This window comes from Scyliorhinus canicula, chromosome 11 (genome assembly GCF_902713615.1).
Source record: "Scyliorhinus canicula chromosome 11, sScyCan1.1, whole genome shotgun sequence".
NCBI classification, from domain to species: domain Eukaryota; kingdom Metazoa; phylum Chordata; class Chondrichthyes; order Carcharhiniformes; family Scyliorhinidae; genus Scyliorhinus; species Scyliorhinus canicula.
Window position 1 is genome coordinate 162,541,105 of NC_052156.1, and position 144,179 is coordinate 162,685,283.

Below are 144,179 nucleotides of genomic sequence, written 5' to 3' on the forward strand. Positions count from 1 at the left end.
CTGGCTTAGATTCCCATGGTCCGGGGTGGGGGGAGGGGTGGAAATAGGAATAAAATGAAGTCAGGTGTAGCGGGCTCCATGGAATTGCTACAGTGCAGAAGGCGGCCATTCGGCCCATCGAGTCTGCATTCTCCCTCAGCGAGCAACCCCACTCTTTCCCCATAACCGCCCGCATTGATCATGGCCAGTCCCGCACATCTTTGGACACTAAGGGGCAATTTAGGATGGTCAATCCACCTAACCCACACATCTTTGGACTGCGGGAGGAAACTGAAGCACCCGGAGGAAACCCATGCAGGCACGGGGAGAAAGTGCAAACTCCACACAGCAGGTGAGTACTTTTTTGTAACAGGACATCTTTGGGCTAGAGGAGTACACGTGCTTTCCTCTGCTACTCCCTCAAGCTAATCTTCCCTTCTGCCAATGAAGGTCCCACCTTGCTGCCGTTATTGTTAAATTGGGCAGGGCTTCCAACCCCACTCCACTACTGCGCTCCTCCCCACCCTACCCCTTCTTGGACATATTCAGACTGATAATGATGCACATTTAGATTGTAATTTATTACTGCGTTCTACAAGTCACCTGTGAGTTTATCTTATAAAAAATATGGTGAATTATTCAGAAAGTGGAGATTCTGGGATATTATTGTGGTATTTTCAGGTTTGAAATGTTGAGATAATATGAAGCCATTTTCATTAATGATGTGGTCACATGTCAGTCAGTCATGTGAACTGCCTGTGACTTCATTGCTTGTACGAGAGACTCCACTCTGCTTCTATATATAGTGTTCTTTCACTGAGAAGCACATCACCTAATAGACCCCTGATGATACATTAGGGGAAGAATTTCATACGTACTGTGCCAATTTTTAGGCTGTGAACATAGTGCAATGCATAACAATTTAGCTGTGGGGGCATCTTGTGCAAAAATTAGGCAATTGGTATTTTTCCTCATTATTTTATGGGCTGTGGGAGTTACTGTGGGATTTGTTGCTAATTGCCCTTGAACTGAGTGGTTTGTGAGGCCATTGTTATTACTGTCACAAGTAGGCTGACAGTAACACTGCAATGAAGTTACTGTGAAAATCTCCTAGTCGCCACATTCCGGCGTCTGTTCGGGTACACAGAGGGAGAATTCAGAATGTCCAATTCACCTAACAGCACGTCTGTCGGGACTTGTGGGAGGAAACCGGAGCACCCGGAGGAAACCCTTGCTGACACGGGGGGCGGAACGTGCAGACTCCGTACAGACAGTGACCCAAGCGGCAGAGGGCAGATCAGAGTCAACCACTTTGCTCTGGTCCTGGAGACACAAATAGGCTAGGCCAGGCAAGGGTGGCAGATTTCCTTCCCTAACGGACATTAGTGAACCAAATGTTTTTTTACAACAATCGATGATAGCAGTCATAGCCTAAGATTAGTTTTTCACCCCATCTTTATAATTGGATTTAATTTAATTGGATTTGAACCAATGTCCCGTGAACATTCACTTGGGCATCTGGACCACTCGTCCAGTGAATTTACCACGACACTGTTATCACTGTTAGCACTGCTGCCTCACAGCTCCAGGGTCCCGTGTTCAATTCTGGCCTCGGGTGACTGTGTGGAGTTTGCACTTTCTCCCCGTGTCTGCGTGGGTTTCCTCTGGTTTCCTCCCACAGTCCAAAGATGTGCAGGTTAGGTGGAATGGCCAGGCTAAGTTGCCCCTTATTGTCCAGAGGATTGGGTGTGATTGCTGGTTTGCGGGGATGGGGTGGGGGATGGGCTTGAGTGGGGTGCTCTTTCTGGGGGCTGGTGCAGACTCGATGGGCTGGGTGGCCTCCTTCTGCACTTTAAATTCTATGATCTCCTCAGAGTTGGTACTACTGCAGAAAAATATTTATTACCCAATTTTAAGCCATGTCCAGTGATACATAGACACTAGGTGGTGTAATTTGTGAGGCCCACCCAAACGTAGGTTTCAAATTAGCCGGAGTCACCACTGAAAGTCACTGACCTTACATTGCTGGACTGCTTGCCTTGTGGGGATGGGTCAGAGAGGCGATCGATTGGTGAAGGTGGACGGAATGCTCCTGCTGCCGCTGAATCCACGGCGAAGCTTTTCGATTCTGAAAAACTACCTCCCGAGGGAAGTCACCACTCATGGCTCGATTAAGAAGGCCGAGCAAAGCGCACCCAGCTTCTGCTCTGCTCGACAATACCCAATTTAGCAAAGGAAGTCTGAAATTGGCAAGAGGACGAATGTTGGGGCTGCTATCTTTCAGAGGAGACGTTAACCCTGTCTGCTGTCCCAGGAGAAGGTGGAAGATCCAGTGGAAATATCTGAAAGAAGAGGAGAGTTACTCTCGGCGTCCTGAGCAATTTTTATCCATTAACTAACGTCAGAAACATTGGCTGGGATTTTCCTGCCATTCTCACCGGCAGGACCAGAAGATCTCGGCACCAGCCAATGACCAGCCTGATCCACCACCGTGAAACACACCGCGGGGGGAGGGGGGTGGGGGGGGGGGGGGGGGGGGGGGGGGGTGGGAGGGGGGGGGGGGGGGGCGGGTGCAGAAAATCCCCCTTCACATAATTTGTCGAAGTTTGCTCTGCGCGAATTATCTGCCACGTTTCCTCTGTCACAACATTGACTACACTTCACAAATACTTGATTGGCTGTAAATCGGTTTGAGTCATTCTGTTTTGGCAGCTATCAAGGAAGGCTGGAAAGAATTGTCTGGTCCAATTTCCAGTCAGTCATCCTTCTTGTTCTGAGGATGCAGGATGTTGGTCCTCAATCATTGGCCAATCATTGCATTGGCTTAATGCCACAAAATATGCATAATGAGATCCAGATTCTACCCTAAAATCTCACCCCATCAGGACAAGGCAGCCCGCATGGTTGGCAACCAACCCATCCATCAACTTAAACATTCACTCGTTCCACTAACGTTGCACAATGGCATCAGTGTGTTTGACGTAGAAGTTGCACTGCAACAACTTGCCAAGGCTCTTTTGACAGCACCTTCCAAACCTGTGACCTCTACCACCGAGAAGGGGCAGCAGACCCATGTGGACACCACCATCTGCAAGTTCTCCTCCAAGGCACGCACCAAACTATTGCTTCTTTGTCATTGGGTCAAAATCCTGGAACTCCCTCCCTCACAGCACTTTGGTTGTACCTCCACCACATGGACGGCAGGGGTTCAAGAAGGCAGCTCACCACCAGCTTCTCAAGGGTGACTAGGGAGGGACAATGAATCCTGCCCTAGCCAGTGACGTCTACATCCTGTGATTGCTGTTTAAAACGTTTGTCTCTCAAGCTCCCAGGTCGACTTTATTGAATAAGATTTGGACAACAGATCTTAGATTATTTGACTGCATATCTACAAAAGATTATGAATGAGCAGAAGTCTTTTGCCAGGCACGCAGCCTGAAATAATTTCACGGCATTGCAGAAAATGTAAATACTCACTGATATTGACCAACCAACCTGGACAAGTGGACATCACCTGTGTTACGCTAAATGTCCAAGTATGCATTAGGTTTACAGTAATTTACTGCAACAGGTATGATTCAAGCCAAATAGGTTCACAGGAAAAACAGAAGCGATATTTGAAATGAAACATTGACCACCTTTTAAGCCTTATTTTTTTGCACAATGTATAGAACCCAACTCATCATTGTATTTGGACAAGAGTATTTTAGAGCTACAATTGGCCAAAGAGCACTGAGATGCTAAATTGTCAGATTCTGGGTATTTCTTTATGTATTTTCAATTATATATTGATCTTTAACACATAATTTTGTGACTTTCATATATCAAAATAATATTCAGGTTTTCCCAGAACATGAAGGGAATCAAATGAACAGAACCTTTTGGCTCATCAAGCCTATTCCTTCCAGGTAAATCTGACGTGCCTAAACTCAGAGCAAAGGCCTGAGACATCTTTCCTCCATGCTCCTGCCTGATGTTGTACATCCTTAATATAAAGTTATCACATCCCAGCAATTCAAAACCCGCACTATTCCACATGGTGTCTGTTTCCTGTGCTACCCTCCTTCTGGGAATCTATATTCCATCCATTTAGTCAAGATTCCCCTGAATGCCAGCATTTTCCGTTGAACAAGAACAAAGAACAAAGAAAATTACAGCACAGGAACAGGCCCTTCGGCCCTCCCAGCCTGCGCCGATCCAGATCCTTTATCTAAACCTGTTGCCTATTTTCCAAGGTCTACTTCTCTCTGTTCCCCACCCGTTCATATATCTGTCCAGATGCATCTTAAATGATGCTATCGTACCCGCCTCTACCACCTGCGGTGGCAAAGCATTCCAGGCACCCACCACCCTCTGCGTAAAAAACTTTCCACGCACATCTCCCTTAAACTTTCCCCCTCTCATCTTGAAATCGTGACCCCTTGTAATTGACACCCCCAAACTTGGAAAAAGCTTGTTGCTGTCCGCCCATGAGTAGTCATCCTGATGACGCCATTGTCCTCTTGGATCAGCTGATCCACTAGGTTTGGATTCAAGCCCAGCATGGACTTCAGAAAAATACTGAAGTGGTGTCGTATTGATAGGGGGAATCATCTTTCAGACAAGATATTGACTGGACGCCCTGGATGGGATTATCCATCACGTGTCCACCTCGCTACCGCTGACAGTGGGGACAGAGAATTTGGCACTCAGCCAAATCTCCACTCACCGGACCGGGAACGGACGATCCCGCCGGTGTGAAGTAACGGACAATCCCATCGGCCTGAAAGAACGGGACACTCAAAGTTCCTTTCTGCCCTATTAGGTGGTCATAAAAGATCCTGTGACTATTTGAGAAAAGTCATGGAACGTTCCTGACCAACATTCCTCCCTCAACCAGAAAAAGATTATCTGGCCATTGACAGATCTGTTGTTTGCGAGACTCTGGTGTGCACAGGATTGGCAGTTGCATTTTCCTACACTAGTGGTTGCCCTTTAAAAGTAATTCATGAGCTGAACACCCTGCAGACATAATGAGGCATTATATAAACACAAGTCCTGTCCCTCATACTCATCACTTGACATTCTCTGTAAGAAGTCGTAAACCGGGGCATTTCTATTGCGCATCATCAGCTACAGGGTCAAAGGTTCAAGGATCAGTTTTCCACTTTTGAATGTATAATTATGATTTCAAAAGTTAAAATAACTGTTTTAATCATATAAAAGATGAAGTGATAATCATGTCCTAGCACATAGTCGTAGACCACCAGACAGTAAATACGCCAGCATTTGTTGTTTTTACACTGAGCTGCCTGGTCGTGGAGGGAAAGATTAAAGTTCCAGCATCGTGAGTGAGGTGAGTGAGGGGTACGGCATAACAACAACAGCAACTCGCATTTATTTAAGGGCTTTAAGGTAATGCAACATCTCGAGCTATTCCAAAGGAGCATAAACGTCAGGTAGATTTGTTGCCCACCAATAAAAATTGAAATTTGGCTGAAAAAAACTGTTGTCCGAGCATTAATTTAAATAACTCCATAAAAAGTATTACCTGGTTTCAATCTCTCGAATCTCAAAAAAAAATAATGCAAAAATCAGCAGGAATGCAGTGTTTGTGAGTACACAGGAATGGTATCCCTTCTATCCATAGAGATTGCTATAGTAACAAGAATTCTCTGAATAAGTCATGGGAGCTCAGAAAACAAGGGGAGATTGTTTGAAGAAATTAAATGGCAAAGCACAGATAAATTAGATCATTACGGATGAAAACCAAAGTTTTAAACCGGGCAAGCGATTTGTAACGGTAAAGCAGAATATCTCAAAGATAGGGGGGTTTTAAATGGTCGAATGGGGAACTGCGAAATCAAATGGAACACAAAAACGTGTCAGGAACACTTTCAGGAAACACCAATGGATAATTGGATGGAGAAGCAATTTGAAGGCAACCAAACTGAAAATTAGAAAAACGCAAAGGAAATTGGAAAAATAAATTGCTGAAGACATCAAAATGAAGGTAGAGCATTTTCTTCAAACATGTTTACTGTAAGTAGTTATTCAAAATGGAAACCGGCCTGATTAAAGAATTAAATCGGTGATCCTTACTGGTAAAAATGAGAGACCATGATGCAGGAATGAAATAACGTTTGCTGCATTTGCAGAAGGCAATTGTAACAACATTTAAACAGACCAGCAATAAGCTTAAAACATAATGATGTGCGTCATACCAAAGTTAAAATCTATCTTTATAATTATGAGGTTGGCAGATAAGTTTAGCACATATCCAGCAATTCTACGGGAGAAGAAGAAAGAGGTGCAGGGGATTTAAGTAGCTGGCATCTTCACGGGGCTGAAATAATTAAGTATCAGAGAATCATGAGCCTGCCACTTTATTTCACTTAATAGCAAGCTTACCTGTGTCTCAAAAGATGGTGGGTTCAAATCCTCCTCTAGGTATATAAAAGCTGGGTTGGTGCTTCTGTGAGGGAGTGCTGCACTGTTGGAGGTGCTTGCTTTAAGATGAACAGTTAAACAGATATTTGGTCTATGTCAGCTGGACATAAATCATCTCAAGGCAGTGAGTGTTTAGAAGAAGAACGTGGGAGTACACCCCCAGTGTCCTGGCCAATATTTATCCTTGAACCAACACCAATAAAATCTGGTCCTTATCACTGTGCTGTGTGTGGGAGCTTGCTGTGCACAAATTGGTTGCTGTGTTTCCGACTACAGTGACAATACTTCAGTCAGTACTTTGTTCTCTGCAGAACATTAAGGGATATCCTGTGGTCATGAAAGGCATATAAATGTAAATCTTTCTTTCTGTGAATCAAGAAGTAATGGGTTTAAGTCCCACTTTAGTTAACATATTTGAACCATTGATTTGTCATGCAAGACGTGCTATTAGGTGAATTGGACATTCTGAATTCTCCCTCAGTGTACCCGAACAGGCGCCTGAGTGTGGCGACTAGGGATTTTCATTGCAGTGTTAATGTTAGCCTACTTCTGACAATAATGATTATTTTAAGATTATTTATTATAAATACCAAAACAAAACCCTAAGTGGCCATTCATCTCACTTACTGTTTGTGCATTGCATAGCCTGGCGATGACGTTTGCCTCTATTGATCAGTGAGCACATTTGTAAAATCATTGGTCATGAAGAGCTTTATATACACATGCAAATTTGTTTGTTTTCTTTACCTGTGGTCCCTCCCACCTGCAGTGCCTCATTCAGTCCTGTACAGGGGCAATGACACGGCTGAGGAGTCTGGAACATTAGCCCATATTTCAAATGCCAACTGACCTGCTCATTTCCAGCATTTTCTGATTTTTATTTAAGGTTTCCATCTTTGATAGTTTTACTCATTTGTGGCAATTTGCTCAGCAACCCTGCTGTAGTGTGACCCTTATTTGTGCTAATGCAGAAACCTCCCTACTGACCATGTGAATTGTGAAGTCACAGGCAGGGTAGCAGCGACCTCTCAGTAGTGCTGACCAGCAAGTCCATGGCTAAGAGATTTGGCGCATTTGAAACATTGAACAGAAGAAATAATCCAAATGTTTGGCAAGCAACGGTTAACGAAAGACATTTCTTCTTGAAGAATCAGATAGCCTATCGCCGAGTGCTGCTAATATGCGGCTAAATAATGCAACTGTGCTGGACAGATGTTCAGCAGAGATGTGACTGAATTACAAGCAGAGAGAGCAAGTGTGATAAACAACACCCTGGGTGTGCATACACCACAAGGACTGCAGCAGTTCAAGAAGGCAGCACAGCACCACTTTTCTCTGTCTGTTAGCTTCGACAAAGAGCCATCGGACTGAAACGTTAGCTCTTTTCTCTCCCTACAGATGCTGCCAGACTTGCTGAGATTTTCCAGCATTGTCTCTTTCTTCAGCACAGCACCACTTTCTCAAGGGTAATTAGGATGGGCAATTAATTCTGGCCTAGCCAGTGACACCCACATCCCAAGAACATGTATATGTTTTTAAATTGTACTTCGATAATGATTCACCTAAGCTAGCATTATTGTGGAATCAAGAAGGAGAAGGGAGTGGAAATTGCTGAGTTCAGAATGGAACCCATTAAGGGCCTAAAACATTCTTAACTTATTACTGCAATAGCACTACAGTTACTACTCAAGTACGAAGCAAAGAAAGATCAAAGTGCAACAAAGAAAACCCACATCATAGCTGTTGTGATAGCACAGCATGACAGGAAAATAAGGTTTGCATCGAACTGCTTCCTGTTCAAAGACTTCTGGAGTAACCACATTAATGCAGAAACAGTTTGATTAATTTGAACAAAAGCTGCTCTTCTATTTTGCAGCACATGCGACAAAGAAATATTCAAAAACGGCAAGAATGCCTTATCTTCACTTTGTAAAATATTCATTTTGCAAACTATGAATGTCCTAGTTATAAACGTGCCTGATTATACAATCCATTATATTAAGTCGGAGATGAGAGTGGAGCTCCACTGTACTTAATGTTCATTGTCAATTCCTAACGAATGCTGTTGCATACATAAATACAGAACCATATCTTTCCTTTCTGCTCATGCCTCAGTTGCAAAAGAAAAAATATACCTGAATAAACAATCACTATGGTTCTTTTGTGTAACTATTGTTAAAATAAATAAGATTAAATTCCGGCATGGTTCGAACCCCAATTTCACACTGTAGAAGTGACATTTGGGGGGAGGTTTTGAGGCCTGCCAGCCAACAGATATAATAATAATAATCTTTATTGTCACAGGTAGGCTTACATTAAACACTGCAATGAAGTGAGTGTGAAAATCCCCTAGTCGCCAAACTCCGGCGCCTGTTCAGGTACACGGAGGGAGAATTCAGGATGGTCAATTCACCTAACAGCACGTCTTTCTGGACTTGTGGGAGGAAAGCAGGGCACCCGGAGGTAACCCACGCAGACACGGGAAGAAGGTGCAGACTCCACACAGACAGTGACCCAAGCCAGGAATCAATCCTGGTATCCTGGCGCTGTGAAGCAACAGTGCTAACCATTGTGCTACCGTGCCATTGTGGGGCGTTATTGGACATTGTTTCCTAAAAGCAGTGGGGTATAATTTTCATTCCCATTCCCAATGACGTTGCATTCAACCTTCCATTCCCACAGGCCTACCTACCTGACTGAGTCAGTTGAATGCCTTTTTAATATGCAAATAAGACCCTGGCATCTACACTGGACCTTGACAACTGATTCAGGTCTTAACCTATCTGGGGCTTGTGGCTTTAACTCAGTGTTTTTCAAACTATTTTGTCTGGGACCCACTTTTACCAACTGGTCGACATTCGGGACCCACATCAGCCGACCTTTGAGGCCCACGCCGGCCGACTTTGTGGCCCACCATTGTTCCTTACCTTTAATGCGAGAGGTGAACCTGGGTTTATATTCTACAGTCTAGAGCAGCGAAGAATGAGAAATTCCCTCATTGAAACAGGCATTATTCTCTCAGGACCTTACAGAGCAGATGCAGAATGTAAGTTTTCCTCAGATGGGTGGTTTACAGCCTGGGGGTACAGTCTGCAAATTACAACGCAATGATTTTAGACATAGATGAGGAGGAATTACTTAACTCAAAGCATTGTGAATCATTTTAAACCCTAAAATTCACTATTAAAGATAGTTCTGCAGGCTCAGTCAGTCAGCATAGTCAAGACAGATGCAGGAAGATTGAATTGAATTTTAAAAAAATCTTCTCCTGGGTCAGCGCACGGACGTCAGGAGGAGGCGGTGTTTATCTCTGGGGTCCGGGCATGTGCATTGGTGAGCGGGCAAGCCAGCGCAGCGCGGCCGTCATTTTCAAAGCCGCTCGCAGCCGTTATTTTTGAAGGCCGGCTACTGCGGCCATAGCGCCTGAATTTATGCGATCGGGAACGACACGATGGATGGCTCCACGACCCTCCCAACACCCGCCCGTGACCCACCCGCGGGTCGCGACCCCCACTTCAAAAATGCCTCCTTTAACTCTTCACATGGCTTCGCTGGACAGTCCATTTGAAGAGCGAGTCCATTCATGCCACTGCCTCTCCTGCCATTCCTGACTCTGCTGTCTGATCTGGCTGACACATGACTCGAGTTCCACGATACTCGGTTGACTCTTTTTTAAAAAATTTTTTTAAAAATAAATTTAGAGTACCCAATTATTTTTTTCCAATTAAGGGGCAATTTAGTGTGGCCAATCCACCTATCTTGCACATCTTTGGGTTGTGGGGGTGAAACCCACGCAGACACGGGGAGAATGTGCAAACTCCTCACGGACAGTGACCCAGAGCCGGGATTCGAACCCGGGTCCTCAGCGCCGTAGGCAGCAATGCTAACCACTGTGCCACCGTGCTGCCCCTCTCGGTTGACTCTTAACGCCTTCTGGGCAATGAAGGATGAGCGATGAATATTACAGTCCAAGAAAGAGCAAATTCGAAAAAAAAAGATGTTGCAGAGATCAGATGGGCAGTGTCACAGAGGGGTTTGACATAGAGGATTTATCTCTCTGGACAGTGAGGGTGAAGGTGGCAATTTTCATCCCAATTTCCTCCCTGACTCTTAAACTGAAAATGACTGGAGAGGAGCAGGGGGAATGAGCAATGTACCTGGTGCAGGGCCATCGTGTATTGCGACGCTGCATTCAAAAATGTATTGGCTCGATTTCTCCTCCCTCCATGCCCTATTAAACAATATTGATGACACTTATATTATTCAATCATAATTAAAGGCCAGCACCAATAGTCATCATATTCCCAGAGAGCTTTCATTATCTCTCGTTGACTGAATATGTGACTAAGTTATTAAGTCAAACTCCTGCTTCTGCCTCTTCTGATCCTGCTGTCCATACCCTGCATGACTCCGACTCTTGCTGCTTTGCTGCTGTCTGTCAGCAATAGCTTTGCTTCTTCGCCTTAGCTTCATAATTTGAAAGATAATCTGGTTCTTAGTGAATAAAAGACTGCCCTTAGTAATTGACCAATTTTATTTGCAGAAACCTTGAGGATGGCCCTGTCCCAACTTCCCTTGGTAGCTGCCAGCTCCAGCTACACTCTCCTATAAACTGCTTGAAGATGTGTTTCCACGTGAGGTACAAGATGCTCTTTGTTGGTGGGGAGAAATTAGAAACGTTGGGGTGAATTTTTCAGTCGTATCCCACTGCGGTATTTGTTACAGGCGGGACGGACATTTTGATTGACCATTGAAAGGTCAGTTGACCTCGGGCGGGAATTTCTGGTTTCGGTGCGGGAGGGGAAATCGGAAAAACCCGCCCATTATTATGGTGCAGTGTGCAGCCTTTGAGCTTTTGAGGAGCTCTATTCAGCATTAGACCATGCTATTACCTGACCAGTGGAGCGTTTAATGCAGCCTATGGGTGCCACAAATGATTCCTTGCTCTGAATAAGGAGTCGGTTATTTAGGACTGAGATTAGGAGAAATTTCTTCACTCAAATGTTTGGAATTCTGAGCATCCGGAACTGTGGTTGGTGAATGGTTCAGTAATTTCAAGATGGAGGTTGCTCGAATTTTTGACACATAAGAAATGAAAGGATATGTAGGTAGTGCAGGAGAATGGAGTTGAGGTCAAATGTTATCTTTGTTGAATGGAAGAGCCAGCTCAAAAGGTCGAATGGCCGACTAGCCGCGCTCCTAATTCTTATGTCCTTATGTTCTTAAATTTTCTCCTCTTGGATGCAGGATTTCAGCCAAATTTTGAAAGAATAAGTCACTAATATTGTGTGATATTCGAACTGGCAGTGCTCATACATGTGTGTGATTTTAATCTTCAAGCATCTGTACCAATCCTGCTATGACTGCTGGCAGGAACATTGGGCAAGATTCTCTGGCCTTCCTGCGGCGTGTTCCTCAGTGGCCCGCTGTTGGCCGGTGGCGCGATCTTCTGGTCCCACTGCTGTCAATGAGATTTCCCATGGAATCCACCACACGCCACTGGGAAAGCCACGGTAGGGGAGCATCGTCCGTGGGACCAGAAGTCCCTCCAGCGTGAACAGCCAGGAGATTTTGCCCACTGTCTTTGTTTTCTTTGAGTTTACAAATGGGAAAATGAGACTCCAGCTGCTTAGAATATGGCGAATCAGTGAAACAGTCCTCTAAGGGCGACAATGGGAGCAGTGAGCGTTGAGGCATTCAATTGCAAATCAGGTAGATTTCTTTCAGAAACGGATATGCTTTGATCCAGCTGAGTGTAGCATGCTCAGGAGGAACAGGTGACATTGGACCTTTGATTTCCAAAGCTCTCCATTACTTTCCAGGCAGCATCTGGCCCAGTGCTCATCCCTCGATCTCTCTCTTGCCAGGATGTGGACTCTTGTATGTGGCTGGGTCACTGAGTCTCAAAGCCTGGCCCCGACAATGAACCCGGCGGCAGTGCCTCTACTGTTGAGCTGTGTGGCCTCTGAGCCCAACCCCATCACCCTGGGGCTGTGGATCGACCGTGTCTCCAACACCACCCATCTCAAGACCCTCAAACTGTGCTTCTACTGCTCTGTGGCTAGAGGCCACGATACGTTGGGAAAGAACTGCCTGTGAAAGAATTTGTGCTCCATTTAATGAAAATGTTGCATTTCAGTAATTTGTATTTAAATCCGCATTTGGCTGAATCTGTTGGATAACACAGTGAGCTGTAACCTGGTTTGTGGGCTTCAGTCTATGTATTCAGGTCAGATAAATGTGCATTGCTCCGCTATAACTGTTAGTGATGAGTTGACCTCAATGAAACTATATTTGCGGCAGATTTAAAATAGTTGTTTTAACCACATGTGGTTGACTCTCGTGTTCATTTCTGAGACAGAGATGTGTTGGCAACAGCATATAAACTTTGGAGTAATGTTTGAAAGACTACTTAAGAATCTCAGCAATAATGTTAGTCACAATTGCTTTTGCAATCCCAGTTGAGTTGTGTATTTAATTAAATGCAAGGGGAAGTTGCTTTGCATTCACACCGAGTTTCAATAAAGAAAACTTCAAGGATCTGACTGGTGGATTATTTTATCTGGTCCTATCCTTGCTGGTTTAGATTAATTGAAGTCATTTGTGGAACTGCTTTCCATTTTCTATTCTATCTGTAGCCCTTCTCCTATCTTCAAGGTACTATCCCTGTAACAATCTGTGTATTGTAAGGAGTACAAAGGGTTAACAATAAGATAATAATATTTCTCACCACCAGGTGGACATAAAGAGCAGTGATATAAATATCATGTGACTTCTGGGACTCTGGGAGAAGGTTGTACAGTGTGAGAGAGATTAGGAGCACAGCATAGAGTTCTGTTGTAAGAGATATCAGACGGGATTCTCTGACCCCCCCGCTGGGTTGGAGAATCGGCGGTGATCGGCGAGAATCCCGCCCCCGCCGGCTGCCGAATACTCCGCCGCTGGGGATTTGGCGGGGGCGGGAATCGCACCGCGCCGGTCAGCGGCCGCTGGCGGCGGCCCCCCCCGGCAATTCTCCGGCCCGTGATGGGCCGAGTGGCCGCCCGTTGTTTGCCAATCCCACCAGCATAAATTGAAGGAGGTCCTTACTGGCCGGACCTGGCGGGGTGGGCAGCCTCCGGGGTTCTTGGGGGGGATGCGGGGGGATCTGGCCCCCGGAGGTGCCACCACAGTGGCCTGGCCCGTGATCGAGGCCCACTGATCCGCGGGCGGGCCTGTGCCATGGGGGGCACTCTATTCTTCTGCACCGGCAGCTGTAGCAGTCCGCCATTGCCAGTGCGGAAACAAAGCCCTCGGCACATGCGTGGGGATGATGCCAGCACACCATTTGGCACCGGTTGGCGTGGCGCCAAGCCCCTTCCCAACCGGCTGGCAGGGCGTAAACCGCTCCGGGGCGTGCCTATCCCCTGAAGGTGCGGAGGATTCCGCACCTTTGGGGAGGCCCGACGCCGGAGTGGTTCACGCCACTCCTCGGCGCCGGGACCCCCCGCCCCACCGGGTAGGGGAGAATCCCGCCCATCATATTGTTTTATTTACTAACTCGTTCCTTGTTGGCTGGTTAGAATCTTTAATTTAGTAGTGTAAATAAATCAGCCTTGTTCAATAACTCAGCTTGATGTTCTTTGTCAACACTGTTCTCAAAGCATCCTGATAGACCCAACAGAGAACATCACAATCCCTTCTCAACATCATTAAAAGTTTAACATCCTCTGTTAGCACACCGGCCACCATGTTTGTGTAAAGTTTATTTGCGCAGCAGATTCATGTTTATTCCTTCAAAATAAAATAAAGATTAATAACTGCATTTAAATGCACGCCCACTTTACATAGTGGTGTTAACCATTGTGTTACCACAACTAACTAAACTCCATGCTTTGTTGCATTGGACATGGAATCAGAGGGGTCACAGACCTTTCCGTGAGGGAATCTCTGATTGGTCAATGCTTGCGCTGTTTTTCCGGGCTTCTGCAGATCTTCCCTCAAAGTTCTGGGTGCTGTGGAAATTTAGTCCATAGAATTTTGCAGCAAGAAGGAAACCATTCTGCCCATCACCGCTGTGCTAGCTCGAACATCTTCTTGATCCCGAGCCCATGCCATTTCTCTGTATCTTTAACATATTTAATTTTCAGCAATTTATCAACCTGCATTTTTGAAAGCTATTGTAAATTCTGCTCCCATTGCTGTTCTAATGGGATATTACATATCCTTCAAACTGTCCTCATAGAACCCAAAATACTCTTACCCCTAACTTTGTTGGAAATGGGAATGTCATTTTACATAATTGGCAGCTGGGAGTCCAGTGGAAGTGGGCAAAGAGGCGCCCCTTTTCCTTTTGTACCGTTTCCAGCCTCCAGTGATTGTTTCTTACTTCAATATAGAGGAAGAAGCTTATGGATGAGTAACTGGTAAGTTGGACACCTTCTTTGACTTGTAAGGTGGTGAATCTGTGGCATTCCCTGCCCAGTGAAGCAGCTGAGGCTACCTCGTTAAATGTTTTTAAGGCAAAGGGAGATAAATTTTGGAACAGTAAAGGAATAAAAGGTTACGGTGAGCGGGCGGGTAAGTGGAGCTGAGTCCACAAAAGATCAGCCTGTATGAGTGCAATAGGTGCTCAGATCTGTATGAGATTGATGGGTGCTCAGATCTGTATGTAGTCAGTGGGTGCTCAAGTTAAGGGAAATGTGTAGAGAGGAAGAGGGAGAGCCTTTTTTTCTTCTTAACACATAATCCCAGGTGAAAGTGGGATAATAGTAGGTGATTGGAAAAGTCGGCGGCCGATTCAGGAGGGAGAGAAGACCAAACATGCATCGAGCCTCCGGCCTAGATAAAGCCTGCGGGACCCACAACTGACCCTGTGGCCTTTGACAGTTATTTGCCATAACAGATTATGTACCCTAACAGTGACATGTATCAGTAAAATACTGAAGGAATTGTGTCGCCATCATCTCCAATGCTGCAACCTGGATATTTGTAGTTATTCTGAAGGTCAAAATCAGAAATCATAACGCAGGGTGCATCCTCTGCTGCAGCGCTCATTTCTGGCGCCTAACACCACGGTGTCGTAACAGCATTGATGGCACCATTCAGGGTGGACTCTGATTGACTGCTTTCCCATTCTTGTCGCTCTCCCAGTGACATTGCCCCTTTAAGATGCGTCAGAAGGGATTTTTCTTATCCTCCCCTCCTCACTCGAAAGAAAACAGGCCGCGTTCAAATAATCTAAAGACTGACAGAGCAGAACCTTAAATAACATTGTTCCTGGGCTCAAGTGCTGCATCTTTTCAACTGTTAACCATAAAAGCCATAATGTTCCAGTGAAAGCTTAAAAAGAAATAGGTACAAGTACACGAGGCACATGGGCTGTGCATGTGAGTGCAAATGTGCTGTGAATTCAATATGTCACATGTAATATTCATGTCTGTATAAACAGATAAGACGCTTAATATAGAGGCTGCTTGCAAGGTAATCTGCTAATTGTTAAACCCCATTTATTATAGCAAAGGTCAATAAATCTTGTAAATTCTGCAAACTTGTGAGAATGGAGATATGGGCAAGAAAGCGCTGTGCTCTTTTTTCACTCAAGTCAAAGGAGAAGGAAGAAATATTCTGGCTCCATGGCAACAGCTATATTAAGGCAAAGTTTCTGCCTTATTGTGCCACTTATTAAAGTGGACTTTAAACAACGGCTGCATTGTTTACTTTTTACTTATCCCCTAAAAATAAACATTTCCATCGGATGACTGTTCTGCTATTTTTAAATAGGACAATTTGCTTGAAAGGCTGAAAGAATTAATTTTGAGGGGTTTTCGGGATGCGCCCAATAGTTAGTGTGCAAATGTGTTTTTTATCACACAGTCACTTCTGAGTTCTGCAACTGGCTATTTCTGTCGCTTTATCAAATGCGGTTTAATTCAGGCTTCCTCTGTTGTTCCTGGTAAAGCCCATGGTATACTTTGAAAAAACACAAGGGCTGCATTCGGAGTGTGTGAGCTGCTCCTCTATGGCTTCCACGTCTGAACAAAACGTGTACTGCATTGTGTGGTGTGGTGTTTACAATCGAGGCCTTTCACTCCTGAGATATTTAAAGTGTTTTGTTTGTCATCGAGTGACTGAAAAGCTGTCCCCATCTGCTGAGATTAAAATCCGCCACTTTCAAAGTTGGCTCCTGTCCAACTGTTCCTGATGTTATATTTATAAATGTGAAACAATTAGCTCCAAACTTGACGGGGCAATACCAGTAGCGGTTGAAAACGTCACGAAAAATGTCTGTCTCCATTTCCAGCAAGCGACACCATTTGATTATTTGGCTGTGCTATTTGCTGCTTTACTAAAAGGCTGTGAAATATTTCTCTGTCCTTTTTACAATGAATAGATGTTAATTCTTCAACATGTACATCCATGAGCTATTTACTGGCTGCCCATCCATTGAGATCAAAGAATTGCCAGTAAAATGGACCAAAATCATGCAAACTATTTTAATGTTACAACTAATAGTTAGCCTGGAGTGACTTAAATGATTTTGAGTCTGACGCCTTGGCAGTACAATTGCTTGTTTTTCACAAAAGCTTGCAGTCACTGCTTCACAAGCCCCCTGACCACTGAGATTGTATTTTTATTAACACCTTTGAAATATTTCTGAAGGTAATTTTTGTTTCTATTTCTATTTTTTCAATTTGGCAATTTGAAAAGAAAAAAAAATGCCACCTCACAATTAATGTGTTTTCATTTTGTCCTAATTGGTTGCTGTGTACTTGGGTAATTGGATAACATAATAGTGGGCTAATTAATCACGGCTGTTGAAAATAATACAAACGTGTTTCCGGGGGAAGCTGAAGAGGAATATCTCGCTCACTGACTTCGTGAGTGGTCATTTATTTTGGCACTTGTCTAAACATCAGTACGCTGCAAAATTTAACGTGTGCGACAGAAAATATTTCCTGAAGCGATTAACATGTTATCTGCTAACAGGAATAGGGAGATGGAACAGGAAAATGAAGCAAAATAACAATCAGCAAATAACAGAAATAAATATGGACACAAATAAATTAAATAAACGCGCGTTTTATTTTTCACTTCTTTACCCAGTAAGGTTACTAAATGGTAGCAAGAAGAAGAGGTGCTGCAGAGACTTGGGCTGCTGTAACACTTGAACCTTCTCAATGCAACAAAACACATTCACCAGGCATCCGTCTTCTTTTTCTGAATCACATTTGCACAGGAAAAGCAACCTCTACCTCCAGGGCATACACATTTAAATAAAATCTATTCCTGAAATGTAAAATGACAGCTGAATGATTGTTCATTTAATTCCAGCTGCATTTCCACTATGCCCAATTCATTAAATAATCTGAGAAGGGCAATTCTGATAAATCAAAGTCCAGCGTACTGATTGGTAAAATGTAATTGAATGGAGCTGAACGGCAGTGATCAAATCACAAGAGGTTGTGTAAAATGGTGCATTATGAAAGGGAATGATTTTTTTCTCCATTCTGTTTAACAATGGGAAAATGGGTTGGTGAATAAATAGCTAATAATTTAAGTGTGACAAGAGCGGGTACTTATTTTAGTAACATACCCTCAGGTTAACATGGTTCTATTTTCAGACACGATTCAACAAAATAATTTGAGCAAAAACATTGACTGGAAAAGATCTTCTTAATCCTGCAGCTAAGTGATAAACGACTCTGCTTTACTTTGATTTCTTTTTTAGAGGGGACGGGGTGTGCCGGGGGCAATTTATTATTCTGTATCTTTGTTGGTAGCTGTCCTTTGTAAACTCCATGGTGGCGCTCTTAAAGGGGCAGGAGTTGGCTGCCCCTCAGGTGGGCAGGAGTTGGGCAGCACGGTAGCATCGTGGCTAGCACAATTGCTTCACAGCTCCAGGGTCCCAGGTTTGATTCCCACAGTTTCCTCCCACAGTCCAAAGATGTGCAGGTTAGGTGGATTGACCATGCTCAATTGCCCTCGGTGTCCAAAATTGCCCTTGGTGTTGGGTACAATTACTGAGTTATGGGGATAGGGTGGAGATATGGGCCTGGGTAGGGTGCTCTTTCCAAGAGCCGGTGCAGACTCGATGGGCCGAATGGCCTCCTTCTATACTACAAATTCTATGATTCTATGAGTTTCCAGCCCTATCCGCCACGGATAGGGAGAGAAGGGAGGGAAAATTCAATGGGCCAGCCACAGGTCCATTGATGTCAGCCAGGAATTTCTGATACCGCCCAATCCTTGTCTCTGAAATGGAGCTTGTGGCTTCAAGTCCTGCCCCAGAGATTTGAGCACAAAGTGTAGACTGTCTTGTCCATACAAAACAACAGATGAATTATAGTATGAACATGCAAAAACCACCACCTCTCTCTCAGCTCCGTAGTCACTCTGAGGTCACCTGCCTCCAACATTCACTAGGTTAACCCAGAGTTGATGGGGTTGGATTACGAGGAGAGGTTGAATAAACTGGGACTGTACTCGTTGGAATTTAGAAGGATGTGGGGGGGGGGGGGGGGGGGGGACTTATAGAAACATATAGAATTATGAAAGGAATAGATACGATAGATGCGGGGAGGTTGTTTCCACTGGCAGGTGAAAGCAGAACTAGGGGGCAGAGCCTCAAAATAAGGGGAAGTAGATTTAGTACTGAGCTCAGGAGGAACTTCTTCACCCAAAGGGTTCTGAATCTATGGAATTCCTTGCCCTGTGAAGCAGTTGAGGCTCCTTCATTAAATGTTTTCAAGATAACGATAGCTAATTTTTTGAAGAACAAAGGGATTAAGGGTTATGGTGTTCGGGCAGGAAAGTGGAGCTGAATCCACAAAAGATCAGCCATGATCTCATTGAATGGCGGAGCAGGCTCGAAGGGCCAGATGACCTCCTCCTGCTTCTAGTTCTTATGTTCTAACATTCACTTGTATACTAATGAGACCCCGAGTGGTCAGTTGGTGAATTACAACACAACCATGATATCACTACATTCCCCTCAATGTCCTGGCCAGTGTTTAACTGTCACCTCAAGCAGCATCACCTGAACAGGTTATGGCCAAATAGCTGTTTGCATGCAAATTGCTGATGTGGTTACTTCTTCAAATTACTTTAAAAAGTGAAGGCTGTTATGTGCTCAGGAATGCAAAAGTTTCGATAGAGATGCAAGTCCATTTTTCTATCCTTGCCCAGATGTATAAGGTCTCCTTTCGGCTGCACTTCTTCAATGTAAAAAAAAACATTTAATTTAAAGGTAAAGCATGTGAACAAATATTTTGTTAGTGGAGGGTTTGTGTTTCAGGTATGAGGTGTGAGGTTGTTCAGGCCGTTGTGTGATGGGAAAGTTTGATGAGCAGGGGATCTAAGTAAATGTGTTGGTCATAGAATTTCTATATCTGCTATGATATTGTTTTCCTGCGTATTAATCATTTTAGTCCCCAAATGTCGGCAAAACTATGTTTTTTTTTAAATGAAAAGTATTAATGCCGGTGGGCATTTCATTTTGGACCATCTGATATTTTGAAACTTTGGTCTTCAACATCGCTTCAATTTCATCGTGCAACAGTTTGGTGAGTTAATTCAATCCTGTGAAAAACAGGAATTACAGAAGACTTTGGCTGGGATCTTCTGGCCCTGCTGTGGCGGGACCCTTCATGGATCCATTGGCTTTCTGTGGGGGGGGGGGGCAGAAAATCCTGCCCTTTACCTACATCTGACTGGGGGTGGTGTACAGTGATCGCACTTGCAAAATTTGAAGATGATGCAAGACTTGAAAGTATAATGAACTGTGAGGAGGGTAGAGATAGACCTCAGGAGGACATATAATAATAATCTTTATTGTCACAAGTAGGCTTACATTAACAATGCAATGAAGTTACTGTGAAAAGCCCCTAGTCGCCACACTCTGGCCCCTGTTCAGGTACACTGAGGGAGAATTCAGAATGTCCAATTCACCAAACAGCACGTCTTATGGGACTTGTGAGAGGAAACCGGAGCACCCGGAGGAAACCCACGCAGACATGGGGAGAACGTGCAGACTCCGCACAGACAGTGACCCAAGCCGGGAATTGAACCTGGGACCCTGGAGCTGTGAAGGAGCAATGCTAACCACTATGCTACCATACCGCCATTCAGCTCCTTGAGCATGCTCCGCCATTCAATATCACCATGGCTGATCCTCTATCTGAACACCAGACTCCCACATTCTCCCCTACCCCGTTACACAGTCTAGAGTATGGAAATCACAGTCTGGCACATGCATGAACCATGATGGATTCATGAACGAATTATACTCTCCCCCTGAATCTCTGAAAGCATATTTTAAAAATTGATTTCAAACAATATGTCATTGGAGATTCTTTCTCATTATGAACTCATTCTCACGCCAGCTACGGTGGCCTTGAATCCATGCGAGCAACATAAACCTTTCAAAAGTGTAAACATAAAATGCTGAATGTGGGCGGGATTCTCCGTTCTCCCAGCTGTGTTAATCGAGGTGGTGTGCCGTTTTCTGGCGGATTCTCTATTCCCGCCGCTTGTCAATGGAAATTCCCATTGAAGCCAACCCCAATGGCCGGAGAATTCCGGCCAGCATTGAGCCGTCCATGCAGTTCCTGTGGAGAGAGAAACAGAGTTAATGGGTTAGCTCTTCCGACTGTTCACAGCGGTGGGATCGTCCAGAAGGAACTGCGCACCCCTGCCATGGGTTTCACGGGGTCATGGGGTGGATTCATTGGGAAATCCCCTTCACAGGACCAGAAGATCCCGCCACTGGCCAATGGTGGGTTGCCTGCCGCCACCACGAAACACACCGCGGGAAGGCCAGAGGATGGCGCCGCAAAATTGTGTCAGGTCTATGGCCTTTGAAACATCACAAACCTGAAATGTAACTTTATTCCCTTCCCCACAGATGCTGGATGTTTCTAGCAGTTTCTGTGTGTATTTCAACCTTTCAGCATCCACAGTATTTTGATATTTACAGTGCTCTCCTCTGAAGTATGGAACTCGGGTATAGTGCAAGATATCCAACATGGACTAAGCGGTTTTTCTAAGTTCATTCTCGAAGGTAGAAGACTTTGGAATTGCGGAGCCAATGATGGATGCCATAAACAAAAATGTTTTGGGGCGGCACGGTGGCGCAGTGGTTAGCACTGCTGCCTCACGGCACCGAGGACTCAGGTTCGATCCCGGCCCCGGGTCACCGTCCGTGTGGAGTTTATACATTCTCCCCGTGTCTGCGTGGGTCTCACCCTCAAAACCCAAAGGTGTGCAGGGTAGGTGGATTGGTCACGCTAGATTGTCCCTTAATTGGAAAAAATATATAGGTACTCTAAATTTATTTTTAAAAAACACTTTAGATTATTTGGGGTCAGTGTGGATTGTAGCTGATTTGTTGAAACGTCGGTGGACTAAATGGACTTCACTTATTCTATACTTGACTCGGTCTTCAGTTTTTCTTCACATGTTCTCTCTCTTGGTTAAAATGGTCTCATTTTCTGTCAGGTTCAACAAAAACATTAACTCCTGTACAAATTCCATGAATTCTACCCATCAGTGGCCATAGTTTTAAGTGGCAGTGGAGTAAATCACAGCTCCGGTTATCACCTATCAGTAACAGAAATAGGAATCTCTGCCGCTGAAGCCACTTAAACTCACTGGCTCCCTGATCAAGGGCAGAGTATCGAACTTGGGATCACATTGATCGTAACCCAGTGCTCTACCGTGGAAACAATATTTCCTAAATGATTATGCCTAATCCTAGCCAGCAGCCCCTAAATCAGTGTAACTGCACATTTTAATAATTCCGCTCATAAGAAAATATTCACAGCTATGACATCTATTTACTGTATGAATTTGCTTGAAATTGATTTTGGCTAATTAACTTTTTTTTTGTTTTCATTCCTTGAAGGAACGCTATTGGTCTCTTGAGGGGCCAAGCAAAATTATACACAGTAAAATGTCATGTTCCCCTCAGCCTTAATGAATGCATTTATAGTTGGTTGTAAGTGAGCACAGGCTGCATGTTTTCTCATCCTTCAATCATGTTGCCCATTACTGTCACTGCTGCCCATTGCTGCTGTTAGCATTCAGAGCAGTGACTGCACCATTCTGACTGTTAGATAACAGCCGCAGCATGGAAGAGAGTGTTTTTCACCTTGGAAGCCGAGAGCTGATTGTCTAAACAAGCTTCTGGTGCAGCTTCAGCACCAACGACATCTGAGGCAAGGGATTGGAGGATGTGGAGTAAAGTTCACATTGCTGTGTTCCCACTCTGACCCTCCACCGCAACTTTCTTCACAAGTTTGATTTCCTTATACTGGCCGACTTGATCATTTTGTTGAGTGAAACTAACCCACACCAAATCTCAGACCACTGATGCTACATGTATCCTCAATATTCGATTGAAATTGTCCTGATACATTTGAGGGAAGATATATTACCTGTTGGACTCGATTTTAATTCCTCTCGAGAACCACTTATACATATAAGAGAGGGATACATATATGAAGACATATGCAAATCATAGATATTTACAGGGCGTAGGAGATCATTTTCCCCATTGTGTCTGTGCTGGTAGAACAAAAACTACCCAAATTAGTCCTATTTTCCAGCTTTTGCCCCTTAATCTTCAAGTACATATTCAAGTGATTTTTAAATGCAATCACTGTTTTTGACTCTGCCGCCGTTTCAGACAGTGAGTTCCAGACTCCCGGGAACCATCTGGGCAAAACGATTTCAACCCTAATCCCCTCTAATCCTCCCACCAATTACTTTAAATCTCTGCCCTTCATTGTTGACCTCTCTGCTCATGGAAGTAGGTCTCCACTCTATCCAGGCTACTCAGAATTTCACGCATCTCAATTAAACCTCCCCTCAGACACCTGCGGTGCAAAGAAACTATCCTCGGCCGATACAGTCTTTCCTCATTGTTTAAATTCTCCATTCCTGGCAAGGTCCTCGTAAAGCTGCTCTGTGCTCTGTCCAGCGTGATCACATCCTTCTTGTAATTTCATAGAATTTACAGTGCAGAAGGAGGCCACTCGGCCCATCGGGTCTGCACCGGCTCTTGGAAAGAGCACCCTACCCGAGGTCAACGCCTCCACCCTATCCCCATAACCCAGTAACCCCACCCAACGCTAAGGGCAATTTTGGACACTAAGGGCAATTTATCATGGCCAATGCACCTAACCTGCACATCTTGAAATGAAAAATTGAAAATGAAAATCGCTTATTGTCACAAGTAGGCTTGAATAAAGTTACTGTGAAAAGCCCCTAGTCACCACATTCCGGCGCCTGTCTGGGGAGGCTGGTACGGGAACTGTGGGACTGTGGGAGGAAACTGGAGCACCCGGAGGAAACCCACGCACACACGGGGAGGATGTGCAGACTCCACACAGACAGTGACCCAAGCCGGGAATCGAACCTGGGACCCTGGAGCTGTGAAGCAATTGCGCTATCCACAATGCTACAGTAATGTGGTGACCAGAACTGGACACTGCACTTTAGCTCCTCAATTTTAACACAATCTTCCTGCTCTTATACTTTACATCTTAGAGAATAAAAGAAAGTAGCCCTTATGCCTTTTCAACCACCTGATCCATCTATTTGTTATCTTCAGGGATCTGTGAGCGTCCACTTCAACCCCCCCCCCATTCCTTTACTTTCGTTAGTATCCTACCATTCTGAATTACCCTTTCCAATGAATTACTTCACAATTCTCCAGACAGAGATCCACAATATATATCTGTGAAGCACATAAATGTAATCTGTGTGTATGCATGTATGTGATAAATAATTGTGCGTATGTCTGCATCAGGGCTAAGTGTCACTCAGGATTTTGTTCTCTTTCAACGTGAAAGATGCTCGGCCTCTCAATGCCTTCCAATTACATCTACAGCCAGTAACTCATTGTGTGAGGAATTGGTGTAAACCTCTTTCAAACCACAGCCTCTGAAATGACAGATAAATACTGGTAGTGATCTCAGAGTGGAACTAAAATAATACAGTTGCACATCCAGAGTGAAACAGTGGAGCATTTAAATTCACAGATGCTGAGTTGTTCCTGAGGTTCAACCTAAGCAGCTGAAACTTAGCTTGAAGTAGATGAGTCAAATATTTGTGAACATGACAGATATATAGGAAACTTTTGAACCCTTCATTCTCTCTCAGGTTTGACAGAATTGGGACATTTACACAAAGGACTCTCCAACAGCTAGTTTATGATTCCAAATCCTAGTTTGTAAAATGTTTCCTTTCAGTTGCTATTGGTTAAGTTATTAATGAAGTAGGAAGCTTGCGCCAGCATCAATTTTAGTGGAATGTGGCGACTAGGGGCTTTTCACAATAACTTCATTTGAAGCCTACTTGTGACAATAAGCGATTTTCATTTTCATTTCATTTCTTTTGGTCGGACACTTGGGGCGAGATTCTCCACCCCCACGCCGGGTGGGAGAATAGCGGGAGGGCCTCCCGACATTTTTCATGCCCTCCCGCTATTCTCCCCCTCCCCCCCCCCCCCACGCCCAACCCACGCCACTAATCGGCGCTCGCCGCTTTTTACGGCGAACGGCGATTCTCCGAGGCCGATGGGCCGAGCGGCCGGGCCTTCACGCCCGTTTCAACACGGCAGCAAACACAGCTGCTCGCTGCCGTTTGTGAAACGGGCGCCAGATGCCCGTTTGGGGCATCTGGGGGCCCGATTGGCATGGCAGTACCACGGCCGTACCAAGGGGGGCATAGGCCCGCGATCAGTGCCCACTGTTCGCGGGCCGTGTGTCCGTAATGGACGCACTCTTTTCCCTCCGCCACCCCGCAAGATCAAGCCGCCACGTCTTGCGAGGCGGCTGAGGGAAAAGATGCCAACTGCGCATGCGCGGGTTGGCGTTGTCCAACGTGCGCATGCGCGGCCGATGATGTCGGCCGCGTCAGCCGGTGTGACGCTTGACGTGCAGCCTTGACGACCGTCGTCAAGGCTGCGCCGCCGTGACGCACAGGGCCACACTCCTAGCCCCGCCCGGGGGGAGAATTGGCTCCGGAAGTGGGTGTGAAGGCTGCCGTGGGTCACGGCCTGTCCCACGGCAGTCTTTACGATTCTCCGCATTTGCGGAGAATCTCGCCCTTGGACTTTTGCCCAGAAGGAACAAACAGTTCGGATCAGTATTCCTATTTCCCACTTCTAACTGGTCTTTCATTGCTTTTTGTTTCAATTTTTTTTCCAATTCAGGGGCAATTTAGCGTGGCCAATCCACCTACCCTGCACATCTTTGGGTTGTGGGGGTGAGACCCACGCAGACACGGGGAGAATGTGCAAACTCCACACAGACAGTGACCCGGGGCTGGGATTGAACCCATGTCCTCGGCACCTTGAGGCAGCAGTGCTAACCACCGTCTTTCATTTTAAGGTATGCAAGACCAGTTCAGTGCCAGCATCCCTATTTTCCATTTTTTTCTGATTTTTGTTTCCTTCCGGCAGCTCTTAATGACGGTATTCACTCAGCTGGGCCGGATAATATTGACAGAGAATTTCTTTCAAAGTCTTTCCATGCTACTGCGGGCAAAAGGAATGTCCATAAATTGCCCTTTCCCGCCCAAGCTGGGCAAAAGCAGATGGGGGCTTCCAGCTGGGATGAACAGATATTGGTGACCATTCGTTCTGGCAACAAGAGTCAGGACTCTGAAAGTCTCAGTGTTTAGATGGCTCTCAGAACTGTCCTACTGAGCTAATACAAGGGAGGCGGCTCAAACAGCTAAAGAACAAAGGACAAATGTGACTTATTTTTCAGCCATTAGTAAAGAAAAGCACTATGGCCCACTTGTTAGCACTGCTGCCTCACAGCGCCAGGGACCGACCTCGGGCGACTGTCTGTGTGAAGCTTGTACGTTCTGCCTGTGTCTCTGTGGGTTTCCTCCGGGTCCTTTGGTTTCCTCCCACAATCCAAAGATGTGCAGGTTATGTGGATTGCTGTGTTAAATTGCCCCTTAGGATGGTGTTGCAGGAATAGGGTGGGGAATTGGGCCTAGGTAGAATGCTCTTTCAAAGGGTTGGTGCACACCTGATGGGCCGAATGGCCTCCTTCTGCACTGTAGGGATTCTATGATTCTATAAGCCGAAAGGGGGAATGCCACAATCAATGGGCTTGTTTTAAACAAGGAAATCCAAACATTAATAATAAACATTAATAATCTACCCATTTCTGTTCGTTGTTTTTTTTTACATGGTTTGTTCTGTAATGTTAGGAATCAGATTGGAGCAGGTAGGGGGGTTGATAATGAGAAATCACCAATTTACCATCAACAGACACATTCATTGCCTTCGGCTGCTTCAGCAATCATGACATTGAACCTTGGAGGTTGCACAGCTCCCGTACTCTACAGGCACAATAACATCCCTGTCAGATTCCTATCAGCTCATTGTGAGGACAAAAATACCCAACAAATATAACTTTATAAAATATATTCGGAGTGATCATTTCTATTTCATTGTCTTGCACATCCAACAACTCATTCCAGCAAACATCCTTCAGTATTTGTTGCTGAGTCACTGTAGATTTTCGCTCTTTCACAACATTAGGGACTGGTTTAGCTCACTGGGCTAAATCGCTGGCTTTTAAAGCAGACCAAGCAGTCCAGCAACACGATTCAAATCCCATACCAGCCTCCCCAGACAGGCGCCGGAATGCGGCGACTAGGGGCTTTTCACAGTAACTTCATTTAAGCCTACGCGTGACAATAAGCGATTTTCATTTCATTTCATTAACATGGGCTTGAGATGAACAGCCTGAGATTTCCAGATTGGTAATAAACACTTTATAAATATTGGTTTAAAGTTGGTGCCCTCCTTTCGGTTTCTTGGATGAACATCGAAATATTCCCAGGTACATCCATATATTAAAATGTGATATTGTCCCCAATATTCAGCATTGCTATTGGCAGCAAATGAGGCAGTTTAACCTGTAAAATCTCAAAACCTGTGCAATCCATTGCCCAGTGTGGGAGAGAGTACCCAGGTTCCAGTGCCAAAGTGCAAAGATTTGTGAATGGCAGCTCAGGGGACGCCAGCAACGCCTCTCTACCCAGGCCTCGGAGGCTTGTCAGGGTGAATCTCTGTCATCACCCCCTGTCAGGCTCCTCAGCACATGCCTGGGGGCGTCTGCCAGAAATATTTCATTCATCCCAAGTCCCGGATGTCAGAGGGTACATCCCAATTTCACGAACGTGCGATTTCCATTCTCTGAACTTTGCTAGTTGCAATTTGTGATGCATTTGAAGACAAGTCTTGGAACTGAAAATGTGCAGGGCTGCGGAGGTAAAGGTGGGGGAATGGGACCAGGTAAGCTGCTCTTTCAGAGAGCTGACATGGATATGACAGGTTAAATACCCTCCTCTGTGCTGTCACCATTCGATGATTCTATAACAATGCAGAAACGCAAATGCAATAAATTGTAGAAGAAGATAATGGTCATTGTTAAATAATAAAATTGGAATTCAAATTCAACTCGAACAATTGCAGTTTTATTTGAAGATTAGATAAAAGAAGGCAGGGCCTGTTGAGATATTGCGTCTCCATTTTATTCGGGGCTCTTATGTGTTGGGAGTGGGATCTAAAAGACAACAGGTTCGTCAGCAAAGAGAATGGATCGATGGGTGGAATGTCGGTGTGTTCCAGGGACAACACTGACGCCGAGGAAGCTCAAAACAATAGAGAACCCGCCTCATATGGCAGAGCTGGATCTCAAACCCACAGTGGAGGATCTTAGCAAAGATATTGGGCGCGATCTACTGGCCACATTACGCCCGAAAGGTAATGCTGTGCGACGCGACCAGTAGATGCCAGGAGATCCCTCTTTTGTGATCTACCCAGCTTGCCACGCCTCGCGAGATCTAACGTGGTCGCGCGAAACGTCGTGATGCAAACCCTTTTCATCAAATCTGCATATTAAAGTCAGGAGCTAGTCTCACTCCAAAATGTACTCCCACAATCTACCCAAGGCATGGGATCTCGCTCCTTCACCTTGGAGATCTTGGGCGAACGCCATTCAGTGTTGGTCTCCGTAAATGGGACAGAACGGACATTGTGGGGGTTTGCCAGAAGATCAGAGGATCATCCCGTGAAATACTTTAAAGACTCATTATTTGTGTAAATGTTTACACACACAGTCAAGGAGCCGAAGAAAGTTGACAAATCTAACAGAGAGAGAAGTAAAACATGGACCATTTTATCTCAGTGTCTCTCAAAATTGAACCAACTGGGATCAGGAGCTACTTGTTCAATCTAATTCAAATCTCACTTGGGATAAAGTTTATTGGTCTTGAATCATATCAGTTCTGAAACTCACATAATTTTGTTGAATTGTTTCAAAAAAAGAAACAATGACCTCTTGTTCCCCTTTTATTCTTTTCCTGTTTGACGGGATAGTTTGGTTTCTGGGTGTTGCCACTTTCTATTCCTTTTTTTTAATTAGCAACAGCGACACTATTTTTGATATGAAAAATATGGTTCTAATTTCCTGAAATGTCGAGATTTTATTCAGAGTGTGAGTTTTTTTTAACGCTTGTTTAATTTATGGAAAAAAGGATGTGGAAGCTTGAATTGTCAATTTGTTGTCAGGCTCCCCCCCTAAGGCAGAAGGATGTGGGTTCACATCTCCATTCCTGGAGTTCAAGTGTCCAGCCTATCTGATAGCACACTGCAATACTGAGGGAGTGCTACAGAGTTGAAGGCACCAGCGTTTAATGAGAAGTTAACCTTCTTGTTTAGGATTTGGATTTGCTTATTGTCACGTGCACCGAGGTACAGTGAAAAGTATTTTTCTGCGTGCAGCTCAAACCAATCATTTTGCACATGAAAGGAAAATACGTAATAGGGCAACACGAGGTACACAATATAAATACATAGACACCGGAATTGGGTGGAGCATACAGGAGTGTAGTATTAATCAGATCAGTCTACAAGAGGGTAATTTAGGAGTCTGGTAACAGCGGGGAAGAAGCTGTTTCTGGGTCTATTTGTGGGTGTTCTCAGACTTTTGTATCTCCTGCCCGATAGAAGAGTGATTAAGTGAAGGGCCTGTTAGTGATTCTGTGACAATGTTAGAAGGGCAGGGAACAGTCCCAGCTGATGCTACTTCTAATGTGTTCAGGATTTTGCAGTTGTGTCACCTCAATCCCACCAAATGAGGATGATATTTGCCGGGCTTCATGATTCGAGGGCCCGGAGGTGATTCAGCGAGCCAATCCTGGAGCCATAGGCTTTTGAGCAGGGATGATACGAGTGATCCGGAAGGAAGGGGAGTGGAGATGGTTTCTCAAGTTATGTTATCAAGTTAGGATACAATAAAGATACCATCGTGGGGCAGAAGGAAATTGCTGGGGAATTATGGGCTGGGATTCACCGGTCCCCCACCATTGTGTTTCTCGGCGGCGTGCCATTTAAACCACCCCACGCCACTGGAATACCCGCTGCCGGGGGTGCCCTGCCAATGGGGATAGAGAATACCAACCGCCGGTGAATTCCGGCATCTCTGTTCTGTACTTGTGCTGGATATAGGATGGAAAGGGGTCCAGTAGTCTGGAGGTGCAGTTCAAAATTCAAACGTGAACTCATCCATTACCATCTATTAGAATACGGAATGATAGAGTGGTGAGGTTGGTCAATGAGGAAGAGGAATGGAAAGATGAACACGTGACCAAGTACTGACACAGAGAACAAAAGCAAAACAAACCTGACCACAGAGCAGGATGACAATCAGGAGAGTTTGATTTACACAAAGGAAGAAGTCTGAGGAAGTGATGGATAACTATGATGTAGCTGTACTGAGTGTGAATATGGAAAGCTCCCCAGGCACTGTGGGATCCCTATTCCAAGGAACCTATGAGATTCCCAGCACTGTAATGTTTCCCCGATGTTTATAAGTGACCCAGTGACATTGGCATTCAGTAACTGGTCCAGATTTCCAATTACTGCGAACGGACCAAATGATCACATTCTCAGTATCAATCCCTGCTTAGAGCAATGTTTTTCAAATTTTTTTTCCGGGGATCCATTTTTACCAACCAGCCAAACTTCGGGACCCAACCCGACCTTCGCGACCCACGCCGACCGACCTGCGCGACCCACGCCGACCGACCTGCGCGACCCACGCCGACCGACCTTCGCGACCCACGCCGACCGACCTGCGCGACCCACGCCGACCGACCTGCGCGACCCACGCCGACCGACCTGCGCGACCCACGCCGACCGACCTGCGCGACCCACGCCGACCGACCTGCGCGACCCACGCCGACCGACCTGCGCGACCCACGCCGACCGACCTGCGCGACCCACGCCGACCGACCTGCGCGACCCACGCCGACCGACCTGCGCGACCCACGCCGACCGACCTGCGCGACCCACCACTTTCTCTTACCTCGTTTGTTGCTGACAAAAATGGAGGAAATGGTTTTGGGTCCCTTTGGCCCCAATGGTCCCCGAACTTGAAAAAAAAAGGCTGCACCATATTAAAAAAATGCAGCCGCACTGCGCAAGCGTGTCCGATGATTGGTGTGCATCTGCAAAACTATGCGCATGTGCACCGATGATCGGGCACGCACGCGCAGTGCGGCCGCATTTGTTTTATCTGTTCCTGGCCATTTTGAAGGCCACTTGCAGCCGGCATTGCAAAAAGCCGGCTGCTGCGGCTGTTGCGCGTGGATTTTTGCAATCGGGAACGCTGCGACGGATGGCTCAGCGACCCTCCCGACACCCGCCCGCGACCCAACTGCGGGTGGTGCCCCCGAGTTTGACAATGACTGGCTTAGAGTATCAGTGCTAATGGTTCTAAGCCGATGGGAAAATATGCCATATCTTCCGGCCCTGGGGCAGTAGGGTGGCGCAGCGATTAGCACTGCTGCCTCACGGCGCCCAGGTCCCAGGTTCGATCCTGGCTCTGGACCACTGTCCGTGTGGAGTTTGCACATTCTCCCCGTGTTTGCGTGGGTTTAGCCCCCACAGCCCAAAGGTGTGCAGGATTGGCCACGCTAAATTGCCCCTTAATTGGAAAAAATAATTGGGTACTCTAAATTTATTTTTGGAAAAAAATCATCTGGCCATATCCTGATAAATTATGCAACTCAGTGTTTTGTACCATATTCTGTCGTGCGATAGGCCTGATGGCCCGGTCTGTTATCGTATCCAGGTGCCATATTGGAAAGGTGCCTAATATCACAGATTCACTAATGAAGAAAGAAGATGGACCTCTCGGAAATGAAGGTACATCTCCAGAAACACTCTGAGGTCAGACGATGGTTCTCCTGAGAAAGAAGATCCATCTCCAGGAACACTCTGTGGTTTGGAGCCGGACCTCCTCCAGGTCACCAAAATCTGGAAGATCCACCTGGAGATGATCCACCCGCTGTGGTGTACCATGGTCTAGGGTTGCTGGCGACCTCCATCCCGAACTCTAGACGCAATCCTGAGAATGGTTCAGGTGAGTCCCGACATCTGCCTGTCACCTTGTTCCACAGTGTACTGCAATGGCGTGCCTTGCTGCTGGTGTTAGTAGAATCACGCATGGATGAAAGATTCTGGTCAGAGATCCTTCTGCATCCCATCAGAGGGATGCAAATCAGTTTCACGCCAGCCTCCAGTGGGTACCCTGATGGTGGGCACCAACAGAAGATTGCACGGTCAATTCACCCTGGCCTTAAACTGATTTTTGTGCCACCTGGCGGGTGCATGGAGAATTCCACCCATAGTCTCCAGAGATACTCTAATCTGAATCCTCAAAGCAAACATATTCCCCACAGGAATTTCTAAGGTAACAATTTTTTCTTAGGATGGAACATACATTGAGAAAGTCTCAGCAGAGCAAATTTCTTTGGACGTTTACCAGCCCTGAGATTCCTAGAGTTGCGTGAATATGCGGGTTCTTGAGAAAATCCAGTTTTGAGACTACAACCCTTTGTATGTTTCTAAATGCATGCCTTTTATTGAAGCAATTTATAGATTACAGTTTATAAAGATTATATATGGTAACTGTAACTAATCATAATCATCAATAAGGTTGCAAATTCAGTACAATTTTATGATCCACCGTAGTCAGCAATTCTTGGACCACCAAACAAATATTGAATGAATAAAAGCAAATTACTGCGGATGCTGGAATCTGAACCGAAAGGGAAAATGCTGGAAAATCTCAGCAAGTCCGGCAGCATCTGTAGGGAGAGAAAAGAGCTAACGTTTCGAGTCCGATGACTCTTTGTCAAATATTGAATGAAACAGGGTCGCACGGTGGCGCAGCGGTTAGCATTGCTGCCTCACGGCGCCGAGGTCCCAGCTTCGATCCCGGCCCTGGGTCGCTGACCGTGTGGAGTTTTCAAACTCTCCCCGTGTTGGCGTGGGTTTCACCCCCACAACCCAAAGATGTGCAGGGTAGGTTAATTGAATCATAGAATTTACAGTGCAGAAGGAGGCCATTCGGCCCATCGAGTCTTCACCGGCTCTTGGAAAGAGCACTCTACCCAAGGTCCACACCTCCACCCTATCCCCATAACCCAGTAACCCCACCCAACACTAAGGGCAATTTTGGACACTAAGGGCAATTTAGCCTGGCCAATCCATCTTTGGGCTGTGGGAGGAAACCAGAGCACCCGGAGGAAACCCACGCACACACGGGGAGAACGTGCAGACTCCGCACAGACAGTGACCCAAGCCGGGAATCAAACCTGGGACCCTGGAGCTCTGATAAAATTGTGCTTACCTCAATGCTACCGTGCTGCCACGGTATTGGTCACTCTAAATTGCCCCTTAGTTAGCTAAAATGAATTGGGTACTCTAAATTTATATTTAAAAAATATATTGAATGAAACAAAATTATACTTAAAATCCTGTAAAATTGCATCCGACTTTGAGGTTTTTCTGGCTGGGATTTGCGAACCATGTCATGATGCGAGAGATTCAGCCGTCCAGACAAAAGTCCATTGACTCTTGGCAGGACCATATGATCCCAGTTGTTGGCTAGACCAGAAAAATCTATCGTCTCTCTCAGTTCTAGGGAATCTGACAGTAAGTCAGACTCAACCTGTAGTTGTAAAGACATCTGCCTGCGCACAAAAAAATGTCTACAACCATGCGTCTTTTTTATTAGAAATTGCAACTGAATTGAAAACAGAGCTGCAATTGCGCATTGTTTATTGACTATTATTCCCTCTGCCCCCCCCCCCCCCCCCCCCCCCCCCACATTGCCCAACTCCATCATCAATCAAAGATCCATCTAACTCCCCTTGGAACAGATTCAATGATCCAGCATGCACTGCTTTCTGGGAAGAGAATTCCACAGACCAATTCCCGTACCAGCCTCCCTCAACAGGCGCCAGAATGTGGCGACTAGGGGCTTTTCACAGTAGCTTCATTTGAAGCCTACTTGTGACAATAAGCGATTTTCATTTTTTCAACGGCTCTTTGAGAGGAATAAAATTCTTCTGATCTCGGTATTAAACTTATTCTTAAACTGTGTCATCTTGTTCAAGTCTCTCCCATAAGTGGAACCATCCTCCTTGTATCCATCCTATCAAATCCCCTCAGGAAATTGTGTCTTTCAATAGGATCACCTCTCATTATTCTAAACTCCGATGAATATAGGCCCCAACACTGTTCAATCTTCTTTCATAGGATAGCCCTTCACCCCTTTGGTAGGAGAAAATTGAATGCAGATGACAGGGTCAACGGCAGGGTTCTGAGGAATGTGGAGGAACAGAGAGATCTTGGGGTTCATGTCCACAGATCTCTGAAGGTTGCCATTCAAGTGGATAGAGCCGTGAAGAAGGCCTTTAGTGTGTTAGCATTTATTAACAGGGGGCTTGAGTTTAAGAGCCGTGGGGTTATGCTGCAACTGTACATGACCCTTATGAGACCACATGTGGAGTATTGTGTGCAGTTCTGGTCACGTCACTATCGGAAGGATGTGGAAGCATTGGAAAGGGTGCAAAGGAGATTTACCAGGATGCTGCCTGGTTTGGAGGATAGATCTTCTGAGGAAAAGTTGAGGGAACTAGGGCTTTTCTCAATGGAGTGGAGGAGGATGAGAGGCGACTTAACAGAGGTTTATAAGATAATGAGGGGATAGATAGAGTGGACGTTCAGAGACTATTTCCTCGGATGGATGTAGCTGTTACAAGGGGCATAACTATAAGGTTCAGGGTGGGAGATATGCATAGAACAGTACAGCACAGAACAGGCCCTTAGGCCCTCGATGTTGTGCCGAGCAATGATCACCCTACTCAAACCCATGTATCCACCCTATACCCGTAACCCAACAACCCCACCCCCCCCTTAACCTTTTTAGGACACTACGGGCAATTTATCATGGCCAATCCACCTAACCCGCACATCTTTGGACTGTGGGAGGAAACCTGAGCACCCGGAGGAAACCCACGCACACAGGGGGAGGACGTGCAGACTCCACACAGACAGTGACCCAGCCGGGAACCGAACCTGGGACCCTGGAGCTGTGAAGCATTTATGCTAACCACCATGCTACCGTGCTGCCCCATATAGGAGGGATGTCCGAGGTAGGTTCTTTACTCAGAGAGTGGTTAGGGTGTGGAATGGACTGCCTGCTGTGATAATGGAGTCGGACACTTTAGGAACTTTCAAGCGGTTATTGGATAGGCACATGGAGCACAACAGAATGACAAGGAGTGGGATAGCTTGGTCTTGGTTTCGGACAAGGCTCGGCACAACATCAAGGGCCGAAAGGCCTGCTCTGTGCTGTACTGTCCTTTGTATATGTCTATGCTAGGAATGAGTCAAGTGAATTCTCTCTAATGCGCCGATGTCCTTTTTCAAATAAGGAAACCAAAACTGTACAGAGTGTTTCAGATGTGGTCTCACAAAGTGCCCGTGGAGCTGCAGTAAAACATGTACCAGGACACCCTGATCCCTCTGTACCACTGAGTTCTGAAATCTCTCTCCATCTAAATAATGTATTGCTTTTCTCTCCTTCCTGCCAAAGCGAACAAGTTCATATTTTCCCACATTTCCAGTTGCTAAATTTCTGCCTACTCACTTAACCAGCCTTATTCCCTTGGCCGACTCTCTACCTTTTCCTGACATCCTACTTTCCTACCTATCTTGGTGTCATCAGGAAATGTAGCTACCATACATTCAGCACCTTCAGCCAAATCAGTGTAAGTAGTTTAGGTCACAGCATTGATCGGTGTGGCACTCCACTAGCTACAGCTTGCCAACCTGAGAAGAACCCATTTATCACTACTCTCTGCTTCCTGTTAGCTAACCAATTCTTTATCCATTATAATATGTTATCCTCTCCACCATGTGCCCCTATCTTGAGTAGGAACATGGCACATTACCAAATGGTTTTTGGAAATCCAAGTACTCCACATCGATATGTTCCCCTTTATCCACCTTGCTTGTTACTTCTTCAAAAAACTCTAATAAATTAGTTAAACACAATGTTGACTCTGCCTGATCCAATTATAATTTAAGCATCCTTCCATAACCTCCTTAATAATGGATTACAGCAATTTCCCTATCACAAATGTTAGGCTATCTGGCCAATAGTTTCCTGCTTTCTGGCAGAACACCTCAGTTTTAATTAGGTGAATAGTGATTTTATCGAAGTATTTAGACTTTTTTTCTATAGGCTCTTTTATAATTATCGTGAGATGGAAAGTTTTAATTTTGTGAAAAATATGGAATAATCCGTTTTTTATGTTTTTTAATATTAAAAATGGTCCAACTTGCTCAGCTGGCTATGATGGTAATTGTATGTAAATAGACACATCATGTATCAGTAGTTTAACGAAAGTTTCCACAGTGATTCAGATTGTAACTGCATTACCCAGTAAGGTTAGTTCTGTAGACCAGGATCTAGGTTTGGAGCTTTGCCTGTGGCGAGTTTGGTTAGGCGCGTTGCACTTAATTTCTTTCCTCTGGGCTAGGGACAGGGATAAACAGCTCCGGTGTCTACTTTGGTCTCCTAACCATTTGGAAAGTTTATATTTGCCCAATGATAGGATCGGATTAGACCATGATAGCTGAATAGTTTGCCATACCTCCTCTTCTGAAATAATGCATGCTTTTTGTGTGGAATATCACTGAGTGGCTGGCATTCATGGGACTGTACCAAAACATGGGGATGAGAAACATATCAGCCATGATTGAATGGTGGACCAGACTTGATGGGCCGAATGGCCTAATTCTGCTCCTATATCATATTGCCTTGTATGGAAAAAGGGGACAACACTCCAGTCTCAACTTGGAAAAATGAAGTAAGTTCTCAAAATAAATCACTAATTGAAATTTATACATGCTTCTTTTTTTCTGAATGGACTGTACCAGCTCTGATGTGATGAAGTTTTGACTTGGTCTAGTAATGGTGGAGCAGTGTTATTTTGGTTTAGGGTTTACAGCCTTGAAAAAAATCCTGTTAAACGAGTTGAGTATTGCAGAATTTTTACATTAAAACCGCATTTGTACTGGTTAGTAATAAACATAGCTCAGGCCACAATTACTTTATTTGAAAGTACTTTTGGCTTAGCCAGATTCTCAAAATGAGGAGAAAAACAGAATGCGTGTATGCAAAGCTTCAGTTATTGATGTTTAAATGTCATTGATTTTCTAATGTTACTACCCCGTCAGCTGTTTATAATGTAGCAAGATGTTTTAGTATGTTTCATTTGTCTCAGTGACTTAGCAAATCGTCCTCCTGCATTTAATACTGTTCACTGTGCAATAATGACAATAAAAACAGAAGCATATCCTCAGGAGACCTCTTCCAACCAAAGTGTTCTCCTTATACAATTGCACCACAAAACTGCTGAGCTGCTCTAATTTAATGCACCCAGAAATCCCATGAAGTCCTTTTTTAAAGGTGGCCCAACAGAATTCAGAACTGTTTATTTATAAGCCTTTCTTGAATTTTCTGCTCCAATGATGTGATAGGGATAGGGTAGTACAACGGTTAATATTACTGGACTCGTAATCCAAAGAATGGGTGTTAAGTCTGGCAATTTGAGAATTTGGACCCAGTTTTTAAAAAAAGGTTATCTGGAAAATCAAAACTGGAAAAATGACTATGAAGCTGTTAGTTTGTTATGCTTTTAAAGAAAAACTGGTTCACTGTTGTTTGAGACTCTAGTTGGGTAGGGTTACTGGATGGGGTGCCAGTGTGGGCTTAAGTGGGGTGCTCTTTCCAAGGGCTGGTGAAGACTCGATGGGCCGAATGGCCTCCTTCTGCACTAAATTCTATGATTCCCTCCTTTCTTGAATAAAGGTGTTACACTAGCTATTTTCCAATCCATTGGGACCCTTCCAGGGTCTAAGGAATTTTGGAAGATTATAACCAATGCGCCTACTATCTTTGAAGCCTCTTCCTTTAAGATCCTAGGATGCAGCCCATCTGGTCCTGGGGACTTGCCAGCCTTTAGGTCTAATGGTTTTCCCCAGCACCTTTCCCCCGGTGATGGTGATAGTTTTAAGATCCCCCCTCTCATTCACCTTTTGATTTAAAATATCTTTTGAAAGTTTTCTAAGCCAGTGAAGACAGACAAATCTATTCAACACCTCCGCCATTTTCTTGTTTTCCATTATCAATACCTCAGACTCACTCTCCAGAAGATCAATGCGAGCATTAGTTACACTTTTCCTATTTAAATACTTGGAGAAACTCTTGCCATCTGTTTTTATGTTACCAGTTAGCTTTCTCTCATACTCAGCTTTCTTGCATTTTATTTATTTTTTGCCATTCTTTGCTGATTCTTAAAATCTGACCAGTCTTCTGATGTCCCCCTAATTTCTGCAGATTTGTACAATGCTTGTTTCGATTTGATACAATCCTTAACTTCATTTTCAGCCGCAGATGATGCTTCCTGCTCAGAGTCTTTCTTACTGGCATAAATCTTTGCTGAGCCTTATTAAATATCCCCTTAAATGTCTGCCACAAATTGTTTGATCAATGCATGCACCAAAGGAAAATTGCAATTCTGTATTTTGGAACTTGTTTTCCACACCTTGTTTGGGTTCCCCGCTATCTTCATGATCAGAAGTGAAGGTAGATGTCATTTGTTTTCTACTTCATTCATGGGATGTGGACATCATTGGTAAGACCAGAATTTAATGCCCATCCCTAGTTGCCCTTGAGTTTATAGCGGTGAGCCACTTTCTTGAATACAAGTGAGGTGGCTTGCTTGGCCATTTCAGAGGGCAGTTTGGAGTCAACCACAACGCTCTGGGTCTGGAGTCAAATATGGGCCAGATAAAGGGTAATGGTGGATCAGGTGGGGTTCTTGAAATAACGTGGCGATTACTTTGCAACTAATTTTGTACTGAGGTCCTTCTTGTTAGCTACCTTTGGGGTGAGACACCTGTCCAATGGGTGAGTCTTTCAAACCACACTGACACACAACACCTTCATTACCTTCATTGTAGATCTGGGCCAGAATTCTCTGGTCGTCGGGGTACTCTTTTCCCGCTGCCAGCACACCTCCGTCAGCGAGCTTCCCGGTGGGGTAGGGTGGCTTCAATGGGATATCCCACTGACAAACAGCAGGAAGAGAGAATCCAGGAACCAGTGAACGGAGAGTCTCTGAGAAACACACGGCTGGGAGTCTGGAGAATCCCACCCTGATCTGCCTTCTCTTTTTGGAGTCACACAAAGTGCCTTGGGGAACATTTGTTCACCTCCCCAGAGAGGGTAACCTCTAGTTGTGTCATAAACAAGGAACATCATATCAATTGTTACGGTGCATTGATTTATCGGAGAGTGCGATATTGAAGGGTTGGTGATAAATACGGCAATTGTCTGATCAACATTCTGTCTGACAATTCAGTGGGGCGAATCTCAATCATGCTGCAGTCAAACGGTTTAAAAAGGGAATCTCCCCATCATAACCCATTTTTAAAAATCAAAAGGTTACTAAGAACAGTGACTAATGTGAACATTTTCTTCTCCATTACTGCCAACGAAACTCAGATAGATTCAGAGATGTTCCTTGACATGTTGAATTTGCCAGTTTGAAATGATACAGTCGCTGTAATACTGGGCTAAATGATTATGGTCTGTGGGAGGGGTGGTAAAGGCGTTACCACGAATTGCAAACAGTTACATTCATTACCACGGGCTGTTTGCGGTACTGATGGTAAATCCCCTGTTTTAGTTCGTTAAATTTTTCACAAGTGGGATTTGGAATGCAATTGCCTGAAAGAGTGGTGGAAGCACGTTCAATATAAACTTTCAGAAGGGAATTGGATAAACACTTGCAGGGGAATGGTTTGCAGGGTTATGGGGAAAGAGTGGGGAAGTGGGATAAATAGCACAGTTCTTCCAGAGATGCAGCACAGGGATGATGCCCCAAATGGTGTCCTTCTCTTCTGTGTGATTCTGTAGTTTCGTATTGTGGGATGAAGGATTATTCTGAACACTGCCAGTCGGAATGTACCCTGGTAAGTGCTGTGGACACAATGGGCTGGATTCTCCGCTGTCGGAATTCTCCGTTGCGCCGGCAGTGCAGCCACGCCCGGGGATTTCCCGACGGCGTGGGGCTGCCCACACTGAGAATCCCGCCCAATTAATTTCATCAGAAGCAGTTGAGTGATGGGGCAGCAACGTTGGGAGGGTAATGAGACCTGACCACTATTTCTGGAGTTTGAAAATAATGTGCATGCATTAATATGCTCGAGCCGTGCATGGTGCCTGCACAGATCAGGTACTGGGGAAAAGTCTGCAGGAGATATGTTATTTCATTTGCAAGTAATTAGATTCAAAAAAAACGTTTCAAAGGTTTTGTGCTGCACAGTTTGGTGAGAGAATCCATCGATATAATTGGCATAGGTGAAACTGTAAACGTGTTGATAGAGAATGAATGGAGTTAATCATGTTGCAGCTTCAACTATTGAGAAAAAGAAATCGCTCCTCATCCCCTGGAGAATTCTTGCCAGATTAGTCCAGAGATTATTGTGTGGGATACTATTGTACAAACACTTGGTGCATTTGTATCAAATTCCTCCCCACAGAATGTTAACATTTAATCATTAAAAATAAACAGATGCTTCCATTAAAATGGAGGACAGAGGAATTTGATATGAAAGCACCATCTGTTTAATTAGAAAATGCCGCAATTCTTAGGCTAATGTTTTAAGCAAGTAATGAGTAAATAATTCTTGGACAACTCAGGAGTCTAATCAACATTATCAATTTACCAATAAAGGAAGAAAGCTAAGAAGCTCTTATTCATTCTAATTGGAACAGTGGTGGAACACAAATGTAATCATTTTAGAAACACAAGGAGTTAGATTATCCCACTGTACGAGGTTATTCAACTAGATTCTGGCACAGGGGTAATGCATGCACAATGAATTCTGATCAGAATGCTGTGACCATATCAATTTTGGGGTCTCGTGTACCAATGTGTTCTTAGTTTAGTGGCAGGGGTCATGCATCCAAATGTACAAGGGCAGAATCATTTGCGAATCACACGATTACAGTTTTGTGCCAACATTTCTCTCAGAGAGAATTCAGGAAAAGGTGCCAACTTGATTTACCACAGACAAGAAAAAAACACTTTTTCTTTTACCCATTATTAATGCACCAAAGACCCTCAGGAAGAACAGCACAGAATTTTTAAAAAGATTGAATCCAATGTGGTTTTCTGTGCTTTATAAATTCTATTCAAACCTTTGGTGCAAGAACTGATGCTTCCAGGACCACTTTAATGGTCTGCTACCAAAAACCAACCGGATATTTTGGAAGCTCATTCTCCGAATGCTGTGAATTAATGAATATCCTGGGATTATGTTACTTTTTGTTAAGGGCCGATAAATCAACTATGCTCAAAAGCATCTCTTTACATTGGTGGAGACGGTACCATTGATGCGGAGCTACAATACCCCTTAAATTCAGCGCCTAACTTTAAATAATGGAGCATTTATATAGTGATTCTTGGGTGCAGAGGGACAACTCAGAACAACAAGGACGGGGAGAGCTTTGAATATGGAGGAAGGGGAAGGGATTGAAAATCTGGGAAGGTGATCCAAAGAGTTTGATTTTGAGAAGCACGTTGAAGGCACAGTAGCACAGTGGTTAGCACTGTTGCTTCACAGCACCAGGGTCCTGGGTTCCTTTCCTGGCTTGGGTCACTCTCTGTGCGGAGTCTGCACGTTCTCCCCGTGTCTGCGTGAGTTTCCTCCCGGTGCTACGGTTTCCTCTCACCAATGAAAATCGCTTATTGTCACAAGTAGGCTTCAAATGAAGTTACTAGTGATTGGGCAACCCCAATTGTTCCTGTTATCAAATCAGATGGCTCTGTAAGAATCTGCGGTGACTTTAAAATGATGATCAACCCAGGTGTTGAATGCTGACTCGGATCCCTTATCATTAATAGAATGTGAAAAGTCCCTAGTCGCCACATTTCGGCACCTGTTCGGGGAAGCTGGTACGGGAAGAACCAAAAGATGTGCTATTAGGTAAATTGGGCATTCTGAATTCACCCTCTGTGTACCCAGGACAGTAGCCGGAGTGTGGGGACTAGGGGCTTTTCACAGTAACTTCATTGCAGTGTTAATGTAAGCCTACTGGTGACACGAATAAAGATTATTATTATGAATCCTAAAATAGATTTCAGTTGCGATATATTTCGTGGTCGTGGTGCATCTAAAACCATAGCGATCCTCTTAGGTTCCTTATGGAGCCCATCATTATCGACAGCATGGTCAAGACAGCTTATTGATGATTGGAAAAATTTGCACTTCTGTCTTGACGTGAAGATTGTGCCTTTCAAGACACTCCAATATGTGTTTTAAGTTCCTTAGATGCTCCTCTTCAGTCCTGCCTGTAATTAAGATGTCATCAGAATAACATTGAACACTATCGAGGCCGCTAAGTATTTGACTTCTGGGTATTTGGGGTAAGACCAGTGCTGACATTATTCTGAATGATAGGCGCTTGTGCCTGTGTGTTGCAATTGTGGGTTGCGACTCTGCTGCGACGTTCACCTGGAGGTACGCTTGGGACAAATCTATTTCACTGAACTATTATCCACCCAAATATCGAGCAAATAGGCCCTCTATTAATGATAAGGGGTCCGAGTCAGCATTCAGCACCTGGGTTGATCATCATTTTAAAGTCACTGCAGATTCTTACAGAGCCATCTGACTTGATAACTGGAACAATTGGTGTTGCCCAATCACTTGTCGTCACAGGCTCGATCACTCCATCTTTGATCAATTTTCCAAGTTCCACTTCAACTTTTGGTTTGATAGGAGATGGCACATTACTTGCCTTTAAGCATTCCTGGGTGTTATCAGCTTTTATCTTAAGTCGTGCTTCTACTCCAGTCATTTCCCCTAAAGTATTTTCAAACATCTTCAGTATCAATAGGCCGGTTTAGCACAGTTGGCTAGATAGCTGGTTTGTGATGTGGAGCGAAGCCAGCAGCATGGGTTCAATCAGCTGCGATTATTCATGAAGGTTCCGCCTTCTCAACCCTGCCCCTCACCTGAGGTTTGGTGATCCTCAGTTTAAATCACCACCAGTCAGATCCCCCCTTAAAGGGGAAAGTAATCTATAGCCATCTGGAACTATGGTGACATTGCTATATTTTCTGAGAGTTTTTGTAATGTGTTCTTGCCAATTGCTTCACAGCTTGCCAATTTAGGTTGGTTTTGTTCAACCATACTCTTCTGAGAAGTACAGGAAAATGTCCTTTCAATGCATGTAATGACAATTTTAAAGATTGGCCATTTGCCTCAGCTTGCACCCTGATATACCCTTTCACAGAAAAAAAAACTTTCACTGGAATCACCTCTTCCGTCTCAGACGTATGTTCTTGAGCTTTTGTTTATATCAATTTTTGGAGATGAGCGATACAGCGGCTCCCATGTTTATTTTCATTTTAATGTGGTTCCCATTCAGTTTCAGGTAGACCCAAAATCACTGTGAACAAAGAACATAGAAAAGTACAGCACAGGAACAGTCCCTTCGGCCCTCCAAGACTGTGCGGACCATGCTAACCGTTTAAACTAAAATCTTCTACACTTCCTGGGTCCATATCCCTCAATTCCCATTCTATTTATGTATTTGTCAAGATGCCCCTTAAATCTCACTATCGTCCCTGCTTCCACCACCTCCTCCGGCAGCGAGTTCCAGGCACCCACTACCCTCTGTGTAAAAGACTTGCCTCGTACATCTCCTCTAAACCTTGCCCTTCACACATTAAACCTATGCCCCCTAGTAATTGACCCCTCTAACCTGGGTAAAATTCTCTGACTATCCACTCTGTCTATGCCCCTCATAATTTTGTAGACCTCTATCAGGTCGCCCATCAACCTCTGTCGTTCCAGTGAGAACAAACCGAGTTTATTCAACTTCTCCTCACAGCTAATGCCCTCCATACCAGGCAACATCCTGGCAAATCTCTTCTGCACCCTCTCTAAAGCCTCCACATCCTTCTGGTAGTGTGGCGACCAGAATTTAACACTATACTCCAAGTGTGGCCTAACTAAGGTTCTATACAGCTGCAACATGACTTGCCAATTCTGATACTCAATGCCCCGGCCAATGAAGGCAAGCATGCCATATGCCTTCTTGACTACCTTCTCCACCTGTGTTGCCCCTTTCAGTGACCTGTGGACCTGTACACCTAGATCTCTCTGACTTTCAATACTCTTGAGGGTTCTACCATTCACTGTATATTCCCTACCTGCATTAGACCTTCCAAAATGCATTACATCACATTTGGCTGGATTAAACTCCATCAGCCATCTCTCCGCCCAAGTCTCCAAACGATCTAAATCCTGCTGTATCCTCTGACATTCCTAATCGCTATCCGCAATTCCACCAACCTTTGTGTCATCTGCAAACTTACTAATCAGACCAGTTACATTTTCCTCCAAATCATTTATATATACGACAAACAGCAAAGGTCTCAGCACTGATCCCTGCGGAACATCACTAGTCACAGCCCTCCAATTAGAAAAGCACCCTTCCATTCCTACTCTCTGCCTTCTATGACCTAGCCTGTTCTGTATCCACCTTGCCAGCTCACCCCTGATCCCAGGTGATCCCTGATCACCTTTTGTACCAGTCTACCATGAAGGACCTTGTCAAAGGCCTTACTGAAGTCCATATAGACAACATCCACTGCCCTACCTGTATCAATCATCTTTGTGACCTCTTCGAAAAACTCTTATCAAGTTAGTGAGAGACGACATCCCCTTCTCAAAACCATGCTGCGTCTCACTAATATGTCCATTTGCTTCCAAATGGGAGTAGATCCTGCATCGAAGAATTCTCTCCAGTAATTTCCCTACCACTGACGTAAAGCTCACCGGCCTGTAGTTCCCTGGATTATCCTTGCTACCTTTTTTAAACAAAGGAACAACATTGGCTATTCTCAAGTCCTCTGGGACATCACCTGAAGACAGTGAGGGTCCAAAGATTTCTGTCAAGGCCTCAGCAATTTCCTCTCTTGCCTCCTTCAATATTCTGGGTAGATCCCATCAGGCCCTGGGGACTTATCTACCATAATATATTTCAAGATGCCCAACACCTCGTCTTTTTGGATCTCAATGTGACCCAGGCTATCTAAACACCTTTCTCCATACTCAACATCCACCAATTCCTTCTCTTTGGTGAATACTGATGCAAAGTATTCATTTAGTACCTCACCCATTTCCTCTGGCTCCACACATAGATTCCTTTGCCTATCCTTCAGTGGGCCAACACTTTCCCTGGCTACCCTCTTGCTTTTTATGTACGTGTAAAAAGCCTTGGGATTTTCCGAAACCCTATTTGCCAATGACTTTTCGTGACCCCTTTTAGCCCTCCTGACTCCTTGCTTAAGTTCCTTCCTAATTTCCTTATATTCCTGTTGGTCGTTCTGGGTGAGTGTGCTTAACACTCAATTTGGCTCTGTTTCTTTACTTAGCTCTGGAGTCGCCAGGTATCGTTAAGATACCGCCACAAGTTCAAGGTGAAGTTCAAAGCAATAAAACCATACACCAATTAGTAAGTTCAAACAACTGAGTTTATTATAAGACAATTATAATAACTACCCATGCACACGCTAAAAGGATTAAGCTATTCCTACCGCTAAATAGAACATAGAACATAGAACAGTACAGCACAGAACAGGCCCTTCGGCCCTCGATGTTGTGCCGAGCAATGATCACCCTACTCAAACCCACGTATCCACCCTATACCCGTAACCCAACAAGCCCCCTTAACCTTACTTATTTAGGACACTACGGGCAATTTAGCATGCCCAATCCACCTAACCTGCACATCTTTGGACTGTGGGAGGAAACCGGAGCACCCGGAGGAAACCCACGCACACACGGGGAGGACGTGCAGACTCCACACAGACAGTGACCCAGCCGAGAATCGAACCTGGGACCCTGGAGCTGTGAAGCATTTATGCTAACCACCATGCTACCGTGCTGCCCCACAACAATAAACTAATACTTATCTTGAAGGAACTGCCGGGTCAGGGAACAAGGCCTCTTGCTCTGCTCTGGTCTGCAGACTTCAGGTTGGTATAAGTTAAAAGGGGTCAGGAGTGTCTATCTCTGGTAGCGATCGTTGTGAGACACTTACTTGCTGGCGGCTGCTGTCCGAACCTCTCTCTCTCTCCTTCAGGGTCTTCTTGGCAAAAGCTGGTCGAGGTGCTGGTCCACGGAGGAGTGCTGGTCAAAGAGAGAGGAGGGCTGGACAAGAAGACTGAACCATGTGTGGGACCTGTCTTTTATAGGTCCCAGGGATCCGCGCCCCTTTGGGCGGACTCTCTTACCTGCTTGGAATCGATTGGGTCTCTTCCCAATCGATATGTTTGAATCCCCCCAATACTGAGGCTGTTCCTTAGCTACTGGGCAGGCTCTCAGGCTCTTTGTTTTCGAACCCTGTTGGTGCCTGGGTGTCTGGTATCCTTTACAATGTCGCAGTTGCTTCCCCATTTGTGTCCATTGTATCTGGAATCGTTCCATTAACATGCTAATTATCCCGGTGATTGCCTCATTAGTATGCGGAATGTTCGTTTCGGTGCTGTCTGCTTTCTTAGCAGACAGAATCCACACCTGCTAGGTGCAGCCTGCTGGTGCTGCAAACATTGTCCATTTTATCCTATATGCTTTGCGTTCCTCGATTTTGTATTCAGGGAAATGGCCAACTTCGGTGGCTACATTCCACACAGGCTTCGTCTGTTCCCAGCCTTCTAGCCCTGACAAATGCCTCATTTTTCTTTTTGACGAGGCCTACAATATCTCTCGTTATCCAAGGTTCCCGAAATTTGCCGTATTTATCCTTCTTCCGGACAGGAACATGCCGGTCCTGAATTCCTTTCAACTGACATTTAAAACCCTCCCACATGTCAGATGTTGATTTACCCTCAAACATCCACTCCCAGTCTAGGTTCTTCAGTTCCCGCCTAATATTGTTGTAATTAGCCTTCCCCCAATTTAGCACATTCACCCGAGGACCACTTTTATCCTTGTCCACCAGCACTTTAAAACTTACTGAATTGTGGTCACTGTTCCCGAAATACTCCCCTACTGAAACTTCTACCACCTGGCTGGACTCATTCCTCAATACCAGATCCAGTACAGCCCCTTCTCTAGTTGGACTGTCTACATATTGTTTTAAGAAGCTCTCCTGGATGCTCCTTACAAACTCTGCGTCGTCTAAGCCCCGAGCACGAAGTGAGTTCCAGTCAATATTGAGGAAGTTGAAGTCTCCCATCACAACAACCCTGTTGTTTTTACTCGTTTCCAAAATCTGTCTACCTATCTGCTCCTCTATCTCCCGCTGGCTGTTGGGAGGCCTGTAGTAAACCCCCAACTTTGTGACTGCACCCATCTTATTCCTGATCTCTACCCATATAGCCTCGCTGCCCTCTGAGGTGTCCTCCCGTAGTAGAGCTGCGATATTCTCTCGAACCAGGAGCGCAACTCCGCCACCCCTTTTACATCCTCCCTCTATCCCGCCTGAAACATCTAAATCCTGGAACGTTTAGCTGCCAATCCTGTCCTTCCCTCAACCAGTTCTCTGTCAAGGCAACCTTGCATCAATTCCTTGCATTGCCTTGCATCAATAATTTAAAAAAATAAATTTAGAGTACCCAATTGTGTTTTTTTTCCAATTAAGGGGCAAGTTAGCATGGCCAGTCTACCTACCATGCACATCTTTAGGTTGTGGGTGAGACCCACACAGACACAGGGAGAATGTGCAAACTCCCCACGGATAGTGACCTGGGGCCGGGATCGAATCTGGGTCCTTGGCGCCGTGAGACAGCGATACTAACTGCTGCACCACTGTGCTGTCCACCTTGCATCAATAATACACTGAGTTTGGGTTCTTTGATATTCCTAGACATCGCACCTTCCTGGGAATTTTCATTGTCTTCGGTCATTCTATTTTTTTTTGGTTGATTTGGGTGCGTTTCTGTATTTACACATTTTTGAGGTTTGAGGATTTCATGTGGCTCAGCACGCCTTTGTTATGTGACCTTTCTGCCAGTTACATTTGTTTTCTCAACACAAACAATCCTGTGGAGAATGCCCCACCTGGGCACACCCACGGCCAACTTGCATGCTGAGAGATCTTTTTTCTCAATAATAATCTCATTTAATTTGGGACCCTTCCTCAGCTACAATTCCATCGACACTGCTTTTTCGACAGCAAGTAAGTCTGAGCGTGAGAAAACTTTCTGTTCGCAATCGTTGCTGAATTGCCTCATTTCTCAATCCGCACACAAGTCTATCTCACAGTGTGTCCTCAAGCATCAGTCTAAACTCATAATTCTCTGCTAGTTTCCATGGTAGTGCTAAAGATTGTTCCATATTTTCACACCTTCATGGTTGCTCGATGAAATCGGAATCTCTCTGCAATGATTAATGGTTTGGGTGAGAAGTGTTCTTCAAGGGTCTGGGTCAATTCCTCATAAATTATTGTACCAGGCTTGGCAGGATGGACAAGACTTTGTAATAGGGTGAAAGTTTTCCATCAAGAAAGTTGCTACCTTAATTTCATCCAGAATCCTTTTTGCAACAAGGCAATATTGAATCTCTCTTCATATGAGCTCCAAGCTTCCGCATTCTCATTAAACGCTTGCATAGGGCTACTTTTTCCCACCATCACAGTTCCCTGATTCATAGAATTTACAGTGCAGAAGGAGGCCATTCGGCCCATCGAGTCTGCACTGGCTCTCCGAAAGAGCACCCTACCCAAGCCCACATCTCCACCCTATCCCTATAACCCAGTAACCCCATCCAACACTAAGGGTAATTTGAACACTAAAAACAATTTATCATGGCCAATCCACCTAACCTGCACATCTTTGGACTGTGGGAGGAAACCAGAGGAAACCCATGCACACACAGGGAGAACGTGCAGACTCCGCACAGGCAGTGAACCAAGCCAGGAATCGAACCTGGGACCCTGGAGCTGTGAAGCAATTGTGCTAACCATGATGCCACCGTGCTGCCCTTAAGTTGCTGCTGATCTTAAGTTGTAGTACTTTCTTTGACCCTTACTCCCCTCTTGGGTCTTTTCTTGGTTGGACTGTGGCTTTAAGAAAAAAAAAGTTTGCAAAGACCAATCTGTCTCAGAACCAGATGATTTCAGCATTAACTCTGTTTCATTTTGGTCATTGTTATTTTTTTCCTTTTGAACAGTTGTTTTTCCAGAAGCTCCCTCTCTCACTGAGATTGAGGGTCTGACGCTACAGTCCGCTGTGTACGAAGGCACGCAGCTGGAGAAGATGCCCCAGCTTCAGCAAGTAAACTAATTTTTACGCAGCGTACCTCTTTATCTTCTTTCTTTGCTAATTCCCTGGGAGGTTTTGGGCGCACTGATTGTTTGGAGCAACTAATATTGCTTTCAATGCGCTGGCTGAAAAATAAATGTTCTTTTCCCGTCTCCGCCTCTCCGAACGCTCCCGGGGTCACGGTCGAGTAAACAAAATACGTAACGGTCTGTACTGCTTTCTACCAATTTGGAAATTAATGTACACCCTTAGCAAAGGCTAAAACTCCATTTCCAACAGCCCAATTTACCGAATTGCCTCCTGAAAATCGACCCCTGATTCAAGGTCCGGGTCTGAATTGTTTCTTCTATTTTACTGGAAAATCATCCTTATTGCCCGCTTTGCTTTACTGTTGCATGTTCAGTTGATCTGTTCTTTCTCCAAATGTACCAACAAAGGATGAAAAAGTTGTCACATCGTTGGTTACTTAACCAGATCATCTGACTTTATTGGAGAGGTGTTGATTGCTCACAGTCAAAGATGGACGGTGATGTGTTGGGTATGCTGGGTCTGCGAGGACTGTGTTTACCATAGCAGTGAGAGAGACAGGCCTCCAACACTTGGAGATATGCAACTCTATTTTATTGAACTCTTAACTATTAAACATACTTTAACTGTGGGTTGACACTATGCTGAGTTGACTGGAGACCTGAGGCTAACCTGACCAGACTATCTTACTACCACATGGTGGATGTTCTAGTTGTTGCTCACAGGCTCTGACTGTCTCAGAGGCTGCATCCCAAGAGTGCGGGAAAACTAGTGCCCTCTGGCTTTATAGTGGCCGTGTCCTGTCTGGTGATTGGCTGCTGTGTTCTGTGTGTTCATTGGTCATCCTGTGTGTCAATCACTGCCTGTCTGTGCACCAGCATATACTTGTGTGTATCTTATGACAGATGGAAGGGAAATCTCCCAAATCCCTCTGGTGATGACTTCTCATATTCATGTGACAATACACAGAGATATCTTGGTTTGCAATGCATAATATAGAAAAGTATAAAGTACAAATAGAAGGCAGAGAAAATGAAGCTTCACAGCAGAGAGAGCCACAGGACAAAAAAAGTTGCGTATACAGAGGCTGGTTTAGCACAGTGGGCTAAACAACTAGCTTGTAATGCAGAACAATGCCAGCAGCGCAGGTTCAATTCCTGTACCGGCCTCCCTGAACAGGCACCAGAATGTGGTGACTAGGAGCTTTTCACAGTAACTTCATTGAAGCCTACTTGTGACAATAAGTTATTATTATTAAATGTTAATTAGACGTTGCGGCCACTTTGATGTTTTATCAGTGAACGTGGTCTATTTAACCCATCAGTGATTTAATGGAGCATTCACAGTAAGATAGATGAATTCACAATGCAAATAAATGTAAAAGGGTACAATTACAGAGACATGGGCCGGGATTCTCCCCTACCTGGCGGGGCGGGGGGTCCCGGCGTGTCGGAGTGGCGTGAACCACTCAGGCATCGGGCCACGCCAAAGGTGCGGAATTCTCCACACCTTTAGGGGCCAAGCCCTCACATTAAGGGGTGAGGCCCGCGCCAGAGTGGTTCCCACTCCGCCGGCTGGTGTGAACGGCCTTTGGCGCCACGCCAGCTGGGGCCGAAAGGACTTCGCTGGCCGGCGTAAGTCCACGCATGCACTGGAGCTTCAGCGGCTGCTGACATCATCCCGGTGTATGCGCAGGGGAGGGGGTCTCTTCCGCCTCGGCGGACGAAAAAGAGTGCCCCCACGGCACAGGCGCGCCCTCGAATCGGTGGGCCCCGATCGCGGGCCAGGCCACTGTGGGGGCACCCCCCCCGGGGTCAGATCGCCCCGCGCCCCCCCCCACCCCAGGACCCTGGAGCCCGCCCGCGCAACCCATCCCGCTGGTCAGGTACGTGGTTTAAACCATGCCAGGGGGTCGGAGAATTCCGCCCCTGGTTGCAGGGTGACCAAGGCTGGAAACTGAACATCAAAGAGCATTCATATTTAGGAAGGACAGGCAAAAAGGAAAAGGAGGTGGTGTGGCCTTGTTTGTTAAGGATAAAATCAGTGCAATATGAGAGGATATTGGGTCAGAAAATCTCGATGTAGAATCAGTCTGAGTGAGACCAAGAAGCAATAGGGGTGGAAAGCATTAGCAGGAGCTATCTATAGGCCTCGAAACATCCGTAGTAAGATGGATAGCATTAAACAGGAAATTAGAGATACATGGACATTTATCGGCTTTCAGGCATGGGTAAGTTTGGGTAATGAGTAATTATGGGTGACTTTAATCTATGTACAGATTGGGTGAACCAAATCAGCAATAACACCGTGACAGATTAACTCCTGAAGTTTGTACGAGATGTATTTTTAGGCCAGCTCATTGAGGAGCTATCTAGGGGATAGATGTTCCTAGATTTGGTATTTGGAGGGAGGGAGGTGTTGTGTTGGGTGGGGGAGGGGGGGGGGGGGGGGGGGGGGGGGGGGGGGGGGGGGGGGGGAGAGATGTTATGGCCACTTTGATGTTTTATGTGGTCTATTTAACCCATCAGTCATCTTTTCCGAACAAATACCTCCCACTGGGTACAATGAGCTGCTTAAATTTAGGTTCAGCTGCAGCATGAAAGATTAAAAGAGCTGAAGTATAATTATGAATCAAATATTTAATTTATTAGTCTCCTGTAACAATCCTTATTCAGAGATAACACTGCTTGATTAATGATGGCTGAAAATTCCTGAGCCCTTGGTTTTCTGGTGGTACCAAACCCATTCCACTCCTACACAAGTCCAGGTCAGTCTTCCCGGTGGCATCTTTCCACGCAAGTTCGGGGGATGCAACACCTGGTCCTTTTACCTTCTAACCATCCATGGTCCTGAATAATCATTCCCAGTGCAACAGAAATTTACTTGTACTTCTTTCAATTTAATATACAGATTGGCCGCTCGCGATGTTGTCTCCTCTCGACTGGGGAGGCCAAACACAGACGAGGGGCAGCGTTTTCCATCTCCGCCGATGTCAATGGTCATCTGAATGGATCACAGGGTCAGCCGTGGGAAAACGTGCTGTGAAGGGGTTGGAAGGTCACGGCATAGGTGGCTGCCTTGTGGAATAATACCATTCAACCCACAGACAAGAACTCAATCTTCCCGTCCCTTGTCATTTGAATTCTCCACCTTGCTCCCACTCTGACCCTTCTGTCCTTGGCCTGCTGCAGCCTTCATGTTGCATTCAGCCAACTGCTATGTATCCATTCGCACCTGGTCTGGGCACATTTTGGTTACTTCACTTTACCCATGACCACTCTCTAAGGCTTTTGTCCCATTCAATCTCCCATCACCCTCCACCTTATTACGGATCACGCCATTTGTTGAACCTGCCCCTTCCCGCATCCCGCCACCCCCCCCCCCCCCCCCCCCCCCCCCCCCCCAAAACCTGTCCTTCCCTTTTACTGGCTTGGAACGTGTAACATTTCTCTCTGTTTTCAGTTCTGATGAAAGGTCATCGACCTGAAACTTTGGGTAGCGATGGGATCTTCCTGACCTGCCGCTGTCAATGGGGTTTCACGTTGTTCGCACCCTCCACAGTCGGGGGTCCCAGGGCGAGAGTGTCACCATCGGCGGGACTGGAACATCCTGCCAGTGGGAATGACCAGAAAATCCTGGCTATGAACATTCTTCCCCTCCACAGATGCTGCCTGGCCTGCTGAAGATTTCCAGCGTTTTCTGTTTCATTCCGGGATCACCTTAACTTGGCACCAGATTTAGACCAACGTTAGCAAAGGGGAAATCTGTGCCACAGAGATGGCTCGATCTCGATGAGCAGCTTGGGCCACTGTCTCGACGCAGGCACAAGGGACATGAAGAAGTTACCGAACAGTGACTGATGTCTGCAGCATTGTACATCAGCAAGAATCAGTGCAGGAGAGAAAGAGAAAAACAAAGGCAGTTAAGTTAGGAAGCACAGACATTCCAAACAATATTGCATAAATTGTTCTGATAAATCAAGGGATTTTGAATTCTCTTAACAATTTTTATAGGTGCACCATAGAAAGCATCCTATCTGGCTGCATCACAGCCTGGCATGGCAACTGCTCGGCCCAAGACCGTACAAAACTACAGAGAGTCGTGAACACAGCCCAGTCCATCACGCAAACCCGCCTCCCATCCATTGATACTGTCTACACCTCCCGCTGCCTTGGGAAAGCAGGCAGCATAATCAAAGACCCCCTCCTACCCGGGTTGTTTTCTCTTCCAACCTCTTCAATTGGGCAGGAGATACAAAAGTCTGAGAACACACACTAACAGATTCAAAAATAGCTTCTTCCCCGCTGTTAGCAGGCTCCTAAACAACCCTCTTATGGACTAAACTGATCTCTTCACACATCTTTTCCACTGAGTAGTACTAACTCCATATGCTACACCCAATGTCTGTGTCTACGTATTTACATTGTGTATCTATCGTATGTCCTATGTTTTCCATGTATAGAACTATCTGCCTGGACAGTACACAGAACAATACTTTTCACTGTACCTCGGGACACATGACAATAAATCAAATCAATCAATCAATGTATTTGTGGCAAGTGTGTACTTGTATGGAATAAGGCAACTTAAAAAGAAACATAAAAGAGATTAAATATATTCATGACATTAAGACTCAATCTATTATGGCTCGATCATGATTAATCTCTGTCTGTAATTAACTCCACTGAATAGAAACAGAAAACTAAAATCATTTTTCATTGCTGCTGGTTGCATATACCCCTGTTAAGTTCCTCTTTACGAAGTAAATCACTCACTAGCTCATAATAATAATAATCTTTATTATTGTCACAAGTAGACTTACATTAACACTGCAATGAAGTTACTGTGAAAAGCCCCTAGTCGCCACACTCCAACGCCTGTTCGGGTACACGGAGGGAGAATTCAGAATGTCCAATTCACCCAACAGCACGCCTTCCGGGACTTGTGGGAGGAGACTGGAGCACCCGGAGGAAACCCACGCAGACACGGAGAGAACGTGCAGACTCCGCGCAGACAATGAGCTGCACGGTAGCACAGTGTTTAGCACAGTTGCTTCACAGCTCCAGGGTTTATAGGGCTGTAGTGAAAAGGATTTTTTTATGAAAATCAAAATTTATCAATGAATGACAATTTTTTTTTTAGAAAGAATGGTTTTGTTGAATCATTTATAATTTTAACATTTTAATACTCTAAACATCCGTGCGGTACGACACACGCAACAACCTCACAGTAACATACGCAACTACCCAACTTCCCCCCGAATGACAACTTTTAAAAACTTTTTCTGAACACATCCTTGGGTTCATTGGTTCATAGAGTGTATATAGTGGGTAATAGGGCATGGAATTGCCATAGCTTGACATGGTTCATGAGGAGCTATAGAGGTTGTTTCAAGGGGAATACCTTGGCATGGGAGACATAAGGGGCAGGATTCTCCCGTACCTGGCTAGGCCCGCCCCGGAGTGGTTTGCGCCCCGCCGGCTGGCGTGAAAGGCCTTTGGCGTTACGCCAGCCGAGGCCGAAGGGACTCCGCTGGCGGGAGAGAGTCCGCGTATGCGCGGGAGCGTCAGCGGCTGCTGACGTCATCCACGCGCAGGCGCGGGGGGGGGGGGGGGGTCACCTACACGTCGGCCATCATGGAGGCTGACATGGCCGACGCATAGGAAAAGAGTGCCCCCCTGCAGGCCCGCCCGCGGATCGATGGGCCCCAATCGCGGGACAGGCCACTGTGGGGGCCCCGCGTCCCCCCCAGGACCCTGGAGCCCGCCCACGCTGCCAGGTCCCACCGGTAAGGGACCTAGTCTGATCCACACCGGCGGGACTGGCAAAGAACCAGCGGGACTTCGGCCCATCGCGGGTCGGAGAATCACTGGGGGGGGCTGCTATGAGCAGCCTCCGACCGGCGCGATTCCCGCCCCCGCCGAATCTCCAGTGCCGGAGAATTCGGCAGACGGCGGGGGCGGGATTCATGCCGCCCCCCCGGCGATTCTCCGGCCCGGCGTTTGAGGCATGTAGGCTGGAGGACCTTTGTCTTTTCGTTTTAACTGGGACAAAGCCCCACAGCATTGAGGTGGGTCTTTGAAACTGCCTGCCTCCACACCAGCCAACCCGATGACTGCCTGCAAATCCTTTCCAGGCTGGGCTGGCGCCTGAGTGCCTCCCACACTCAAACCCCGCTGCAAAGAAAATCCAGTCCTTGCAGTCACTTTTTCCCGAGGTGGTCGGGCCAAGCCGGGATTTTTCCTGACTCCCACTCCTGCCTCAATCCAGTCGCTTGTCTCTGAACCAAGTCATAGTTTGGTGAATTGGCGGGGGGGGGGGGGGGGGGGGGGGGGGGGGGGCGGGGAGGGGTGACATGCATCTCTCCCCCATAGGGTGTTATAATGGGCTCAATGTGAGAGCATTTCTTTCCCAGAGGCCTCTCTGTTTTGGCTCCAAGTTTTAATTGGCTCAGGGTGGGTATTCCAGCTAGTGCATGAAGTCAGACTAAATTAAACTACGAGCATATAGTCAATTAAACTTTGCATTTTCACTTTTGAATATTGTAGAGGCATCATTTATATTTAACTAAGAGGTCAGATATGCAGGGCAGGTGCCACAGAATATTTCCAAGTTAATAAAATAGGAGAAGACTCCAGAACTGTCTGCTGCCCAATACACAAAATGTGAAGAGCAAACAACATCTCCACCCTGTCTCCGTATCCCAGTAACCCCACCCAACCCGGGTTCAATTCCGGCCTTGGGTCACTGTCTATGTGGTGTTTGCATGTTCTCCCCGGGTCTGCGTGGGTTTCCTCCGGGTGCTCTGGTTTCCTCCCACAGTCCAAAATGTGCAGGTTAGGTGGATTGGTCATGCTAAATTGCCCCTTATTGTGCCGGGAAGTGCATGGTAGGGAGAGTTACAGGGATACGGGGATAGGGTGGGGGAGTGGGCTGAGATAGGGTTCTCCTTCAGAGGGGCAGTGGAGACTTGATGGGCCGAGTGGCCCCCTTCTGCACTGTCGGGATTCTATGATTCTATGCACTGTACCTGAGATCTTTCTGAGTGATTCATACCAATCCTAAGTTTCATGGCATGTTCCCCTGCACAGTGGTTAGCACTGCTGCTTCCCAGCTCCAGGGTCCTGAGTTCAATTCCAGCCTCGGGTGACTGCCTGCGCGGAGTTTACACTTTCTCCCCGTGTCTGCGCGGGTTTCCTCTGGCTGCTCCGGTTTCCTCTCACAGTCCAAAGATGTGCAGGTTCGGGGGATTGGTCATCTTAAAATTGCCCCTTCCTGTCCCAAAGGTTAGGTGGGGTTACGGAGATAAGGGGGGGGGAGGGAGTGGGCCTTGGTTACGGTGCTCTTTCGGAGGGTTGGTGCAGACCCGATGGGCCAAATGGCTTCGTTCTGCACTGTAGGGGTTCTATGGTTCTATGATTTCTGTGCGATATGAACACCTGAGATAAACAGGTCGGGAGGCCCAATAATCTGATGATCCCCAGGGTGACAGTCCCTCCATTGTGGTGGATAATGGAAATTCCACTGTATAATTATTGATATAATTGAATAACTGAACTGTATAATAAGGAAGGTTTATTTTTGCCCCAGGGTACATATTATTTAAGTTAGCTGTGTTTCGGATGAATCCTGCCTAGATTTATGGGGTGAAAGTTCCTAATAGTGCAGCATCTCATCTTGTTGCACTGCATGTAATAATGATTGATTGTTACTGATACCCAGCAACCTCATTTTAATAGTTAATGAGCATTCAGACTTTGGATTCCATGATTTTAATATCCTGCCACTGTCAGGCTTCAATTAATATTTATTGAATATGAACTTCGCATTTTCTTAATCGGTTTGCCAAAGTCAAAGAAATACGTTTTCAAAATCTAACAAGTTGCGTATTAGATATGTGTTTTTGTTTAACGGCTCTGAATTTATGCTCCAGATATTACCGGATGAACAGTAAATGCATTCATTTGAAATTATTTACCCTGCTGTCTAAGCAGTGTTCTTAACCAATCTATTTACTCAAATTGGGCCAAATATTCCTCTGGGCTCGGGAAAACTCGTCCTGTGCGCTTTTACATCTTTCAAACGACACACTTAACCTCGTTTCTCGTCTTTTCATGATCGGGTTTCATTTCCAGCGCAATTCAGGAGCCGAGGCAGACTGGTTAGAAGGCTTGCGTTGATTCACCAACACAGTATCCCAGCCCACTGCAGAGTTTAAAGGGCCCCCTACACCTCACCCTTCACCTCCCTCATCCTCCCACCCACCTGCATGACAGCCATGCACTTTCAGATTTCCCATCTAGCCTCTGTGCCCTCCTGTACCCTCCATGCTCCCAATATCACCCACACCACTTGGCGCAACCTCTATGCTCTCATATACCCTGCATGACCACTCACCCATTATGCACTATGTACAGCCCCAAGGTTGTATGTAGTATCAACCGGAAATATTTTACATTCCTTGGGAAAACAATGGACCTCTCGGCATCTAATACAAACTTCCCTGTTATTAATGCTGAGAGAAAGAAAATACATTCTGGCATGTGACTTAAAATAACTTTGTAAGACTTGTAATCCGATGAACTTGTTTCAAATCCCAGAAACCACATCAAAGGCATAATCTGTTATTACAACTCCTCAAAACTGTCATTAATTCATAGCTGAATGGAACACCTACTACGCTGACTCCTCACAGCACTTGAAACTCAGCCAAGCATTGATCATGGTCACAGCTGTTCAAACCAATTGATTTCTCTCTGGGAAAGAAAAAAACAGCAGATTTTTATTTCAATTTCAAAGTAAAATGCCTGCCAATTGATGTGGTTAGATTATTTCCCAGAGTTGTTTTTTTCTAAGTGTCAAAACCAGGCCTTTTAAAATAAATCCGGCCAGATCATTTTACTGGGGCTGTTTAGCACAGGGCTAATTCGCTGGTTTTGAAAGCAGACCAAGCAGGCCAGCAGCACGATTCGATTCCCGTAACAGCCTCCCCGAACAGGCGCCGGAATGTGACGACTAGGGGCTTTTCACAGTAACTTCATTTGAAGCCTACTCGTGACAATAAACAAATTTTAATTTCATCACAGTAGATAAGATGACAGCACAGGCTGACAAACAATTTGACAGACTTTTCACTGCATTTTGGTGATTTCTCCATTGTAAAAGTACTGTAATGCATGAAGGGTCAACTTACCTTTTCAGGACAGATTCCTATTATGATTCACTGCATTGAAAATATATCTACATTACAATCAAACATTGAATAATGACGTTTTAAGGTTTGAAAACACTTTACACAAAGCTTTAAGGATGTTCCAGCAAGGCCCCTCAGAAGGCTTTCCACTTTCTTCATAAACTCTCGAATTTGGTGTATTTTTAATATGCCTCTAAAAACCCCACACCAACAGATGAAAATGGTGTGTAAGATGAAACACAATTTAAATTCCCATTTAAAATGGTGAGGGAGGGTGCATTTTTCACACTGAGCATCCCTGATCTACAAAGAAAGCCCAGAGGAAAATGTCTGGAATGTGGAGGAAAACCGGATTTTCTCCAAACGCATGGGTTTTCCCACTCTCCTCCCCCGGCAGTATGATTTCTGGCAGTGGTGGGGACTTGCCGTCGGCCACAGGAGGGGTGGCGACACGGTAACACAGTAGTTCGAACTCCTGCTTCACTGCGCCAGGGACCCTGGTTCGATTCCCGCTTGGGTCACTGTCGGTGCGGAGTCTGCAAGTTCTCCCCTGCGTGTCTGCGTGGGTTTCCTCCGGGTGCCCCGGTTTCCTCCCACAAGTCCCGAAAGACGTGCTTGTTAAGATAATTGGACATTCTGAATTCTCCCTCTGTGTACCCGAACAGGCGCCGGAATGTGGCGACGAGGGGTTTTTCACAGTAACTTCATTGCAGTGTTAATGTCAGCCTACTTGTGACAATAAAGATTATTATTATAATTATTATCCTCCGATCCCGTCTATGTTTACGGCATTTCACATGGTCACCCATCCCACCACCGGGGAAACCACCGGAATGCATCACCTTCAGCGGGACGAAAATATCCCGCCAGTGGGAAATTTCGGAAAATCCAACCCTAAATGTGGCCGTGCACAAAGGAAAATCCTGCCCAACATCCCTGTTAAAATAATAGACAATTATGGATGAATGTATCAGCATTGCTAATCTAATATCTTATGGCATGATTACAGTACTATTATTTCTGACTACAAATGATTGGTTCGCGATTTTAGAATGAAATGACTGTAATTTTAACAGGCCAGCTAATCTGCTCAAATTCAATTTCTATCCTTTGATAGCCATTGGCTCTGATAATTTTACTTAGAAAACACTCCAGGCTTATAAAACCTCTGACGCACGAAGAACACAAGAAATCAGTTTGGTGTAGATTATAAGTAAAATATTAGCATTCAGGCACTGATATCACCCAACATTAATTTTTACCCTTCACTGTTGGTTCTTCATTATGTTCAATTGCTGAATGTATAATAAAATAGATCCAGTGTAACGATTTGTTAATTGATGGCTTTGATTGCTGTTCATAAAACCTTGACCCCCAACATAATCAGCTCATGATAAGTCACTCAGGGTTCATCCTATTGTTTGAACAGAATTTCCTGTCCTGACGTGTGAGCGATGCTCATAATATTAGAATTCATGAAATTTCAACAATTCTCTGCTAAATTGTCTATTTGCTCTTCACTTGTCAAAGATACCAAGCACCAGACAGCCTGAGGTCACATGGGTTACTCGCACAAGTAAAATAAATGGTAGAATAGCACAGTACAGAAGGAGGTCACTCCGTCTATTTAGTCTGTGCCACCTCTTTCAAAGAGCAATGGCTGCAGAAAACAGTCCAGACGCCGCTCCCACTCCCTTATGTGTTGGAGTGTCTCCAACTCAGACTCCAGTTCATTGACTCTGAACGAGGAGTCTCATGATGGAGCCACTATTGTATTTGTGTTCACTTTGGGCTATCTTGCCAAACTCCTGCAGACTGCAGTCCAGACACACAATCTGTTCCGACATACCTTAATCTCGATTCGTTACACCTACTTTTTTTAGTTTCTTGTGAGGTTTTATTTTCTTTTTCGGCATACCAGTTTGCACTACCACAATAAAGCCCTGTGCAGCAACTTAAACTTATTGCCTTAACCACGAGCCTCTCAAGTGTTGAAGATGAAAAAAAGGAGTAAACCTCCTCCCTTCTCTACATTGAATTCTCAATCTGACCAAGTTCTCAATTTTGACGATCCATTTGCACTGCACTCCTGTTCTGAACACTCCCTGGACAGAACCTTGTGCCCTCTGCCTTGGTGGGTTTGGTGGGTGGGGGGCATTTAATCAATTGGGAAGGTGGCTGGTGGGTACCCGGTCACCCAGCCAACTCCACTCTGGTATGTCTGTGGCAGGAAGGCCTCCAGATGACTTTACCACCCCACTGTCAATTGAGGCCCTTAAGTTGGCAGCTAATAACCACTTAAGGGCCTCATCCTGCCACTGCTGGTAGTAACCCAATGACGGGCAGGGGAATTGCCATGTGGAGACCTCAGAAAGCAAACCCTGGCGCTTTTGTATTCAAGCCCCCGGTTGGGGGGGGGGGGGGGGGTTCCATCCTTCAAAGGCACTCAGTGCCTGAACAAGCGAACCGGCATTGGAAAGGGGGTCACTCACAGAGAGTCCCCCCACTCCTCACTGCCTTTGTTGTCAACTCGCTTCCCCCAATCCCCTTGTTGCTGACCTCACACCTGACCCCTCACCCCACTGTGATCACCACCCTGTGAATTCCCTCACTTGGCTGTGGCTTCGAACCCAGTGACGATGCTAGGCATTGGATGGGTGTCGGGACTGTCTCCCCCAGCCGGGACTGTCTCCCCCAGTGGCATTGCCATTCAATAAAGCTATCAGTCTTTGATTGGCCTGCAGTTCTCAACGGGTGGGCCTGCCAACCCTGGGATCATTCAACATAAAGAAAACCTGAACGGAGAGATGGAAAAACTGGTGCTGGATTTCTCGTTAAAAGTGGAGTGGAAGATTTGTTTGACAGAATAATTGGAAAACCTGGAGTGGATTCTTAACGAACACAGCTGATGGAAAGTGTTGTTTGAAAGAAGATTTTAAAGAGTGCCATTTTGGGAGTGGAGGTTTGAAGCCTTCATGTGACAATCATCTGAGAGGATTGCGAGAGAACCCTAAAGAAGATCAGCTGAGTGACATCGGCCATTTGGTCCAGAAAACTGGATACTTTGGGAAGATAAAAGGGGAGTAAAGGAGTTTTGTATTATAATCAAACTTCTCATGTGTAACAAATGTTTTTTTTCTTGTTCTTCAAATGAATTGGTGGTCCTGTGACTCTGTTCCGTCATGTTATCCAATAAAGTAAATGTAACAGGACTAGATTCTCCGCTAGCGGGATCCTCCGTTGCACCGACACTGCACCCTCACCCGTTGGTTTCCCGGCGGCATGGGATGGCCACAATCGGAAATCACATTGGCAGTCAGCAGGAATGCAGAATCCCGTCCAGATAAACGTGTCTGGAGGACTGGAGAATCCCGCCCACAGTCTATAGAGCCAGGGTTCCATTCTGGAACCTTCCTGTTCAGCAATAACACCAATTAGGATTGTAACAGTCTCTTGCTTCATCGTGAGAATGGAACTATTTCTCCTCTCCCACACATTAACTCTTTCAACCGTGAACACCCTAAAACCACAGGCCTGAAGCTGATTTCTGGGTTTCATATGGGTTGAATGGTCGCTTTAAATAAACTATTCAGTCCAAGAAAAAAAAACTCTTTATACTTGTTACTTGCCAAATTCCATGCATTCTGTAGAATACACTTACGTCTTTACATTTCACCACTATCATCTGCTTCTACCCTTTATTGAGCTTACCGTCTTTGACCATGCCTAACGACACCCTACATAGAAGAATCCAGAAAATATTTCAGCTCTTTATGTTCTAGTCATGATGATAAAAGATGTTTTTGTTTTATTTCTCACGCTGTATTTTAGGAAAATTATAAACTCATAATAATAGTCATGCATGCTGGATGGAGTGTGTGCTGTAATTAATAGTCGAGGCGGCTTAAATATCTTTGAGAAACAGCAGAATACCACGAAAACAGTGAGTAAAAGGAAAAGGTTTCCTTCCTGGAGAATTATCGAAGGTGTTTACTTTTATTTTGGCAGAAGTATGAGGTGTCGTGGGGAACACTTCCTTTTCTAAAGCTGCTGAGCATGTTTCTTCCACCTGTTTCTGTTTGAGCATTCCACACCCTCACCATTCTCTGTGCTTCTTATTATATCTCCCTTCCTTCTACTGGTGGTAATCTTAAACGTGTGCTCCCTGCTTACCAACCCATCATTCACTCACCCACTTAGTTCTGGGAAAGTGCAACGTGACAAGGAACCCGTTGGAGAACCATTTCACTTGCAGGGGACAGAGGCAAATACAAAGGGCTAATCCAGTAATCCAGATTTTCTTTTCTACCCACTTAATGTTTGCAGGAGGATTATCTTGTGCGGTTAAGGGAGGCAACTTTCCGTAGAGCAGTGCATCAACAAAGTGAACTCATCAGAATACTCAGACCTCTCATATAAAGCACCTATAGACCATCCGTCAGCCTTTCAATTCGGTACACAGCTTTATTTACAGCAGGTGGAAGTCAATACTAGACATAGCAATTGCTTCATTCCAGTAAATGACTCGGATTTTGCTGTGGGTGTGCAGTCACCCAGGTGCCAGTCAGCAATGATTTCTGGTAATTCTGTATCAGTTCCAGAGCCATGCCTTTTATGGACATCCGTGAACTGATCAAGCAACGGCTCTTCAACCGATGAATCCTCACTGAGAGATGCAAACAGCAAAGCAACAAGTACAAAGTCAAGAAATATTGAAAGCATTGAATTCATGAGCCAAAGAAAATGAGCCAGAGGTTATTTTCTGAAATTTTTGAACTTTCCAGACTTCCAGACTTAACAATGAATTCCTTAAAATGATCTACATCAAGGAGAAATATCCCAATGTGAAATAGCCATCAATTACCCGACTGGTTTTGTCCTTGGAAGTAGCTATGTGCCTTTGGAGAAAATAGGGATGAAAGGTTATAGGAATAAGAACAGACAGTTGACAAGTGCCACATGGAACACATTGGTCATAGTCCTTCGGGGATCAATCTGATGTAAGCCTGCTTGTGACACTAATAAAGATTCTTATTATCAAAATAGCATTGCAAAGTTCAATGGGCTAGAGTCGAACAATGCTGATTATAAGACCATAAGACATAGGAGCAGAATTAGGCCACTCGCCCCATCGAGTCTGCTCCGCCATTCAATCATGGCTGATATTTTCTGATCCCCATTCTCCTGCCTTCTTCCCATAACCCCTGATCCCCTTATTAATCAAGAACCTATCTAACTCTGTCTGAAAGACACTCAATGATTTGGCCTCCACAGCCTATTGCGGTAAAGAGTTCCACAGATTCATCACCCTCTGGCTGAAGAAATTCCTCCTTACCTCAGTTTTAAAGGATCGTCCCTTTAGTCTGAGATGGTGTCCTCTAGTTCAAGATTTTCCTACAAGTGGAAACATCCTCTCCACGTCCACTCTATTCCGGCCTCGCAGTACCCTGTACGTCTCAATAAGATCCCCTCTCATCCTTCTAAACTCCAACGAGTTAAGACCCAGAGTCCTCAACTGTTCCTCATACGACAAGTTCCTCATTGGTGCAACACTAATGTTTGGAAATTTCTCAGTGCCTTGAGGACGTCAGGAGAAGCTTGAGGGAGCTTCCTCTTCTTGGAGGTTTTACTTATTCACCTGCAATAGAAGACTAATAAATTGGGGTGAGGCCACATGAGCAGATTGTGGGCAGGATTCTCTATTTCTCCGCGCCTGGCGGGACTCTGCGTTCCCGCTGCAGTGAGTGGAGTTTTGACTGAACGCCAGGTTGTCCGTCCTCACTGGCAGCGGTAGTGGGAAGAATTCAGATCGGAGAATCCCGGCCTGTATCCGGAATGTCGGATAGTGCAGCCTAGTGCACTGAAGCACAATGACTAATCCATTTCCAGCTCAGCAGTGAGGGCAGGGATTCAGTGAACTCTTGGTTGAAACCGTTCTTGCGACAGTAGTGAGCCAAAAATATTTACCTTGCTTGCCAGCCCATTCTCGACTCATACCAGTGTTTTGTTTTGGCTTTTTTCTCCCAGAGTTTCACTTTACGCAAAGCCATCTCTGATTGAGCTAGTTCAGTGTAACCCATCCACCTTCAGCATATTGATCGGAGAAGCAATCTAAATGGCAACTCAAATATGCATAGGCCGGAATGCTCCAGACGTCAGGATTCACTTTTCCTCTGTCGGCACATCCATACCAATGGATAGTTCCATTGACAAGCGGCGGGAAAATAGAATCCCGTCGCCAGCGAACGGCGCGCTGCCGAGAAACACGCGGCTGGGGGAACCAGGGAATGCCACCCATAAGAATCCTTGTTAAAATCAGAAGAGGGACTCGCGCCGAGATCTCTCGCGACACCTGACCCTGCTGATGTGCTGGAAAATAATTAGTCATTGCATTCCTAGCCGTTCCAACTAGTCTCTTAAGTTATGAGACTAATATTCGTGTTTGCAGTTTGCAAGAGGGGTTTCAGGGGAAATTGAACGGCATTTTTACCAAATACTTTGAAATATTTGGGAACTTCAAGGACTTTGTCAGTACCTTCTGCAATTTGCATTACGATTGTATTTCGCGTATCCATTTCAAAATCCTCCTTCACAATTCCCTCAATGATTTTCCTCACCCCACTCCATGAGTTACTTTAACCTTAATTCCTGTTGAGAACAACTTAATCCACCAATTCTGCCCTCCTGTGAACCCCCTTCCCTGCCTCCCTCAATGTTGAGGGCATTCATAAATTTACAAAATGGACAAATAATTGTCAAATGAGGTGCAGCATGGATAAATGTGAGGTAGTGCATCATAGTCTGGGGAATAGGGAGGTGACTTATTACTTGAAAGGTGCGAATCTAGGTGGGGTGGAGGAACAAAGGGATCTCAGAGCACAACTAGATAAATCATTAAAAATTGGATCAGGGGTTAGCAAGGCCATTAAAAAAAATAAGCATGCTATGGCCTGAAAGTTTAGAATGGTGGGGATTAGGCATTGATTGACAATAGGCGCAACATCCACTCCTCACTCGGGACAAAGGTCTACCTGAGACGGCTGCAGTTCCTCCTGCAACAGCACTGCAGTGGCAGGAAGAGGAATTGCACAGAACTGCCTGAGACTAAGCCGCAGGAACTGGAATCACAAGGAAAGTGTCAGGGATCCAAGGGCAGGGATTGGAGGAAAGGCCTGGGTAGGTTACAAGGAGTAATTGTGTCTTGGGGGTAGACCGGAAGGCGAGGGAGGTCAGGAGGTCACCCGGCCTCAAGAAGAGGGTACACCTCGCTCCGTCAGTAGGGGGCATCTTACGGAGATGGCCCAGCCCTCTTTCCCCCCCCCCCCCCTCTCTCATGTATGCTCAAAATTCTTTCTAAGCTTCTCCCTTACAACACACTGAAAAAGTACTAGAAAGGACATCCTGCTTTAGCTCAGTGGGCTAGACAGCTGGTAAGTGATGCAGAACAAGGCCAGCAGCGCAGGTTCAATTCCTGTACCAGCTTACCCGAACAGGTGCTGGAATGTGGCGACTAGGGGCATTTCATGTAACTTCATACTTGTGACAATAAAAGATTATTATAATCCTGAGGTTTTAAAAGGCGCTCTTTAAAGGAGAGTCTGTTTTTCTGTTACTTTCTCTCCCACCTTCCCAAATCCATAGGGACCATTTTACCCATCCTGCCACCTTTGCTCAAGGTGTAATTTCCCTCGGGCCGGTCAGCAAACATTGTCTTTGGTAGCAATGCCCATGATTCCATAAATATGTTGAATCTTTTGAGGTGCCCACAGAGCTACCTTTGTTAAAATTTGAAATATTCAATCTGAGGAAAGAAGCAATGGGATAACTCCCATTATAAGCTCTTGAAGTTAAAGGGATGGAGGGATATGAAGGGAAGGCGGAATCAGGGTATTGAACGCGATGATCAGCCATGATCACACTGAATGGCAGAGCGGGCTTGAGGGGCCGAATGGCCTCCTCCTGCTTCTATTTTCTAGGTATGTTTCTGTGTATAATTACATCTTTTCTAGGTTTAAAAACATAACCGGCAATTGGAAGCCAGTGAGGTCGGTGATGTACTTGAGGTGAAGGATGGTGTTTGCTCGGAGCTCCCTGATTGGACATTAAATGGGAATGAAGTGTTACTCTGATCTCTTTTCCTCAACATGGAGGTCAGATTCATTGCAATTAATCCACAACTGAAGGGGCAATGACAGAAAGCACCTTGAATCAGGCAGCTGAGCCACTTGTTTAGCTGCGAACCATATACTTAATGCACTTAAACCTGTGGAAGGTCAGTTAATTTGCCTTTTGGTTTGCATGGCCTCTGGCAATTGTACTCTGATTGATTCAGGCTGAAGGGAGGAAATTTGATGATTCCTCAAAGCCTTACTGTTTATAAAAAAGACACCTTTCGAAACAATTCTCACCATGAGCACTCATGGCTGTTCTTTGTGTACAGCTTCTGAAAAAGATGCAAATATCAGCATGTACGACAGGCTACTAAAGATGCAAGGGATCACTTTGTGGGCCTTGATACAAGTTATGAGGATACGCTTTGACCTCGCATTCGTATGGAATGCCATGGGGGTCCAATTTAGCCACCCCATTGCACCCGGCATGGATCCGGACACAATGGGTGAATCACACAAGAGCCCCAATACGGGCTCTATGTCAGGCTGATCGCGAGTCGCCCGACACTCTGTTCGTGGTGCGATCTGGATCTCACCCTCTTTGAACTGACCCGGCACAAACATGGAGCAGGCGTAACGGCACGTCGGCGGGGGGGGGGGGGGGGTAGTGGGGGGTGGGCTCGCAGGCCATTGGAGGCTCACAGGTGGACAGGGACAGGACAGGGTGGTGCTCTGGCACTCCTCTGGCCCAGGGACCTTGGCACTGCCAGCCTGGCACCTTGGCAGTGCACAGGTGGCACTGCCAGGATTCCAGGGGCAGTGTCAAGATGCTGGTATGGAAATGCCAAGGTGCACGGTTTCCAGGTTGGCAGTGCCAGCGGTTAAGCCCAAGGAGACTTTGCCAATTAGAGAGGGATGTGAGCGTGAGGGGTCACAGGGGGTAGGGGTGGGGGGAGTTCCCAGGGATCCCAACACGTTTGAGGGGCGGTGGGGGGGGGGGGGATCAAAATGCCACCCTGATCAGAGAGCAGCCCTTCCTGCTGATGAAAGGGCTGGTGAACCTGAGGAAGGAGCAGTGCTCCGAAAGCTAGTGTTTGAAACAAACCTGTTGGACTTTAACCTGGTGTTGTAAGACTTCTTACTAAAAAGAAATAGGGATCAGCTCTTAAGCTTTTACCGTTCCTGAAGAAAGAGCCAGACTAAATCTGAATAAATAAAGAAAATACCTTTCTTATCTTCTGACTTTTTAACACACGTTTTGTCGTCTTTTTTTCTATTTACTTGTGTAACCAGCTGCGTTAACTTGTTTCTCTTAAACAATTATCCTTGCTGAGAAACCCTGAACAATTAATTTGTGCATCTTGCCTCTCTCGGAGTACACCATTGACGTCCCATCCTTTGCTTGAAACATCATTTCAAGAGGTTTATTGTTACAAGGAAACAAATTGAAAATCCAAACTGGGAAAACCATTAAAGTATTTAACGGTCAGCTTGGCAACATCTTTTCTTAAATTTTGCAGTCAAAGTACATTTTCCTAACCTTCTCTTACAGAATTGTATCATTGTTTTTGTAAATTTGTACAGTAGTTTTATACGCTTCATGATCGGGATCACCACAGGAATAGCTGGAAAACATGCCGTGATTAGCTAGCTATTGTAAGAGTCCTTCCTGTTTATTTTGTTTGTTCCCATTTCTTTTCTTTTCTTTTTATCATTTTTGGTCTGTGGAACCATAATTGAGATGTGCCTTTAAGCAGAAGTGTTTAGACCTTGGAGGTGAAAGGAGCTCTCTCTCTCTGTCTCCTCTCTCTCGCGCTCTCTCTGTCTCCTCTCTCTCGCTCTCTCTCTCTCTGTCTCCTCTCTCTCGCGCTCTCTCTCTCTGTCTCCTCTCTCTCTCTCTCTCTGTCTCCTCTCTCTCGCTCTCTCTCTCTGTCTTCTCTCTCTTGCTCTCTCTCTCTGCCTCCTCTCTCTCTCTCTCTCTGTCTCCTCTCTCTCGCTCTCTCTCTCTGTCTCCTCTCTCTCGCTCTCTCTCTGTCTCCTCTCTCTCGCTCTCTCTCTCTGTCTCCTCTCTCTCGCTCTCTCTCTGTCTCCTCTCTCTCGCGCTCCCTCTCTGTCTCCTCTCTCTCGCTCTCGCTCTCTGTCTCCTCTCTCTCGCTCTCTCTCTGTCTCCTCTCTCTCGTTCTCTCTCTCTGTCTCCTCTCCCTCGCTCTCTCTCTGTCTCCTCTCTCTCGCTCTCTCTCTCTGTCTCCTCTCTCTCTCTCTCTCTCTGTCTGTCTCCTCTCTCTCTCTGCTCTCTCTCGTCTCCTCTCTCTCTCTCTCTCTCTCTCTCTCTGTCTCCTCTCTCTCGCTCTCTCCTGTCTCCTCTCCTCCCTCCTCTCTCTCGCGCTCACTCTCTCGTCTCCTCCTCTCGCTCTCTCCTCTCTGTCTCCGTCTCTCTCTCTCTCTCTCTCTCTGTCCTCCTCCTCTCTCTCTCTCTCTCTCTCTCTCTGTCTCCCCTCTCTCCCTCTCTCTCTCTCTGTCTTCTCTCTCTTGCTCTCTCTCTGCCCCTCCTCTCTCTCTCTCTCTCTCTGTCTCCTCTCTTTCCGCTCTCTCTCTCGTCCCTCTCTCTCGCTCTCTCTCTGTCTCCGTCTCCTCTCTCGCGCTCCCTCTCTGTCTCCTCTCTCCGTGTGTGTTACTCTCGGTCTCTCTGTCTCCTCTCTCCGCTCTCTCTCTGTCCCTCTCTCCGTTCCACCCTCTCTCTCTGTCTCTCTCCCTCTCTCCGTTCCTCTCTTTCTCCTCTCTCTTGCTCTCTCTCTCTGTCTCCTCTCACTCGCTCTCTCTCGCTGTCTCCTCTCACTCGCTCTCTCTCTCCTCTCTCTCGCTCTTCTCCGCTCTCTCTCGCTCTCTCTCCTGATCTCCTCTCTGTCCTCCTCTCTCGCTCTCTCTCTCTGTCTCCTCTCTCTCACTCACTCTCTGTCTCCTCTCTCTCGCTCTCTCTCTCTGTCCCCTCTCTCTTGCTCTCTCTCTGTGTCTCCTCTCTCTCGCTCTCTCTCTGTCTCCTCTCTCTCGCTCTCGCTCTCTGTCTCCTCTCTCTCGCTCTCTCTCTGTCTCCTCTCTCTCGTTCTCTCTCTCTGTCTCCTCTCCCTCGCTTTCTCTCTGTCTCCTCTCTCTTGCTCTCTCTCTCTGTCTCCTCTCACTCGCTCTCTCTCGCTGTCTCCTCTCACTCGCGCTCTCTCTGTCTCCTCTCCCTCGCTTTCTCTCTGTCTCCTCTCTCTTGCTCTCACTCTCTGTCTCCTCTCTCTCGCTCTCTCTCTGTCTCCTCTCTCTCGTTCTCTCTCTCTGTCTCCTCTCCCTCGCTCTCTCTCTGTCTCCTCTCTCTTGCTCTCTCTCTCTGTCTCCTCTCACTCGCTCTCTCTCGCTGTCTCCTCTCACTCGCGCTCTCTCTGTCTCCTCTCTCTCGCTCTCTCTCTGTCTCCTCTCTCTCTCTCTCTCTCTCTCTGTCTCCTCTCTCTCGCTCTCTCTCTCTGTCTCCTCTCTCTCACTCTCTCTCTCTCTGTCTCCTCTCTCTCGCTCTTTCTCTCTGTCCCCTCTCTCTTGCTCTCTCTCTGTCTCCTCTCTCTCGCTCTCTCTCTGTCTCCTCTCTCTCACGCTCTCTCTCTGTCTCCTCTCTCTCGCTCTCTCTGTGTCTCTCTCCTCGCTCTCTCTCTCCTCTCTCTCACTCTCTCTCTCTGTCTCCTCTCTCGCTCTCTCTCTCTGTCTCCTCTCTCTCGCTCACTCTCTCTGTCTCTCCCTCCTCTCGCTCTCTCTCTCTGTCTCCTCTCTCTCGCTCTCTCTCTGTGTCTCCTCTCTCTCGCTCTCTCTCTGTCTCCTCTCTCTCGCTCTCTCTCTGTCTCCTCTCTCTCGCTCACTCTCTCTGTCTCTTCTCTCTCGCTCTCTCCTGCTTGCTGTAGTGAATGAACTGGGGAATGATTCTTCGGCCTCCCAGATGCGTGTTTTCTGGCAGTGGGAACTGACGCGTTGTTCGCAGGCAGCAGGATTCTCTACTTCTGCCGCTGTCAATGAGAATTCCCATTGAAACCACCCCACTGGCGGGGTGGGCTGCCGACGAGACCAGAGAATCCCACTGCCAGTGAATGGCCAGAGAATTCTGGCCCTGCTCTATTGTTCTGAAAGTAGTGAGTGCCTGGCACACCCTTTGCTGTGAACCAGAAATGATGCTGAGTCTGCAGAGAAAGTATACAACCACGCCAGAGAAAACTATCTCAAGATTCGGAGGAAGAAGTACCAAAACAAAAGCCTGAACTTCAGAAAGACAATGACTGGAAGTCATCCCAGCGCATCAAATATCCATATCCTTTTATTTTTATTAACATTTCCTTTCCCTTTCCACCACCCATTCCCATCTGTGTTGTTTAGCTGTGTGTGTGTGTTATTTGTCTGTGTGTGTGTTGAGAGTGGGAGTAGTTAGGAAGGGGGGGTTGGGAAAGGGGTAATACATAATCAGCTGCATTTTCTGTCTGTTTAATTATAATACTGTACATAATAAATGGTTACTTGTTTTTTAAAGTTGCAAACCTGGTGACTGTAATTTTTTGGGCTGAACTAAGGACCTTGGGTATTTTAAATAAAATCTAATTTCTCCTGCATTGTGATTCCGGGTCAAGTGGGGCTGGAACTGACCGCACACCAGGCCAGGACGTCGTGACAATGTCCAAAAGAGTATTTGGTGACACACCTCTTTCCAGCCACAATCATCATTCCCCCCCCCCCCCCCCCCCCCCCCCCCCCCCACACACACTTGTTCTTTTCCAAGTCTTTAATCTGTGTTCTTTGGTCCTTCTATCACTGGGAACAGTTTATCTTTATAGAACAAAGAACAATACAGCACAGGAACAGGCCCTTCAGCCCTCCAAGCCTGTACCAACCATGATACCACCCTTGGCCTGAACCCTTAGCACTTCCTGTTGCCGTATCCCTCTATATTCATCCTATCCATGTATCTGGCGAGATGCCTTATGCTCGCTATCAAAACCCTTCATCATTTATACACTCCTGTTCAATCTAAGGACAATAATCTCAGCCTCTCCAGCCTCCCCATATAACTGAAGTCCCTCATCTTCAAAATCTAATCATAATAATCGCTTACTGTCACCAGTAGGCTTCAATGAAGTGACTGTGAAAAGCCCCTAGTCGCCACATTCCGGCGCCTGTTCGGGGAGGCCGGTACGGGAATTGAACCCATGCTGCTGGCCTTGTCATGCAGTACAAGCGGCTGTTTAGCCCACTGTGCTAAACCAGCCCCTATCTTGTATAACTTGCCTACGCTGGCTTCAAGGCCTTAACATTCTGCCTGAAATGCAGAATTGGATGCTGTACTCTAGCTGAGGCCTAACCAGTGATTTGGACAGCTTTAATATGACGCCCTTGCTGAAATGCCTCACTCTCTCTTTACAAATGAAGGTTGGCCAAGTCAGAGCTTGCCCCTTCTAGACTCATGTTGGCCGAAATGAACGAGCCAATTATCGTGCAGGGAATTTGTAGGTTTGTTCATCATAATCAACGCGGCTAATTTGAGGAAAGTCTCACTGTTCCATTTGGCAACCTAATTAAAAATAAGAACCACGGTATTATTGCGTTAGGTTCCCAAGACTCGCTCATCATGACTGTGGACATCTGACAGATCTGGTTCATTTTGTCTAGTCTCAGTCTATTTGTGAATTCCATTTCTTTTGTGTTGAAGTCTCGTTTTACCGCATCCTTCCAGAAAAATATATTGTATCTTGGCATCCATCACTCTTGGAAACCTGTCCCAACTGCTGATAAACCTCTGTCCAGATATCGATGTCCTGGAAAATATTTGTCATATTGCCTTTTTGAGAGAGAAAATTGTTTATTTTTTGATATGATTATTGGACAAGATACAGTTACTAAATGAGTCCATGCTTGTTATTGGCTTTTATGGAATGGAAAAAGAATAACGTATTGCTCATTGTGTCTATTCAGTATATTTATAGAAGGTCACTAATCTTTTTCAGAAGGCCACATTAAAGTGATATATTATATGTTTCTGTACATCTTCTATTTGGTGGTGCCCGACACAGCGCTTTTTTCAGGTGATATGGTTTCAAGGTCCAGGGCCAACAGGGGGAAGAATGCATCACCGCCGATACTGGCTTCCCTCCAGCTATTTAATGCACCTTAATTGGCTGGAGAAGGGACGTCCACCTCTTGCACAGGAGGAAGTCCCACCTCGGGCAGTGGCCGGTGAATCTGATTGACCATCAGCTTTCTCATCCCAGTAGGACTGGACTCCCAGAGGATGTCCCCGAACCCAGGGTCGGGTAAGTGTAGGGAACTCAGGAAGGAGAGGTGGGGGGGTGCAGGGGGGAGAAAGGCTTGAGGTGGATGGGGAGAAACGGTGTGTTGTACGTTTAGAGGCAGGGTTCGGGAGTGAAGATCCACGGGGGGGTCAGACATTTCACTGGGGGCAAGGTTATGGCGGGCGTAGAAAGGAGGCCTTTGATGGAGGTTACAACCCCCAGCCCTATCCCTTCCCGCTCGAAGCCTGAGAAGGGTGACATTCCGGGCTTCCGCTCTGCCCCTGAAGGCCTCCCACCAGTCGGAAAGTTAGGCTGGGTTGGAAATGGCCCATTAGTGGTCATTAATTGGTCAGTTAACGGCCTCAATTGGGCAAAGGGGTGAGTGTTCCAACCCTAGGCTTCACCCATCCCACCATGTGAAGAGGTTGGAGAGATTGGAAGGTTGGTGGAAAGGCCATCCAAGGGATTTTACGGTCACCGCCTACCCCCACACCCCCTACCCCAGCTGCAATCAAGCCAGTGGGGGAATGTAAAATTCAGCCTCACTGGGAATTCAAATTTCAAATTTCAGAGAGAAATTAATCGTTGTTAGCACCCCAAGTTGTTGCCTTTGCAGTAACAATAATAACCCGTAACTTCCTTGAAATGGCAATTGCTGGCAGATTGCTATTCCATAGCGACATACCGTCATTGTGATTCCAAAGCCGCTGTCTTGCCCGACCTTCCTGACGCAGGCCAGGTGAGACCGAAACAGCGAAGCGCTCCCCCAGCTCCAGCAACACAATGTGAAAAGAGCAGAGCGAAGGAGGACATCCCCCTTTCTTTTACAGCATTAGCTGCCATAAAGAGGTTGAGTTTTAAGGTCCCTTTAGGACTGGAGAATAGCTAATGTGGTACAACTGTTTCAGAAAGGTAGCAGGGATAATCCCGGAGCCTATAGGTCGGTGAGCCTCACGTCGGCAGTAGGTAAATTGCTGGAGAGAATTCTCAGAGACAGGATTTATACCCAGTTGGAAACGAATGGACTTATTAGCGATAGACAGCATGGTTTTGTGAAGGGGAGGTTGCGCCTCGCTAACTTGATCGAGTTTTTTGAGGAGGTGACAAACATGATTGATGAGGGGAGGGTGGTGGATGTTGTTTACATGGACTTCAGTAAAGCCTTTAAGAAGGTACTTCATGGCAGACTGGTACAAAAGGTGAAGTCACATGGGATCAGAGGTGAGGTGATAAGATGGATACAGAACAGGCTCGGCCAGAGAAGGAAGAGGGTAGCAGTTGAAGGGTGTTTTTCTAAATGCAAGGTAGTGACTAGTGATGTTCCACAGGGATCAGTGCTGATGCCTCTGTTGTTTGTAGTAGACATAAACAATTTGGAGGAAAATCTAGCTGGTTTGATTACTAAGTTTGCAGATGACACCAATGTTGGTGGAGTGGCAGATAGTGTTGAGGATTGTCAGAAGATAGAGCAGGACATAAATAGGTTGGAGACTTGGGCATAGAAATGGCAAATGGAGTTTAATCCAGATAAATGTGAGGTAATGCATTTTGGTCGTCTAACATAGAGGGGAAACATACCGTAAATGGCAAAACTCTTAGGAATGTAGAAAGTCAGAGCGACCTGGGCGTGCAGGTCTTTGAAAGTGGCAATGCAAGTGGACAAGGTATCTAAGAAAGCAGACAAAATGCTTGCCTTCATTGGACGGGGCTCGAGTATAAAAGCTGGCAAGTCATGCTGCTGGTATAGAACCTTGGTAAGGCAGCACTTGGAATATTGCGCACAATTCTGGTTGCCACACTACCAGAAAGATGTGGAGGCTTTGGAGAGGGTGCAGCGGAGGTTTACCAGGATGTTGCCTGGTCTGGAAGATGCAAAAAAGCAGACAAGATCCCGAAAGGGCTACAGGTCACAAACCCACTCAATTCGACAATTCACACCTCTTTAACCTGGGGTTACCCCTATCTTTGGATCTGTAAAGATTTAATTACCTGCAAATGCTCGCATTCTAAGCATTGTCTGGCATCTTTGAATTTGTCTGTATCTATGTTTCTGGAACATATCTCTTCATTCACCTGAGGAAGGAGCAGTGCTCCGAAAGCTCGTGTTTGAAACAAACCTGTTGGAGTTTAACCTGGTGTTGTAAGACTTCTTACTGCGCCCACCCCAGTCCAACGCCGGCATCTCCCCATCAGGTCTGGAAGGTGTTAGCTATGCGGAGAGGCTGAATAGACTCGCACTGTTTTCATTAGAATGGTGGAGGTTGAGGGGTGACCTGATAGAGGTCTACAAGGTTATGAGGGGCATGGATAGAATGGATGGACAGGCACTCATTCCCAGGGTGGAGGGGTCAGTCACTAAGGGGCATAGGTTTAAGGTCCATGGGGCAAAGTTTAGAGGAGATGTGAGAGGCAGGATTTTTACACAGAGGGTGGTGAGTGCCTGGAAAGCTTTGCCAGGGGAAGTTGTGGAAGCAGATACATTAACGGTGTTCAAAAGGCATCTTGACAAATACATGGATAGGATGGGTATAGAGGGACATGGCACTAGGAAGTGATGAGGGTTTTGGCCAAGGTTGGTATCTAGACCGGTGCAGGCTTGGAGGGCTAAAGGTCCTGTTCCTGTGCTGTATTGTTCTTTGTTCTTTGTCCCATTGAAAGGGAGAAGGTAGGTTTCTAACCTACATGAACATGATGTGAGGGTTCTAACATTGGAGGAGGGTGGGGAGGTGTTGGGGCAGGTCGGGCAGTGGGGGGCGGTTTCCGGTGTCAGGCTGGGGCAGGGTGGGGTGCGGGAGGGGTGTCCGACATTGGGCCAGTGTGGGGGGGGGGGGGGGGGGGGGGGGGGAAGGGGGGCATTGTCGTGTTGGGTTGGGTCGGGCCAGCTGGCCGCGGTTGGAGTGGGGGCATCGTGTTGGGTCGAAGGGTGGAGTAGGGGGTCGGGTGTCGGGTTGCGTCAGGTCAAGGTTGGGGCGGGTCAGTGCTTGATTGGGGACAGGGTGCGCGGGGGCCCTCTGGGGTGTCAGGGGTGGGGAGCTGGTGTAGGGGTCCCCTGAAAGGTTGGAAGTATACAGGATATCCCGAGCGGGGTTTGGTCTCGATATTTCAAACAGTAACTCTGATGTTAGAAATGCTTTTTTCTTCTAACTCTTTCAGAGTAACTATGAGGCAGAAGCATCCAAAGTCAGTGATTTAAATCCCTTTCTCTGATGGCTCCCAGCCCAGCACAATTGTCCAGAGGAGGTTCGCCCTTCTGGACAATTGCCGGGTAAACCCTTACAAAGACTGATTCCCCAACACATCATTGGGAAACCCCACAAAATCCTACGTTGGTGTGATGAATGTTATCAGTAGCTGATATAATGGTACCTTACCTTTAATGCATTGGCCCTTTAAGACCGGGCTTGGAACCCTGGGGGACTCCGCCTCTGGCTCCGCACCCAGGAAATGGTACATATGATAAGGCTCACTCAGTGATGAGCACATTTCTTGGCTGCTGTACAGTTCTCAGATGATTAAAGCCTTTGAATCATCTATCTTCTCTCCTGTGTCGTGATTGAGGGTATCTCAGTTGGGGAACCAGGAAGTTATAGTTTCCCCCAAGCTGTTGTAAAAAGTTGTCTGTATTATGCAAATATTCTAGACTGCAGCATTGGGTGGCTCTGACAAGTTTTAACCCTTTTCTATCACCTAGGAATTTGTTGGCTCTGCCCCAGGCAATTTCACTCCACTCATTTTGGGGATATAAGCCCTGATAGAATTTACTCATTTCCCACACCTCACCTTCAATGGACTTTGCATTTATTCTGCTCGGTTTGTTAAGGTTTAAAACTTGAGTTTGCTTATTTGATCTACTAGCGGATAAATGCACATGCACAGGGATCTCCCCGGCACATCCCGTTAACTTGCTCTGACCTCTTCAACTTCTTTGCACTGTCCTTGACAGGTTATTTCCTAGCAAAATATTTTCCCCTCCTCGGGGCGAGTTTGGGACCATACCCAATGTAACAAACTCACTCTACAAGTAAATTCTGATCCATGGCACCTCTGTATTCTCCTCTGTGAATCCTTTGTTTAATACACTGGAATTTATCCTGCTCTCCTGTAGGAATTTCTTAATCTCCCCCACTAAGAAAGCTTGCAAGCAGCCGGTGTCTTGGGATTACTAATCTCCTTTTCCACCTTTCTTTTTTTCCTTTATTCTTTGACGGGATATGGGTGGTACTGGCAAGACCAGCCTGCATTGCCCTTCCTTAATTGTCCTCAAACTCTGCACTGTAAATTCTATGATTCTATGATTCTCAGAGTCTTTGTAAGGCCGTTCCAGGGGCAGTTAAGAATCAAGCACATTGGCTGTGGGTCTGGAGTCCCATGTGGGGCAGACAGGATAAGGATGCTCGAATGGGTATTACTGAACCAGGTGGGTTTTTACAACAATCGATTATAGCTTTAGATTCCAGAAATATTGATTGAATTTAAATTCCACCAGCTGCCATGGTGGGGATTTGAACCCATGTCCCCACAACATTAGCCTGGGTCGCTGGATTACTTGTCCAATTACACTAACTCTATGCCACCATCTCCCCCATTTCTCAACCGGGGACCTTAGGGCTCATTTTCCCATTAAGCTCAAACTCCTGGTAGTTACCCTGGTGGTCGGTCATGTCGGAACGCGTTCCTGGTCATAGATACTGGTTTGACCACAGGATTCCCTCTGGGTTTCCAGACATGCTAGGAAACCAGGGGCTGGTTGAGCACAGTGGGCTAAATAGCTGGCATGTAATGCAGAACAAGGCCAGCAGCACGGGTTCAATTCCCGTACCAGCCTCCCCAAACAAGTGCCGGAATGTGGCGACTAGGGGCTTTTCACAGTAACTTCATTGAAGCCTACTTGTGACAATAAGCTATTATTATTGAAATTCCTTTAAATGTCCTGGTTTCCAATATTGAAAAAACACAGGACAGTTTCCTATCGGTCTCCCATCAGGGTTTCTTCCTTGAAAAGTCAGGGAAGGTTCTGCACTTCTTTTGTTCTTTCCCTTTTCTTTCCAGCATGTTCCGGCTTCCTGGAGCACCCTTTTATCTCTCCCTTGTCGGTGAGAGTTATCAGATCCCAGTTCACTTTGAGTCAGCTTTCTAAGAGCTAACGTGGGCAGCATGATAGCATAGTGGTTAGCACAATTGCTTCACAGATCCAGGATCCCAGGTTCTCGGCTTGGGTCACTGTCTGTGCGGAGTCAGCACGTTCTCCCTGTGTGTGCGTCGGGTTTCCTCCAGGTGCTCCGGTTTCCTCCCACAGTCCAAAGATTTGCGGATTAGGTGAATTGGCCATGATAAATTGCCCTTAGTGTCCAAAATTGCCCTTAGTGTTGGGTGGGGTTATTGGGGATAGGGTGGAGGTGTGGGCTTGGGTCAGGTGCTCTTTCCAAGAGCCAGTGCAAATTCGATGGGCCAAATGAAATGAAAATCGCTTATTGTCACGAGTAGGCTTCAAATGAAGTTACTGTGAAAAGGCCCTAGTCGCCACATTCCGGCGCCTGTTCGGGGAGGCTGTTACGGGAATCGAACTGTACTGCTGGCCTGCCTTGGTCTGCTTTAAAAGCCAGCGATTTAGCCCAGTGTGCCAAACAGCTCCTGTATCCAGAAGTTGGAAATAAGTTGCTTCACCCTTTCAAACGCAATGTAAGTTTCTGCCAATATGTTTCAAGGACTAGCTCATAAACGCTGAAGATAGCTTGCTTAGTCATCTCACAGTTTGCTGAACTTTTATCAGACAAGAAGGCAGAAACCTCATGTGCTTAGCCCTGTTAACCTGCTTTGCATAAGCAGAGTCCAACTCTCTGCTGACCACTTAATTTGCTTTGCAAACTATTCAAACTTCTCACGTTTCCCTCCTCAAAGTTCAACGCTGTCATCCTCTCACTCTCCCTTCCCTCTCTCTCTCTCTCTTCAGTCTGTCCCAAGAAAGCACAATAACGCCTATACTTCCTCAGGAAACTAAGGAAATTCGGCATGTACTCATTGACTCTTACCAATTTTTACAGAGGCACCATAGAAAGACTCCAATCTGGCTGCATCACAACCTGGTATGGCAACTGCTCGGCCCAAGACCGCAAAAAAACTACATAGAGTCGTGAACATTGCCTAGTCCATCACGTGAACCTGCCTCCCGTCCATTGACTCTGTCTACGCCTCCCGCTAGCTTGCGAAAGTGAGCAGCATACTCAAAGACCCTCCCACCCAGGTTATTCTCTCTTCCAACTTCTTCCATCGGACAAGAGATACAAAAGTCTGAGAACACGCACTAACAGATTCGAAAACAGCTTCTCTCCCGCTGTTACCAGACTCCTGAATGACCCTCTTATGGACTGAACTGATCTTTCTTCACATATCTTCTCTACTGAGTAGCACAACACTCCACATGCTTCACCCAATGCCTGTGTCTATGTATTTATATTGTCTATTTATGTATGTCCTTTGTTTTTTTATGTATGGAATGATCTGCCTGGACTGTACACAGAATAATACCTTTAACTGTACCTCGGTACACGTGACACTAAATCAAATCAGAAAAATCTTTCCACAGCTTGGAATTCTCGCTCTCGTTTTTGCTACTACAGCTTTATTTCCACTAATTCTAGTTTGTCTGTTTTCAGCTCTACACTTATCTCTGATTCTGCCTATTCAACTTCAAGAGCATTGTCCACAAGCTTCAGAATTTCCGGTTGCCTACCGCTTGGTTGTAGTTCTATCTCTAAATGCCTCGTGCTCTTTGATTCTTCAAGGGATAGGGGCCTTAAATTGGCCCCGATTACCTTACCCTGTTCTTGAAAAGCACAACTTTTTGAAAGTGGACATGTTCACACTGTGTAACACGAGTAAAATTGGTACTGGAATTTTTAAAACTACCCTGGAGGGTGCCCCAATGGTGGCCTGGCCCGTGATCGGGGTCCACCGATCGGCGGGCATGCCATGTATCTTTTTCTTATGCAGCAACCTTTTGTGTGGCACCTTGTCAAAAGCTTTCTGGAAATCCAGATATACCACATCCATTGGCTCCCCATTATCTACCGCACTCATAATGTTCTCAAAAACTTCCACGAAATTAGTTAGGCACGCCCTGCCCTTTGTGAACCCATGCTGCGCCTGCCCAATGGGACAGTTTTCATCCAGATGCCTCGCTATTTCTTCCTTGATAATAGATTCCAGCATCTTCCCTACTATCGAAGTTAAGCTAACTGGTCTATAATTATCCACTTTCTGCCTACCTCCTTTTTTAAACAGCGGTGTCACGTTTGCTAATTTCCAATCCTCCAGGACCACCCCAGAGTCTAGTAAATTTTGGTGAATTAACACTAGTGCAGTTGAAATTTCCCTAGCCATCTCTTTTAGCACTCTGGGATGCATTCCATCAGGGCCAGGAGACTTGTCTACCTTTAGCCCCATTAGCTTGCCCATCACTACCTCCTTAGTGATAACAATCATCTCAAGGTTCTTACCTGTCATAGCCTCATTTCTATCAGTCACTGGCATGTTATTTGTGTCTTCCACTGTGAAGACTGACCCAAAAAACCTGTTCAGTTCCTCAGCCATTTCCTCATCTCCCATTATTAAATCTCCCTTCTCATCCTCTAAAGGGCCAATATTTACCTTAGCCACTCTTTTTTGTTTTATATATCTGTAGAAACTTTTACTATCTGTTTTTATATTATGAGCAAGTTTCCTCTCATAATCTATCTTACTCTTCTTTATAGCTTTTTTAGTAGCTTTTTGTTGCCCCCTAAAGATTTCCCAGTCCTCTAGTCTCCCACTAATCTTTGCCACTTCGTATACTTTTTCCTTCAATTTGATACTCTCCCTTATTTCCTTAGATATCTACGGTCAATTTTCCCTCTTTCTACCGTCCTTCTTTTTGTTGGTATAAACCTTTGCTGAGCACTGTGAAAAATCATTGGAAGGTTCTCCACTGTTCCTCAACTGTTTCACCATAAAGTCTTTGCTCCCAGCTAGCTCTTCTCTTATCCCATTGTAATCTCCTTTGTTTGAACACAAAACACTAGTGTTTGACTACAACGGTCACATCACAGAACACAACATGGGCAACCACTATGACCGTGAGGGTGAGCAAGCAGCTGTTCATGAATTTCCGCTGCTGGACCATGATGGGCTGAATGGTCACTTTCTGTGCTGTAATCATTTTTCTTTGCGTGCCCCCAGCAAACGCCCAGTGAAGGCCTGCTCCCTGTCCAAAGACCAACAAGCTTAACACCCCCTGCAGCCTTTAAATCATTCTGGAGGGAAAGAGTTGGAGTGTCCCACAAATGTGCAGAAGGCCTGTATTCTCCTTGACCCTGTTCTTGAAAAGCACAACTTTTTGAAAGTGAACATGTTCGCACTGTGTAACACGAGAAAAATTGGTACTTTAGCGATTAATTAAATTCCCATTGCAATTCCTCTCGTTAGTCAGTGGGTTCAAATCTCGGGCAATAGCCCCAAGATTTCTGTTACCACCAAGTGAGGGGCGGGGGGGGTGCAATGTCTCCTCTCATTTACCACTGCTCATTTGTTGGTAGCAAAGGTTTTGAATTTTAAAAAGTTTGCTCTGTTGCCAATTTGGGGTGTATCGGACTGTGCGCGGTTGTAACAATTAAACCAGAAATGAATTCTTGACTTAAACATGTTAGGGGTTAGGTTTATTGTATTAAAACCGATCCAGATAAAAGTATTATATTGTTAGGACACACAGATAGGGCGCCGCATGACACAGTGGTTAGCACTGGGACTACGGCGCTGAGGACCCGGGTTCAAATCCCCGGACAGGCGCCGGAATGTGGCGACTGGGGGTATTTCACAGTAACTTAATTGAAGCCTACTTGTGACAATAAGCGATTTTCATTTTCATTTTCATTTCCCATCGGGGAGAAGAGCAATGCCTTTTCAGGGTAGACATTCCTGGCAGTGAGTTCAACACCAAAGTAAAAGCAAAATATCGTGGATTCAGGAATTCTGAAATAAAAACAGTCAATGCCCGAAAAACTCAGCAGGTCCGGCCACATCTCTGACCATCAAAACTGAGCAACATTAAAGGGCTCCGAAGAAGAGTCATACGGACTTGAAACTTTAATTGGATTGTCTCCATCAATGCTGCCAGACTTGCTGAGTTCTTGAAGCTTTTTCTATTTTGGAACGTGTCTTGTTTCATTCTTTACCCTCTGGTTTGTCACCAAGTTACAGAGGACATGCTCGCACAGACACTGATGAAGGTTGTAGGGGGAGTGACAAGACCGTGGGAAAATCTGCAAACAAGGTTCAGTATTCAAATTCAATGCTTTGGGGTGGGCAATGAGCAGAGCATAGAAGTGAAAGAGCGGAGACGGGTTTCAAATAAATTGGATTTTAAATGGAATGGAATTTGAGAGACTGATAGTGACACATTCGAGAGGTTCGGGACAGAGGACATGAATTTTTTGAGTGAGACGTAAATAGGCTCCCAAAGTCGGTTTCATTTCAACAGCCGACTCTTCCCACTGACTCACCTGTCTCATGAAATGGAAGAAGTCGAGTCTCGAAGGTTTTCAATTAATTTCCGTCATCTGCAAATATCAACAGAACTCAAATCGCAATCCCGCTTCATCCTCTAATCTGATCCTGCTCTCAAAGCAGTTTTGGACTTGATGAAAAGGTGACAAGCATAACCTATGTGACTTCCTATGAAAGCAAGACTTAGAAAGAGGTACATGTAACATTTATTCAGAAACCTCCATCGCCTCACTCTCTCAACATTTCCCTCAAATCCATCTGCCTCCAGAATTCTCTCTTGAACTCATTTGTAGAGTGAAACATCGCTGGCCTCTTATTTCCCAAATATGGGGCGGTATTCTCCCCACCCGGCGGGGCGGGGGGTCCCGGCGTACCGGAGTGGCGCCAACCACTCTGGCGTCGGGCCTCCCCAAACGTGCAGAATTCTCTGCACCTTTAGGGGCTAGGACCGCGCCGGAGGGGTTGGCGCCCTGCTGGCCGGCATGAGCGGCCTTTGGCTGGCCGAAAGGCCTTTGCCGGCCGGCCTGACGTCATCCCGGAGCATGTGTGGTAGGGGGGGGTCTCTTCCACCTCCGCCACGGTGGAGGCCGTGGCGGTGGCGGAAGAAAAAGAGTGCTCCCACGGCACTGGCCCGCCGCCGATCGGTGGGCCCTGATCACGGGCTAGGACACCATTGGGGCACCCCCTGGGGTCCGATCGCCCCGCGCCCCCCCCCCCCCCCAGGACCTCAGGGCCCGCTCCCGCCGTCTGCTCCCGCCGCCACCAGAGGTGGTTGAAACCACGTCGGCGGGAGAGGACTGACAGCGGCGGAACTTCGGCCCATCGCGGGCCGGAGAATCGCCGCGGGGGGCCCGCCGACTGGCGAGGCATGATTCCCGCCCCCGCCGATTCCCGTGTGGCGGAGAATTCCGGCCACAGAGCGGGCGGGATTTACGAAGGCCCCAGGCGATTCCCGACCTTGCGGGGGGTCGGAGAATACCGCCCCACGGGCTGGGATTTTCCAAGCCCGCACCGGGTCGGAGAATCGCCGGAGTCCCGCCACGCCGCCCCGACGCTGGGCTGACGATTCTCCGGTGACCAGAGAATCGGTGCCAATCACTCCTGTGCAGTCAATGCGCCGTCGGTCGGGGGCTACTGAAAGCGGCTCCCGCAGCGATTCTCTGCGCTCGACAGGCTGAGTTCCGCCGGCGGGGTTTATATATGGTCCCACCCAGCGGGACCTCAGCTTTCTGGCTGCGGGGGCCGTCCTGGTGGGGGGGGATCCGACTCCAGGCTGGACTCCATTCTGGCCAGGCCCACGATCGGGGGCAGCCGATCGGTGGGCGCGCTCATTCCGGGGGGGAGGCCCTATGTTCCTCCGTGCCGGGCCCGTGTAGGGCTCCGCCATGTTGCATGGGGGCCGGCAACCATGCACAACCGTCGTCGTGGAGACAGCCGTCACGCGGACCTCCGCCAGCCATCGCGCGCATGCGCGGACCCATGCCAGCCGTGTAGGGCTGGCTTTCGGTGCCGGAGCAGCACACAGCATTTCACCACCGTTCCAGCCCCCAAAGAACAGGAGAATTACTGGGATGGAGTCCCGTTGACGCTGGCGTCAACACTTGGCCGGGATATCGGAGAATCCCGGCCACATTGTCCAAAGCAGTGCTGGGGAGAGGAACATTTTCCCAGTTTTGTCACCTACTGTAAGCAGGCTTGAAGTTCTCTGTGTTGTGTCTGAACAAAGGTTCTTAGTAGTGTCGGGAGAACTGCCTCTATTAAACCAGTGTGATATATCTGCTTTTACAGTGTAATCCTCATGATGGCTTTGAGTACAGTTGCCAAATTGTGCTAAATTGTATGAGCAGTTTGTTTATGGACACATGCCCAGATTGAAACAAGTCCAAATTGATTTTATACAAAGCCCTTACAATCATCAGAGTGGAAAGAATTCCAACCTAGCTGGCTGAGCTGAGCTGGATTCAACCCTTAGTTCCTGAGTTTAACAGACAGCGTGTTAATCTGTTGCTTCAAGCATTCCTACATGCCATATCTGAGCCAATAGGCTATTTTTCCTGGCTCTAACTTGCTGCGGGATCCCTGAGGTCTGATGGGGCGGGAGCTGGAGGGAGGGGACGTGGACTGTGCAAGCCCATGACCAACTTCTTGGGGGATTCCGACATCTGACAGCCTCAGCACCACCTTGCCAGAGAATTGAAGAGGTGTTTCAGGAACGTCCATGCATCTTTACCTCAATTGCATAATGGGCCTACATCTCAAGGGTGAACTTTGGAAAAAGCAAGGCAAGCTTCTTATTGTCCCTGGGATAGCTTTGTCTCCTTGTCTATCTCCCTCCTCCACGCATGAATCCTGCACTCAGGGCCAAAATAGTTGTCTCCCTTGCCCATAACTAGGTCATCCCTTGACACCCAACAGAACTGTTGTCCTTGCGCTCACACCATCTACCATTCATTCATCACTGAATCTTATTATCTCTTTGGTACAGCCCCTGCACTTTGTCAATAGATTTAGCATTCCATAATTGGATTGTCCCTCAGTGTTAGGGCAATTCATTCCAGTGAAGTGACGCAATGGTGACATTTTTATAGGCGTTTTTGCATTGTTCACTCAATTGTGCAAGAGCTTTGGCCCAACCTGTGCCTACAGATTAAGGAAGCACGCACACTGCCATTTGCCCCACATATCTCCTTATCTGGCCCAGCGTCTAATTCTGTTTCTGATGCTCCTGTCAAGCACCTTGGGATGACATTACTCTGAATACATTGAAGTTGTTGTTAAACTTAACCCAACTCCCTGGACTTACTGCTGGTATGGTGCTGGAGTAACTACGGGAGATCAAGGCGCTGAACCAGATCAGCCTACTTGATTCCGGAGCATCCTCACAGACACACCTGATCCCATCGCTGCTCAACTCTCACGCTCAGGCATTTCCAACTGGATTCACCAGATAATGACCGGACGAAAGATAATTTTTTACAGCCCCTGCTTTATTTGGTGATGTCATACCACCTAACGCTGCCCCATTGAACTCTGCAAAAATCAACCACTTTGCCATCTGGTTGATCGTTTTCATGGCAAACATTGTCGGCCAGAAGAATGTTTTGCTTGATGGCTTCCATCACCATGATGTGGCGATATTCCTCCAAAAGGAAATATTTTAATTTACGAAACATCTTTCATGACCTCGCAACATCTCAAAATACCTTACAGCCAACTAAATACTTTTGAAGTGTAGTCATTGCTGCAATATTTGAAACACTGCCAACTATTTGTGCTCAGAAAGCTCCCAGTATCAACAATGTGATAATGGTCAGATAATCTGTTTATGTAATGATGGTTGAGGGATAAATATTGCCCGGGGCTCCTGGGGAGAACACCCCTGCTCTTCTTCAAAATATTGGCATAGGATGTTTTCTGTTCACCTGAGGGAGCAGCGGGGGCCTCATTTTAACACCTTATCTGAAAGACGGCCTCTCCAACAGTGCAACATTCCCTCAGTATTGCATTGGACTGTCAGTCTGGATTTTGTGCTCAAATCTCTGGAGTGGGGATTGAACCCACAACTTCTGATTCAGAGGCAACAGTGCTGCCAAGTGAACCATGGCTGCAACAGAATGGGCTGTGATGATATGCCTGTGATATGCCTGTTACAGTTCTGCATATAGTTAGTTAATGCAACCTCCAACCAGATGGTGGCGATAGAGATCTGCCACGTGACTCAAGACACCCACCAGTTAGTAGGAAGATGTAAAAGAAGATAGTGACACAAAGAGTGACTCCGGGATAATTCACTGAATTCATTTAGTAGCCATCATCTGAAGTAGTTCCTTAGTTTTTAGTAAGTTATCTTTATAGTTAATCAACTATATGTTTTGGGTACATCATTAGAACATAGGAACTAGGAGCAGGAGTAGGCCATCTGGCCCCTCGAGCCTGCTCCGCCATTCAATGAGATCATGGCTGATCTTTTGAGGACTCAGCTCCACTTTCTGGCTCGAACACTATAATCCTTAATCCCTTTATTCTTCAAAAAACTATCTATCTTTATCTTAAAAACATTTAATGAAAGAGCCTCAACTGCTTCACTGGGCAAGAAATTCCATAGATTCACAACCCTTTGGGTGAAGAAGTTCCTCCTATACTCAGTCCTAAATCTACTTCCCCTTATTTTGAGGCTATGTCCCCTAGTTCTGCTTTCACCCACCAGTGGAAACAACCTGCCCGCATCTATCCTATCTATTCCCTTCATAATTTATCTAAGTTTCTATAAGATCCCCCCATATCCTTCTAAATTCCAACGAGTACAGTCCCAGTCAACTCAACCTCTCCTCGTAATCCAACCCCTTCAACTCTGGGATTAACCTCGTGAATCTCCTTTGCACACCCTCCAGCGCCAGTACGTCCTTTCTCAGGTAAGGAGACCAAAACTGAACACAATACTCCAGGTGTGGACTCACTAACACCTTATACAATTGCAGCATAACCTCCCTAGTCTTAAACTCCATCCCTCTAGCAATGAAGGACAAAACTCTATTTGCCTTCTTAATCACCTGTTGCACCTGTAAACCAACTTTTTGCGACTCATGCACTAGCACACCCAGGTCTCTCTGCACAGCAGCATGTTTTAATATTTTATCATTTAAATAATAATCCCTTTTGCTGTTATTCCTACCAAAATGGATAACCTCACATTTGTCAACATTGTATTCCATCTGCTAGACCCTAGCACATTCACTTAACCTATTCAAATCCCTCTGCAGACTTCTGGTATCCTCTGCACTTTTTGCCTTATCACTTACCTTAGTGTCGTCTGCAAACTTGGACACATTGCACTTGGTCCCCAACTCCAAATCATCTATGTAAATTGTGAACAATTGTGGGCCCAACACTGATCCCTGGGGGACACCACTAGCTATTGATTTCCAACCAGAGAAACATCCATTAATCCCCACTCTTTGCTTTCTATTAATTAACCAATCCTCTATCCATGCTACTACTTTACCCTTAATGCCGTGTATCTTTTTCTTATACAGCAACCTTTTGTGTGGCACCTTGTCAAAAGCTTTCTGGAAATCCAGATATACCACATCCATTGGCTCCCCGTTATCTACCGCACTCGTAATATCCTCAAAAACCTCCAAAAATTAGTTAGGCATGACCTGCCCTTTATGAACCCATGCTGCGTCTGCCCAATGGGACAATTTCCATCTAGATGCCTCGCTATTTCTTCCTTGATAATAGATTCCAGCATGTTCCCTATTACCGAAGTTAAGCTAACTGGCCTATAATTATCCACTTTTTGCCTACCTCCTTTTTTAAACAGTGGTGTCACGTTTGCTAATTTCCAATCCGCCGGGACCACCCCAGAGTCTAGTAAATTTTGGTAAATTAACACTAGTGCATTTGCAATTTCCCTAGCCATCTCTTTTAGCACTTCGGGATGCATTCCATCAGGGCCAGGAGACTTGTCTACCTTTAGCCCCATTAGCTTGCCCATCACTACCTCCTTAGTGATAACAATCATCTCAAGGACCTCACCTGTCATAGCCTCATTTCTATCAGTCACTGGCATGTTATTTGTGTCTTCCACTGTGAAGACCGACCCAAAAAACCTGTTCAGTTCCTCAGCCATTTCCTCATCTCCCATTATTAAATCTCCCTTCTCATCCTCTAAAGGACCACTATTTACCGTAGCCACTCTTTTTTGTTTTATATATCTGTAGAAACTTTTACTATCTGTTTTTATATTATGAGCAAGTTTCCTCTCATAATCTATCTTACTCTTCTTTATAGCTTTTTTAGTAGCTTTTTGTTGCCCTCTAAAGATTTCCCAGTCCTCTCGTCTCCCACTAATCTTTGCCACTTTGTATGCATTTTCCTTCAATTTGATATTCTCCCTTATTTCCTTAGATATCCACGGTCGATTTTCCCTCTTTCTACCGTCCTTCTTTTTGTTGGTATAAACCTTTGCTGAGCACTGTGAAAAATCGTTGGAAGGTTCCCTACTGTTCCTCAACTGTTTCACCATAAAGTCTTTGCTCCCAGTCTACCTTAGTTAGCTCTTCTCTCATCCCATTGTAATCTCCTTTGTTTGAGCACAAAACACTAGTGTTTGACTACAACGGTCACATCACAGAACACAACATGGGCAACCACTATGACCGTGAGGGTGAGCAAGCAGCTGTTCATGAATTTCCACTGCTGGACCATGATGGGCTGAATGGTCACTTTCTGTGCTGTAATCATTTTTCTTTGCGTGCCCCCAGCAAACGCCCAGTGAAGGCCTGCTCCCTGTCCAAAGACCAACAAGCTTAACATCCCCTGCTGCCTTTAAATCATTCTGGAGGGAAAGAGTCGGAGTGTCCCACAAATGTGCAAAAGGCCTGTATTCTCCTTGACCTAGGTGCCTAGCAATGGCCTGCAGGCAGGCTGTGGTGTCCAGTATGTTCAACCCACACTGGGACACCCAACAGCCACAGGCCTCAGGAAATGAAGTTCAGGTCACAAATGCTTCCTCCTGCCTCATTAGATATCGGGAGCACTAACCCTGATCCTGCACCAGGTGCAGTAAACTACAAACACGGAGGAAGTTCCAGTCTTGGATGGAGGCAATGTCCTGCTGGGGGACACGCCCCTTCCTCGCCTACTCTTGCATGGAATGGAGCAGCTGAGGAATATAATGAAAACATCACTGTTTTTATTTTAGGGCAGTGAATGAAGAGGTATGTTCCAGAAACATATATAAATAGACAAAGTCAAAGATGCAAGACAATGCTTAGAATGCGAGCATTTGCAGGTAATTAAGTCTTTACAGATCCAGAGATAAGGGTAAGGGAAGAGTATTTGAGGGAAGAGTATGCTTTAATCTCTGCTCGTAGGAACTCGGGAACTCCCTATTCTTTCGAAGAGGAATTTTTGTTCAACATTCAATACCATACGAACTTGCACACATGAAAAATGTGGCCAGTTTCCGCCCCCGATCACTGGGGATTCACTGTCTCCGCAAAAGGCGAGGCAGCAATTATAATGCTCCGAATGTATAAGTTGGTGGTTTCCTGTTCTATTTCCAACAATTACAATGCAATGGCTTGCAGCAATACTAGACCAAGCTACTCAATATCCGCCAGATGGAATCTATAGAGGCCACAGGTCTTAAATGAATGAGGTCATTAATTCCAACTGAACCACTTTCAGGGTGTAAGTCAGTCTGCCTTTCTCTCCTTGACATTTTGTTAGTGAGGACAGTTATTAAACTTTCCGCACTGTATTCTGTCTATCTAACAGCATCTCCAGTGCCCTTGTTGCTGTTCTAATCTGCTGGGCCAGTTTTTGATGGCATCCACCCATGGCACTAACCATTGACTCTCGCTGTCAAACTGCCCCATCAGTGTCACCTCTGATCATTCATTGCCCTACACCTCTCCAAAATATTTCAGAACACATTCTGCGTTCAGTCTGGTGCGAGCACTGCTGGGAGTTGTGGATGTTCTTTGTTGTTTTCCTCATCTGTCCATCCACGTGATAGATCAGCGGTGTTGGATCTCAAATGTCAATTATTTATTTTCCCTTTCCATTTTGAAACTTCAGATGCCTGCACCACACAGTAATACTGAAAACACACCTGGGTTCCTGAAGTCTTACTGTTGCAGGATTAGCCAGCTTTCTGCTTATCCCCAAATAAACTAAATGCTCTTATGCTTAACCTTCACATTTAGCAAATTTCCACCATAGCCATTAATAGAATTGGGGTGATTATCTGGTTAAGCAAGCTGCCAGTGTTTAAGACTAACTAACGCAGAATTTTTCTAGCAAAACATCATAGTACATTTTCCACTCCAAAAAAGTGGATGAAATGATCTACTTTAAAAGATAATAATTTTTATTGTCACAAGTAGGCATACATTAACACTGCAACAAAGTTACTGTGAAAATCCCCTAGTTGCCACATTCCGGTGCCTGTTTGGGTACACAGAGGGAGAATTCAGAATGTCCAAATTACCCAACAAGCACATCTTTCAGGACTTGTGGGAGGAAACTGGAGCACCCGGAGGAAACCCACGCAGACTCGGGGAGAACGTGCAGACTCCGCACAAACAGTGATCCAAGCCGGGAATCAAACCAGGGACCCTGGAGCTGTGAAGCAACAGTGCTAACCACTGTACTACCGTGCTGCCTGTAAAGGAAAATTTTCTTGTGGGAATCAAGAACGAGGGGACATAATCTTAAAAACAGCACCAGTTTGCATTTAGTTAGCACCTAAAAGATACTAAAAACTATAGAATCCAACGGAAGAGACGCAGGAATGCACGGTTGGATAGATATGAAAAAAGGTTTGTTTTAGAAAAACAATAATTACAGTTGGGCTGTCTACATTTTGCATCAAGAAAGCTTCCTGGATATACCTTAAAAACTCTGCCCCATCCAAGCCCCCAGCACTAAGTGAGTCCCAGTCAATATCGGGGAAACACAACAACCTTTGCACCTATCCAAAATCTCTCTTCCTATCTGCTCCTCTATCTCTCGCTGGCAGTTGGGGGGCCTGTAATAAACACTCAACATTGCGATTGCCTCTTTCCTGTTCCTGAGCTCTACCCAGATTGCCTCATTGTATGAGCCCTCCGAGGTGTCCTCCCCTAGTACGGCTATAATATTCTCCTTAACCAGTAATGCTACTCCCCACCCCTTTTACATCCCCCTCTATCTCTCCTGGAACATCTATGTACTCCAACATTCAGCTGCCAATCCTGCCCTTCCTTTAACCACGTTTCTATGATAGCCACAGCATCATAATTCCAAGTACGAATCAGTGCTCCAAGTTCATCTGCCTTACCTGCTACATTTCTGGCATTGAAACAAATACATTTCAAACCATTGCGTTTGAGCAGACAGGGTGATGTTGTCAAGGTGCTTCACTTGAGCGTTATCGAGGAAAATGAATCACACAAGGCAATAAGTGACCCAAAGCTTAAAATGAGACCTTGGTCATTCAGGAGGGAAATTAGGAAGAAAATTTTCCACTCAAAGGCTCGTAAAAATCAGGAATGTCCTCCCCAAAATATCCATGGGTACTTGGGAGCTTTGAATGATTAAAGAGTATGGAGCTAAAGCAGGTCAGCAAAGTTACCGTACGGGCCAGCCATTCTCTAATTAAAAGATGGAATGACCCAAGGGGCTGGATGGCCTGCCCCTCTTTCTGTGTTGTGAATGTACCTCTTTCTGACAAGATTGGAGGAATATACAGTTTTGAATCAAATGACTGATATCAATGAGGTTTTTAATTAATGGTAGTATCAAATTATAAACCAAACACAGTACTCGTGTTTCAATTTATACATTAAAGCCTTCGCTCTCAAGCAGCTAACATGCCCTTTGATAAGAAGTGACCAATGTTCCCGCCAATATCCAACAGTGTCCAAATCTTCATTAAATCACTCATCATTTAAGCCAAAGAGGTTATCGCAGGATGAAATGTAGAAATTGGAATACTCCCTCCAGAGGAATGCTATATCATGTTTGCACATGATATAGGGAAGGTGGTGGCATAGTGGTATTGTCACTGGACCAGTAATCCGGAGACCCAGGGTAATGATCTGGTTCGAATCCCACCACAGCAAGTGACGAAATTCAAATGCAATAAAAATCATGGGACCATTATTGATTGCCATCTGGTTCTGACATCCTTACCTGGTCTGGCCTACATGTGACTCCAGATACACAGCAATGTGTTTGCCTCTGAAATGGAGTAGATAGCCACTTAGTTCAACAGCAAGTAGGCCCAGACAGTGACAATCCCCATCCAAGAAATAAAAATAACATACAGCCACATTGCCTGTTCATTTCCTTGTTTTGATTTTAGAGTGACTGCAAGTTACAATACCTTATCGAGTTAACAATTTTTTGCGAAACATTTGAATTGCCTCGTCGTCAATATGAAAACAGAGGCAAATATAAAATAGCTGTGCAGAAAATAACAAATGATATGAGACCAGGCCAGGTGATACCAGCAGCTACCTGACAGCATGGAGAGAGTTTCAATACTCTCGGCCTGGAATCCAAGATTACAAATACATTTCACAATCAGCCCACGACCCCCATCAGGCATCTGGGTGCTAATACTAATCCGATATTCATGCAACCTGTATCTGCCATTGTGAGATGTTTTCAGTGATATCTGGGGATCCTGGACATTGTGAGCTGAAATCTAAAAGCAACGCCTTACGTAAAAGGGTTAAGAATCCATAAAGCTCGCCCTGTGTCGTTTACAGGAAATTAACATCGAGTAGAACTTAAGACAAAGGGAAATGTAAGAAAGGTTTATTAAACAGACTAAACTGAATAAACACAGCTCAAAATTTGTCGACAACAACTTTGCTAGATCAGTGGACAAAAATATTCGCAGAATTAGCAAATCGAGCATCAGTTAATGAAGCAGAACAAAAAGTAGACAGTAGACGTTGCCGAGGACATTAATCTGAGACTTTGCCTTTCACCAACTGGCTATGAAAAATCACACGGCACTATTTTGGAGATGAGCAGGGGTTTCCTGGCCAATATTTACCACAACCGACATCACATAAACAGATTATGTAGTCATCACATTGCTGTTTGTGGGAGCTTGCTGTGAACAAATTGTCTGCCACATTTCCGACATTGCAAAAGTGACTACATTTCAAAAGTACTTTATTGGCCATAAAGGTCTTTGAAACATCCTGAGGTCACTATTTATTTGTAAATTTAATGCGTTGCCTATTTATTTTCCCCTCTGTGGACCACCTTACTTTCATTTGTATGAAATGCTGTCTGCCATTTTTCAGCCCACTTGTTTTCTTACTCAACATTTTCTGTAATTTGTCACCTCCCGCAGCTCTTCGGGTGGGATTCTCTGCCCCTTCCCTCTGGTGGGGTCTTGTGGTCCCATCAAAGGTGACCCCCCCCCCCCCCCCCCACCTCCCCGGCTTCCGGGGGCAGGGTGGGCGAGCCACGCAAACCCCATTAGCCATCAGCTGGACTGGAAGATCCGGCGGGTGACCAATGACTGATCGCCTCCGTTGCAGGAAAACACACCGTGGGGATAGTGACAGGAGAAATCAAGGCCCCTAGTTTCACTACTTTGCCAGCCGAAGACGATGTAGCAATGGTAATGTCACTGGATTAACGTTGTATCTTTAGGCTAACAGTATGAAAGAAATAGATTGCAAATGCACGTGGGTTCAACGCTACATTAACAGAGGTTTGTTAAATAGGTCATCACCGTACAAAGACTGGTACCGTAGAACATAGAACATACAGTGCAGAAAGAGGCCACTCGGTCCATCGAGTCTGCACCGACCCACTTAAGCCCTCCCCGGACAGGCGCTGGAATGTGGCGACTAGGGGCTTTTCACAGTAACTTAATTGAAGCCTACTCGTGACAATAAGCGATTTTCATTTTCATTTTCATTTCCACCCTATCCCCGTAACCCAATAACCCCTCCTAACCATTTTTGGACATTAGGGCAATTTTAGCATGTCCAATCCACCTGACCTGTGTGTCTTTGGACTGAGGGAGGAAACCGGAGCACCCGGAGGGAACCCACGCAGACACTGGGACAACCTGCAGACTCCGCACAGATAGTGACCCAGTGGGGAATCGAACCTGGGACCCTGGCGCTGTGAAGCCACAGTGCTAGCCACTTATGCTACCATGCTGCCCAGTCTAAGGGCATAAGCCCGCGAAGTAGCCAATGATGTCACACATGCCACGTGACTCAGTTCTTAAAGAGACACTGCACACAACTACAATAACCCACATATATAACAGTTAGTGATCCAGTATCCCAGGCTGATCCTCAGGCAATAGGGGTTCAAAGCCCACCATACGGCTGGTGGAATTTAAGTCCAATTAATGAATTGAAATGAAATTGAAAGATAGGCATCGATTGTTGTAAAAGTCTATCTGGTTCACTCAAGTCCTTCAGGGAAGGAAAATGCCTTCCTTACCTGGTCTGGCTGACATGTGACTCCAGACCCACACTGCCCCCTTGGAATGTCTGAGCAAGCCACTCAGTTCAAGGGCAATTAGGGCCACCCACATCCCAGGGGCAGAATAAAGAAATGAAGGAAAAAGGAATCCAGGGCTTTTATCTAAATTGGAAACAGAACATGGCGAGAGCAAGTGCCTTGGCGCATCCCAACATTACTCCACTAACAACTGATGTTGCTGCAGAAGATTGGCTGCTCAATATAGAAACGGTCTGATCTTCATTCTGGTTGCAATCAATGGTGATGGATAACTGGCCTATTTCTGTGACAACTGACAGATTTGCAGACAGCCAGGCAATGTTAAAAAATCAATGCAGTTGTTTTCTACTCTTCAGCCAATCTCTTATCCATGGCCAGGCTTTGTCATAAATCGATGGAGGTTTGAGGTTAACAAATAAATGTTCATGTGGAACGTCATCAAATTTAATCTGGAGGTTGACAACATATTTCCTATTTATGCTATTGCCAGAATAATGCTCATTTCTTTCAGTTTGTGCATCTGGTGTTGATTGTGGGCTTTATCCCGAGATTTATTGGATCTGGGTGCTTTTCAGTTTCAAAATTCCCATCCTTGCTTCCAGCTCAGTCAGGGCAGATGCGCCACAAGAGGTCAGAAGAAGAGCTTCAAGGGTGTGCTGCAAATCAATATGGAGAAATGCAACATTGACATTAGCTCCTGTGGGACCATCGCCTTGGATCAAACCAGATGTCGGCACAGCTTGTGAGAAAGATCCCAGCACTTTGACACCCAATGATGTGAAAGTGAAGAGGAACTCATCAAGGTTCCTTCGGCAGCACCTTCCAAACCCTCAACCACTACCATCTAGAAGGACAAGGGCAGCTGATATCTAGAAACACCACCTGCTGGAGGTTCCTCTCCAGGTTACTTACCATCCTGACTTGAAAATATGTCGCTGTTCCTTCACTGTAGCTGAGTCAAAATCCTGGAATTCCCTCCCTGACAGCACTATGGGTGTACATACAGTGTTGGTAAAATTGTGTCCAGGACAAGGATTGGCAGGTAGGTGCCAAGAAGACACTCATTGTATGGCACCCAATTTTACAGCATCGTCGGCTCTCAACCTGCCTGGCAGGGGTAGGGGGTGTCAGGGGGGTGGGTGTTAAATCCAGCCACATGTTGCTGTTCTGTCACTGTCACTGAGTCAGAATCTTGCAGTGGTTCACAAAGACAGCTCTGAAGGGCAGCAAGGGATGGACCACAAATGCGGGCCTAGCCAATGACACCCATACCACGTAAAGATTTTTTTTTAATAACAAGAACGGCGAAAAGAACCACACCATGACCTGAATTGATAACACACGGCCAGACATCCCACATTAGAACAAATGTCCTACGCACCATAAAGTCTGAATCAGCCTCATCAGCCACCTTCAAACTCATGGAAGGCAATCACCCTCATTAGCGACTGATAACCAATAATATGAATCAATGTCAAGTTTTTTTTGATAACACACCTGTGAAGTGACTCGGGGCATTTTACTAGGTTAAAGGTAGCATGTAAATACAAGTTGTTATTATCATATAGATTTGTCCCTTCATTTACTGAAACTGTTTGGCTAGTTACAGTTCTATCATATTCATTTACTGTGCTTAGTCGTGTATATCAGACCCATTTTAGTTGGTTATCTGTTTACAGCTTTATATCTTTCATTCACTGCAAATAGACATATCCCTTTTATGATATTTGGCTGTTTATTTACAGGATACTACAAAGTTTCTGATTATTTTTATTTGTTTGTGAGATACAAACAAATCTTCGGAGCCCTTGGGCACGTGCTGTTCTGTACTAGATTCCACAAATGGGAACCAGACAGAATGGCCCTCGTGGAAGACACCCAGGGGATCGGATGCTCCTTGAGGCATGCCCTTTGGGCAGGGTGGCACCCTGGCACTGCTGGTGCCACCTAGGCACCCTGGCATTTCCAGCTTGCACCCTGCCAGGGGCACTTCCAGGGTGCTGGGTTGGCACTGCCAAGGTGCTAAATGAGCATTTTCCATGCTGTGGCGATTGGGCAGAGGGGTGCTCTGTGCAGACGTACCTGAGGACCCCTCATTAAAAAAATGGTCCAGCACGGTAGCACAAGTGATTAGCGCTGTGACTTCACAGAGCCAGGGTCCCAGGTTCGATTCCCGGCTTGGGTCACTGTCTGTGCGGAGTCTGCACGTTCTCCCCGTGTCTGCGTGGGTTTTCTCCGGTTTCCTCCCACAGTCCAAAGACGTGTAGGTTAGGTGGATTGGCCATGCTAAATTGCCCTTAGTTACCAAAAAGGTGAGGAGGGGCTATTGGGTTACGGGGATAGGGTGGAAGTGAGGGCTTAAGTGGGTCGGTGCAGACTCGATGGGCCGAAAGGCCACCTTCTGCACTGTATGTTCTATGTTCTATGATATGGGCTTCAGTGGCAAGGTCAGCATTCATTGCCCATACCTAATTGCCCCGGAGAAGGTGGTGTGGTGTCACCCTGGTGAACCACAGCAGGAGGTTGACCCAGCGACAGTGAATGAACAACAACACTTGGCTGGATTTAACTCCCCTGCCCCCTGCTCTACCAACCCGGCCACAGCAGGTTGGCAGCCAGGTGGGCTGTAAGATCTAGTGCCGTGCAATGGGTACGCTCTTGGCACCTACCTGCCTGCCAACTCCCGTCCTGGCCACCGTCTTACTAATCATGGGGAGGTGTCGAGAGGTGGTCCACCCGTGGGACATATGAGACCCTTAAGTGAGACCCAATTAATGGCCACTTAAGGACCTCCTCTCCCTGCCACTGGGAGTTTAGCTGGGACCCCCATCATCCCTGTAAAACCCAGCCCATTCTTCCATGCCTGGCTGTTCCATGACTTGGAGGGGAATTTGCAAATGGGAGTATTCCTATGCGTCTGCTGCCCTTGGCCTTCTCAGTGGTCGAGGTCATGGTTTGGAAGAAGCTGTCGAAGGAGTCTTGGCAAATTCTAAAGTACATCCTGTAAGTGGAGTAGTTATTTTGTTCTTTTTATTTCCTTCGTTCTATAAATGGGCTCAGGCCTTTTTAAGTGTGTTTGCTTTTTTGAAGGTTTAACCATTTCAATTACGACAATTAATACAATTCACGTGGATTGGGTTTGGTGACAAGGTACTGAAACAGTTCATGTGTGCTTACATTATTAATATCAGGCCCGGTCAGATTTTTAAATTATTTTATGGGATGTGGCTGTCATTGGCAAGGCCAACGCTTGTTTCCATCCCTTCAACTGAGTGGCTTGCTAAGCCATTTCAGAGAGTAAAGAGCCAATCACGTCGCTGTGGATCTGGAGTCACATGTAGGCCAGACCAGGTAAGGGCATCAGATTTTATTACCGAAAGGACATTAGTGAACAAGTTGGGTTTTACAACATTTGATGATGGTCGTCGTGGTAACCATGGCAGAGACTGGCTTTCAATTCCAGATGTTGTTAATTGAATCTAAATTCCACCAGCTGCCGTGGTGGGATTTGAACCCATGTCCCCCAGAACATTAGTTTGGGCCTCTGGAGTACAATGCTTAAGGTGATATTGGTGAGGGCTCCGGGAGAAACCCAGCATGGGCTCCAAATCCGGCGTGATTGGATTTTGGAATTTTCACTCTTCCCCCAACACCCCCACCCACCACGGCAACCGGCCAGTGGAGTAGTGCGAATCGCACCTTGGGAGCCCGGGGACTCATTATTTAACACATTAGCAAGGTCATTAGCGAGCACGCTCTCCAGACCTTCCCCACCTCATGGAATATTCCCCGACGTCAGTGTGACGTCGCGCTGGCTTCATTTGCAACAGGATTGGCCGGTGATGCGCTATCAATTACGACGAGACGAGAGTAGAGAGTAATTGAGGCTTTATTAAGCAGAGATGTGTTGCCTCCTGCAGCTGCTACCGGAAATGGCAGCAGCTCGGTGAGCACACACTCCGCCTACTGGGCGGAGCCAGCAGGCAGGGATCTACCCCCATACCTGTAGTACAGAAGCCTTACTGTATTACCTCTAATACATGTATTATACAAACTGTGGTGACTACCACATTCACCCCCTGTTAAAAAAGATTCCAGCGGGGGTGGTGGGAAACTATTTACGAGTATGTGAGAATTTTTAAAGTGTACAGTTTGGTGAAAGTTTACAAATTTAGCCGGTCGGGTGCCTTGATCCTCCGCTGTGAGCGCCACAGTCCCGGTGGTGATGCAGGCGCCGGCTTAGTCGCCTGTGACACCGGGAGCCTGTAGTCCTCACCTTCATCCCCGGGTTGAACCAATGGAGTGGGGGCTGTAGTGAGGTGCGCTGGGGGGAGGATGGGTGGTGCCAGGACAATTGGAGGGGGGGTGGGGAACCAGCTGGTGCCAGGTCCCTGAGGGAGACTGTCTTGTCGGCCGTTGGGGTACGCCACGTAGGCGTACTGCGGGTTCGTATGCAGCAGCTGTACCCTTTCAACCAATGGGTCCGCCTTTGGAGCCGCACGTGCTTGCGGAGGAGGCCGGATCCTGGAGTTGCCAGCCATGTTGGGAGTGAAACCCCAGAGGTGGACTTCCATAGAGGGATGGATAAAACTCTCCGTGCTCCCGGAGTCGAGAAGGCGAGGTGTCTTGTGGCCATCAACTTTCACAGTCATCGTCGCGTTTGCGAGGTTGAACATAGAACATAGAACATACGGTGCAGAAGGAGGCCATTCAGCCCATCGAGTCTGCACCGACCCACTTGAGCCCTCACTTCCCCCGTATCCCCGCATGGACTATTCCATAAGGTTGTGCAGCCGCGACTGGTCGAGCGTGATGGAGGCGAGCTGCGGCTGGTCTTGGTGGCCCCCGGGCTGGTCGGCGGCTGTGGCGGACAATGAGCGGCCAGATTAGGTGCCCGACGAGCTGGGGTCCTGAGGCGCCATCCAAAATGACGCCAAAGATGGCGCCTATGGGGCGCACATGGCAGGCGGTGTTAAAGCTGGCGGCACCCATGGGCCGCACATGGTCTGATGGGGGGAAGATGGCAGCGCCCACAGGCCGTACGTGTTCTGGTGGTCGGAGGATGGCAGTGCCCACGGGCTGCGGGGATGAAAATGGCAGCACCCACGGGTGGCACGTGGGGTGTGCAGGAACAATGGGCCTGGATACAGCGGTGATTGACTGAGCCTGGCACACTGCAGCGAAATGTCCCTTCTTCCTGCAGATCTTGCAGATTGCACTCCGCGCCGGGCAGCGCTGCCGGGGGTGCTTTGTCTGCCCGGAGAAATAACACTTGGGCCCCCCTGGGGCTGGCTGGCTGCCGCGTGGCGCAGGCTTGGGGTTGGCTGGGGGCAGCCGCTGGTGGGGCCCACGATGTCCATGAGGGGGGCGCTGTGCGGTCGTATATTGTATATTATGGGGGGCTACTGTTAGTGAGGTCGCGAGTTGCTTGGACGCCGCGAGGTCGGGTGTACCCCTTCGAAAAGGCTCTGGCGGATGTACACCGACCCCATGCCCGTAACTAAAGCGTCCCTGATTAAGAGTATGTTCAACGGCCGAAACTGCCTGGCAATCGCAGTTCCTCGCCAGGATGTGCAGGGCACGCCAAAAATCGTCTAATGACTCACCGGGGAGTTGTTGCCACGTGGAAAGGAGGTGCCTGGCATAGAGTTTGTTGATCGGCCGGATGTAGTTCCCTTTAAGAAGCACCATGGCCTCAGTGTAGTTAGGCGCATCCCGGATAAGGGGTGAAATATCGGAGCTCACCCGTGAGTACAGGATCTGGAGTTTCTGTGCTTCTGAGGGGTGTTCTGTCGCTGCTCCGATGTCGGCTTCAAAGCAAGCTAGCCAATGGTCAAAGGCCGACGTGGCATTGGCTACTTGAGGGTGCAGCTGTAGGCGATCTGGCTTGATGCGTCATTCCATCATTGTAATATCTCTGCTTAATAAATTGATGCGCTATCAATTACGACGAGACGAGAGTAGAGAGTAATCGAGGCTTTATTAAGCAGAGATGTGTGCCTCCTGCAGCTGCTACCGAAAATGGCAGTAGCTCGATGAGCACACACATTTATACTCCGCCTACTGGGCGGAACCAGCAGGCAGGGATCTCCCCCCGTACCTGTAGTACAGGAGCCTTATCGTATTACCTCTAATACACGTATTATACAAACAGTGGTGACTACCGGGGGCACAGAGGTTGGTATAGCATCAAGGAGAGTAGGGTGACATGCTTGGCTGGTGGCCTGGCATTGCCCCAAAGAACAAAGAACAAAGAAAAGTACAGCACAGGAACAGGCCCTTCGGCCCTCCAAGCCTGTGCCGACCATGCTGCCCGACTAAACTACAATCTTCTATACTTCCTGGGTCCGTATCCCTCTATTCCCATCCTCTTCATGTATTTGTCAAGATGCCTCTTAAACATCACTATTGTCCCTGCTTCCACCACCTCCTCCAGCAGTGAGTTTCAGGCACCCACTACCCTCTGCGTAAAAAAACTTGCCTCGTACATCTCCTCTAAACCTTGCCCCTCGCACCTTAAACCTATGCCCCCTAGTAACTGACCCCTCTACCATGTGAAAAAGCCTCTGACTATCCACTCTGTCTGTAACCGTCATAATTTTGTAGATCTCTATCAGGTTGCCCCTCAACCTCCGTCGTTCCAGTGAGAACAAACCGAGTTTATTCAACCACTCCTCATAGCTAATGCCCTCCATACCAGGCAACATCCTGGTAAATCTCTTCTGCACCCTCTCTAAAGCCTCCACATCCTTCTGGTAGTGTGGCGACCAGAATTGAACACTATACCCCAAGTATGGCCTAACTAAGGTTCTATACAGGCACAGTTGGCAGTGGCACTCTGTGCCAGGCAGTGCCAGGGGCAGACTCTAGTGGGAGTCCTAAGTGGGTGTGCATATATTTGAGGCACGGGGTGGGGGGGGGGTTTATGCTGGCGAGGAATGCCGGAGGGGTGAGAGGGGGAGACCGCTGTGATGTGGGCCGGGGGCCGTTAGGCTGCAGCACTTGTCACTGTGCCTTTTAAAGATGGCACCCCGATCTGTTTGGAGCTGGTTCCCGGCAAAGAGGCTGAAACTTCCATTGTTTTTCCCGCCCGGATCTGACACTTTGCCATTTTTTGGTGAGGTTACCATTTTTTGGTAAGATCATAGAACCATAGAATGGTGACAACACTGAAGGTGGCCATTTGGCCCATCGACTCCATCCTGGCCCTCTGGAAGAGCAATTTAGTGTTACATTTATGAGGTTTATAAGATTGTTATGTTTTGGGACTGTTTTTTAAATTTAGGTTAAAAAAAGGATCATGTTCTGATACGTGTCTCACAACGAGGCTGGATGATTTGATTGTTACACACTATTTATGTCCCAGAGGCCTCTGGCTTAAGGGGGTGGCTCTGCCCACTCATCGAGGGTGATGGTACTCAGGTAAGGCAACGGGAACTGTGAGGTTACAGACCCCATGGCTATAACATTCATTAGGCAGGAATGCAGGTGGGAGCTCATGCACAGGATGGAAAGAACAAATTCACGAGAAGTTAAAAGAGGCTGGAAGATTTTCACAGCTTTAGCTGAAGTGGAAAATCTCCAGAAACATTTGCACAATGAAAAACAGTTGTGGACTTCTAGGTTGAGTCACAAAAGGTCGGATGTAAACCATCGAAACTAAGAATCATTTGCACTGGTTGTGGGGGAATTGAATCTCTACGTAATGGACACTGTAACATACGCTCGTTGGGGCTTATTTTTCACTTGTGTTAAAAGTTCTGTTCTATAGTTTAAAAGATAAGCAACCTACAAAAATAGTGTTTAGTCAATGCTTTTAGTCTGTTTGCTACAGTAAATATCTTAAAACGTGGAATCTTACTGTATCATCCATTCAGCTATTAACTGGAAGTTTGAATTTCTTTTTTTTTTTAACAATTATCAGTCTCTACCAAGATTGTAACATTAGCTAGTCGCACTCCCCTGCCCTTCCACTGTAGCCCTGCAAATTCTTTCCCTTCAAGTGCCTATCTAATTTCCTTTTGAAAGCCACAACTAAAACAGCCTCCACACTCTCTCAGGTGATCTATTCCAGAGCCTAGCCACTTGCTGCAGGAAAAGGCTTTTCCACGTGCTGACTAAAGTCCTTTTGCCATTCGCCATTGGTTTCAGTTTCTCTAATCTATCTTCTCAATTGAAGAACTGGAAGAATCCTTGTGAATCTTTTCTCCGCTGCCTCCAAACCCTTCGTATCCCGTCTAAAATGCAGAGGTCGGAACTGAACACCAAAGTCCAGTTGAGCCTGAATCGCTGTTTTGTAAAGGTTCACCAAAACCTTCTTGTACTCAGTGCCAAAATCTAACCTTGACCTGTATGTACTTACTTGTGAGGCAAGGTGATATTGAAAAGCAAATACATTCTGACTGCAAAGCAAATGAAAACCACTTAACAGGGACTACTTTAGTTTTTGTCGGAACAAATCTGAATTGAAGTTAGAGAGTTGGGTAGCCTGTGTGAATGGGTACAGGCCATAATACATCTGGGGAGAGTTCAGTGAACTGTCACTAAATGTGATCAAATTTGTTCAGCTGCGAAACTGCTTTCCTGTCAGTTTTGAACTTTAAAGTGTGTGCGAGGTGCTTCTCCCGCTGGTTATTCCCAGGTGCATAAAACAAAAGAATTACAGAGCGTCAAGGCGGAGAGGATAGACACGTCAACTCTACTCTGGTGTCTTCCTTCTGTGAATCAACTGCTCCAATCACACTCCCCTGCTTTCTCCTCGTGCATGCTTGTCAACTTTTTTCCCCAAGCAGTTGTAAAGAAAATGGTACCTCCTGCTTCAATAACGGTTTCAGGGAGAAAATTCCACAACTTAGCTGTCTTTGGTGTGTCAAGCAAAATTGGAATCCCAGAAAGATCTAGTTGGTAGTGTACAGTTTCTCTCCTCCCCGCTCCCGCAAATGTTTCATGTTATGGATTTGGTTGGTTGCATACCAATCAATTCATTTCATTTTCTGTAATTGGTTGAATATTTATATAATGATGCTTTCATTACGATACTTGGCTTGTTGCTGTATGTTTATCCCTTTCATTTATTACATTCATCACTTTCATTTATTGTTCCTGGTCCACTATCTTTCCCTTCCATCTAATGCACTTGATTAGCTGTATATAGATCTATTACTTTCATTTACTGTAATTGGTTGATTTAATATGTGGCTATCCCTTTCATTGACTCTATTTGAATGGCTATATATAGATCCATTTCTTTCATCTAATTCACCTTGCTGGATGTTATACCGATTTATCTCCAGCTTTGCTGATTACGTCCATTCTGTCTGCAAACGTAAGATTCCTCTTCCCTCTTCAATTATTTGCCCCATCTCCATTCTGACTTTCTGACTTTGGCTTTCCACATTGTTCCAGCTAAGCCCAATGAAAGTCAAGGGATTGTCTTATCTTTTGTTGTCTGTAAAACAACCAGTTTTGTCAACCGGTTTATTATTCAAATATTTTACCCAGGTGCCCTAATGTGCGAGATGAACAAAGGACAATTACAAGTTTATGACTCTACCACATTTATTAAACAGTTACCCCCCCCCCCTTAAATTATCCCAACTACAATAATCCCAAGATTCTTAATACCACACATGCCTCATAGAACATAGAACATTACAGCGCAGTACAGGCCCTTCGGCCCACGATGTTGCACCGTCCTGTGAAACCCCTCTAAAGTCCCTCTACACTATTCCCTTATCGTCCATATGCCTATCCAATGACCATTTGAATGCGTTTAGTGTTGGCGAGTCCACTACTGTTGCAGGCAGGGCATTCCACGCCCTTACTACTCTCTGAGTAAAGAACCTACCTCTGACATCTGTCCTATATCTATCTCCCCTCAATTTAAAGCTATGTCCCCTCGTGCTGGACATCACCATCTGAGGAAAAAGGCTCTCACTGTCCACCCTATCTAATCCTCTGATCATCTTGTATGCCTCAATTAAGTCCCCTCTTAACCTTCTTCTCTCTAACGAAAACAGCCTCAAGTCCTTCAGCCTTTCCTCATATGATCTTCCCTCCATACCAGGCAACATCCTTGTAAATCTCCTCTGTACCCTTTCCAATGCTTCCACATCCTTCCTATAATATGGCGACCAGAACTGCACACAATACTCCAAATGCGGCCGCACCAGAGTTTTGTACAACTGCAACATGACCTCATGGCTCCGAAACTCAATTCCTCTACCAATAAAAGCTAACACACCGTACGCCTTCTTAACAACCCTCTCAACCTGGGTGGCAACTTTCAGGGATCTATGGACATGGACACCGAGATTTCTCTGCTCGTCCACACTACCAAGAATCTTACCATTAGCCCAGTACTCTGCCTTTCTGTTATTCCTTCCAAAATGAATCACCTCACACTTTTCTGCATTAAACTCCATTTGCCACCTGTCAGCCCAGCTCTGCAGCTCATCTATGTCCCTCTGTAACTTGTAACATCCTTCTGCACTGTCCACACTCCAGCGACTTTAGTGTCATCCGCAAATTTACTCACCCATCCTTCTACGCCCTCCTCCAGGTCATTTATAAAAATGACAAACAGCAACGGCCCCAAAACAGATCCTTGTGGCACACCACTAGTAACTGGACACCAGTCAGAGCATTTCCCATCAACCACCACTCTTTGTCTTCTATCAGCTAGCCAATTTCTGATCCAAACTGCTAAATCACCCTGAATCCCATGCCGCCATATTTTCTGCAATAGCCTACCGTGGGGAACCTTATCAAACGCTTTACTGAAATCCATATACACCACATCAACTGCTTTACCCTCATCCACCTGTTTGGTCACCTTCTCGAAGAACTCAATGAGGTTTGTGAGGCACGACCTACCCATCACAAAACCATGCCTCCTTTATTACATGCACGTACAGAGATCACTACAGTGCCGATGAACACAGTCAAGCTGCGGGTCCAATTCTCTGAGTCTTAGTTGTCTCGTGGCCTCCGTTCGCGAAGGTGGGTCTCGCACGTCGCTTCCTTCCGTCCTCTGGTCTGTTGTGGAAATGTCTCTGCTGCCTCGTCACTGAGCCTTCGCAAGAGAGGGTCCTGGGTTGTAGATCTTTTACCCCTCTTTGTGCCTTTCCACAAAGTTCTCTGGCGCTCAGCCAATCAGGTCTCGGGGCGGGGGTCGCAACTGCCGATGGAATTGCCGATTGCAAGGCTTCAAATTCTGCTCATTTTCCAAGTCTGAGAACGTCCAAACTCAAAGGCTCATTCTGTTTCCTTGACAGCTGCTGCCTGGCCTGCGGAATGAATAGAGTAGATGTGCAGATGATCCATAATCTCAATGGATTTGCTTTCTAGAAAATAATCAATCATCGACAACCTTGAACATTCTTTCAAACAATGTTTTTGCAATCAGTTCCTCATGCTGTGTTTTCTCAATTCTGCTATTGGATCCACACTTCTACCCACACAGGCAATTTGATCGTTAATGTCACAGATCATTGCCTACACCTGGCTTTGCATTACAAGACGTTTTAGTTTCGTTAATCAGATCATGGGTTCGTTCATAGTGACAACTGACTGGAGGAGATTGAGTTACTGAAAGAAAATGAAAGCCCAGAATACTCGATTTTTATACTCTGTTGCATGTTACTATTTATTGGTGTGGATGAAATCGTCATGGGACAAAAGGAAGCCATTCAGCCCATTTTGCATAGGCGAATTTTAGATATACAATGTACAGTAGTCTGTGGACTACTGGTGGTCCGTAAGGGTTCTCCAGATGGTCCGCAAACTGGTCCAAAATAGAAGATGTACAGTGCCACAGCTGAAGCCATCTGAGAGACAGGTCAGAACCCTCATCCCCACCACTCATGTGTAGTCATACAACCAGACCATGTTGGTGGCAGCAGTCATCATAAGTACAGACAACAACAATGTAGTTTTATAGGCAAGATTTATGTTAGCGTTGATTTGGTTTAGCTGGAAGATCAGCATTATTTTCCCGGAAGAAGATTATTGTGGTAATTTTATCACGCATATTAGAATGTTTCAAATAAGTGTGCTGTCTTGCAATATTAATGTCTATAATATGAAAATTTCTGCACTTTTTATTGCTGGCATGAATTAATAATTTACTTAAGCTATTTAATTAAAAAAAATTAATGCACATGAATTTATTATGTTTAGTAATGAAAAAGCAGGAATTTATTTTTTTGCCTGAGATACAAGCACTGTGCAATCCAATTTGAAGGGCAGTGTGCCAGCCAAATGATAATTTCCCATCATAATCAATCCAATTACTTTTCACTTTTCGTCTGCTACCTCCAGCATTCTCGATTGTCACTCCACTCATTTCCTTATTCTAATCCAGCAAAATAACAATAGGTTTCTGACGTCACGAGCTGACGCCAAAACAACCGCCATAAGCCTTTTTGACCGCAGTCTGTTTTTACAATAATATTCAACACCAGGAGCGGAGTGGCAGGAATACATGGAGTGAACTTCCTGGTTAGGGCAGTCTGCTAAAATACAGGTGGTGTATAAAAATAACTGGGTGCTGCAATGGAGGACTTTAGGATTCCCTCAAGGTTGAAGAGGAAAGACAAGGATTAAATAACCTTTCTTTTCTGCATTTCTCTTTTGAAGTAACTTTTTAAGAACCTAAATATTTAAAAATTAACATTTTTACTATTACCAAGATGCCTATTTACCTTGCTTGTAAAGGGATCAATAGCTCTTAGAGGACTTTAGGACTCTGACAAAGTTATAGGTTTTTCTCATTCAAAGAATGAATAATTTCGCTATATTTAGTCCACTGATCTTTACTTTGAAGCTTTTAACTAAAGGACTGTGCTTCATTCATTATTCTTTTGGTGTTTCTAAGTCTCCTTCCTTACATACCTTTAACTTGACCAGTCTGGCAGCTTCATCCCTCCTGTCTCTACTTTTAGTCTGCAGATTGATATCTGCGTTACTTGCAAGAATGCTTCTCATCAGTGTTTTGCCAGTGTCATCAGATCCCATCATGCTTCCCCTTTCACTTTGCCTCGTTAAATGTGTCCTGCCCAATTTGTTTAATAATTTAATTCAAATTTTGGGCAAGTCGATCTACATTAAAATCTATTCTTGTGACAAGCTTATCAGGGTCATTGTCTTTTGATAGCAGTTTAAAATATCTATACGTTATGCTGTATTTTACCTAATCATAGAATCCCTACAGTGCAGAAGGAGGCCCCTTGGCCCATCGAGTATACACCGATCCACCCCGCCCTATATCCGTGACGCTGTAACCTAACCTGCACATCCCTGGGCACTAAGGAGCAATTTATCATGGCCAATGCACCTAACCTGCACGTCTCTGGACTGTGGGAGGAAACCGGAGCAGCCGGAGGAAACCCACGCAGACACGGGGAGAAAGTGCAAACTCCACACACACAGTCACCCGGGGCCGGGATTGAACCCGGGTCCCTGGCGGAGTGAGGCAGCAGTGCTAAACATCGTGCTGCCCTAATGCTGTTTCTTTTCTCCTACTTTTTTATATTACATTGCAACCAATATATCAACTGTAAGATTGTTCTAAATGCATAAGTTGGTTTATTTGGTGATCATTTTTTGCTTCTCCGAAATATATTGATAACACATTTGTTGCAATTAAATGGCTTTTTGCACAAACATTCCATCCCTAAACAATGCTCAAGCTTGGTGTTTCAAATATCTTCACTGTTATTAGTCTGTTGACAGAACTCTTCAACATCCCTACTCTCATTCGCTGTGAGGGTGTACCCTCGCAATGCTCTACAATTTAACTGATTGACTACCAAACGGTGCCAACGTAATTCTTTATTTGGTAGTATCCCCATTGTTTGCAGCTGTCAATGAGACTGAGAATTCAACATTCTCTACATTGAGCTTTCTCTGAAGGCCAAAGTGAGCTATCAAACTGTCAGGAAGTTCACTTTGTCTGGTTCACACATTTGGACATGCTTTTTCTAATTCACACATCAACAAATGTTTCTTGCCAATGTTGAATGAGGTCCAAATATTTTAATTATCAAATGTCAATCTTCCCACTGAGCAATAGGTTGTGTTGTCGTTATAAATTAGAAAGATCCTGCTTAAGAATGCAAGAACAGATAAAAACAGGAGCAGGTACAAACTATTTACCCTTCAATCCTGCTCCATCAGTGTTGGGTCTTCTACCACAGTTCCACCTTCTTACACTTTCTTAATTCCTTAATTCCCTTTGCAGCCAAAGATCTATTGACCCCTATCCTGATAGGAAGCCCTGCCCAACTAAGGATTGGCCTCTTTTGGACCGGCCTGTGTGCGACCAATTGCAGCATATCAACCAGCCAAGTTCAGGGACCCGCGATCGCTACCTGAAGGACGAGCCCAGCTGAGACGAACCTGGCGACTTCCAACCGACCCACATGGACACAGATAAAGGCCTTATCTCCCGCACAGAGCCGGTCACCCCGAAGTTAAGTAAAAGTCATCTTAGTTATTAGGTCTAGTTTAGCGCATAGCCGAGTATATCGTTGCAGATAGAAATAAGTCTTGTGTTTATTAATAAACTGTCTTTTGAACTAATATACTGGTTGTGTGGTCATTCAGTCAATATAAGAAACAGCTTGTGGTTCACATAGAAATAAAGAAGTCAACTCCCCACAGTAAATTTGACGCTGACGTTAGTGAACGCCCCACCTGAAACCACACGAAAATGTGAACCAGCCGAGAGAGAAATGGCGAGTCAGAGCAGCTGGGCTGGTGCAGGTCGTGCGCCACCTTGTGGCGACTGCTCTCGCAACGTGCTCGCTCAATTCGTTTGGTTGGCAGAAACTGTAAATCAGCAATCTCCGGTTCATGCCTTTAAATTAAAATGGTCAGTAGCACAGAGAGCAGACATAGTTATGGACAGAAGGTGCAGCAGACTTTGAAAACAGAAAGGAGAAATATCTATATCTAGTTTCCAAGTCTTCTTATATTCTTGATGTGGAGATGCTGGTGTTGGACTGGGGTGAGCACAGTAAGAAGTCTTACATCACCAGGTTAAAGTCCAACATGCTTGTTTCAAACACTAGCTTTCGGAGCACTGCTCCTTCCTCAGGTGAATGAAGAGGTACCTCTTGGTGCTGCAGACAAAAAGAGTTTGAAGCAAGGCCTGCCGTTATAACGTGAGATGGAGAAATCAGGGGCCCCAGTGTTTCCACTTTCCCCCTCCCACCACTTTCAGAACAGTGAACTCACCATCAAAGTCTTTCCTTCCTCCTGCCTGACTTAATGGAGAAAAAAAACCCCAAGCAACCGTTCTTTTCTTTTCAGTTCTAACCTTTGTTTTAATCTTTCTACCCAGCCACGTCTGTGGTGTACTTCAGAAGGACGAGGCAAAATGCCGATATATGAAACTCAGAGTTGACAGAAAACCCAAACATACTCGAGACAGGAAAAAAGTCCTGATAATTTGTCAAAACCCGTTTTATCCAGTCCACCACTCACAAGGTCAGGATGAATGGTAGTGGGAAGAATTATGTGCCAAAGGTTTTCAATTTCCCTGATTTCATTGAATAGAAGTTTCAGTCACACTTTTTTGTCAAATTAACTTCAGTTCAGCAGCATCCTCTTTGACGTTGGAGCCTAGATTGTGTGAAATATAAGAAAGCACTAAAATGGTCCATGAGTAGCACAAAGTATAGTTTGTACTATAGGATATATTCTCCTGTCATTATTTTGTTAACAGTAATCTTGCAACACCCTGGTATGGAACAAGATTAATGCTATTCTTTCTGCCAATATTATGTTTAATGCAAAACGCCAAATGGAATATTAATAGAAAATTACTCTCAAGCTGGAGGATTTCAATGGTTTATAGTTAATAATTTTTGAGAAGCATTAGGGTCTTTTGAATAATTAAACAATTTCATGGGTTGAATAGAGAGGAAATGAACACATGTACATGTTTCAGTCCAAAGGTTTGGGTGATGATCTGTGAAGACTATCGGTACGCCAACATGCACCGTGTTTTCACCTTACCCACCCCCACAATTTAAGTCCTATAATTTTTTTATTTTAAATTTAAAATACCCAATTCATTTTTTCCAATTAAGTGTGGTTAACCCACCTAGCCTGCACATCTTTAAGTTGTGGGTGTGAAACCCACGCAGACACGGGGAGAATGTACAAACTCTACACAAACAGTGACCCAGAGCCGGGATTGAACCTGGGACCTCAGCGCCGTGAGGCAGCAAGTCTAACAGACTGTGCCACCCTGCTGCCAGATTTAAATCCTATAATAATCTGTATTGTGGGAATCCATGTCTGCTAGGAGCTGTATCGCTTCATTAATCTTTCATGAAGATTTCCATACAGACTCTATGGTTGTTTCTCAGTTTCACAGGATTAATTTGTCCTGCTGTTCATCGAGGTAACGGTGAGAATTCGGTGTTGAGGGCGGCAGGGTGGGGTGGTGGTTAGCACTGCTGCCTCACGGCACCGAGGATCCGGGTTCGTTCACGGCGCTGGGTCGCTGTCCGTGTGGAGTTTGCACATTCTCCCCGTGTCTGCGTGGGTCTCACCCCCACCACCCAAAAAATGTGCAGGATAGGTAGATTGGCCGGGCTAAACTGCCCCTTAATTGGGAAAAAAATAATTGGGTTCTCTAAATTTACTTTTTAAAAAACTGGAAGAGACACAGTGCAACTCTGCAAAGAGTGGTCAGAAGATTGGACAAATTTTAAGGGCCAGCAAAGAATGACCAAGAACATAATAAAGAAGAAATAAAAGTATGAGCAAAAAGACTAAGTAGACATATATAAACAGTAAGAGTTTCTACAAATATTTAGAAAGGAAAAGAGTAACCAAAATGAGCATTGGTCCGCCAGAGAGTTAATAATGGGGAACAAGGAAATAGCAGAAGTGTTGAATAGGTTTTTTTGTGTCCGTTTCCACTGCAGAAGACTTTGAAAACTTCCCAAACGTCGTTCAAAATCAAGAGGTGACAGGGAGAGAGGAATCCATCACCAGGGAAAAGGTGCTGGCAAAACTATTGGAACTACAGGCTGATACTTAGAAAGTCATCATGCAATCTGGCAAAATCAACATGGTTTTGTGAAAGGGGCAGTTGTGTTTAACTAATTTACTCAAATTCTTTGAGGAACTAACAAGTAAGGAGAAGCTGATGTGTACCTGGATTTCCAAAAGGCATTTGATAAGGCCAACATCAAAGATTGCTACGCAAGAACTCAAGGTGTAAGGAGTAACATATCACACAGCTAATGGATTGATCAGCAAAAAGGAAGCAGGAAATAGGGTTAACCGTGTTATTTTCACAGGTTGGCAAGCTGTAACACAGTGGAGTGCCACAGGAATCAGTGCTGGGGCCTCAACTATTTACAATCTATATTGGTTAATAATAATAATCTTTATTACCGTTCACAAAATTATTATTTCCCACAATTATGGTAAATATCGGGCAGCTGGACAGTGACTGTGATGGACTCTGAAGTAGGTGTGTAGTTAGTCTGGAGGCAGAACTGGCCCTAGTTGTCTTCAGCCACTGTAGTTCTAAATTATTTGCAGGTGCACAATGGAAATTTTTCACAAGGTGTGTAAACTAATGTGTTGATCCTGCCTTTTTGGAATAATCAGGTGATGTTCTAATCTCAGTGCCGCTCTTGTGATCATCATTGCAGTTACCTTGCGAAAACATTTGGGATTGTGACCTGCAACTGTGCAAATCTAACGATGAGCAAAGTCCGGAAACTAGCAACAATGCTGCCTGTCTTATCCCTGATTGTAATTGTACAGCTCATTGTTATGATTGACTATAAACCTGGAATTGGTTTGCATTTCAACAATAACGTATAATTGTATAATGCCTTGAGTGTAGGGAAACATTCCAAGGTGCTTAAAGAGGTACATTTTGAGGAGGGTCTTGGGGGTGGAGGGAGAAAGTAGATAGTTAGAAAGGGTTTAGGGAGGGTATTTCTGAGCTACGGATCGCGGCAAAGTGATTGGTGTTGAGGTGCACAAAAGTCCAGAGCTGGGAGAATGTGAAATCCTTGGAGGGCTGTAATATCAGAGCACGATACTGAGATGGGAAGGGGTTCGACCAGGAGGATTTGAACATGCAGTTGAAAATTTTTAAATGAAGGTATTGGTAGACTGGATGCTAATTAATATAGGTCAGTGAACAGGGGCAATGGGTGAATAGGACAGAATGCAGGTTAGATTAGTGGCAGCATTTGGCTGTTAATAAGTTTCATTTGTTCAGTTTTTGTAGGCTGACAAAACAATTAAGGAGAGTTCGAGGGAAGGGGTCTTTAAATTGGTGATCGGAACCGACGAGGTTGATGCCTAACCCCTCCTCCGCTGAGCATCATGCCCTGGTCACCTGATAGGGTGCAGAGACCCTCTTCACAATGCCAATTGGTCAGAACTCCTGCCAGCCAGCTGCTAACTGGTCAGCTGCAGCTCGATTGACATGTGAAACAGTTGTGAGGGTGGTGGGGTGGTGGGGGGAAGGAGGGGGGGGGGGGGCATGGGGGAGGTGGTGAGGGCAGTCAGGAACGAGCCAAATGCGCATTTCCCATCCCGCCTCCCTCACTCCACCGGGAACCATAAAATCCAGCCTGTTGGGAGACTGGCCAGGAATGCATTGGGGAGTCGTCAAGTCAAGGAAAGTAAAGGTGTGTAGGAAGCCATTTTTTTGTCTCTGATATTGCTTGTCCTTAATGTAGACACAATGCACTGTAACCTTGGCTGGGTAGTTGTTGGGATTATAATCAACATAACAACACCCAATCTGACTATCTACAGCTGGAACTTAAGCTGCAGCTAATTTTGTACTTTGCTTCTATTCATAAACATAGTTTCCTTTCCTTGCCTAATAGTGTTGTTTTTAAATGCCTGTTGCTTAGCAACCAGGGGTACTGTTTAAAAACTTGGCACATGGCGTCCATTGATAGGACCACTATTTACACAGGCCAACTACTGCAAAATATGAATCTTCGAGTAATTAAAAAGATGTTGGAGTAGATTTTCCAGTCAAGCATTAACTGTGCCATGTATTATCCATTCATACGACATTATTCGTGTGCTGACCTTGTCTGATCTTTCAAAATGAGTTGTGTTAACATGGCCTTTGCAATCTCCCAGCCCAAATTGTGCCTGATTGGGACCAGCAGGATACTGAAAGTGACGTGTCGTCAGCCCTTTAAAGGGGCAATTGGGCAAATTAAAAGGGTGAGGGCTATTTTTGGGTAACCAACCTTTAAAGCATTCTGATCTACCTCCATTGCTCCAACACATTTCTGAAGTAAACAAATGGCATAATCACATTCAGATCTGCAAATATAGAAAGGACCCTGCCAGCTTTGAGCAATCTAGCTGCCTATCCAAAAGCCTGTATGAAATTACTGTCACAGGTTCCAGGTTGACTTGAGGGCAGGCAAATAACTTGGGCAATTTATAACTAGGTGGCTTCCACCTGGCAGGTAGGAATAATATTGTTTCCATGGCTTGAGGTATTACTGCAAGAAATTCCAACAGAATTTCACATTGGGATGGAGTGTAGTAGATTAGGAATTGGAATTGCATTATTATTTCCACCTTTAGTGCATGAATCATTGGCACAAAGAAAGGGATACATTTTTCAGAATTGCAACAGAATGCAAAAATTAACACTGAACTGATTAATTAATACCTCATTTCTATGGGACCGATTTCTGAGATTGCAGAGCATTTTGACAGGGTGATAGACAACGAGTTGATACCAAGCAGATGGAAGAAAATGAAGGGATGAAAGGATGCTGGGAGGAATCCAACATTAGGCATTTTTCGAGAGCAGGGAAAGAGACGTTGATTGTGAAGTTCTCAGGAAGAAGCGGCAAGAATCCCCGAGAAGCATTCGGAATCGGAACTGCATGTACTATGAGAACATGGATTCCTTTATTTTTCTTCCAGACTCCCTCTACTGGTATATGTATGTATGGTAGCCTCAAATCAGTAAAATGCAAAATGCAATTTCAATACATTCACTGATGAAGTGATTTCAAGAAGGTGAATATTTTGTTTTCTAATTCTAAGAAACCTGTGTGGTATTGAGTTTGAGAAGTTACAACCTAGGTTTAGTCGACACAAACCCGATGTACAAAACTGAACTGGAAATATAACAGAGAAGTGCCGTAGGTATTTTTTCTTCCAAAGAATAATTGAAGCAAGGTGGTATAAATAATATTGGGTACATTTTAATAACTGTGTAATTTTTCTTTTGTGCATTAAGTATTAATAATTGTGATGAATAAGCAGCAATGGCAGGCTGGTGTCCAATCTGTATTTATTTGAAATCTGTGAGATACAGTCACTATCCTTTAGCCTATGTCTAGTTTTTAGAGACCCACAGTCTGCTGCTTGACACTCACAGCCAGCAGCTTAAACACTGGAACTGTGCCATGAAGACATTGGGCGGGATTCTCCGACCCCCCCCCCCCCCCCCCCCCCCCCCCGCTGGATCGGAGAATCGCTGGGGGTCGGCTTGAATCCCGCCCCCACCGTCCTCCAAATTCTCCGGCCCCCCCAAAAATCAGCCCGGCGTGAATCGCGCGCCCGCCTCGGAGAATGGCGGGGACCGGTGCAACCCAATGGGCCCCAGGGCTGCCCGAATTCTCCGGCCCGCGATGGGCCGAAGTCCCGCCCGCTTTTTGCCAGTCCTGCTTGCGTAAATTGGAGTAGGTCCCTTACCAGCGGGACCTGGCGGCACGGGCGGCCTCCGGGGTTCTTGGGAGGGCGCGGGGGGATCTGGCCCCAGGAGGTGCCCCCATGGTGGCCTGGCCCGCGATCGGGGCCGACTGATCCGCCGGCGGGCCTGTGCCGTGGGGGCACTCTATTGTTCCGCACTGGCGGCTGTAACAGTCCGCCATTGCCGGTGCGGAAACGAAGCCCTCTGCGCATGCGCGGGGATGACGCCAGCACACGCTTGTGCTCCCGCGCATGCACCAACTCGCGCCGGCTGACAGAGGCCCTTTCCTGCCAGACAGCGGGGCGCAAACCACTCCGGGTCGGGCCTAGCCCCTGAAGGTGTGGAGGATTCCGCACCTTTGGGGCGGCCTGACACCGGAGTGGTTCACGCCACTCCGTCCCGACAGAGTTGCCCGCCCTGCCGATTATGGCAGAATCCCGCCCAGAGTGTGTATCCACGCATGGTGCATCGCGAGGCCTGCATTGTCGCGAGAAAGGATAATACATGTGCCGGCTCCCCAGAGCCCAGGCGTGTTCCACTGCAGGGGGCTCGGATGAAAATTTCCAAGGGGTGGCAGACAGGAAAAGGCAGATGGACACCCACAGCATAACATTTGATACATTGGCAGGCCAGTTAGTTGCCACCTAAGTTTAGGTGAAGTCGCCATAGTCCCAGATTACCATCGGCTGCTTTCCCCTTTGAGGGGGAGAGCTGACTGGTGGTGAGTTAACCTCAGGATCACCACACCTCAGGCGAGGTTGAATAACCTCAGCCGGTACAGGAATTGAACCCACGCTGCAGGCCTTGCTCTGTATCACAAACTAGTTGTCTACCCAAGTAGCACAGTGGTTAGCACCGTTGCATCACAGCGCCAGGGTCTCGGGTTCGATTCCCGGCTTGGGTCACTGTCTGTGCGGAATCTGCACATTCTCCCTGTGTCTGCGTGGGTTTCCTCCGGGTGCTCCGGTTTCCTCCCACACGTCCCGAAAGACTTGTTAGGTGAATTGGACATTTTGAATTTTCCCTCAGTGAACCCGAACAGATGCCAGAGTGTCGCGACTATTGCAGTGTTAATGTAAGCCTACTTGTGACACTAATAAAGATTATATTAAACCGGCCACCTACAAACATAAAGGAGGCCGGCTCCAATTTTCAAAAAGCTTGGATGTCTTCCCTTCATTGATGTGGTGGGAAACATCACAGCAGCTTGTGTATATTTAACACAAGGCAGTAGCAGGAATAGCAAGATCCAAAATGGCAGTACAGGCAGCAAATGCTAACTGATGTCACGGACTGCCTCCTCTTCATGCTTCACGATCATCCATCAAATATCGAAGCTATTGCCTTTTAAAACATGATGTGGAGATGCCGGCGTTGGACTGGGGTGAGCACAGTAAGAAGTCCTACAACACCAGGTTAAAGTCCAACAGGTTTGTTTGGAATCACTAGCTTTCGGAGCTACACTACCTGATAAAGGAGCTACTCTCCGAAAGCTAGTGATTCCAAACAAACCTGTTGGACTTTAACCTGGTGTTGTAAGACTTCTTACTTTATAACACGGCAATCGGTGCAGGTCACACTTGAAGTCAAGGGGAGCAGACACCCCTCCCACTTGCCGATATTTTCTTCTCCTGCTTCCCTCAATGCCAAAACTGTCTCTGGAATTGGATTCAGTCAGGTTGTGGCTCAAAGGAGATCACCTCGAGTTCTGAATTGGGTTTCGCTGGTTTAGCTCACTGGGCTAAATCGCTGGCTTTTAAAGCAGACCAAGGCAGGCCAGCAGCACGGTTCGATTCCCGTACCAGCCTCCCCGAACAGGCGCCGGAATGTGGCGACCAGGGGCTTTTCACAGTAACTTCATTGAAGCCTACTCGTGACAATAAGCGATTTTCATTTCATTTCACAACCGTAATAACTGACCGCACAATCCAACTAAGGAATGTCCCTGGAAATAAACAAATACGGATTTGTCACGTGACTGGGTCAAGCTTTCCAGCTCTGTTTTGTTCAGTTTAAGATCATTCCACACAGACGATAATCGGGACCAAACAAGGCATAAAATAATTGGTGATGCATAAGCGATTTTGCTTCTGAAAACTGTCACATTGCAACGCAGTCTTTAAGCTTGAATTAGCAGCGCGCCATGTGATCTGCAACATCTGCCTGAAACTGGTTAATGGAATATTGAAAAATTGCTAATTAAAACCCATCAACTGAAAAGTAGCTTGGAAATTTCCAGTGCAATTTTGCTGATCAATTAAAACAATATGCATTTTTGAGTTCAGCTAAAATGGTAATGTTAGGCTCCATTGTGACTTGCAAATGTAATAATTTGAATAGCTGTGGACGTGTGCTGCATATTGCAGCTGCTGACATCATCTCAGTTGCACTGGGACGCGTAGAATTTAATTGGAAAAGTGATTGTTTTCCATCTCTGGTCTCGGGACAGCTGCATTTTCCCAAAATGAGTTATATCCCTTCAAACTAAAATTGATTAACTGTACGAAAACTATTTTCTGTTCTGAAGTTTAAAATAAGTCTATTCATTCACGCAGAACACATCTTTTCACTAACTCTTTACAAACCCCCAAGCCTGTTCAAATTGTAAATATCCCGACCTTGTCTCTTCGAACATCTCCCTCATTGAGTGCAGCACAGAAAAACGCTTGTCATCTGATAGGTCACCCTTCCAACAACACAATTAAATTATCAGGTCATTTACTCCATTGCTGTTTACAGTTCCATCAGTTGTTGTATTTCCTACGTTGCAACAATGATTATAAAATTGTCTCATTAAACGCAAAACACTTTGAGATATTCTGAGGTTGTGAAAGGTGCCATATCAAAGCAAGGCTTTTTTTTCTTTTCACTTATTTCTAGATAGGGTTGCCAACCCTGTAGGATTGGCCTGGAGCATCCAGGGGTTGAAGGTCGATCTCCAGGACACTGCTGTGTGCAACCCTGGAGGTAAATCCTCAGGACATTTAAAAAGCTAGGGGTGCGGGATTCTCTGTTCCACCGGGAGCGAACCCACGCCCGCGGGTTTGCCAGCGGCCTGGGGTGACCACAATGGGAAATCCCATTGGCAGGTGGCGGGAACGGAGAATCATGCTGACGGCGAGGGCTCGCCACCGAGGAACCCGCGACTGGTGGACTGGATAATTGTGGTGAACCACTGTGCACCTGTATTAGGGGATGTAAGGTAGGACCTGTACTACAGGTTCGCCGGTAGCCCCTGCTGGCTGGCTCCGCCCACCAGGAGCTGTATAAATATGCGTGTCCTCCATTGGTCTGCCATTTCGCCAGCTGCAGCAGGAGGCCATGCATCTGACTGCAATAAAGCCACAGTTGTACCCAATCTGAGTCTTTGTGCAATTGATTGTGCATCAATAATCCCACCCAGGACTTTTTACATTTTCTTCAAACATTTCTCTTTACCGGATAGAAACATAGTGGGCAAGATATACTGGTCACATTATACTGGAAAGGCAGCGCGGCTCGGCCAGTAGATCCCTCTTCCGGGATCTACCAGGCTCGTTATGCCTCAAGAGATCTAATGTGATCTCTTGCGATGTTGCGATGTGAATTCCGCCCATTGTGGGGGGGGATCACTTTTTAGCAAATCTGCATATTAGAGTGAGACAGTTAATCTCACTCTAATATCCATTCATATGGTCTAGCCAAGGTCTGGTCTAACCCCCTCACCTTAGCGATCTCGGGAGAGCACTGTTCAGTGCTCATCTCAACAAATGGGGGCCAGACCGAATGGCACTTGTGGGGGTCTCCCAGGGGATCGGAGGCCCCCAGGTGCTTGCCCTCTGGGCAGGGTGGCACCCTAGAACTGCCATCTGACAGTTCTATGGTGGCCCAGGTGGCACTGTCAGCTGGCAGGGGTGTTGTTAGGCTGGCAGCGCCAAGGTGCCAAGCTGACATTTTTCCCATGCTGCAGATCGGGCTCTGTGGGGCCCTGTTCAGCTGTGGGGGGAGCAGGGGGGTCAAGGACCCCTTATAGGTGAGTTGGCACTGGGGGGGGGGGGGTGTTCAGGGATCGTGTCGGTGGGGGGTGGGGGGCAGCCAAGGGATCAGGATGCCATTTAGAAGTGGCGTCCCGATCTCATCCTACACTGAAGAGTTCCGAGCAGAAAACGGGATAAAGTGCGGCCTTGGCCACATGTTCCCCGCTGAGACCCCTAATCTACCTGAATAACCGTTCAGTAGCGTGGTGTTTCTCCGTGTTCCGAGCGCCGGGAAACGCCAGGCTAATGTCACATGGTCCAGGGCCCTGTTCCCATTGAAAGTGAGTAGTGATGGTGGGGGTGGTTGGTGGGGGGGGGGGGGGGGGGGGGGGGGGGGGGGGGGGGGGGGGTCTTAAAGGTTGGGTTGCCTGCCAGTAAAGCACCATTCAATTGGATAATAAGTCCTTTTGCTTTCCAATTAGCCTAGGAAGGCTATGTGTCAACAGCATGGATGTGTTGGCTGCGTAATGGCGGGAAGTGTGCGCGAAGCCATGCGATGAAACCTCTTGCAATATGTTTAATCACAGCTGGCAATCTTATTTCTCGCCTCCAACTCACCTCTCTCCCTCACATCCTTTTTACTATTTTGTTGTGCGCTGTTCTAACCTTTCCGACTCTTGTTCTACCTGAGCACTCAACACATTGTCTGTCATGTCCCTCCTCCCTGCACCTTCACACTCCTCAAAGCAAAGATTCACAAAGTTAGATTTTCAACCTGCCTCCGGGGGTGCAAACCTGACCCAGCCCACGCGTGGTAGCAGCTCCACAGTTTTCACTCCCGTTGAATGTAAACAAAGACTGGGTGGTGGATTCGCAAAGCCAGTTCTCCCCCTTGGTGCCAAGTTGAACATTTATCCCTCTCAAACCCGTCCATTCGCAGACCTGTGAAGTCTTCACTTCCTTAAAGCTTTTAAACCGCAAGCTGGACATCGCCAATTCATTCCTCCTCTCCTTTGCACATTGGTGGCTGTGGATGGCTCTGGTGCTGGGACCCAACATGACAGTAAATAGATTAGGAAATTATAAGTGACGGAAGTGAGATGATCTTAATCTTTGTTTGTACAGTTTGATTAGTTGGTTGTTCCTCCTCGTGACAGCATTTTTCAGCATTCTGAAGCTTCAAAAAAAAAACAATCTCCTTTCAGCAGTAAAATAAAATTACCACTCTAATAACATCCAGAGCTGATCGTATAAGAGAACCCCTTGTACGAACATATTTGGCTTTTATACAACAACCTCAGCTGTTAACAAGGCTAATTAGTCCTGAATATATAATTAAGGTGCAGATCAAACATTTGAATGGAGGAGCTCATTAGTCTTAAAGTGATACTCCACAGTAACAAGAGATGCAAAATGGAGCAACAATGAAAGCCAAAATTTGCTATTCAGAAATATATCTTCCATTGCTCTGATACACATTGCTTCACCTACAGCTCAATTCTATAAATGTGGGAACCAACAGTGATATCTGTTGGACTGTGTGGCACGTTTCAGTGATGTGCAAGTCTCAATCGGTCTTGATCAGACTAACTGAAGCAAACTGTCAAGGAGACTAGCAAAGTTCAGAAGCGTTTTCTGCTTTAATGTAAGATAAGCAATGTCAGTGCTTGCAAGCGATGGAAAACATAATAAAGCAGAAGTGTAGCTTTGCAATAGATTTGATACACTTAGCTGTTATTGAAGAGAGCTTAATTGGCTTGAGATCATTTTTATGGTGTGTTTGGCACATATGAATATAAATTTTATTATTATTTATTACAGAAAGGTGCTGATGGATGGATATGGGAAGGGGCATTACGTCCTCCACATTCCTATAAACTGCTTTTATGCAGAAGAATGCAAATATTTCTCTGAAATTTAAAAAAACAACAGAAAACGCTGGAATGAAAACACACATCATCTGTGTGGAGACATGTTCGGCTAATGTTACAGGTCAGACCCATCGAGCCGAACAGGAAACTCCATTTGTCGGATTAATCAAAGTGAGCAGGGGCAGAGAGAACAGCAAGGAAAGGCTTAGGGTTAAGATATTAAAGGGAGTAAATGAGTTGAGCAGTCTGTAAGTCCTCCTTATTTTAGTCTCTGATGCAGTTAGTAGACCCTCACACCATTTGGTCTTAAGATCCACTTCCTCACCTATGTTGCAACCTCCCTCTAACTCTTAGATGTAGATGAGGAAAGATATTATAGTATGCTGTGTGCAAAAATAACAGATGGCCAGGAGTGAGTCTCAGGAAGGTGTTTGGTCCCTTGTTGTTTTGAGACTTGAAGCCTAGAAACGGCTATTTTCAATCTTAGCGTGTGATCATGAGCCATTCCTCTGATTGTTATTTCAAAGTGGAGATTAGCCACTTTATTTCAAATGGGTTAATGCCTCCATTGAAATCGCAGAGGAACGTCATTACAAATATGGTACCTTTTTGAAGACTATAACTTGCAGCCTTGTGTTTGCCCCAGGCCAGCTTGAGAACATGTATCACATCTGGAGTTCCGCTGTCCATCTCTGTGCACTTCCCTGTGCAAGCTTTCCGAGGACCATTCATGTCACCTTTCACTATTAAAGCGGCCATTGTAATAGAAACTTGTGGGTTGTAAAATTGATATTATGAAAAGGATCAGAGTGGAAGAATCTGCTGAGGTTGGATAATGTCAAAATGGCACCTTCATGTGAGCAAATTATCTTGAACTCATTGCAGTGCATTTCCAAACATTTTTCTTTTTGTCGTTAGCAGCGGTTTTTCATAAGATCCTAAGACTATAAGACATAGGAGCAGAATTAGGCCACTCGGCCCATCGAGTGCTCCGCCATTCAATCATGGCTGATATTTTTCTCATCCCCATTCTCCTTCCTTCTCCCCATAACCACTGTTCCCCTTATTCATCAAGAACTTATCTATCTCTGCCTTAAAGACACTCAGTGATTTGGCCTCCACAGCCTTCTGCGGCAAAGAGTTCCACAGATTCACCACCCTCTGGCTGATAAAATTCCTCCTCATCTCTGTTTTAAAGGATCGTCCCTTTAATCTGAGATGGTGTCCTCTTGTTCTAGTTTTTCTTACAAGTGGAAACATCCTCTCCATGTCCACTCTATCCAGGCCTCGCAGTATCTTGTACGTTTCAATAAGATCTCCTCTCATCCTTCTAAACTCCAGCGAGTACAGACCCAGAGTCCTCAAACGTTCCTCATACGACAAGTTCTTCATTCCAGGGATCATTCTTGGGGCCCAAAACTGCTCACAAGACTCCAAATGGGGTCTGACCAGAGCCTTATACAGCCTCAGAAGTACATCACTGGTCGTGTATTCTAGCCCTCTTGACATGAATGCTAACATTGCATTTGCCTTCTTAACTGCCGACTGAAACTGCACATTAACCTTAAGAGAATCATGAATGAGGACTCCCAAGTCCCTTTGTGCTTCTGCTTTCCGAAGCATTTCCCCATTTAGAAAATAGTCTATGCCTAGATTCCTCCTTCCAAAGTGCATAACCTCACACTTTTCCACATTGTATTTAATTTGCCACTTCATTGCCCACTATCCTAGCTTGTCCAAGTCCTTCTGCAGCCCCATTGCTTCCTCAATAATATCTGTCCCTCTACAGATCTTTGTCTCATCTGCAAACCTAGCAACAGTGCCTTCAGTACCTTCTTCCAGATCATTAATGTATATTGTGAAAAGTTGTGGTCCCAGCACAGATCCCTGAGGCACACCACTAGTCACCGGTTGCCATCCTGAAAAAGGCCCCTTTATCCCCACTCTCTGTCTTCTGCCAGTCAGCCAATCCTCTATCCATGCCAGGATCTTACCCTTAGCACCATGGGCTTTTAACTTATTTAACAGTCTCCTATGCGGCACCTTGTCAAAAGCCTTCTGGAAATCTAAATAAATCACGTCCACTGATTCTTCTTTGTCTAACTTGCTTGTTACCTCCTCAAAGAACTCTAACAGATTTGTCAGACACGACCTCCTTTTGGCAATGCCGTGCTGACTCGCTCCTATTTAACGATGCACTTCCAAGTGCTTCGCGATCTCATCTTTAATAACAGACTCTAAAATCTTAACAATGACCGATGTCAGGCTAACCGGCCTATAATTTCCTGTCTTCTGTCTCCCTCCCTTCTGAAACAGGGGTGTTACATTAGCCACCTTCCAGTCCTCTGGGACCCTTCCTGCCTCCAATGATTCCTGAAAGATCATCACTAATGCCTCCACAATTTCCTCAGCTATCACTTTTAGGACCCTGGGGTGTAGTCCATCCGGTCCAGGTGACTTATCCCCCTTCAGACCTTTCAGTTTCCCCAGAACCTTCTCCTTTTTAATGGTCACTGCACTCACCTCTGCCCCCTGGTTCTCCTGGAGCTCTGGCATCCCACTGGTGTCTTCCGCCGTGAAGACTGATGCAAAGTAACTATTCAGTTCCTCCGCCATTTCTTTGTTTCCTATTATTACTTCTCCAGCCACATTTTCTAGTGGTCCAATGTCTATTTTTGCCTCTCTCTTTCCTTTATATATTGAAAAAATCTCTTCCTATCTTCCTTTATATTACTAGCTAGCTTGCACTCGTACTTCATCTTCTCCCCCCCCCCCCCCCCCCATATTGCTTTTTTAGTTGTTCTCTGCTCGCTTTTAAAGGCTTCCCAATCCTCTGGTTCCCCACTAATCCTTGCCACTTCGTATGCTTTTTCCTTAGCCTTTATGCTGTCCTTGACATCCCTCGTCAGCCATGGATGCCTTGTCCTCCCCTTAGCATGTTTCCTCCCCCTTGGGATGAGTTTCTGTTGTGCCTCCCTAATAACCCCCAAAAACTCCTGCCATTGCTGTTCCACTGCTAGGCTCCTTCTCCAATCAACTCTGGCCAGCTCCTCCCTCGTTTCTTTGTAGTTACCCTTATTTAATTGTAATACTGTTACATCTGATTGCAGCTTCTCCCTCTCAAACTGCAGGGTAAATTCTAACATATTGTGGTCACTGCTCCCTAAGGGTTCCTTCACCTTAAGTTCCCTAATCAAGTCTGCCTCATTGCACATCACCAAATCCAGAACTGCCTGTTCCCGAATAGACTCTGACACAAGCTGCTCCAAAAAACCATCTCTTAGACATTCCACAAATTACATTTCTTGGGATCCACTACCAACCTGATTTTCCCAGTCCACCTGCATATTGAAGTCCCCCATGATTATTGTGATATTGCATTTTTTACATGCCTTTTCTATCTCATGATTTACTTTCTGCCCCACATCCTGACTACTGCTAGGGGACCTGTACATAACTCCCATCAGGGTCTTTTTACCTTTGCGATTCCTCAACTCTACCCACAGAGATTCTATGCCTTCTGATCCTATATCGCTCCTTGCTATTGATTTAACTTCATTCCTTACTAACAATGCAACCCCGTCCCCTTTGCCCATTTACCTGCCTTTCGATAGGACATATACCCTTGGATGTTTAGATCCCAGCCCTGATCCCTTTGCAGCCACGTCTCTGTGATGCCCACAACATCGTTCCCGGCCAATTTCAATGTGCGCAACTAGCTCATTTACTTTGTTCCATATTCTGCACGCATTTAGGTACAACACCCTCAATCCTGCATTGGCCACTTCCCTTTTCACACTCTCCTCAGTTACTGTATCCTGTACTGTGGCCCTTTTTGATTTTTGACTTTGGCTTCTCTGCCTTACACTTTCCCCCTTACTGCTTTTTGTTTCTGGCCCCGTTTTACTTCTCTCCGACTTCCTAAATCGGATCCCATCCCCCTGCCACATTAGTTTAAACCCTCCCCAACAGCTCTAGCAAACACCCCCCTAGGATATCAGTTCCAGTCCTGCCCTGGTGCAGACCGTCCGGTTTTTACTGGTCCCACCTCCCCCAGAACCGGTTCCAATGCCCCAGGAATTTGAATCCCTCCCTCTTGCACCATATCTTGAGCCACGCATTCATCCTATCTATCCTGACATTTCTACTCTAACTAGCTCATGGCACTGGTAGCAATCCTGAGATTACTACCTTTGAGGTCCCTGAATTCAGCTTGTAGGACCTCATTTAATTTTTTACCTACATTTGTTGGTGCCTATGTGCACCATGACAGCTGGCTGTTCACTCCCCCCCCCCCCCCCCCCCCCCCCCCCCCCGCGCAGAATATCCTGTAACCGCTCCGAGACATCCTTGACCCTTGCACCAGGGTGGACCATCCTGGAGCCTCGATTGCATTCACAGAACCGCCTGTCTATTCCCCTTACGATTGAGCCCCCTATCACTATAGCCCTGCCATTCTTCTTCCTGCCCTGGTGCACAGCAGAGCCAGCCACGGTGCCATGAACCTGGCTGCTGCTGCCTTTCCCTGGTGAGCCACCTCCCTCAATAGTATGCAAAGCGGCATTTCTGACTTGCAGGGAGATGACTGCAAGGGACATCTGCACTGCCTTCCTGCTCTTGCTCTGTCTTTTGGTCACCCATTTTCTATCTTCCTCAGTAACTTTCACCTAAACTCACTAAACGTGCTATCCACGACGTCCTCAGCATCGCGGATGCTTCAAAGTGAGTCCATCCGCAGCTCTAGAGCCGTCAAGCGATCTAACAGGAGCTGCAGCTGGACACACTTCTTGCACATGACAGTGGACGTGTCCCTGAGGTCCCACATCGCACACGAGGAGCATCTGTGATCTCCTGCCATGTCTTAAACCTTAGGTTAACTTGTACAGCTACAATTCCAAAACGAAAGAAAAAATAAATAAATATACAAATGAAAAGACAAACTACTTACCAGTCACTTACCAGGGATACAAAACACCTCCTCCCCACCTAGCTTCAAATTCCCAAACTTACTCTTCGCTGTGTCTCACTCTGTCTGTGTCTTCTCTGGCTCACTGGGAGAACTTCATGAGGAAGAACTGCGAGTGAATTATTTCCCGATGAAGCTGAGGCTTTAATTACTGACTTCCGTGCCAGAAATGAATTGAAATGTTGCATCCTATATTTCCTGAAGTTGCCCAGGCTGCTGAATCTGCCAAGTCTGAACCCTTTTGATGTGAGTGCGTCTGTTCCTTAAAGAAACATTGACTGTACTTATAATTAGCCGGACAGTTTGCCAGTTCTAAATGTTTCTCTGCGTTGTTTCATCAAAGGTTTAGCATGTATGCTACAATCTGGGGTCAGCTGCAAAGGTTTTCCATTTGTTCTGTGTCCATTGACATTGGTGTACTGGTGGATTTGTGTGTGATGGGCTGACCTAATGTTGGCACTGTATATAGATCTCTTGATGGGATATTTGTGATAATTGAAGGGGGGATTCAGCGATGATATCTCTTAAAACTGAATCGTTAGCCTGAGTAGTTTTACACAAGTTGTTTTATTAAGGACTGAGATGAATTATAGGACTGAGTAATCATTATTTACCATTAAACATGTATTTTTAGGACATAGCAGTAATAAGTACTCAAATGGGATTTAGGATAGCTAACTTGACCAAAAGGACATTACTTCTGACATCTTGGGCACGATTCTCCGCAAAGTCGGAGAGTCGTGAAGGCTGCCACGAAAACGGCCGTGTTTAACGGCAGCCTCCGCGCCCCCTCCCGGGACCCGATTCTGCTCCCCGGTCGGGGCTAGCATCGCGGCCCCATGAACTACGGCATCGCGGGCTTAACGAATTTCGCTAAGCCCGCGCGCCAAAGTTAGCGTCATGCGGGGATTGGACGACTCCAACCCGCGCATGCGCGGATGACGTCATCCGCAAATATGCGTCAGACCCGCGCATGCGCGGTCCGTAATGCCCCTCAGCCGCCCCGCGGACTTATCCTACGGGGCGGCAGAGGGAGAAAGAGTGCGCGGGAATCGGACCCGCTGCCCGCGATCGGTGCCCACTGATCGCAGGCCCATACCACCCTTGGCACGGCCGTGGTGCGGCCGTGCCAATCGGTGGCATGGTTGTGCAGAACGGCACTTTGCTGCCGTTTTCACGAACTTGTATAGCAGGTGTATTAAAATTCGTGAAAACGGCCGTAAAGGCCTTGGAAATCAGCCCATCGGCCAGGGGAGAATTGTTGCTCGCCGTAAAAAAACGGCAAGCAGCGATTCGTGTTGGGGGGCGGGCGTGGGGGGGGGGAGAATAGCGGGAGGGCGTCGGACCAGCGTCACCATAAAAATTTGCGCCGCCCGCTATTCTCCGCCCCGTCGTGAGTGCGGAGAATCGCGCCCCTTGTCTTTGTGAAACAATTCAGGGTGCTGGTTCTGTTGTTCTGTTTCTCACAAACAGTCAGCAAGCTGCAGGGATTGTAAGCAGCTGTCTGGATGATGACCAATCATGCGCTGCTTGCGACTCTATTGGGTGAAGTTTAAACACTGCTTACAATTCTATTGGATAAGTTTTAAAGAAGCAGCTTCAAGGATTGGATCGCGTTCAACTGAGGTGGGCTATTGATTTTTGAACTTTGTATAATTACTGTGCTCGGCTCTTTGTTCGGAAGAACAGGTCTTGGCTGATATCCAGTCTGTTCTCCGTGTACACGTAGCAAGCTTGATTAAATAGCCATCTTGTCCAGGTTGTGGTGTTTTTGTTTCTCTCTGTACTGAGCTGAGCCACAGGGAATAACCCCATGTGGAAGCTGACTCAATGCACAGGTCTTGAACCCGCTCCTACAATAATGTCATTTTGAGGTGTTTGTAATAGTGGAGGGTAATAGTATGATAGAATCCTCTTGTGGCCATTCATCTCTGTGTGCATGCATAGCCAAAACCAGATTAAACCAGTTTCAGTTGGTACTTGACTTTACATGTGGCACCCTATCTCTTCTCTGTCTTACAAAGGTATCACACATGTAATGTCAAAGAGCTTACTGGAGTAAAATAACTTCTCCAGAGAAGAACACTCAAAGAAAGACACAGACCTCATTCAAAGAAAGAATCAAATCGAATCCAGCTAAGTATTGTGGAAGAAAAGGACAGCGACCACAATGAAACAAAAACAATTCATTCTGATTAAAGATTGAAGTTGAACATGCTACCAGACCAGGTGAGTCACACTGTTTTTAGTAGTGCCAAAACTGAATGGGCAACCTAATAAAATGGAGGTCGATACAGGGTCTGTCGTCTCCCTAATTCCTGAGACCATCTATGAACAGAAAATGAATTACCTGCCTTTGAAACCAGCAGATGTGATCAGGAGGACCTATCCTGGTGAGATGTGCCATTGAGAGGTTACATCACAGTCACGGTTCAGCTAATTGAACAAACTGCAGGACACTCCATATAGTGTGAGGAGGTTTTCCAGCTCTCTTTGCATGTGTTCTGCTGGAAAGGATTAAACTGAATTTGAACATGGTCAACAGCTGAGTTGATTCAAAGTTGGACTTTCGGACCGCAATGGAAAAATACAGTAGTGTGTTTGAGGACATTCTAGGGTCCATGAAAGGCGTACAAGTGTCCCTGAAGATTAAGGAAAATAGCCAGCCTAAATTTCTCAAGACTAGAGCCACACCTTATGCAATATATCCGAAGGTAGGATCGGAACTACTGAAACTTGTGGAAACAGGAGCCTTAGAACCCATTACTACTCGTGACTGGGCAACCACTATTGTACCTGTCATGAAACAGGATAGTACAATTTGTATCTGCGGAGATTTTAAGTCAACAATCAATCCAGTTCTATGTGTGGATCAAAACGCACTACCATTGATTGAGGATTTGTTCACAGGCCTGGCAGGAGGACAGAAGTTCAGCTTAGAACAATCATCATAAATAGGCAAAAGCACAAAACAAACTTCTGATATTAAAAGTAGACAGGGCCTGATGGCCTACATACCAGGGTCTTAAAGGAAGAGGCAGCGGAGGTAGTGGATCCATTTGTTATAATATTTCAAACTTTCCTGGGTATGAGAACGGTTCTAGTGGATTGAAAATAGCTAATGATAGTCATAATCTTTATTAGTGTCACAAATAGGCTTACATTAACACTGCTGTGAAATTACTATGAAAATTCCCTAGTCACCACATTCCGGCGCCTGTTTGGGTACACTGAGGGAGAATTCAGAATGTCCAATTCACCTAACAGCACGTCTTTCGGGACTTGTGGGAGGAGACTGGAGCACCCGGAGGAAACCCACGCAGACACAGGGAAAACGTGAAGACTCCGCACAGGCAGTGACCCAAGCCGGGATTCGAACCCAGGTCCCTGACACTATGGAGGAACAGTGCTAACCACTGTGTTACTGTGCCACCACTTGTAACACCCTTGTTCAAAAAGGGAGGGAGGCAGAAAGTAGGAAACTATAGACCAGTTAGTTTAACATCCGTCATTGGGAAATTGTTAGAATCCATTATTAAGGAAGCGCGGTAGCATTGCGGTTAGCACAATTGCTTCACAGCTCCAGGGTCCCAGGTTCGATTCCCGGCTTGGGTCACTGTCTGTGCAGAGTCTGCATGTTCTCCCTGTGTGTGCGTGAGTTTTCTCCGGGTGCTCCGGTTTCCTCCCACAGTCCAAAGATGTTCAGGTTAGGTGGATTGGCCATGATAAATTGTTCTTAGTGTTCAAAATTGCCCTTAGTGTTGGGTGGGATTACTGGGTTATGGGGTTGGGGTGGGGGTGTGGGCTTGGGTAGGGTGCTCTTTCCAAGTGCCGGTGCAGACTCGATGGGCCGAATGGCCTCCTTCTGCACTGTAAATTCTATGAGTCTATGAACCTGTAGCACCCAAGGGCCGCATGGTGGCCTAGTGGTTAGCACAGCTGCCTCACGGTGCTGAGGTCCCAGGTTCGATCCCGGCTCTGGGTCACTGTCCGTGTGGAGTTTGCACATTCTCCCCGTGTCTGCGTGGGTTTCGCCCCCACAACCCAAAAATGTGCAGAGTAGATGGATTGGCCATGCTAAATTGCCCCTTAATTGGAAAAAATAATTGGGTAATCTAAATTTATAAAAAATGTTTTTTAAAAAGAACCTGTGGCACCCCACTAGTTACATCTTGCCATCTAGAAAAAGACCCATTTAGCCCAACTCTCTGCCTTCTGTCGGTTAGCCAATCTATCCAAGTTAATAAATTACCCCTAATCCCATGTGATCTCACCTTGTGTATTAATCTTTTGTGCGGCACTTCATTAAATGCCTTCTGGAAGACCAGATATACTACATCTACAGGATCCCCATTATCCACTTGGCTTGTTACATCTTTGAAGAACTCAGCAAATTAGTCAAACACAGTTTACCCTTCATAAAGCGCTGACTCTGAAGCATTGTGCTTTGACTTTCTAAATGTCCTGCCAATAAATCATTTATATAATTTACAGCGCAGAAGGAGGCCATTCGACCCATCGAGTCTGCACCAGCTCTTGGAAAGAGCACCCTACCCAAGCCCACACCTCCACCCTATCCCCATAACTCAGTAACCCCACCCGACACTAAGAACAATTTTGGACACTAAGGGCAATTTATCATGGCCAATCCATCTAACCTGCACATCTTTGGACTGTGGGAGGAAACTGGAGCACCCGGAGGAAACCCACGCACACACGGGGCGAACCTGCAGACTCCGCACAGACAGTGACCCAAGCCTCTCTCTGACGGTGTCGGAAGCCTCTCCTGGCCCCCTATTCTCCCCTACCCGGGGGGATAGGCGGGCCATACCGGGAAACTCGGCGGCCGGGCCTTGTCCCTGGCTTCAAGGCCGGGCGCGCCAAGAATGATGCCGCGGCAGAGCCTAATGACGTCAGCCGCGCATGCGCGGGTTGGCCGGCTCAAACCCGCGCATGCGCAGTTGCCGTCTTTCCCCTCAGCCAACCTGCAAGACGTGGCGGCTTGATCTTGCGGGGCGGCGGAGGGGAAAGAGTGCATCCCCTTGAGACGCCAGCCCAGCACCGATCGCGGGCCAGTCCCCTCCCGAGCACGGTCGTGGTGCTCGATCCCCGATCCCCCCTCCCCCTAGACCCCACACTTACCTGGCTCACCATGTTCACGACGGCAGTGACCAGGTGTGGTTGCCGCCGTCGTGAACAGGTCGGGAACGGCAGGCCGCTCTCGGAGAATCGCCGTGAAAAACGGCGGCCCGCGTTTCTCCGAGTGGCGTGTCGGAAAACCGATCATGCCATTTTGGGTGGGTGGGAGAATAGCAGGAGGTGCGGGAGCGGACCTCCCGCTATTCTCCCACCCATCATGATTGCGGAGAATCGCTGCCCATAGGTTTAGGATAATGGGTAGCAGATTTAAAACAGATGAGAAAAAATTACTTCACTCAAAGGGTCATGAATCCGTGGAATTCACTACCCCTGAGTGTGCCGGGACTTTGAGTAAATTTAAGGAGGAGATAGATGGATTTTTAATTAGTAATGGATTGAAGGGTTATAGAGAATGGCCAGGAAAGTGAAGTTGAGGTCAAGATTAGATCAGCCATGATCGTATTGAATGGCGGAGCAGGCTCAATGGGCTGAATAGCCTACTCCTGCTCCTAGTTCTTATGTTTTAGAAGTAAAGGGAAAGGGGTGTTATATGTGTGGGTTATGTGCAGCGGAGTCACGTGACATGCATTCCATCATCGGCTACTTCACAAGGTTTTGGGAGTCTAGTGCTAAACCTGGTACAGTGAAGACCTATTCAGTAAACCTCTGTTAATCTTGCATTCATAGAATGATAGAATTTTACAGTGCGGAAGGAGGCCAATTGGCCCATCGCATTTACACCAGCCCTTGGAAAGAGCACCCTACTTAAGCCCGCACCTCCACCCTATCCCCGTAATCCAGTAACCCCACCTAACCTTTTTTTTAGACACTGAGAGCAATTTAGCATGGCCAATCCACCTAACCTGCATATCTTTGGAATGTGGGAGGAAACCAGAGCACCCGAAGGAAACCCATGCAGACACGGGGAGAACGTACAAACTCCGCACAGACAATGACCCAAGTGGGAATCGAACCTGGGACCCTGGAGCTGTGAAGCAACTGTGCTAACCACTGTCCTACCGTGCTGCCTATATGCTTCACCAATCCATTCACTTTATACTGTTAGTCTAAAGATACAACAAAGCTCGAACCCAAATTTGAATCAGAGAGCTATCAGCCCCTAAAGCTCGTCCTTTGTGTCAGATGAGCTTTCACACCCTACCCTCTAAGGCCTTTCGTTCTCTGGGAATCCATCCAATTATTTTTCGATTTCCCACATCAACCTGGAATCTATTTCGCAAATCTGTCATCCTTTGGCTGAAAAGGCTCAGCCGGACTCTCCTTCTTACCCTTAACATGCTTGCATTTAACTTGTGTCCCCTCGATATTTCAACACCTTTCCCTCATATATATTTTATGCAGAGCAGCTTCACCAAAAATCCCTTCATTCTCTTCACAAAGGCTCCCTGAAAATTTGTTCCTTTACAAAGAAAGCCAGTCTATTCTTCTCGAGTCTTTTCTCATAACTTAAATTACCGATAATTTGCACACTCCTGTAATGGACAAAAACATCCTGCCTGTGACTGAAACTACGCACAGTTATCCAGATGGTCTTTATCCCGAATTACAGTAGCTTGCATCACACGTAATTACTATCATTCACATGTACTTTCTAGTAAATTGACACCAGCTACAGGCTTGGTTGTTGTATCAAAGCTGCCAGAGCATATTCATTATTCAACATGCACTATAGATTGAGTCAAATATTGAAGATTATTTTCCAAGTAACATGTGATTTATGGTCTTCCCAAAACCATTTGAGTTTGTTGTGTCTTAACGTTTGGAAATATTATTTTCAGATCACTGACCACGGAGACAAGTTAGTCAGTGACTACTCAAACCATCCAGTTACCACCAAGTCCCTGATGCACAGCTCTGGGCACTTACTTTTACTGTTGTCTAAGTTAAATCATGTAACACAATAATTTAATTTAAAATAATTTAATGTTGTAACTGCAACTTTTAAAAAATATCAATTATTGAAGAAAGTACTGAGCTCCTTCTATGGTATTAACAATATTAACAATTTCTTAATGACCGACAGAACTTGTACAGAGTGTTTGTTATTAAGATTATACAGCATGATATTAGACACTTTTAATAGGACTTGGACATGTATTCGAACTGTGTATATAACTGAGAGTACGGGCTTGACACCACCTCAGCAATGTATCTAAAACATAGCTGACAGGGTCTGTAATATTACTGACTGTAACAGCAATTAATGAAACAGCACAGTTTGAGGAAGATTGTGGTCATTGTTCCATGTTGCTTATAGGCTCAACCAAATCATGTCACAACTGATCAAAATTTAATTTTAATAAATCATATGCATAATGTGCTTCACTTTAATGCCAAGGGAAGTCTATTACTGGGGAGCACCATTAATGATTGAGAAAGTCTTAGCGCAAAACATCATTGGATTGCAATAGCAGATCAATAAAGGCAGCCCTTACTTCTGAGATATCAGCTGCAGGATAGAGGAGATGGTGTGACTAGCTTCGCAGAGTTCATGAATGGATCCATTTTTCAGATCCCAGTCAGAACATGACACTGTTATTTATGAGTATGCGCCTGTGCCATGTGTGATGTGTGAACGCCTCTGTCTGTATCCCCTGCAGCTCACTAGTTGCTTGTGCAGCCGTCTGTCTGAGTGCTGCCCCTTCAACAACAGGGCCGCTCAGAAATAAGGTGCACTCAAAACCAGCACTGAGAAACAGCAGGATAAAACACAGCAAAATCCCAAGGCTATGTAGAGTACAGCACAGCTTCAAGGATGAATTTACTTTTAATATATCACCCTTTTACTGAGCAGAAAATAAGTGATCAGTTTTCAATTTTTAAAAACATATCTACAGTGCACAGCGAAAAGTAAAAGCTTACCAAAGGCTAATCCAGAATTGTTGGCCTGTCCAATTTAAAATAATAGACTCCAGTTACAGGAGTATCCCAACTCCATGCCTGGAGAGGCTACGTTCCTCGAGTTTATGCTGAAGTGTGTGTGATGGGGAACATGGCAATGTGTTCCCCTTAATGCAATAGAACAGTGTGCAGGGGCTGACTTGCAATATCCACTCTGGGTACTGGGAAGAGCTTCTGTGCCTTGAGAATAACATTGACCTTCATTCAGCATAAGTAGGCGTCTATTGTAGACAGCTGACTGTTTCTGGCATGTCTCGGTCACAGCCTGTCTGATAATGCTCAGCCTCCTCCTTTCTGTCAGGTAAAAATGCTCGCTGACATGTGCTGCCCACGGCCGAAATTCAGAGCGATTAAACCCTCAGTGTAACTGGACCACTTTCAGTTCCTACCTCTGCTGCCTGCTATATTTCGGTAAATGGTGACTTCAGAGAAGCTTTTAGACAACTGTATTGTTCAGTTTTCAGAATCATTCAATTCGTAAAGTCAAGTCAGAACTGGAGTGAAATGCTTACTTTGAGCTCATTAGTCGCTTATTAGTGATCTATTACAAGCTTTGATGTTATTTTGCCCTTTTCTCTCCCTTGCCACAGCGACAATGCACATTTACATCCTGCCGTCAATGTAGTACAGCATTTCAGGATCATCACAAGAGTAATTATCAAATAAAATTTGACACTGATTCATGTTGTTAGGAGAAATGAGGGCTCAACCATTTGAAACGAAGGGGAGGGGCTCTGGCTAAGCCAAATTGGCACTGGAGCCCGATTCCCCATGTCCGCCCCCGAATCTGGTACCCACCATTTTCACCGGGGTCGGGGTGGCGTGGTTAGATGGGCGGGGAAGGGGAAATGATGGCGGCTTGCAGTTTTTCCATCTGTGGTTCATGGAGGCAGCTGCACTGGAGAAGGTAGAGCTGCCATCAAACTGACCCAATCTTCATTACTGGGATTTCCAAAATACAACTTGTGAGCTTTACATTTTTCAAGAGAAGATCGAAAAGGTCTAAACTCATCAGAGTCCTTTGGAGAGGCAGGGTACTCTTTTGTAAAGGTAAGCTACCCCGTTGGATATGTCCAGGAACACTTTTGAGGGAGGCTGTGTCCTTCGGGATTGTTAAACGTAGATATTAGTGCGCATTAAAAAATGGATAAACTAATTGAAACTGTGAAGCTGACAAGATATTTATAACTCCTGGCCCTCACATGGGCAGCACGGTAGCACAAGTGAATAGCACTGTGGCTTCACAGCACCAGGGTCCCAGGTTTGATTCCCCGCTGGGTCACTGTCTGTGCGGAGTCTGCATGTTCTCCCCGTTTCTGCGTGGGTTTCCTCCGGGTACTCCGATTTCCTCCCACAGTCCAAAGACGTGCGGGTTAGGTGGATTGGACATGCTAAATTGCCCTTAGTGTGCAAAAAAAGGTTAGGAGGGGTTATTGGTTTACGGAGATAGGGTGGAAGTGAGGGCTTAAGTGGGTCGGGGCAGACTCAATGGGCCGAATGGCCTCCTTCTGCACTGTACGTTCTATGTCTGTGTCACATAAAAAAAAACATTTTATAGTTTAACAAATATCAGTGTTTGCTATTTCACTCTGTCTTGTGATATAAACCTGAGGGTTATCATTATAGGGTTTGTACTGTATGCTTTATACCACAAGCTATCATCACAGTGAGATGCCTGTCAGTTCACAATTTGATTGACAGCTCCAAGTGGTTATAAAGTCTTTGATGTTGGGCTATGAAGATAAATGCTTGTTTTAGAAGGGATTAAGTAGTTGAAGGAATTTAAATGTGGTGAATAGCTTTTTATCAGCGAAAGTTTAAAAAAAAAAGTAAAGTCATCAATAGGTTTGCCCATGATGACATGAGTTAGTATGGATGGGGCATGGGCTGTGTATGGGGAGTGAGGGGCTGGTGAGGGGGTGGTGAGGGCTAGGCGGCTGGTTTTTGTTTTCTTGGTTTTTTTCACACTTGCGATAATGTCAGAAGACATGTGCGGTTCCCACCCACCGTGAACGGTTCCTTTACCTTCCATGTTCAAAATCCGATGTCACTGTCAATTGGGTGACTCTGTCTGATCCTGATGCAATGTTTGGTTTCAGTTGAACAACTGCAAATCTCCTCTTCTAATAAAAAAAATTCTCCACACACTCGACAGATCGATCGGTGCCTGCTTTCCCCAATTTTCTGCTTACGGATCGCGAGCCAAAGAAAGGACTATCACCATTATCACATCGCCATAACCCGGCATGTTTTGTTAATTTAGGATCAATAAACATAGGACATGTTGGACTCCAGCATTTATGTTTTGTTATCTAAATCAGTATTTATACATACATAAATAAAACTATTATACAATATCATAATTAAATCTTTTGCTGCATGATTTTAACGAAAAGATATTTTAATGAGCATTTTTATGCATTAGTTTTTGAGGGAATGGTTTTGTTGAGGGACACAGGTGGGGGGGATACTTTCTCATTGTGACACTGTGGCTGGTGAAATTTCTATTTGAATATTTGTCCATCGCAGATTAACATACAGAGAGGAGAAATCTGTGTCGAAGAAACAGGCCAAAAATCCCCCCCCGAGAGCCAGCCCACAATCGAGTTAGTTGAAGGGTCAGGATCCTGTTTTTTAAAAAAGTACATGTTGCACACTCTGGAGTCAAAATCTGACAACTTTCGTCCATCCCGCGGTTTAGGAAATCCCCCAGTAAATATTGAACTCCGATAAGGAGGGGCAAATGGAGTTTCACTAGATAAACGGGCTAACAATCAGGCTTAAAATCAGGAGTGGGATGGAGGCGAAGGAGATCTTACAAAGTATGTACAGTCTCTCTAGAATCCGGCTCAAAGTGTTTCAATCAGCATGAGTTCCATTCTCGATTCTGTCTGATTACACACCAGAGGTTGAAATCCCTTTTTCACTGAAAAAAGGGAGAAAGTAATTTTTTCCCACTCCACAATTTATGAGCCACTTACAGATTATAAGATTACCAGCTTTATTTTTCAAAGTAGAAATTTGGTGAACGCAATTGCATTAATCAATTGTTAATTGCAACTGACGTTCTCCCATTTTTCATTAAAAGGGGACATTTTCCTATAAGTATTAGTACATAATTCAAGTAAATCACCGCCTTGACAACATGCAGACATTTAAATTCTTTTCTTTTAAGTTTCTCACTGACTTTCCTGATGGTGGATTGGATTGGCGTAAGGATTTTAATGTTGCAGGTTTACTGGTCTCCCTCATGGAATAATGAGCAATGTGGTCAGACTGAAGCTTTGCAATTTCTTGCTGCTGGCTCATCTTTTGTAGCCATGACAATGGTACAATGGCATTCGCTCGTACTAGGACTGAAATGACATTCAAAAATCGTTACAAGATTGTGATACACTTAGTGTGTTTGTTACAAGCTCCCCTGTCTGCTAAAGATGGAGAGTAACCCATTCAATTTTAATTGAAAACCCCATTTACTTTAAATGGATTAATACCTCTTAAGATATCAAATTGAAGAATATGAAATGAATGTGTGAAGGATTCAAAAGATAATAATCACCAGGTTTAAGTGTTCATTAGTATGTCGTGAACATAAAACTACTTTATGGATTCTAATACTTTAAAATGTATTATACATCAATTCCTATTTCCATATTTTCAGATTCATTACTAGATGCAATGTAGACAATGTTGTCATGATTTAAGGACCCTGAGGTGTGCAGTAAACTGCTCACTTTCTTATTAGCCTTTGAAAGTATAGCTGAGTTGAAAGCACACTTGAAAGGGTTGTGTGTCTTGGTGAGAATGTAATAATACATAATAATAATCTTTATTGTCACAAGTAGGCTTACATTAACGCTGCAATAAAGTTACTGTGCAAAGCCCCTAGTCGCCACATTCCAGTGCCTGTTCAGATACACGGATGGAGAATTCAGAATGTCCAAATTACCTAACAGCACGTCTTTTGGGGCATGTGAGAGGAAACTGGAGCACCCGGAAGAAACCCACACAGTCACGGGGAGAACGTGCAGACTCCGCACAGGCAGTGACCCAAGCCGGCGCATGGTCGGCGCAGGCTTGGAGGACCGAAGGGCCTGTTCCTGTGCTGTACTTTTCTTTGTTATTTGTTCTTTGTTCCTGTTGGAGTGAGATCTTTGTTAATATAATGGGCAGCAGATTTCAATACAATGCATTTGTTGCTTATCCTCAAATGTAATTTCAGCTCATGGGACTCTGTTCAGCTAGTTACTGGACCAGTAATCCTCAAGCCTGGATATTACTGATCCAGAGATATGAGTTCAAATCTCACCATGACAACGGCAGAATTAAATAAAACTGGAATTTAATAAAAGTTAATATCTGGCCGTGAAACTACTGGATTGTTGTAAAACCCCCATCACTGATGTACTCTCGGGAAGGAAATGTTTGCATGCTTACAAGATCTGGCCTAAATGTTACTCCGCGCCAACAGCAATGTGGGTCTCTTTTAACTGAAATTGCCTGGCAAACCACTCTGTTGTATTCATGAAGGAAGCCCACCACCACCTCCAGTGTGGAACTGAGATGTGACATTAATGCTGACCTTATCAAGCAACGCCTGCATCACAAGAATTAATAGTAGCGATGCCACCTTCATGTGCTACAATGCACACCAATTTCATTGTGACTCTTGCACTTTGATTTTTTTTTTAAAAAAGCAAAGTTTTGGAAGCAAAATCAGTTTTAAATCAATTAATGTATTAGACAAATTATTTTTCAGTGATGAACTGGCGGAGACCATGATATCTCTTCCATTTCCCAGATGGCACTTGTTTCATAAGATCATAAGGAGCAGCTGCAGGCCATTCAGCCCCACCAGCCTGCTTACCCATTCAATGAGACAATGGCTGGACTAATAGTCGTCTTAACTTTCTTGCCCATTCCCGATAATCCTTGACTCCCTTGTTCATCAAACATCTGTCGAACTCAGCCTTATATATATTTGATGGCCCAGCCTCTACAGCTCTCTGGGGACCCTGTGGCTTGCTATCCTGTGAGATTTTAATCATTGCAATGCTTCTCTGTACAGAGGTTTCCCTAGAACTCATTTCTCTGTAACTGCTGTGGTTCCTGAAGGCAGCTCACCACCGCCTTCTCAAGGATAATTAGGGGTGAGCAATAAATACTGATCTAACTAGCAATGTTCACCACCCTCGAATGAGTAAGAAAAAGCTATCTTACACAAAACCTTGAACCTATATCCTGTCATCAAGGGTCGGAATTCTCCGTTGCAGGTCAGCCCCACTACCCCTGCGAGCGAGGACAGAGAAATTGGTGCGCTGTTCGCAGGTGGTGGGATTCTTTGAAACCATCCCACGCTGCTGGGGAAGCCTGGGGGCGGGGGGCACTGCCGGTGGGACCTGAGAATCCCACCGCCAGTGAACGCCGGGAGAATTCTGGCACAAAAATGTTGCTGCCTTCCAGATCCCATATGATCTATTCCTCTGAAAGTTGCCCGAGATTTAACCATGAGCGGAACGAAATATTATTGGGTGCGTAAAATACACTTGGAAACAATATTGAAGAAATATTCCAACAGGAATGATGACGTTTAATTTTTAATCATTGGAGGATTTACTACAGGTGCACTTTTGAACTTTATCTTGATTATCTAGTATCAAGTTCTGTTTTTTAAATTTGCTGCTGAGTTTTATATAATGCAAATGTTTTATTCGCAAAATAAATGATTGAAAATAAATTCCTTCCAATCTAATTTTTCCCCCTTCTTCCCTGCCACTGCTTTGGACCTTATTGAATGGCGGAAGGCCAAATGGCCTACGCTTGCTGCTATCACTTATCTTCTAATGTTTTTATCTTCTTAGCCATGGACACAGATAGCCCCCTGGTACATTTTTCAATTCTTCTTGTTTCAATGAAACAGTGAATGTTATTTGGTGGCAATTTGGCCATTGGAGACCTTCATTGTAACCTTTTGACCTCACTTACACACTTTTTCAAGCGGAGCACACCAGGACATATAGACTGTGGGAAAAATTCTGTGCGGCACCCATTATAACCAACTTTATTGTAGGCCCTGTATTGGCACAAAGCAATGATACTTGAGCTGAGGTTTTGTAAAACAACTTCTGCATTTTAAGTTTGGAGTCTAAGTTAATTCTCCGAAATGGAACTGAGATTCTTAATTCAATAGAAAATGGTATCATGTCAATTTATCGTCATAATGATTCAGTGTATACACAATAATGTGTGGCTTTTAGAAAACATGAGGGTATCTTCTTCGATAAGGCAGTCCCTTGGGCTCAGTGATGACTTGTTTCCATTTCAGTTCTTTGGGTTCTGAAGTGGCTGCTAAGTACAAACGAGCTCTACCGACTCTGCTACATTCAGGGCAAGGTGGTGCTTGAAGGGTCAAGTCGTTTTTCTTTTAGTTTTGTGGGCTCTCTCTGATGCCTTGACTTCATCTTTGCGTGTTCCCGATGAAGTCTCTTGATGTGTTTGGTGAAGAAGATACTGCAGTAAGAGATGACTGCAGTACAACCTTTAGTGCAGGTATTCAGAATGTTGGCATGGAAGTGGAAGTTCTGCATCATGGAAGTTCACCAAACCCACACCCACATTGGATCATAATGCTCCAGCTCACATCGCAACCCCTCGCTTTCTTTGAGTGCAGATTACCACATGGGAGGATGGAAAACACGGATTTTACCTTGTATCTCATGCTATTGTCATTTTCTCCATCATTTTCGATCTTTTCTCGTTGGCAATTTTTGCTGGGGTCCAACTCCATGGCAGAGAGTGGCTTCAGTAAGTGCCCATTCCTCTTGCGTTTGAAACTAGGGCCTGATTTTTGAATGGCAAATCATGTTGGCAGGAAGGGGCGGCAAACAGAAACAATGACAGTGATGGCCTGTGTGGCAATCTGCCACCTCCGGAAATCCTAGCCCTCCCAACATTCACAAGGGAGGGTGAGGGCAGGTAAGTGAAATAGTCCGTGTGGTGATTTGTGATGATTGTCCCTTCAAGGAGCACCCAGCAGAAGAGGGTCACCTGGCTTGGGAAACCAATCGGGAGTGAGAGTGGGGGTGGAGTCCTCTCTTCGGCAGAAGGCACGTCGGGACTGGGGCAGCTGGTGAGTTGCTGTCGGCCAGCCGGATAGGGATGCTGACCTCCAAGGAAAGCAGCGAAGCTCAGGCAGAAATGTGTTTCATTCCTATTTTACGATCTTGATTATTTAGCACCAGCTGCATCTGTAAAAAGTCAAGGTGAATTCAAAGAACAAAGAACAAAGAACAATACAGCACACAAGCCTGTACCGGTCATGACACCAACCTTGGCCAAAACCCAGAGCACTTCCTTGTGCTGTATCCCTCTGTACCCATCACATCCATGTATTTGTCGAGATGCCTTTTGAATGCCGTTAATGTGTCTGCTTCCACAACCTCCTCTCATAACATGTTCCAGGCACTCACCACCCTCTGCATAAAAAACCTGCACATCTCCTCCAAACTTTGTCCCACGGACCTTGAACCCTATGCCCCCTGGTGACTGACCCTTCCACCCTGGGAAAGAGTGCCTGCCCATCCACTCTACCCATGCCCTTTTCCAAATCCTTTTCCAAATCAATAAATGTGCCTTGCCGAGAACTCATTGACACAAGCCAGTGGCGTAATCCATGCCCAACTGCAAGAGGGAAACAAGAAATCCCCCATGGCTCTCACATCGCTAATTAGGTTGGTTGTGATGCCCATGGCATGAACCCAATAAAATGCAACACCTTGCTCATAAAGTCTGCCTCATTAGTGCTTCAAAAATTCACAATCTCTGTCTTCATCTAATGTGCCATTTAAAACCTCAGTTCCGCAGTTAGTATTTGCAAGTAAAATTAACTTGATGGTAATTATTTTATGATTCAGATGCAATAAATAAAACTCATAGGTTAACGACTGCAAACCACAGGATATCGGGTTTTTCTGTATCATTGCACAACAACACGGTTACTTGGCTACTACATGGATACGACATGCACGCTTACCGCATGGGACCAACTGTAAACAAGGACCTCTAATTTGACAAGCTTGACTTGTACAACACTTTGACCTTCAGTGATGACATTTTGGATAAATAACACAGTCAGCCCAGCAGCAGCTGAAAGAGACAGGACGTGTTAATGGATGTGGGCGCAAAATAAATTTTGTTCACTGCCATACCAGGCTCCTGCCCTCCTCATGATCATGACACCACCTCCAATTCAGACTTACACTTTTGTTCATCCCCCAAGCTGCCAGAGACTAGGCTGGCCTGGATCTAACATAAGAACATAAGAACATAAGAACTAGGAGCAGGAGTAGGCCATCTGGCCCCTCGAGCCTGCTCCGCCATTCAATGAGATCATGGCTGATCTTTTGTGGACTCAGCTCCACTTTCCGGCCCGAACACCATAACCCTTAATCGCTTTATTCTTCAAAAAACTATCTATCTTTACCTTAAAAACATGTAATGAAGGAGCCTCAACTGTTTCACTGGGCAAGGAATTCCATAGATTCACAACCCTTTGGGTGAAGAAGTTCCTCCTAAACTCAGTCCTAAATCTACTTCCCCTTATTTTGAGGCTATGTCCCCTAGTTCTGCTGTCACCCGCCAGTGGAAACAACCTGCCCGCATCTATCCTATCTATTCCCTTCATAATTTTAAATGTTTCTATAAGATCCCCCCTCATCCTTCTAAATTCCAACGAGTACAGTCCCAGTCTACTCAACCTCTCCTCATAATCCAACCCCTTCAGCTCTGGGATTAACCTAGTGAATCTCCTCTGCACACCCTCCAGCGCCAGTACGTCCTTTCTCAAGTAAGGAGACCAAAACTGAACACAAATTGCAAACTGCAGTTGAGGCAGGCGGCATCTGAGGATGAGGTGTTACCACCGATACCTCTTCTACCCTGACAGGTGCCTGCCAAAGATCAGGGGATAGTTATTGCATTCTGGTACGTTAATCAGGAAAGGAGTCAAGGGTTATGGGAACAAGGCAGGAAAGTGGCGCTGAAGGTTATCATATAAGATCAGTCACAATCTCATTGAATGGTGGAGCAGACTCGAGCGGCCGAATGGCCTACTTCTGCTCCTACGTCTTCTCGTCTTTTCTCGAAGAAGAGCAGGGGAGATCGCCCTGATTTCCTGGCCAAACTTTATCCCTCAATCAACATCGCAAAAAATGCTTATCTGGTCATAATGAAGCCGCTGTTTGTGGGAGCTTGCTGTGCTGTGCACAGACTGGCTGCCCTGTTCCTTATATTGCAACAGTGGCTGGTATATTCTGCTCCCATTTGGATCGGGGGGGGGCGTGGCGATGGAAGCAGTAAATATTGCAGAAATTCTAACACCACATTCTATGTTGAAGTGCCCCCCCCCCCCCCCCCCCCCCCCCCCCCCCACCCCCGGTCAGTGGTGCGTCACGTTTCCCGCCATTCAATGTCAGGAAAATCATAATAAAACATTTGCATCTCATTATCTTGAATTTGCGTCTCTGAATCATTAGTCTGGGCCTCTGGATTACCATTCCAGCAACATAGCCACTACATTACTTGTTTTAACCTCTGGACTCAGCCTTCTACTCCATGTAAGATGCTTTGCATGACATAATGACCTGATATCTCCATCGTTTCTACAAATGGCTTTCGGAGCGCTGGAACAATTTTGAACCATTCCTCTAATGACACCTAAGAAATGACAATAGTTAATATCCCATCATCATTGAGTGGTTTTAAATGGGATTTTAGCGCTGCAGAAATACGGCAGCAGATGCATGCTGATTATTATCTTAATCCAGCGTAACTCATGTTATTAAGCTATTATTAATCACTTCGTTATCTCTCTATGCATCTATTCCTGCTTAAACTTGGAGTGATTATACAGCATATGCTAATTTTACTCTTTCCCAAAACTCACAGTTGATTATCCTGAATGAACATCCAATACGTTATAACGTTAATCACCGTGTGTGAAACATGGGGAGCACACCCCGCCGATTACGGCAGCCACACTGCCATTTCACGCTCCCAGAGAACTAATTGGCTGGAGACAGAATTGAGGCTGTGCAGGAAGCAGCCCTTCAATGAGCAATGATTGTCCACTTAACGCCCTTGTTGGGATGAGGGCGGGGGAGGGGCTTCCCTCGGCTTCACCCACTCCACGTGAAATGGTGGACAGGTCGGGGACAGGTGAGAGGTGGCAAGAAGGTCACCTGAGGAATTTTACCAGCCCCTCCCACCTGGAAACCCACCGGCGAGGAAACGCAAAAT

The 144,179-nt window shown here is 45.8% G+C and overlaps 1 long non-coding RNA gene across 1 annotated transcript; it reads left to right on the plus strand.

The window, feature by feature from the left end:
* The first annotated feature begins 5,670 nt into the window (after nt 1–5,670).
* LOC119973684 lies at nt 5,671–108,884 on the plus strand. Its single transcript, XR_005462373.1, has 3 exons — nt 5,671–5,971; nt 10,952–11,047; nt 108,544–108,884. It is a non-coding gene; the product is annotated as an uncharacterized LOC119973684 (long non-coding RNA).
* The last annotated feature ends 35,295 nt before the right edge of the window (nt 108,885–144,179 follow it).